This window comes from Lemur catta, chromosome 2, assembly GCF_020740605.2.
Source record: "Lemur catta isolate mLemCat1 chromosome 2, mLemCat1.pri, whole genome shotgun sequence".
NCBI lineage: Eukaryota > Metazoa > Chordata > Mammalia > Primates > Lemuridae > Lemur > Lemur catta.
Genome location: NC_059129.1, coordinates 93,647,409 through 93,791,587, shown reverse-complemented (window position 1 = coordinate 93,791,587; position 144,179 = coordinate 93,647,409). Strand labels below are relative to the sequence as shown.

Below are 144,179 nucleotides of genomic sequence, written 5' to 3'. Positions count from 1 at the left end.
CATTTTACACAGAAAGAATCCTTTATGCAAAGGTTCAGAGATGAGAAAGACTTAAGTTATCACTGCTAGAATGAAGCTCATGCAGTTCATAATGAGGAAAAGATAAGGCTGGGTTCTCTGGATTAACTATATATACAAAGTATTACAGCATGCCAATTTGTAAGGAAACACAATTCACAGACTGCATACAAAAGGCAAGTAAAATATAATGACCTTCCATTTGTTTTATGGTAATTGGACATTTATTTCATAAAGTAAGTACTGCTATCATACCATGACCTGTGATAAAAAGGAAAACTTCTCAGTTTACATTTCACCCATCATAACCTTGAATATTAAGATAAACTTACATGCTTCATTAACTAGAAAATAATTCCCTTCCATGCTTTGAATTTGCCTAGGGTGTGGTTCTCAGTGAGGACAAGTTCAATTGATATGCTTGAAGAATTCTAATTAAGAAACAAGGTAATTTCAAAGGTATGACATTTAATGTATTACTAGCATCTTTTTAATGCATGCTTTCATTCCATCCTTCAATTTCTTGAAACTCCATATGTTTTTTGAGGTTTAATTTTGTGATTTCTATATCAATTAAATCTTATTGGCCAACCTCTTACCCTGTAGATAAAAATTATCATAGGCTGATAAAGGACATTTAATTAGTGCCTAGTATGCTTAGAATAATGTATCAATGCGTATTTGTTGGATATCTATGTGCTAAGTGCCTTGGTGGTATTCAAAAGAATTATTAGACATAATCCTTTTCCTCTAATGAAGCAGTTGATAATATATTTAATAAAATAAGTAATTGTAGAAAATAGATTTCCTCATCAAATTAATGCTTCTTTCAAGGGCTTTCCTTTTCTGGAAGGTCTGAATAATCAGTTTTTATTGGCAAAGCCCTTGACCAATTATGATGTTGAAAAGCACAAAATAATTACACCATAATATTAAATATTCATATTACTTAAGAGTTTTAAATAATATGGGTACATTGCAAGAAATTACAAGAACATTTTCCATTATGGATTGAAAAATGAGGAAACTAAATTCAAATAACTCCAGTCAGGTAGCAGGGAGTATCCAAGTCAGACAGGACTCCCACATGCTCAGGGCATCCAGGATGCTTGTCAGATCTCTCTGCCATTTCTGTGGCCTATAGACAATTGTATACATTTAGAGGAGCTGAAAGCCTGTTTGGAGGAGAGCCACACCTCAACACCACATTATACGGAAGTGAGAAAATGAAGCCAGTGAGGATGGTGACCTGGGTCATCTTCCAAACTGGGACTGGATTTCCCATCCCAGCCTTTTTTAACTGGGATGACAAATGGTCTTTGTTGGGACATCACTCTGAGCATGTACGTGTTCAAGAAAGGATTACAGATGGCAAAGAAGTAATAGTTCCTGGATTGAATGAGTTCCATGTTCAAAGCATTAATCTCAAAATTAATTAAAAAATCTCTCTTTGATTATTTCTATATAACTAATTCAAGTTATCTGTATTATGAATTTTCAAGGAAATATTTGTGTAGAATTATGTCACTTGGCATAGTCTTCTTTTTTCATAACTTAAGATAAAACTGAAAAATGTGACAAAAACTTTTTGTCCCAAAAAATGGGACAAAATGACAATTTTACTTAATAAGAATTTCTTCATAACATATGTAGCTAGTAATAAGTATACTACAAATAGTCTTTGTCAAAACCTACTAACTTCATTTATTGTTTTTTTCTTTACTAAACATAATCTTTGGGCTCAGTTGCTTCAGTGTTCACCTTCCCACATCTATGGGACTCCACCAAATGGATTTTACAGGAGCCAGGAAAACAGACATCAACTCAGAGTCTGCTCAGGCTATAGGTTTCTTCCCTTCTCCTCTTCTTTTCTTCATTCATTTAATAAATATTTACTGACTATATGTTGGGTGGCGCTCCATGCTGAAGTCACAGTGATGGACAGCAAAAGCATGGTCACTGCCTCCTGGAGCTTGCAGTCTCAGCAGAGGCAACTGCACAAGCAATTCCAATGCAATAGAGAGGAAACATAGGAAGGGAACCCAACCCAAAGGCCTGGGAAGACTTCCTAGAGGAAATGACACTTAAGCAGACACCTTAAATATAAAAGAGACTCGGCCAGTAAAGAGGTGGAATCAGTGTTCCTGGCAGATGGTACAGCATATGCCAAGGCCCATAGGCAAAGTCATGTGAAAGAAATTCAGTATGGCTGGAATATCAGACACTAATGAGGGAATGGTGGAGATGACTGAAGCTAGACAGGTAGGCAGTGGCTTGATCATGTGTAGCCTTATAATCCACGCTAAGACTTTATCCTTAGAGCAATAGCAGGCAGGGCACTCTGAAAACTTCTGTTTGAGGCACATATATGTTATCTGTACTCCCCTTGATATCATGGGCAAGGAAAGGAGGGGGACATAATTTCTTCCATTGGCAAATGCAATATTGTCCTCTGGATGTCATTATGTGCTTGCGCGCTCTCTCTTTCTCTTTCTCTCTCTCTCTCTGTGTGCATGCGTGCTGGCAGAAAAGAATTTCCCATCTATCCAGGGTTCTCTGCCCCCCAAAATGGTCTTCCAAAGGCTTATTTGTCTTCTTCAGTCCTACAACCCCTCTTTCTAAAGTGTCTTCACTAACTAAAAATATATATATTTTTAAGCGCCTACTATTTCCAGTCATTGTGCTAAGTAGGGGGAATGGAATGGTGGACAGAAACACACTCTGCCTGTTCAGTTAGAATTTACATCTCTGTGACAGTTTCCTAAAGAAAACACTAAATAAGCAAATAAATATTTTCCCAGCGATAAAGAAGTAAAAGTTTAGAAGCACAGAGCAACTTTTTTTTTTCTAAAAAGAACACTTCAGAGAATACAGATCTGGATTGAAAGGAATTATTGGCTCATGTTTAAGCCCTGTTGACATGATGATAAATAAATATTTAGGCAAGTTATAAACTGATGTGTGAAGGCCACAGCAGTATCTTAACTTCCCCATCCCCTCTCCCTGCTTCACTCAGAAATGTTTTGTGAAAATGCTTCAAACTGCTGTAGTATACTGTCACACCAAAGGCAGGTTTCCAGGGAAAAAAAAAAAAAAACTGTGGCAGCAGCTTCTCTGCCACCACAGAGATGAATGTTTTTCTGTTATTTATATCCTATAGCATGTGACTCCATGGCATGCCTGGAGGTGTTAGAGAGCAGGGAAGAATAGGGCACTTTTACCAAGGAGAACATGTGAGAGGGGATTAAAACGCACGGCTACAAAAGGAGGAGACATGAAGCTGGGAGAAAATAAAATGCATGCAGTTTTTCACAGGATTCAGTGAAGAGCCATATTAATTAAACCTCACTGGTGAAATTCACATCCCATAGGTGATATGGATTACGGGCTAATATAATGGGAGGTTGGCTCTAAGCTTATGATAATTAGTCAATGAGTATTTATGGACCGCCATTGTACTAGATGGCACAGAGAGATACAAAAGAACAGAAATCCAATGAGGATGTGGGAGAGTTTTGCTTTATCTTAACTCCATGCTACTCATTCCAACTCTCTGGTGGGGGAGAGCTCCTGATCCCTGGGTTGGAGGCACTGACACCTTGGAAAATACTCAGGGTCAGGTACTCTACCCCGTGGTTTCTCTTATGCCACTCTGGGACTTCCTCACCTTGGCCAAACCTTTAGAGAGTTGAGAAGGACACTTCTAGAATGAGGCTGCAGATGCTGTGATACGCATACCTTTAGCTGGGGAACTCTTGGGATGGGGTTTCCATCTACAGGAGGCTCATCTGGCCAATAGAAGTGCTGGAAAAAAATTTTTATTGAATTGAATGTGCTTTTGGGGCAATGTTCCAAAACCTAGCTATCCATCAGAATCCCTGAGGGGGCTTTAACAAATATGCATTGATGGCCTATTACCGGGCCTACTGACTGATTTGGAAGCTTCAGAGTACCAGAATCCTAATTTTTCAAAAGGTTTCCAGGGTGAGTCTTATGCAGCCAATCCTTTAAATGTGTTTGGGAAAGACTAGATGGCAATCCTTACTCAGACTATGTTGTTTAATACTAAACAGTTTACCTTCTGTGTTTCAGTTCAATTCAATAGTAATTTAAACATCAACCAAGTGCTATTTGGGATCCATTAATATATATGATTGGAAGTTATTTTTCTTAATGTAGATTTACAATTATAATCATTAACCTGTATCGAGCGCTTCACAAACATTCTCTTATTTAACGGTTACAACAGCCCTATGAGGTAGATACTATTATCACCCATTCTGCCGTTGGAGATGCTGAGGCATAGGCAGCTTAAATATCTTGACTAAGTCATGTCAGGATTTGAATCCAGGTCGGTATAACTTAAGAGCCTGAGCACCTAACCTCTCTGCCTACTGAGTTTGTCTGTACATTTCATAATAAAGATGAGCCTTAGAAAGAAATACTTTGTAGTACACTGTTTTAAACAACTGGAAAAACTATTAGCTTTCTGGGTAAAATGTTTTAAGTGGGCTACTTGACTAAAGATTTTTTAAAAAATTAAATTAGTGAATGAGCAATGTGTAAACTCTGTTCAAAGGTAAGAATCCAAATTTATAATATTGATGAATTAAATATTTATGAATATGAGTAGACAGTTACTTATTTACATAGGTAGATGTGAATATAGCCAAATATATTAATAGATGTCTAATGTTTTTTCCTTAATCAAACTTCTCCTAGAATTCCTACTTTTATATATATAGTTTAAGTGACTTATTTTTTTAATTTATTTTTTTAATCATCTTAACCCTTTTATTTTTTTTAAATTTTTTTATTGATACATAATAATTGTACATATTCATGGATTACATGTTACATCTTGATACAAGCACACAACATACAATGATCAAATCAGCGTAACTGGGACAAGATTCACCTAAAACATTCATCATTGCTTTATGTTGGGAGCATTTGAAAACTTCTAGCTATTCTGAAATGTAATAAACTATTGTCAACTATGGTTGCCCCATTGTACCAGTGAACATCAGAACTTCCTCCTTCTATTAAACAGAATTACCCCTTCACCAACATCTCTTCATTACTCCATCCCACCACCCTTACCAATCTCTAGTAGCCACCATTCTATTCACTACTTCCTTGAGATCAATTTTTTTTTAGGTCCCATATATGAGTGTGAAAATGAAATATTTGTCTTTCTGTGCCTGGTTTATTTCACTTAAACTAATGTCCTCCAGATCTATCCATGTTTCTGCAAATGACAAAATTTCCTCCTTTTTCATGGCTAAATAATATTCCTTTGTGTACATACACCACATCATTTTTATCCATTCATCCCTTGATAAACCCTTAAGCTGATTCGATAATTTAGCCATTGTGAATAATGCTGCAATAAACACTGAAGTGCAAATATCTTCTGATTACATTGTATGACTTTGCCTCACCCAAGTGAGGTTTAGAGTCATGCCCTTTCCCTCTACAATGCTCACTGTGTCTGTGACCCTTAGTTGTGAGTTTGTCCCCCCCAACCCCCTAATCCCTGGAAAGTATTACTACCATGTGAGCACCATAGTGTTGATCAGTTAGTACCAATTTGACGGCGAGTATATGTGTAGACTATTCCTCTGATCTTGTGATACCTCACTGTGGATAATGGGCTCAAGCTCAATCCAGGAAAATATAAGCAGTGCTAGATCACTGTCATTTCTTATAATTGAGTAATATTCCATTGTAAACATATACCATATTTTAGTAATCCACTCATGAATTGACGGGCACTTGGGTTGTTTCCAGATCCTTGCAATAGTGAATTGTGCTGCCATAAACATTCAGGTGCAGATGTCTTTATTATAGAATGTCTTTTGATCTTTTGGGTAGATGCTCAACAGTGCTATTGCTGGATCAAATGGCATTTCTACTCCCAGCTCTTTGAGGTATCTCCAGATTCTTTTCCACAAAGGTTGCACCAATTTGCAGTCCCACCAGCAGTGTAAGAGTGTTCCTGTCTCTCCACATCCTCGCCAGCATTTGTTGTTTTGGAATTTTTTGATAGAGGCCAATCTCACTGGGGTTATGTGATATCTCATTGTGGTTTTGATTTGCATTTCTCTAATGATTAGAGATGTTGAGCATTTTTTTATATGTTTGCTGGCCATTATTCTGTCTTCTTTTGAAAAGTTTCTATTCATGTCCTTTGCCCACTTTTTGATAGGGTTGTTTGATCTTTTCTTGCTTATTTTCCTGAGTTCTATATAGATTCTAGTTATCAGCCCTTTATTGGATGTGTAGCATGTGAATATTTTCTCCCATTATGTAGGTTGTCTGTTTGCTCTCGTGATAGTTTCCTTGGCTGTGCAGAAACTTTTTAATTTGATCAGGTCCCATTTATTTATTTTTGTTGACACTATGATTGTCTTTGGAGTCTTCTTTATAAATTCTTTCCCTGGGCCAATGTCTATAAGAATTTTTCCAACATTTTCTTCTAGAATTCTTATAGCTTCATGCCTTAGGTTTAAGTCTGTTATCCATTGTAAGTTGATATTTGTGAGAGGTGAGAGGTGCAGATCCTGTTTCAGTCTTCTACATGTGGCTATCCAATTTTCCCAGCACCATTTATTGAATAAAGATTCTTTTTCCTATTGTATGTTATTGTCTGCTTTGTCAAAGATTAAATGGCTATATGAGGATGGTTTTATATCTGGGTTCTGTTCCATGGTCTACGTCTCTGTTCTTGTGCCAGTACCATGCTGTTTTAGTTACTATAGCCTTGTAGTATAGCTTGAAGTCTGGTAACACAAACAATTCTCTTAAAGCCCTTTTTCTAAATTGGCAGAGGAGTTGGGGGCTGTTACGAAGGAGGAAAGAAAAAGAAAATCCACACAGTACTCTCCACTGAGCTGATGACTTATGGCTGCAGTGATTCCTGTGGCTCTCCCTCCTCCAGCAGTAGAGCCAATCTGACAAATTCTTAATAAGCTCTGGGAAGGTATTGGTTTCTAATTGTTTTCTGACCTCTTTATAATATGGGGAAATTGATTCCTCTTTATTTTAACAGTAGGGTCCTAGATGCCAATTCTGAGTAATAAAAAATTTCTAATCAATATCTTATTATATCCTGCACATTTCTCACAATGCACAGTGTTCAGAAGTTTATGCTACCACCTGATAGCTTGGAGTGGGGAGGCATTTCCCCAAACGCCAGCTTCTGGAACACAGGCCTCCATTCTGGTTCTGTAAGTTGTCCATCACATACATTCATACAGTCTTTCTGCTGATATTTTTGTGTGCTTACTAGTGCCCAGTGCTTTGGGGGGGCGGCAGGGGCAGTAATGAACAAAACAGATAAATTGGCTGCCTCCACGGAGCTTACACTCTAGTGATGGAGCAAACATTCTCTATGTAGGTGGATCATGATACATAAGAACTTGAAAGGAGTTAGGTCTCAGTGAGGGCTTTGGGCTGGTCCAGATTCTTGTTCTTTTTCTGTCTCTCTGTCTGTCTCTCTCTGATTAACTAATCCTTAGCCTGTCTCAGGTATGCTTCTTTGGCCACCTACAAGACCTCTTTCTTTCTAAAATTGTACTCTGCATTTTAATCCAGTCCACTGAGTTTAATTTTGATCTCTTGTACCCTGAGACTAGAACCACTGGGCTCCCCCTGGGTGATCCATTCCTCTTCCCCGTCTTTTAGAATGGCTGCCTCCTGCCACTTTGCTCCCACAGCTCTTGACTGTGCCTCCATGACAGCATTCACCACACTTGACGTCGGGGACTAGGTCATTCCTCTTTGTAATTCTCTCCCCCTCACGGACACACACATACCACCACCTCCACCTCCATGACCACCACCACCACCCATGCTATAGCTGCCAACACTGTCATCTTTATGCCTCAGACAAAGTAGGAATTCAACAGAAATTATTTGAGTTGAACTGTTTACCCATTAGCAATTAACCTTTCACAGTGCTGGTGCAGTCTTTTAATAACTCTGCCTGGTCAAGCAATATAAGAGTTCCTCCACTTCCAGGCTGGCGGCAGGAACAATTTATCACAGATGATTCTACAGGAAGTGACTGACCGTCACTGCTCAGCTCCCTGTTAGCTGTGGCTATTGTAAGAATAACCAGAAGCCTCCAAATTCCACATCCTCTCATGATCCGTGAACTGCCAGAAAGATAGATACATAAAGGAGACGTCTGTTTCAAAAAGCTTTGCAGTGTTAGCCAGCCTTTGAAACCTTATTTATTGTGTTTCATAATACGTCAATTTAGGACTCATGTTTGGTCAACTCTGCTAAAAAATGTTAGAACTGCCATCTGAGCTTCCTTTGTTAGTTTGAATTTTCCATAAAAGAATTTCCCCTATAATGAAAATAACCAAAAGGGCTTTCATTCATGAAAATATTTGAGGCATCTGAAAGCCTAGTACATGTAGGAGTACTTTTGTACTGGTCTTTTTGAAGAAAATTTCTTTTAACTCTTTTTTAACTGTATCAAAAATGTTATGACAGATCTCTCAGTAATTGCCTTTTCACAAATGACTGCAAAACAGATACTAATTTCGTAAAAAGATATTTTCACTGGGAATGGACAGAAGTGGAGGGTAGATCAAGGTTAGTCTCAGTCAAAGAAAATAAAGATCAAAAAGCCTCCTGGGGTAATGTGCTGAAAAAAAAACAATAAACAATGAGTTTTTCAAGGCCAATTTATGGCAAATTTTCTATAGTAATTGCTGATAAACAAAAGAATAAATAGAAAGCTTTACATGTCATTTGTTCTCCGTCTGACTTAGAGAAATTGTGAACCACATGCACTTCCCTAATTTTCTGCCTTGTTACTTGAAATTCAGCCAAAGACTTGGTCATTGAGTTAGAGAATTAGAAGAGCAATCTCTTAAACCTTTAGCCACTCAGCAATTTCTAGTAAGATGGTCTTCAGGAGATCTTAGAGGAAAAAAGTCAAATTTAACATTGCAGAGGAGAACGTAAAGGAGGATTACATTAGAGGTAGGAATTACATTATGGGTAGGAATACATTTTGGAATAGAATTAGATGTTATTTGCTTTCATTTGAAATAAGAAAATAATAAGATTCCCCTATTGATCCATTTAATCATCTAACAAATATTTATTTTGCATCTATTATGTGCCATGATGAAGAGTAAGAGTAAGAGTAGATAATTAAGGCTAGAAAAAAAAACAGCCAGGTAATAAAATTAAATGTACTTATTTTGAAATCTTATTATAATATTACCAGCATATCATTTACCTTGAAGCAGTCTATATTGTTCTGTATTAAGGATTCTTACAAGATTTTTAAGCTAATTTAGACTTAAATTCCAGCTTCCATAAAATGTATACAAACTCCATATGTCTGAGGTTTTCTAAGAATTATGAAAGGCAAAACAGTGAAGTTTTGTTAGTGATGTTGGAAACTGCAGAACTGGTGATTGTATTAGATATATTCTACATGTGGTGAAGTGTGTCTCATAAAAAAAGTATCTAACATATTATAAAATTAAAATTTTAATAATAAAGTTGTTCATAGTTGTAATAATATATGTTATAAGGTAGATTCTTTTCTTTCTATCCCTACAGAATAAATCCAAAACAAACATATATTAATAATTCAGTAGCTTAGTAATTAAAAATACAAATTAAAATAGCAATGAGATAACTTTTTTCTTCAAATTGACAAATATCATTTACAATGATAGTGCCTATTGTTGGTGAGAGTTCTTGAAAACAGGCACCTGTCAGTAGGAGTATAAATTAATACAGTCTTTTTGGAGGACATTTTAATAAATATATCAAAACATTTAAAAATAATCATTTTTTAAAATCTAGCACATCTACTCTGAGGACTAAAAGCTACACAAAAAAATAAAATTATCCAAGGCATTTATCACAGCATTATTTATAATGGGCCCAGTTCTAATTATCTAAGTGTCCAATAATAAGGAATTGTTAAAAAATTTAGGTAGTATCCATATTTTATGATTTTTAAAGCCATTAAAATTACATTATAGAATTGCTAATACATGGAGAAATGTTCACAATATATTGCTAAGTGAAAAAACCTTAAATGCTGGAAGAAGTGTGTAATATGTGTACACTAGTCTGCTTGGGCTACCATAACAAATACTACAGATTGGGTGACTTAAACAGCAGAAATTTATTTCTCACAGTTCTGGAGGCTGGAAGTCTAAGATCAAGGTGCCAGATAATTTTGTCCCTGGTGAGGGCTTTCTTCCTGGCTAACAGATGGCTACCTTCTTGCTGTGACCTCTCCTGGCTTAGAAGAGGGGCATTAGGGAACTCTCTGGTATCTCTTCTTATAAAGACATTACTCCTATCAGATCAGGGCCCTGCCCTTTTGATCTCTTTAATGTTAATTACCTCCTAAATGCCGTGTCTCCAAATACAGTCACATCAGGAGTAAGAGCTTCAACATTTGAATTTGGGGGAACACAAACATTCAGTCCATAATAATATGTATATTGTCAAATATACAATGTGCATTATACATACATAGAAAAGAGGCCAGGAGGATATATATGACATACATCAAAATATTAACAATGTTCATGTGTAGATAGTAGGATTGAGGGTAGTTTATATTTTTTTCTTTCTTTGTGCATTCCTGTCATTTCAAAATTTTCTATTAAAAATATATATTACCTTTGTATCAGAAAAACACCATAAACAGCGTGTGCATTTTTAATCTCATCGCTGTGGCACGAATCTCGCTGAGCAGACCATGTGCAGAGCAGGCTGCCCACTTTGGGGCTGGCCCTAGAATCGCTCTGGGCAATGTATGCATAGCACAGTAGGGAACAGAGAAACTTGCTGAACTTCCAAGGGAACCTATAAGAGATAATACAAAGACAAAGCTTTCATGGGATTTCAAGAAACAGCTACTTTTCCAGGAGAGCCTTATTATAAATGGGGTTTCCGATGAATATGAAAGCCAAATAGGAATAACTAACGCTTGAGTGGCACTTTTAACTTTTCCAAAGCACTCTCCCATTTATTAATTCATTTGATCTTTATAACAACTATGCAGGCAGGGTATCTATTAGTATTCCTATTTTAACAATGAAGACATAAAGGTAGAGAGCGATGAAGACACAAATCCCAATCACAATTAGCAGAGTAGCACCCAGATCACTTGGCTCTCAGTCCAGTGCTCCTTCCTGCTGGGGCACCTGCCTTACACCACAGCCTCGTGGAAACTCTCAAATCTTTTCCACTCTTATTAAAAGAAAAAAGTCCTTTAGCTTTCTTGCGAAAATAATGAAACCAAATAGGGCTATAAGAAATAATATAATTCAAAAGGCAAAATACAGCATGTTTTTACCCAGACTGCGAAGGCTTTGCAGCTAGTGTGTTATATTGTTATTTCTGGGCTTAAGAAGGTGTCACTTTTTTCATTGACTATATACTGTTGCTCATTTGCCCTGAGACTCAGACAGGTAACAACTCGTTAGAAGCTAAGTGTAGTAAATGTCACCATGTTAAAGTGCTTAGGGACAATGAGTTGAATGACTAGTTGTGTAATATAAAATTATATAGTTCTAACCTCTATCTTAATTAAGAATGATTTCCTATAAGGACATAATTTTATATACTAGATGACTTCACAGATCTACCCAAATGCAGTGTAAGGATATAATTTAAATCACTTTTTTAAAACACTCAAATATGGCAGCTTGGAAGATAGTTTACAACTCTATTTTTAATGAACTGATTTAACTATAGATATTATAACTGCAAATAAAACACATTTACAAAAAGCTGTTGTCTTTAGAATTGTAAATCTGGCAAGGTTTTTAGCAGTAGAGCCTTAGATAAATAAAAAGTTGCATCTTTTTAAACTGTGGGTGTTAATTGGGCTTTTCTTATCGTGAAGAATAAAAGCAGATGTTGATCTGAAACAATGCCTTATCATGCATAGTGGTCCTAAGAGATGGCATTTTCTTTGATGCCCTTATTTGTTCTGATTTATTATTGACCAGATTTACCTGCTGGTCACATACTTATTCTGACTTGGAAATACCAACCAATGGTAATTCAGGAGATAGCTATTACCAGAGAGTAAGCATCTAGCGAGAATGCCACAAACATGTTTTGTTAGTGGTCTATAGCTGTGTCAAGGTGAGATAAACTAATCATTTCACCTTGATGTGATAAATTAAGTAGTGTGAAGAAATCAGAAGACAATGGTGAATAAATTGAGCTGAGTGAATAACTTGTTATTTCCTTGCATAAATAAATTTTTGTGATGATTAAAGCTTAGTGAATAAGTTCAGGGTTGAGGGTGGGAGAGGCAATTATTCCATATAACAGGAGAAAGCATCTATAATTATTTCATGATAACTATTTAGAGTCAAACAGAAGTTATCAGAAGGGTTGTGGTTGTATATTCAACCGGTAAGCTAGGAAAGGTGGAATTTGTTGTTCAAACTCTGAAAAGTTGTATTCAAATCCATTTCTTTCCAAATGAAAAAGATATATGATAAACATGGTCATTTAGGAGAAGTTCAAGTACTAAAAGACTGAATGCAACTATTAGAGCCTGTTGTGTTTAAAGCAAGTAGTAGAGGAATGAATAAGACTAAGAAAGCTTGTTTTCCTCTTTGTCTCTCTCCTGGCTCTACTCTCTTTTTCTCCCCCGTTTAGTTCGTTCCACTTTAAGAGCAATATTTACATTCTAAGTTTGAGGTCCTGTGCCAATAGGCACTGCAAATGCAGTAGAAGCAGTTCCCACTCTCAGGGAAGCTCAGGGTGGGGCGGTAGTTCTGGTAGGTGAATTTCTTGCTTCATTTAAGTGCTGCCCAATTAGAAGACTTTCTACATCGAATTGGATATGAAAACATAGTCTAATAATAAAGACTGAACAAAAAAATACACATATCTACATAAAATTATTGATGAACCACAGCTCCTTCTTGGGAGTGTTGAGTTAACCTCTCTGTCAACTGCATGCACACATGTATATGCATGTACATGCGTGTGTATAGATCTGTGAGTGTGAGCATGTGTATGTGTACATATATGTGTTCATGTGTATATATATATGTGCCTCCAGTATATTAACTGTCAGTATGATATGGAATTTTGCAAGTCTAAGTGCCTAAGTCTAGGACTTTAGCAATCCTACTTTTACATTACTATTTATTCTATTTCTAAAGTTGATGACTTTCCATTGCATATGAGTTCTAACAGAAAACTTCCCTAAATTTCTCTTACTTGCATTGTTCCCACTTGTGGGGTTACATTATGCCAACCCCTTAGTGGAAAGTTTTCTTGCCTACCCTAACTCTAACTCTTTGGTCTGTACTTTTTGGGGTTTGTTTGTTTGTTTTATTTTGTTTTGTCTACCAACCCTAACTAAGAAAACATTTCACCAAAGCTAGTGCAGGGCACATGTACTTGGAACTTTCTTGCTTTCCTTACAGAGGAGCAAGCCAACAGTGTAAGGAGATTTGTAACATGTTGCATTCTTTTCCATTAAAATGGGGCAAAGCAAGGTCAAGTGCCAAGCCCATTACCTGTTGGCTGCTGCATGCAAGAGTGCAAACTCAGGTTTCCTGCTTACCACTGTATAGTAAGTATCATGACATGCTATGGAACCTGTAGGAGGGTACCTGTACAGTGAAGGAAGTCTTCCTGGAGGAGCTGCTGTCTAGGCCAAGAAGTGAAAGATGAGTAGGAGCTAGCTAGGCAAAAGGTAGAGAGGGTCAGGAAACACATTTCAGGTAGTGAGCTAAACAGGGGTATTACAGAGGTTAGAGAAAGTTTTGTGTTCAAGTACTTTGTATTAGTTTACTAGGGCTGCCATAACAAAATACCACCAGCTGGGTCACTTTAACAACAGAAATTCACTCTTACCATTCTGGATGCTGCAAGTCCAAGATTAAAATGCCAGCAGGTTGGCTCCCTCTGAGGCCTCTCTCCTAGGCTTGCAGATGGCTACCCTCTTGCTGCCTCATCACATGTTTTTTTCTCTGTACTCTCAAATCCCTGGAGTCTCCTTTTGTGTCTAAATTTCTTCTTTTTATAAGGACACCTGTCAGATTGGATTAGGGCCCATTTACAGCATCATTTAACTTAATCATCTCTTTAAAGGCTCTATCTGCAGTTACAATCACATTCTGTATTTGCACTGCAGTGCATAAGTACTGGGGTTCAACATATGAATTTGGGGGTGGAGAGGACACAGTTCAGCTCATAACAGAGCTTGTAGTGAAATTCAACTTTTTCAAGGCATTGATAAAAGACAAAATACTTGGCTAAATCCTATGACCAAACCACAATATCAAGCACATCCATATTTTGAGACAACTTAAGAGATACATTAACTTTTTACAAGAAACTGCAGAGTTGCCTCCTCTCCCCTGCAAATGAAGCTGAAAAGAATACCTTGCCCGTGTGAACTGAAGATCTGGGCTTAAAAACATCTCTGCAACTTGATAGCAGCAGTCTCTGGAATATTTGCTGGACAAACAAATAAAATCCCCGTTTTTCAGAAAAAGCATATTCCTTTTAGCACAACACCCCTTGCCACCTTCATTCTCTGGGGAAAAACTAACAACACTGCCATGTGTGATTTTTGTTCAAGCACCTCCAGTGACATCCCTATGAAAGGACCTGTTGACCAAGAGTCACTTTTGTCACTTGATGACACTGTGTCATCATTTTTATTAACACGAAAGAAAGTTCATACATGTTTAGGGCATGTGCCTGTCTGGATAAACTTGTAAGGAGAAGGGTACTCACAAATAAGGTTGGGGCCTTTGGGGCCTATCATGATGGTCTAACTAAGAGAATGACCTTTGTCTAAGCTGTCAAGAGACCCGGACTCAAGTACAAGTTCTGGTGCTTACTGTGATCCTGATGTCACTTCTGGCACTGACATTCTATGATTCTATATCCCTCATATATCAAGTCATGTCTGAAAGGGATCACAGCTAAAGAGTTAAGGCTGCACTTATTCTTTGTCAACATCTCCAGTCATAAACGATGAGCCGGTGTCAGAAAGCTGGCCTCACGTGCCCCCAGCCCTGAGATTGTGAGGATGGCACTATTAATGGTAGAACGCCTCGCTTTTCTTTTCTGGGCCTCTGGGCACCAGGCAGTGAAACCGTGCAAAACTTAGAAAGCTCTTGCCTGCATGATTTATGGCCATAGCCAGTTCTTTATTCCCTCACTTTCATAAGCACCAAATTCTGTTAGAAAACTTGGGGGAAAATCTGCCAGTCCTGGGTTATTTTGGGGTTTCTTCATCATCTCTTGACCTTTGATTTGACAAGCCAAATAACAAAATGAAAAATGGGCTCTGTATGCTCGCCCGTGATTACCAACCAGAACAGGCAGCATCAGGACGGGGAAACAAAAAGCCACACCGTTCAGAGTAAAAGGTTCTGAGCTCACAGCAAAGGAGAAACTTGAGAATTTGGATACAACGTCCCAATAAAGTAAAGTAAATTATTTTAAGTATGACAAATTATGTTCCTAATTTGCATCTATCTTTGTGAGATAGAAATGGAAGCTTAAGGAATTGCATGCCATTTTAAGTGGCCGTATGTATCAGGCACATCTTGAAGGGTAATTTTGACATTCTTGACTTCTATGAGAGTGAGGTTATAGGGTCTATATAATCTAGTTGTTTTTATTAATATCTTTAAGATAATCCGCAAAGTTAACATTTTAAAATTTTGCTTACCAATGATCACGATTTTCCTGTATCGTGTTGTAATTTTGTATGAACATCAAGGTATTTCAGTATTGTTGACGGTTTTTCATTCTTGCTATATATAACGTGTCTAAATTTGAAAGTGAAAGCAAAGTAATGAGGAAATTTGCAAAGCGCAGAAATACATTCCACTTGTTCCCTTCCTGAATTTTTCCTTGCAGGTAAGGAAGAAGGTGCAATGTGCCAGTTAATCTATTTAAATGAAACCATAGCTTTTTAAGATTTGAGGGAAAATATTTTTTCAGACATTTACATGCATAAACAATTGCTCTATGAAAGCTAAACTTAGTCATACAATCTACCTAGATCTTTAGAACATGCGCATACATTAAACCACTTCAAAATTAATAAAACTCTCTAAATTATGCATGGCGCAGAGGGTGAAAAAAGTTGATAACAGGAACTGCTGCCTGCCTGGTGGTATGAATTTGGTAATGCACTGAGAGCAACCCTGTGGCTATGCACTAGAGAAGATCATAATAAGGTATAATTGTTGCTTGCTCATTTGTTCGAACTCCAAAACTATATCAAATAACACTTAATTATACACATAGAATACCATTACAGCAAAGAACTCACACTTGAACAGCTCAGTATAAGTGAGGACATTTAATATTATTTGACTCCAATAGGTGCAAAAAAGATACAGAGTAGCAGCTGCTAATTAATCTGGAGTTCTAGGTTTGCGACCTCAAAAGAAAATCTAAAGAATATTTCCTGGAGTCTGAATATGTAAAGTTTTAACCGCTCCATCTGGTACATGCCCTCTGATTACCCAGAATGTTGGCTGGCAGTTTGAGGGATGCATTTGATAGCCAGCCAAGTTTAAAGGTCTATTGGAGGTAAAACAATGCCCACCCTTTAACAAGAGCACCATTGTTTCTTAACAATGAAGCTCTCTGGCTTATTTGAATGTCAACAATTCAGAAAAGTTGATGTTTGGAGCCATCAAATAAAATGTTTTTGTGAAACAGTTTATTATTTCAGTGGTAATTATTTGAATCATTCATGGTAAAGGATGTTTGCTAATGAGAGCTTGGCTGCTGTAAATTCCAGGGAGACTGAATGCTCTTTGTGCTGACAAAAAGACCCAAATCACTGGAGAGCGACTGACTGGACAAATCATTCATCTATGCAAATGCCAGCCGAAATGGTCAGATGCATTTATTACCCTCCTCATTATAGTAAACAAGGCAGGAATCGTGACTGGCAGTTATCAACTTGCCCTGAAGTATGATTTGTTCTCCTACCACTATTTAAATGAGAGGAAAAAAGGCATGCCACCAGGGACTTTGTTGGTTTATAAAAGAGTAAATGTCACATAGCCCAGTGCTTAAAGACTTTTGATTGACAAATGTTTTATTTGACATATCAAACAATGATGGTTTTCATATCAAATAGTCCATATTTGTTAGCAAAAATCTTAACCCCTTGAAGTTTGGCCAATGCTTTTAGCTTGCTTCTGCCAATGCTTAGAAACTAGAACACAGATGGCAAGTTACATTAAAGGCAATACCAAATATCTCTACACATAATGTGCAAAGACCTAAAAATACTCTGCATTGGGTGACAGAAATGACACAGTGTTTTATCACAACACATATAGTGTAAAATGTTCTTCTGAACTGATAATGCAAATTAAAGTGATGTTGACCTACTTGCACTTACTAAGTATTCTTCTGCTGTTTAGTGCAAGATAAGCTAAACATTAAAGAATTTATACAGCATATGTCAGTGAAATCTAAATTGTCTGGTGTAACTCTTCTTAAATGTCACAACAGTGTCACAACATGCTCAGGGTTTCAGGGCTTACAGTTAAAGCCATAGCACCCTTATATAACCCCTTGTTCTCATGTGCTTGAAACTTTTCCTTCTTGTTTCCTGTGACTTAAGTTTTGTATGCTTCATTTCAGTCCAATTGATATTTACAGGCATACTTCATAATACAGAGGAGACATGCTAGCCAGAAATGTGAGCTTATAGAATTTGTAATCAGGGTTGTCACTTGATAAATATGATGCTACAACTTGCCTTGGAGACACTTAAGGTGATGTGTTCCCACACATGTTTTCCTCTCCTTTGTTGCTATATTTTAGGCTCTCACCACTGCTGGAGTTTAGTGCCCCTTAAGTTGTTTGAACTGAGATGGAATTGTTCATTTTGAAAAGCTGGAAGTAACTGCAATCCCTAGAATAGGTTCTAAACTAACCCCAAACTGTGGTTTGTTTACCTAGTAGAGAATATGATATGAAATTTTCAAAGGGTGTGTCACTTCATGTGTTTCATTCAGTTACACTGAATGAAGGCTTGTATGTTATTATTCAAAACATAAAAATAAATTTAGTCATTTTCATTGATATAATTTGAACTTTTGAATATGCATTTTATCAGAAGGAATAATAGCATTCCACCTTTGAAAGTATAATTGTAAAAGTTTGGTAGTTCTCAAATAAAATCATATTGTTTGAGGTCTAAACTTTCTCCACAGAGATATTTCCACTTTTATGATAAGTTGCAATCACAAAAGAGAATATGATTATTAGGGAGAATACTTATTCCCAGTGCTACTGCTTCATTCTATGTGGCGGGCCATCCCTTAGGAAACTCTGGGCCTGTATTTTCCCTGCCACTCAGTGATTTCTCTGCCTAGTGCTCTTGGTGAAAGACTGAGCCCCATTCTCTGACTATCCGAATAGGGTACATCTGCCTGGAGAAAGCATGAGCTCTGACCTGCCCCTGGAGTGGGAAGGTTGGATAGCCAGTTCTTCCTGAGACTAAGTGGGTGAATCTGTCTGATCCTGGGTGCAGCATTAGGAAGCCCATTGTTGCCACACATGATTGCCATAGTCTTCAGTAGTTCCATCAGAAATTTGGTCACCATCCCTTGAATCCTTTGTTTTTAGTCAGTTCAAAACTTGGGTGAGTAGGAGAAGCATATTAATATTAATATATAATAAAATTTATTTCATTAATAAGATTTTGAGAGTGCATTTTCTTCTGTCCAAGATGGTACAGATGCATTAAGAAAGTCTGGACTCAGCCAGCTCTGGTAAGTTCAGAGATTTTGGGGTCAAACAAGGAAGAGACAGAACCATGAGAGCCAGTAACACAAAATAAGCCTTACTGAGTAGTGCTTAGATGGGGATGCATGAGAGGGGAAGCCCCTCCCAGTAAAAGCCTTTCCAGAGATAGCAGGATGAGGCCACCACCTAAAAGAGGAATAGATCAGGGAGCTCCCAGGGGAGAGTGTGAAATCAGACAGGTGCTTCTGTGTCTAGGTGATGTTGCTCTGCAGCAAGGTGGGGAGTTTCTAGGTCAGAGAACTCTGAAGGCAACAGTTTTGGCATCTTTTATAGCTACAGGCTTTGTCTTATCTATGGTTAGCAGATGTTGGGTGCAGTTTCATGAGGTATATAAAGTAGGTAGGCTCAGAATGGCTAAAAATATGTTTATTTGGATTATATTTAAAGCAATTAGATGTGTGAGAATTTGAGTTTGGTGTTGATGGGCTTTCAGCTAATGGTCCCAGCCTACTGTGAAGGAGTAAATAACATTGGGGCCATTTTAGGTTAGTACACAGGAACTATCTCTGGTGCATTTATATAACACTGGCTCAGTCAAATTTCATTTCTTTTAGAGATTAAAATGTGTGTCTATATATTTATATATAGATATAGTTTATATATTTATATATAGATATATCTATATATCTATATTTATATCTATCTATATCTATATATATCTTTAGGACTAATGCACCATGCTTTGTTCTCTAAGTTACTAAAATTTCTCTGAGATGGGAGCTTTTGGCTTAAGTAGGAGGGTATATAAAAGGCCCAAAGTGAAAGCACTTTTGTGACCAAATTTGTAGTCCTGAAATCACACTAAGTACATGGCCACCAATTTTACTTCCTGTATGGGTTGAAAACCACATTTCTTGATGGAAAGCTTCCTGAGGGCATTCTCCTTCAGAGAAATGACCTTTGCTTTGGCTTCAGCTAGCAACTTTGAGGTTTTGCATTGACAATGAGACTCCATGTGTGAATTTGTCTAATCAAACAAATCTGGGCTAGACCAGGCATATTTCTTACGCTGTCTGTAGTCAAACTCTGTCTTTTGGTCTGTAGTTATAGCTGCTCCTTAAAGAAATAACCATCTTTGTCACAGGGCTTTTGCTGAATAAATTGTTTCATCTTGCATGGTAATTTTTATGTATTGATAGTGATAGTAAGTATGATATGATGTTACTTTTCTGATTTACTCCCCAAACATAGCCCTCATTTTCCAGCTATAAGCGTGTCTTCATCCAGTTGACTCTATCTATTGAAATTCTTCCCTCTGAAACATTAGCTTGGTCATCTTTGCATGGTAGAATTACGTGTGGTGAGATTATTTGCCTCTTTAGCCTTGTTTATATTGCCTTTATGCTTTTCTATGTTTATTTTACAATTAGGAAAAGACTATTAAGCTATACATAGAAAATACTTAGATTCAAATGATGTCATAACTTCCTTTCTGATTTCTTTCTCTTCACTGCTGGTCTATGCTTTCTTTCTGATGGTCTTGTTCTCAGACTTGTACTTTTCTTGTGCATGCAAGATGGCTAACAGCCACTGGGGTTGCAGTCTTCCTGGCTTAGGCCCAACAGGAAAGTGAAAGAGTATTTCTTCCAGCATTCTCATTAAAAGTCCTAAAATTTACTTTGTTTAGACCAGTTTAGGTCATGATCCCATTTGAACCAATTGTTGTGGTCGTGAAATTTGATATATTGTTTGGCTTAGGCCTGGGTCTACTCACTAGGGCCAGCAGGGAGTTTCATCCCGTTCCCAACAATGAGAACTGAGAGTAGGGGAGGGGTGCATAAATCAGAAGTTATCCAGTTAAGCAAACGACAAATGTCCACTCTGTCTTTCTGGCTACCTTCATTTGAGGTGACCAAGAGAAGAGTTACTAAAGCTACAGTATTGATAGTAGTCTTATGACTCTCTCTACACATATCTGAGTTCCCTTTTCTGTGTTGGCTACTATGATTTTTGTCATGGAGAATTTTAAAAGTTATTCCATTTTCCAGAAGTTCCATATTGTTTCAAGTATAGCACCTTGAGTTCCAGGTATAGTTTTTTATTTTCTATAAGCCTTTGAAGAGTATGAACACATATATGGTCAGCCTGACTTTTCTTGGAAGGGTAATTAGCAGTATTAGTAAACTTTTTAGAATTCAACAATGACTTTTCTATTCCCTATATATCATCTAATGACTCAAGGCAGAAATTTTAGGTCACATTTGGAATATTTTGCTGAAATTTTTGATGAGAAAAAAACACTCAAATTATCAATATGTCAATTTTAATGAAGTTCATGCTTAGAAACTTTGATACATATACCCTAGATAATTCTGGAACTAAATTAAAAACTAACAATATATTAAAGCACATACAAAGTTCTATAAATCATAGAGATCTGCTTAATTAACTGTTGATAGATCTACAATGAGAGACTGAATATACAAATAGGGAATGGCTAGACCATATATAAAAATAGAACTCTGACCCACAATCTCAGTAACCAGCCCAGGAAGCCATCCTTCTGTAAGTTGGACTTGTACCATCTTTGGCAATTGATGCAAGAAACCAAAAGATAATCTCTATAACAATTGGCTCTAAATGGCCAGGATTTGATTAAAAATTGACAACTTCCTAGTTTTTGTTCCTGTTCCTAACTTAGGACCAACCAGAGAAAGCCAAATATGTATCCTTAACCAACCACTTAGAATGCCCCACTTCAAGGTAGCTTACCTACAGCTTCCCCATGCCACAGCTGCTAATCAGGGCACTCCTGAAGATTCTTTTTATTCTGCTATAAAGCTTTCCACTCCTCTGCCTGCCTTTGAGTCTTTGCAAAATGTAAATGATGGTGGCTAACTCCTTTGCTATATTATAGCAAGCTCTGAACAAATAGCCTTTATTTGTTCTCATTTCGATTGTCTTCATGGTCTTCATTTATTTCCATAATAGTTACTTGAGAAGTCACTTAATTGTCTAATACACGTATCCTTTAGCCTTTTCTATGTATGCAAATCTATCTGTAATTCTGTTCACTAAATTATATTTTTCAGTTTCATAGTATCAGATGTTTAAAAATATTAATTAATTCTTCCGGGATCCTCTTATTGGTATCTCTATTTTACTAATGAAACAACGTAAAACCTCCAAATTAAGTAACTTATAATGAATGTAAGGCAGAGTTAGAATTCCACCTTGACATTTTCGTTTCTCAACTGATCTTTAAACAAACATACAATAGGAACTGTAAGAGAAAAATATGGCTACAACCAGATCTTTTTTTTTTTTAAATCAAAGTCTGAGGAGAGACAAGATTGAAGTTTATAAAATAAAGAAAAGTGTGTTTACTATGGGTACCTTCTGATATTTGAAAGGCAACATAAAGACAAATGAAAAAAACTGCTATTTTATTTGGTTGGTATAAAACATATTTCTTAGTTGCTGTGTTCTTTGGACTGATAAAGGATAATAGGAAAGTGGGAAGAATTGTGTAGTTACTCGAAAATCAAAGGCCTACCTAGTTCCTGTCCCAGGACTGATCATATCCACCTGAGTAACCATGGACACATCATTTTACCTCTCTGGACCTCAATTTCCTCATCTTCTAAAATGAGGTTTGTAACCTCTATCTGTCAGACTGCTGTAGGGATTAAATGAGATAATATGTGGGAATATACTCAGTAACTGGCGTGTAATACATATTGGTTCCTCTTATCCTCTCCATTCAGGGTACTGTCACTATCAGAATCATAGCTGTACATTGATGGCAGAATATCATCCTCATTAATTTGCCAATCATTCTCCCTCTAGATTGACTATCTCCAGGATAGGGATGGGATCTTACTTATTTCTGTACAACCAAAGCCTGAAAGGATGTAAACACTGCAAATTCTAGCTCAAATAGATGATCTTGGACTTGAGCAAGTGCATACTCTACAAGAAAAGAGTAACATGCATGATATAATAAAGAAATGACACAAGACAGCAAATACTTAAGTGACAAAATATTAAGGCACTGAGTAGATGAAAAAGAGATGGGTAAGTGAAGTTGGGGAAAGCATCACTGAGGATGGATGAGCCAGGAGGTAGAACTCAGCAAAGGAAAATGTACAAACTGTAGTGCAAGAGGAATGTGCAAAGGCATAGGGATAGAAATAGACATGAATGTCTTGGAGGGGTGGTGAAAATATAGCTTAACTAGCAGAAACTTCCTACTTACTTCCCACAAGTCTGATTTTTTTTTTTTAATCATTTGGGGACAAAAAAAAAGAAGAAGATTGCATAGTTATGGTCAGATTAAATGGGGCCTTGAGTTTGTCAACAGGTGCATCTGAACACCTATAAATGCCTAAGCTTGCAACAGCCTACCTCCTCTGCTAAAACAATTTTTTTAAAAGGTCATTAAAAACAAAAACAAAACAGACAACGCATGAAGCCAGAGTCCTTACAATGGCTCATAAAGCCCTACTGATCTGCATTCTTCATGGTACTTGTCTGACTGCCTCTCCTTCCACTGTCCTCCTGGCCTATTCCACTCGACTCACACTGGCCTCCTTACGATTTCTGGAACATTCTCTAGGCATTAACCTGTGGTAGAATCTTTGCTCTTTCTGCTTCTGCTGCCTGCAATGCTCTTTCCCCAGGTATCTTTCTGGCTATTCCCCTCACATCCTGCAGGTTTATTCCTCTACCTTACTTTCTCCATGAGGTCTACTTGATCTCCATATTGAATACAGCAGCTCCTCCACCCTGCCCTACTCTTCTTATTCCTCCCTACTCTGCTCTGCATTTTCTTTTCCTCAGAGCACTAATCACCTCCTCACATACCATAGATTTACTTATTTTCCATGCTTATTGTTTTATATTGCCACTCTAGTGCAAGCTCTGTGAGTGATAGCTCTTAGTTTTGTTCACTGATATATCTTAAGTACCTGGCACACAGTAGATCCACAAGCAATCATTCCATGGATAAATGAAGCAATAAGGAATACAAATTTTTCAGTTTTACTAAAATGAAAACAAGAGTGAGATTCCAAATTTAAGTAAACCCTCTCATAGCTAGTGGTAGAATTATTGATGCATTCTGGTTTAAGATCCTGACCATTTTGGTAATATAGGCTCAGAATCTGGACTTGTATTTTTTCACTCATTTACTCCACTTAAAGTCATTTGAACTTTATAGAGGCTGGAGGAAAAAAGAGAAAGTAATGGATGGAGAGCCACAGATTTCACACTGACGTTAGCTGAAGCCGAGGAAACAAATGCAGAACCGAAAGCCCTCAATCAATGAACTTGGTTTCAAATGTGTATTAAGAAAGCCTGAAGTCTTAATTCCTTTTCTCAGAAATGTAGAAAGGTCAGGAACTTTGGTGACAGAATTTTGTTTGATCTTTCAGCTGAGGTTTCCAAATGTTTTTCAGATATTTTAATGTGGATAAAAGGTCAAACATCTTGAACTAAAAGTTACAATCAGGCTTTAAAACTTGGTGTGTTCAATAGTTACACAAACTAAATCATCATTCATCAGGGAGCAAGAGTAACTTAGAAACAAAAGCTAGTGCTCTTAAACATTGTCAGCACAAATGGTAGTTTGGCAATCAGTTTAATTCTGGGCAAGAAAACTTCTTTTCCCAACGAGGATAATGATTCTAAGTATAATGAGAATTTTGTGCCAAATGGAGGAAAATAATTTAGCCATACACTAAAAATTAAAATATGTTTCTTATTAGAATTAATAATATCATTTATCATGGTACTCTAGTCATGTGACTTTGGTACTTCAGCCAAGAATTAAAAGTTGGAACACAGGAGTCATCTCTAACTATTTATTTTACTTCTTAACACATGGTATTCTATTAATCCATCATCAGAGTTTATGGATTTTTCTTTTAAAAATTCACTAGTGCTTACAGTTTTTTATTCTCATTGTTGCACCCCCATTGAGGTCTCATTGGCTTTTGTTTTTCCCTTATCCAGGGCCTGTGACTTATTGCCTCCCGAGTTACCATCCCCAAATTCCTCCTTCAACATTAACTTAATAAAGATGTGTTAACCCCTTCTATGTGTAGTCAGCCATGCTAGATGTTACTCTTTCCTCCGTTCCCCACTGGAGGAGGCCCTTGATTCTCTGTTCTTCTCAGAACATAATTGTCATGCTAGCTTCTTTCCAGCACATGTCAGTTTTACTCCATGAATATATTTTTATCTAAATTCCTTTCTATTCCCACTGACACTAACTTAGTTCAGTCAGTTTTTCCTTAATGAATGCAGTAACCTCCACCCATTCTTGTTCTCAATCCACATTGTGTTTAGAGCAATGTTTTTAAAATATACATCTGAATTTGCCATAGCCCAAGTAAATTACTTTAATAGCTTCCCATTACCTCCAGGATAAAGTCCAGTTCCTTTAACATGGCATGCACTATTTTTCCTGGTCTGGCCTTGTTTTAAGCTAAAATGTTGAGAGTGGGTCTTTGGGTGTCATGAATGGCATCATTCTCATCTCTACCCTTTCTGTCCCAGATCCAAGCATTCTGGGTAAGAGAGAGATGGAGCATTGCCTACCCAAAGCATGTGCTTTACTCTGCAGGGTAGCATCCTAGCCTTGCAAAGAATTGTCTCCAAGGTAGTCTAGTTAAAGTTCCAAAGAAGGAACTGGGAGCAGGTTCTTTTCCTCTAACCAAATAGATCCTTTCACAGGAGGTTAGGCCCACCAATTTCAAATCTATTTCAAGCAAGCTTTAATGGGCTTCATGGGACCCTTCATGGGACCCTCCTGGCCTTCATGGGAACATGTGGGTAAAGAAAGATTGCATTTCTAGCCCAAAGGATAGTAAAGGGCTTTTATTCTCATCTCTCTAGGCAGTGTGCAGTGGAGTGAAGGTGAGAATTGGGTGTTCGAGTGGTATCACCTCAGGAATAATGGAAACACACAGTCTGAGCAAAGGAGGATCAGCATTTCGGCCAGTGGGTGTTTCCTGTTGCTTCAGGCTGCCTCGGACATAGTAATGGCATGAGTAATCCCTCTCGTGATACTAATTGGGCATAGACCAGGTTCTTAGGGAGAGCAGTTGACCTGGCTGGAGGGCAGGAAAATGTTAACCCCACAGGCCTGGGTTGCTAAAATCCTGCACATTTAAAAAAAAAAAAATATATATATATATATATATATATATATATATATATATATATATATATATATATATCTGTTTTCAGGGCTAGACCTTGGCTAGCTCCTGGGAGATAACCTCTGAGTCATTGGAATATTCTCCCCAATAAGAGTATTTTTTGTGTGTCTGAGGTCATACTGTACCAGATTAACCAGATGAGTTTACCTTAAAGATGTGATTTACGGTGAATGCCTGTTTTGCTCTGGGCAGATGAGTGGGGTCTGAATAGCCAAGATCGTGCCTACATGACTGCCCTAGACTGAATGTTTGTGTTCTCTCAAAATTGATATGTGGAAACCTAATCCCTAATGTGTTATTATTTGGAGACGGGGCCTTTGAGAGGTGATTTGGTCATGGGAATGGGATTAATGCCTTCATGAAAGAGATCCCAGAGAGCTCCTTTTTCCCTTCTACCGTTGAGGTTAGAGTGAGAAGGTGCTGTCTATGAACCAGGAAATGGACATTCTCCAGACACCAAATCTGCTAGTGCCTTGATCTTGGACTTCCCAGCTTCCTCCTGAACTGTGAGTAATAAATTTCTATTGTTTATAAGTGCTATGGTTGGATATGATTTGTCCCTGACAAAACTTATGCTGAAGTTTGATTGCCAGTGTGGCAGTGTTGGGAGGTGGGGCCTAGTTGGAGGTGCTTGGGTCATAGGTGGGATTCCTAATGAATAAAAAGGGTCTCACTCTTGCTCAGGCTGGTCTCGAACTCCTGACCTCAAGTGATCCTCCCGCCTCGGCCTCCCAGAGTGCTAGGATTACAGGCGTGAGCCATCGCGCCCCCGGCCATGCTATCTTTTAAAACTTGGCTATAATATATATATTTCAGAGCAATAGAAATTCAACTTACTACTTTTTAATTCTTTAGATGCATTTTTATTTAAGCTTGAAATATTGGTTAGGAGAATAGGGTACAACAAAACCATATTTGCATCTTATTATGGCCTATATTTGGCTATATCCATGATGCATAGCTTAAAACAATGAAATCTGGCCACAGCATTTCATATTATTAATAGCAAATCCAGCTCCTCATAGCAGCATTACAAAGGTATTACACTATCAATGTAATATGGATTTTAGAGTAGTAAGGAACTACAGTTCTATGCTGATCACCTAGTTGAGCCTCCTCACTTTAAAGATGAATAAGCTGAAGGCCAAATTGGTGAGTAATTTGCCTGAGATATGTCTGTCGATGGCAGAGACAGGTCGAGAACAGAAGACAAGGACTAGAATTGTCCTTACTGTCCTTTTGTTACTGTATCCCAATGCTCCATGCTCTCAGACCCTAGTTGTAATGTCTATGAACGTTTAAATCCATGTTGCACTTTGATATATGCAGCCCAATCAAGAATTCTGATATTTATTTGAGTCTGTCTCAAAATTTGAGGGAGAAGATACATAGTACACACCAACTCATCTTAAATCCCCCTCCTCTTTCATTCTGTAGCCTGAAATTCCTAGCAGCTTCTAGCCCACTTATTTAGGATCTCTCTCTCTCTCTCTCTCTGTCAAGATCCTGTCCCTTCATGATCCACTATCCTAATCTGTCAGTTGTCTTTGCTTATTCCATGCTACCTTTATATGACACATTCTCCTGCCACTCTTGCAGCTTTTGTGCCTATTTTCCTCTAAGAACAAGGATGAGGGAAGTAGGGGGAGAAGATAAAAAGAGGAGTGTGAGGGAAGGCGTGCATCTGTGGAGGTGTGCAGCAACGACACCCAACAGTATATCCTTATATTTCAAATCTGGCCTTGCTCTATCAGTAAGTAGAACTGCAGCTCACCCTCGCTCAGGACACCTTCGTTCTCACAAGAAACAACTGACTGTGTGGGTTTGCCATCAGTCCACAAGGAATGTCCCAGTTACACAGGGTTCAGCTCCACTACAAAGTTGCCTATGCTTCATATGCTAATCTCTTCCTTAATTAGCAGTGGCTAAAATGGCCTGGTTGTTTTCACTTGAAGCTGGAGGCACATGCCATGTTAGCTTTTGGAGGGGAGTAAAACATAATTTGGGAGACACTCCTTAAAAAGTGGCTGTGCACCTGCAGGCCCTTACATCTGCATAGACTTATGTAACATGATGAGTACATGCCTCCTTTTTTACCCTACAGGTTGTACAATGAACTTAGCCATAAATAAATATCCAAAACTACAGTGCATACCCAGTGAGGTTCCAGGTGTGGCTAAGGTAATGGTTTTTGCCATGCCCCAGTTGGTTGCTCTTCTTGTATTGACCTGGATCATTAATTTTTTTTCTGTGTCCTACACAGTCAGGTTCCCTATAGTCTGTGTTACATGATCACCTCTTCATATCAGAGCTGTTAATGTCAATTCTAGAGCATAAGCAGCCTTTCCATCAGTATTTGCTTCCTTGCCAGTTGTATTTCTTCCTAATGACATGCCCAGCAAAATGCCTGCTGTCACTGCCTCCTGCCCTAGGAGCGGAGTTTCTATACCTGTGCAGTGCTCTCTGCTCCCTGCCTTGTCACCCTGGACTCTATCTTTACCCTGTCTGCTCCAGAGCAGTGCATGGGAAGCACCCTGCATCTCACTCTCCATTTCTGGGAAAAAGGATTAGATAGAATTGGATCGAACCAAGTTCTTCCACTGCACAGCATGTGTGGAGTTTATGATACTATGTGGTGTCTCAGGGTTTTATTGTTTAACCATTTCATACCCATTTTAAAAGTAGGTAATAGTTATGCCAAACATAGAGTATGAGTGCATTTTCCTAGTTCAAATTTATCAAAATAAAAGCCTTTTATTCATTGCAGGATGACAAAAAAGGATTTTCCTTTTTTGCTCTATTAATAAATTTTCTACTATTGAACTATCCTTGCATTTTGAAAGTAGTTCACTAGGTCATTCTTCAATATTTAAAAACATTTAAAGTAATTGAGATTATCTTTTGTTTAGGAGTTTTGTGTTAGTTCTTTTAAGGGCAATTGTTCTGAAGTTTGTGCTTTCTTTGTTAGATGGATGCTGACTTCATATAAGGAATAGAGACAGTTTCTTTCTTTATCTATGTTCTGGACCAGTTTATATAGCATAGAAACAATTTGTTCCTGGAAAGTTTGAAATAATTCATCTGTAAAACCATCTGGGTCCTGCACATTTTTGAGGAGTAGTTCTGTGACAACTTTATTTTTTCCATGAAAATTGATTTATTTAGGTTTTCTACCTCTTCAAGGGCCAATTTTGGTAATTTATATTTTCTTAGACTACTGTTCATTTCTTTCAGATTTTATTAATATAGAGCTGTGCAAAGTATTTTCTTGGAGTTCTTTTAATAGCCTCTCTGTTCCCTTTTCACATTTAACTTTGCGTGTAAGGACTCTAACAGCATAATTGGTTCTTGTACAATAGTTAAAAGTCAAGTCATGCTTAGACAAATTCTTTTTATTTTATAGAAACAATATTACAAATTAGAATTCTGGTCCTATTCATACTATAAAAATACCAATGTTAATCATAGAAGCAAATGCAAGAAAAATACAAAATATACTTGTTCACTAGAAACAAATATTTATAAATGTGCAAACCAAATATTTAGAATAAAATATAGATTTCAAACACTCCCTTTGAAGGATTTTTCTCTGTGGAATTATACTAGGTAAGCTTTCTCCAAATGAATTCAGAAAGTTTTGATTGAGGTTTTTTTTTTTTTTTCTTTCTTGAAAGATTCCTTAATGCAAACAGAGATGCTCTTCATTAATACAGTGAAAATCTTCTGCCTTGAACATTTCCATTGTGCAAATTTATTACATGGCAAACTCTGGAAGGTGGGATTATTTTCATGCTAATTCCATATGGCTGATCACAGGCTACAAGGGGTAGAGGTGAATCTGGAGACAGAGGCAGAGAGCAGAGCACAGTGTGTCATCTATGTTATGTACCGTCTATAGAGTTTTGGGCCAGATCTTGTAGATGATGGGAAACTATTGAAGAGTTTTAGCTATTTGTGTAGTATAATCATTTTGCACTTTATGAATACAACTGTGGCAGCAATGTGAGGCATAGATTAGAAGGGAGAAAGCATGAAGGCAGGGATGCCAGTTGTGACAGCAGGGAAATGAGTTAGAGGCCAGAAGGGTGAGATTCAAATGATACTTAAGAGGAAGAACAGCAAGTCTTAGAGACCAACTGAGTGTATGGGGTAAGTGAGGGGAAATGTTTAGATTGGTTTCCAGATCACTTGTGGCTTGAACGATTGCATGAATGATGGCATCATTAGTCAAGGTAATTCAGAAAAGGAACATGTGTTAGGAGGAAGATGATAAATTGCTTTGCAACATCGAATTTTACATTCAATGAATGTTCTATGGAACATTCAAGAAGAGCTGTGTTTGACAGCCAGCTGTATATACTAGTCTAAAGCTCATTGGGGAGGTTCGAGCTGGGTTATGTTGACATAATTAGAATATGCTAGCGAATGCCACAAAATGAGTTTGCCCAGAGAGAGTGTTTTGGATAAGAAATGAAAAGGGCCCAGGACCAAAGCCTGAGAAACACTGAAGTTTAGAAAAACTATATTTAAATAAAGGTGTTTTCATCATTCCCTTTCCAAACTGGGTTCTCTCTTCTGATGAATATCTTTTCAAGAACTCAGGCTCAAACCTTGGGGTCAATTCAACTCCTTGCGTTCCTTTTATGCGCACATAATTTTCAAGGCCTGCTGGGTCTCCTTTCAACAAGCCTCTCCCATCCTGCCTCTGCCATAGGCCCCAGTGCCACTCGCCTGGCAAGAGCCTTCTGGACATGGAAGGCCTTCCTATCTGAGGTCATCGTCCTGATGGCTTGTCAATTTAGTTTTTATGTCTGTTTAAGAGAGGGAATTATAAAAATAATGATACTCATATATCTTATGAACATACAAATGTGCATTCACTCACTCATATAGCCAGAGCCTTTTGTTGATTATTGATTCATTTATTGGCATTCTGCATTGTTCTTTTAAAAGCTATATCCACAGTGCATAATAGTAATAGCTGGGCCTTCTTTAGTTAACACTTTCTGTGTAGAAGATACTCTTTTATGCACTCAAAAAAATTGACTCTATTCATCTTCACTATAAACTATGAAGTAGATATTATTAGAAACTCTATTTTACAGATAAGGAAACTGAGGCACATAAAGATTAAACAACTTACCCAAAGTCATAGAGTTAGCAAATGGTAGAATTGGAACTGGATACATTAAGTTTAGTTGTATAGGCTCTTAACCACCGTGCTGGACTACATCATCTACTCTGAACGTGCAAGACTCTTACAAAGTAACCTGACCATTGACTCCTACTAGATTTTCATTTTTCCCCCATCTTTTACCCTTGTCTCACTGGCTCTTAATCTTACAGCAGCTATTAAACCCTTAGTTTTCTAAAGCAGATAGTTTGTTTTCTTGGAAACAACCACCCTCTTTGCTGATGCACTCATAGTTGTTTTTAAATATTTAATTAAATTATGTAATTGCAACTAAAGCTCATAAAGAGATTTGGGAGCAAACACCCTGACTCGTGGTAAACAAATGACTAATCTGAAGGAACAGGAATGCAGGGAAGTGTTAGAGTATGTCTCACTGTCTCAGCACCCAGAGTGCCCTGTCACCCATCTGTGGATTTTAGAGACTACATTGAAAGCAGAGGTTAATGAGGCATTTAAGCTAAGAGGAGGTCAGTTAAGAAAAGCTCTCTTGTTTTCTCTCAGTTTCCACACTTGCCAGTCTGATCCATCCTGCCCAGGGCTTTCAGAGTGAAGCATCTTCATAAATGATTATGCCATTCACTCATCAAAGACATGCAGCCATTTCTCTACTGCCACAGAGCAGTGGCCTGAAGCCAACGTAAAGACCTGAATTCTCAGTGTGACGTTTAGAGCCCTCAATGATTTAACCCGATCCACATCTCTAAAGATATTTGCCACTTATTCTTTCCATGCACCAGGAATATTAATCTATAGTGAGTTTGAATTTTAAAAATCCATAATAACACATTATTAATAATTTCCCTAAGCAGAGAGCAGGATTCATAAGTACTCTGCTTTCTTCTCTCTTTATTCAAGGAGCAAGAGCTACAGACAGTATAGGAAAGGAGACAAGTGTGACAAACACAGAGCTGCACAGTGTTCGTTCCATGAGTTCTAAGAGTTCTCTAGGGCCCTGTGGCAGATTGTATTTTCCAGATATGGCTATGGCATTATGTCTGGTTTGACACACTCTTCAGAACTTTGTCACTCTTCCCTCCAGGAGTGAGGTCTCTGTTTTCTCTTGAATCTGGGCAGGACCCTGTAACTACTCCCACAGGAAGAATATGATGAAAGTACCACTATGTGACTTCCCAAGCTAGGTCATAGAAAGCATATACCCTGTATTTGGCTCTCTCCCTTACAATACTTGCCCTTTGCACTCTGTCATCATATTGTAATGAAGTCAAACTAGCTTTTTTGCAGGGAGACCACATGGAGAAGTTAAAGTGGAAAAGAATTGAGGCCCCCTGCTGATAGCCAGTGTCCAACTGCAAGATGTGAGTGAGCCAGCCTTCAGATGATTTCAGCCATTAGCTTTCAAATCTTCCAGCTGAGGCACCAAACAGTATCAGGCAGAGGCAAGATGGCCCCACTATTCTCTGTCCAAAATTCTGACTCACAGTCTGTGAACATAATAAATTGTTTTACTCCACTAGGTTGTGGACTAATTTGTTATGTAGCCATAGTAAGTGAGATAGGCCCCTTGGGAAAATAAGTGGATAAATGGTATGTTTCTGGTTCTTCTTAGAAATGGTTGGAAAAGCTCCTCCATTTTAGGATTATCTGCTCAATGTTTTTATCTGCAACTCCCCCTCCCCCTCACTATTAGGTTTCAACTAGAGTATGAAGTGTTACCTACTGCCTGGACTTGCAGTCTCAGCTGGCAGACTCTCAGGCCAGTGCCCTTGTGTGCCTTCCCAGCCATCTTCTGTGTGGGCTGAGCTTGCCAAGTGATTGCCAACACAGTATTACAACATGCTTCTTTTCCTTCGTGCATTGCCTAGGCCCCGGTGAATGTATACAATGTTAGTGAGTGCAATCCTTAATCGTCTCGGGCAATTTGAAGAAGTAAAATCATTGTTTGTGCTCCCTGGAAAATCACTTTCTGCTTTAGAATTTCTTCACATGTCAATCTGTATTCAAAAACAATACTTTCATAGCATTGATGGAAGGAAGGAAAAATGATCACAAAGTGTTATGGATGGAAAAGAGGTAGGAGATACTTTGCTCTCCATAATCCTTCTCTCATCACCAGTCCCAAAACACTTCCTGCCTTTTTCTCCCTTTGTCTTAGTCTGTTTTGTGCTGCTGTATGAGACTGGGTAATTTATAATGAACAGAAATGTATTGGCTCACAATTCTGGAGTCTGGGAAGTCCAATAATAAGGTGCTGGCATCTAGTAAGGGTTGTCTTGCTGTGTCGTGCCATGGAGGAAGGAGGAAGGGCCAAGAGAGAGCTGAACTTGCCCTTTTCTAATGGCACCAATCCCATCCATGAGGGTGGAGTCCACATGGCCTAATTACCTCGGGGTCCTGCCTTCAATACTGCTAAAATGGCAATTAACTTTTACTATGAGTTTTGGAGAGGACAAACACTCAAACAATAGCCCTCCTGCATGCTTTTGTTCATGTTATTGCCTTTGCCTGGAAATCCCTGAAATTGTAACTATTTTTTTTTTTTTTAAGCTCAGTTCAACATGCCAACTCCTTTAAGTAGCTAGTACTAGCGGCAATCTTGTCCTATTTTATGCCCCACAGAATTTTGTTCATAATGCTTTCAAACCCTCTTCTTATGGTTAAGTTATTTGTACACACGGATTATGATATCCTTGGCTTGATAGTGAGGTTCTTGTTAAGTCTTTATTTCCCCCACAACATTTAGCATTGTGCCTTTCAAATAATAAATTCTCAATACAAAGTTGTTGAGTTAAATTTGAGTTACATTTCTAAATGAAAAGGAATGGTAAAATATAATGTGTGTGTGTGTGGATATACATATGTATATGTACTTATGATGTAAATTGGAATCTCATTGTATTCAGCATTTCTATAAATTATTGTTAAAACTATTTGGGGTTAACTGTCATGTAAAGTCAGAAAAGAATTGACAAACACTTATAGCAGCTAAATGTGAAAATTTGAACATGACAAGTGATAGAAAATATGATAAGAAAGAGCAAGAAAAATTCAATACTTTAACATAGCTTTTAAGTTAAAAAAAGTGTTAGCATTTTTATATTTCAAAATATTTGCAAGATATATTGCATTGCTTCTATTTTGAAAGTGAGATAAACCACATAAAATAGTTATCTAGAACAAGTACACATGAATGAATTATATCACACTAACAATATTATATACATATTCCATTCAAAAATGTTAATATCGATTCTTTCATTATGTGAGATTTTTTTCTAGCTATAGCATTCCAATTAACATAACTATCTATTTCCATATGAAGAGGGATCTGTGCTAATTTTACACTAATTCCTAAGATGAATAATTGAGATATTGGATACAATGCCTCAAAAAACTGAATCTTGTTTGGTGTTTGAAGTAACAAGTCCTGAGCCATGAGTTAATCAAGAAAACTATACATAGGTCTTCATTAACATACCAGGAATCAGCCCACCAATAAAAGAATCATTGAACATGCACATTTAATGCTACAAAATTCAATCACACTTAACTCAGCCTGAGAACATCAGTGTCTTAATAATTCCTTGTGTTTATATAGACTAGAACCTTTCCTGTGGAGAGAGCACAGTGCTTTTGCATATTTTCTTTGATTAACCACATTTAAGAGTGGATGCCATTATCCACACTTGACAATATATCAAAAAGGTGAAGTAATTCAGCCAAGGTCACACTGCCAGAGAGAGATCTAAATCAGCTGTAGATGCGTTGGCTGCAATTAGCACTCTTCTGAATCCAGAAATACACAGGACAAAATATACTTCTGTACTGGACGCCTCTCAATTATTGTAAGGTCCCAAATGATGCTGTCACCAACCTCTGTTTCCCTCTGAATGCTGTATATAATGAAGGGTGAAAAGTGATGGAGTTGGCACCTGACAGGAGTTTTGCTGGAGAAGGATAGAGATGGAATCTGAGACACATCTATGTATTTAACTAATGTGAGCTGTGGCTTGGTTGTAAATACTCTGTAGTACGGTTTAAGGGTTAATGTAACATGGCCATTCATGGACATGGACTCAGCCCCAAAGCACCGAGTGGTAATGCAGGTCCCTTTGGAAATGCTGGAGAACAACTGTTGCCATTGTTGTGTTCTGGGGGGCCCCAGCGCTGGCTGGTGATTTAAAAAAGGGGTACAGGAAATTTGAAGGTCAGGTGAAATTTGTAGAGCTGTCCTAGGCTGTTGGTATGACCCAAATCCTTCCTCAGATGTAATTTTGGTGCCTGGTTGGTACTTGTATGTAGGTAAAGGGTCCCAGGTAATGGAAGAAAAGAAAAGAAAAGAAAAGAAAAGAAAAGAAAAGAAAAGAAAAGAAAAGAAAAGAAAGAAAAGAAAAGAAAAGAAAAGAAAAGAAAAGAAAAGAAAAGAAAAGAAAAGAAAAGAAAAGAAAAGAAAAGAAAAGAAAAACATAAACTAGAAGTTATGGTTGATATTAGATCTAGACTGGAAAATAAAAGATGCATCTGCCCACATGCTTCAGTCCTATGGCACTGGAAGTGACATCCATTTGTCACTCAGGACTAGATGCTCTTTAGAAATCCTTCTAGTTGTATCATTATCTTATCCTACTTAAGTAAAGAGCTTTTGAAAATTATAGAATAATAAAATTTATTTCCCAAATGCTATATTTTCAGTGAGTGCCCTCCCTGAATGCACAGAAATGTGGTTGTTTTTGTGAACAGATTACTTAAGGAAAGTAAAGTATTACAAGGTCTTATCAACACCAACAGGTAAAAGAGCAAGATGCCCTCTATTTAGAGATGTAAGCAGCAAGGCTCAAAGAGAACGTGAACTGACTGATTCAACATTTCCAGAAGATGAAGTTATATCAGAGTCCTGAAGAAAACAAGGCTGAGAAAACTTTGTCCATAAATCAGCAATTACTGGTAGTTAGTCAATATTACAGGTTTGATAAAGTGCCAGAGCCCACTAATGGTATAAGAACATTAAGTCTTTGGTCACAAAGTCACAGCAAGTCCTTGCTCAGATTTACTTCGGAGCTGTCTGGACGTGGAGCTGTCGCTGTGAATAACAAATCTGATGTTTTTCTTATGTCATTTTCATGGCATTGTGCTGCATGCACACCTGGTGAAAACAAAGGCAGGCTGAAATAGAACAGCAGCTGCAGACGTGACATTAGGAGTTTAAAACTTTGACATCTAGGAAGTTAAGCTGGTCAAGCTCATGTATTCTTGACCTGCACCAAAGTTCTGCTCCTCAAACTCTGCTAACATTGGCCACTGCATTGCTCAATTACTTGCAAGATGGGGAAGTTACAGGATTCTGACACTAAAGCGATGCCTACTTGTGCCATTATCTCATAGTTTTTATCTTGCACCTGCCTTTAGAGCAAAACAAAAATAGAATATGGATTACCTCTCACCATTCCCAAGGAAATCTACAATTGTCTAAAGGAGTCAATGCAAATGTTTAATAAGAGTCTATCCATTTGCCTTGCTCAAGTCTCCAGTAAAGTTCAGGTATTGCTTTGTAATGTTATTAGTACCTGTTCATGGTAAACCTTCACAGTTCAGATACAATGTTCTGCAAGTGAAATGGCCTACAGCTTTCTACTCAAGCTGTAGCTCAGGGTCTGGTAGCATCTGTATCACCTGGGAGCTTGTTATAAATTCAGAACTCAGGCCCCACCTAGAATCAGAATCTGCATTTTAACATGATCCTCAGAAGTTTCATAAGCACATTGAAGTTTGAAAAGTGTTGGACTATAGGACTTTTACTGTTTTTACTGAAAATGGTATTTGTCAGGCATTTTATGTAAAAGAATGCCTGCTTGGATTGCTATCTATAGTTGGAGGTGGCACAGACAAAATTGGAATAGAATATGCTACCAAACACAATTTGTATGTGAGATCCCGCTCTTAGTCTAAGTGAACATAAATTCTTATAGTGGGAGAATACAATACTGATATTGTGATTACCAAAAAATGGCCCCTCCCATCATCAAAATGCTACCTTCAAAGAAAGTAGCTCAAAAATCTATTCTTTTGAATTTTAAATACTTGTGTTGCTCCCCTAAAGAGGTACTTTTGAGTGATTGCATTAGGGTTGCCTTGTATATGCACTAACGGCTATGGAAAAATATTCACTCTTAGGGAAATAGGACGTACAAATATGAAATTCACTCAAGACCTCTCATCCTCTAAAATGGTCCAACACTATATGAATAGCAATCTATTTAGTAAATAGTAAATAAAGTGCTTGGGTCCGTAACAGATCGATGGCAGCTGACCATTGTTAAATCTTGTCTGGCCCATCTCCAAGTTGTTTATGCTGTCCTGGCAGCCACAGGCATTCTCAAAGGGCAGGAGGCCAGGAGGCGGGCGGAAGGAGGAATGCTGCTGGCAGCCCCGCCTGGCTTCTCCCCCTCTTCTTAGTGGCTTGCTTTGTGAGTCATTTGATTTGGAGAAAAATACCCTTACTCTAAAGCAATCAAACCTCTCACCATTAAAGGCTGAAATGATAAGGAGGAAAAAAAATAGTAAGAGGACAGTGTATAATAAGGAGCTTTATCCTCAGTAACATTTTGTTAAGCACAATAAAGAGGCAAAGTCAATTTCTCCTTAAAATTCTGGAGACCCACTACCAATTTATAACCAGAAAAAAAAAAAAAGAAAGCTTATTTTAAAAATCATTTTCTTTATTTCTTTTTAAATAACTTTGAAACAGAGGAATTTTTCCTAATAAGGCACCAAAGAATCTAACCAAGAAACCCCAAACAGTTATAGTATCACAAAGGATGATGTTTAAAGATGCACTTTTGGGGAGCTTCTTGTCAGATTACCTTTGTCTTTTCACAAATTATTCAGGAGGGATACAGGGCTGCCAGATGAAGGAAATGCATTATCAAAGGGTACTGGGTTCGGGGAAAAGTTTATAATAAAGGTCAATCAATTATTGTAACAATTTCATTTTAAATTATATTTATTCTTGAGTCATTTGTATTTACTATATAAATTCTATTACTTATATTAAGTATATGAGGAAAATATTTATGGCTTAATAACCATACAGGATACACCATTTTGTGTTTCAAAAGAGATGGGTAACCCAGAAAATCATTCTCTTCAATGTTTTGTTTTAAATACGCAGGTTGTTTTAACATAGGGAAGGGACATTAACAGTTGTGCAAGGGCACCGATAAATGTGTGAATACTGAAAGTTTATCTGGGTAATCCAGCCCCCTCAAATCTTCCACTGAGGACAAAATAATTGTGAGAGGTTGAAGACCTTGAATTATATGGAACATTTACATTGAGACTCTCAGATAATCACTTATCATTTTTGCTTTACCTGTACAGACAGAAAATCTTTGTTCTCTTAATGATTATCATGTCCTGTGAACAGACCACAGGGACCTGCCTAATACAGATACACAGGAATTCTTTCAGAAGCATTTTTAGCTGGGTACGGTGACTCACACCTGTAATCCAGCACTTTGGGAGGCCAAGGCAGAAGGATGGCTTGAGCCCAGGAATTCAGAATCAGCCTGGGCAACACAGCAAGACCGCAGTCTCTACAAAAAATTTAAAAATTATCTGGGCATGGTGGCAACTGTATGTATGCAGTCCCAGCTACTGGGGAGGCTGAAGCAGAAAGAGTGCTTGAACCTAGGAGTTGGAAGTTGCAGTGAGCTATGATCTCACTACTGTACTCTAGCCTGAGCAACCCAGAGTGAGACCCCATCGTTAATGAAACAAAAAACTAACAAACAAAGGAAAAGACGCTTTTCCACTTAAAAAAAGGAAAAAGTAGGAAGGAGAGGGATTGTAGCCTCAAGGATTGTGCCCTCAACTGGGCTTACTGGAGGCCCTGGCCAGGAGCTTTATTTCTCTGGCTGTGAGTAGGTGTGAAGGTACCTCAGGAAGAGGGCCATTCAGTCCTCTGCCTCCGGGTGGTATTTCTACTAAATTATTCTTGAACACTGAGAAACTTTATTAATGTTAAGGTTTTACATATGCGATCCGAGCTACAGAAAAAGGAACAGTACAAGTCAAAACAGCACAAACAGAACAAGTTAGATAGGTTTTTATTTTTAAAATATATTTCAAGATATCCCTTATAGGCTTGTGTAAATTCAGTTTAAAGTTCTATCAGAGTACTTTAAACAATCTTGCTGACTTGTAGTCAGTATTCACTTATTAAAGATATTAGGAAATATTCCCTGGAAGCTGCAAGTTAAGAGACCTACATTCAAGTCTTGGCTTTGCAAGCAACTTGTCATAAATCTCTGGGTAAATCACCCTGTCTTTCTAGGCTTTTCTTTCCTCTGGTGACAATTAAAAGGGTTAGACTAGAATGAACTTGAAGGTTCTATTCTGACATTTTGTGCTGGAAAGGCTCAATTACTGATCTTCTACATGTTTTAATAAATATTAATAATATTCATACATTTGCATACTACTTTATAGCTCACAAAGTGCTTTCATATATATGATCTCTTTTAAATCTTTCCAATGCCTGTGAGTTAGGTACATTTCATAGAAGTGAGAACAAGTTCAGAGAAGCTGCAGTTTATCCAAGATCACAGAGCCTAATGTGACAGAGCTGGATAGAGGGTCTTCCCACTCCCAAGTTCAATTTTTCTTTCTATTGTATTCAGCTACTTCAAGGTTAGTGTTATATGGGAGCATGATTAGTGAAGTTTATTGAATTGTGAAGTAATGTGTAATCATTAAAAAAAACAGACTTCTGGATTTAAAGTCAAACAATTAGGTTTCATTGACAGCTCTGACACTGTGATTTGGGGAATTCATTTCAACTTTCTGAGCTTCAGTTTCTTCATTTGTTAAAAAAAAGGATCTGGACTCCATGGTTTTGTATTTTTTTCTTGTTTACAATTCTGGTTTTCTTCTTAATGGTTGTCACTGTTTCTAGAGCAATATAGTGATAGATTAATATTAAATGAAAACATTTTATGGATTATAAGAGGTTTAAAAAAGGTAGACTAAGAGATTACTCCCACTGGCTGTTATTCATGCTCTTTGGTCATTGGTATATTAAAAATATTGAACTAATATTATTGACTAAACTCTACTTTTAAAAACTAGTTAACCTAGGCCAGGCGCGGTGGCTCACGCCTGTAATCCTAGCACTCTGGGAGGCCTAGGTGGGTGGATCACTCGAGGTCAGGAGTTCGAGACCAGCCCAAGCAAGAGTGAGACCCTGTCTACACTAAAAATAGAAATAAATTATCCGGCCAACTAAAAATATATATAGAAAAAATTAGCTGGGCATGGTGGCGCATGTCTGTAATCCCAGCTACTCGGGAGGCTGAGGCAGTAGGATCGCTTAAGCCCAGAGGTTTGAGGTTGCTGTGACCTAGGCTGATGCCACAGCATTCTAGCCCGGGAAACAGAGTGAGACTCTGTTTCAAAAGAAAAAAACAAAAACCAAAAAACTAGTTAACCTAAAATTCCACAGAGGGGTAAATTATTTTGGCTGAGTTATGTAGAAAATGTAGGGAGTTGCATTTTCTGAGAGGTCTTGACTTGAGAGAAGAACTCACTTGGGAACCAATGACAGAAAACCAAAGGGAACTCATTGTGAAGACATTTTTGGCCCTCTCTGTAGTGTTCTGAATGTTATCTCTACCATCTGATATAGTATCTTATTGTCATGCATACTCATAGTCCTGAAAGTTTATAATTGGTAGAAATTTCATTTTAAGATAAAGAAAAATCACTGGAAAACAGTAGAGGGTATGATGGTGAGTGTTTCAAGAGTTAGGGACAAAGAAGAGTTTTGAACCTGCTGCTTCTTTGCCCGCCTCCCCATCTGAGTAGAACATTGTAACTTTTGAAGCTAACATAGAATAGATCATAACCGGCTTGCTGAGCTGGTGACTTTATGCACAATTAAGCCTTGTTGGGACTTTCTTTATTTGTAATAGTGCCGTTACAGCGTGGGATGCTATTCAGTTCCAAACAACATTCCATTTAATAACTAGGCACTAGTTCACCCATTAAATCAGGGCCATCACTAACTGATAAGCATTGCCCTTTTCTTTGGCCTCACTTGGCTCTCTAGCCCAGCAGACAAAGCATGGCAACAGCATTGCCCTTGAGATGAGAAGGCTGGAGGCAGGGTAGATTGAACAGTGATGAGCAAAATTCAATTTAGTCATGGAAATGAAACTTTCCCTTAGACTTTTCTTTTCCTTAATTAAGAACTTATGTACTTTCCAAGCAGTATTTTAAGTGCCATTAAAAACAAAATTAGACAAAATAAGCAACAGTATCAACTACCACATCTTTTAGACACTGAAGTGATGAAAATGTATGGAGGGGCATGCAACAGATATTCATTTAAAAGATAAGAGCAAAAATGTCACTATAATAGCAGCATTGCTTGCAGTCATCAAAACTAAAAGCAGCTCAATGACCATCAAGAATAAAATAGATAAATAAATTATAGTATAGTTATATAATAGAAACTCAAGAAACTACCATTACACTCAACAGCATGAATAACTCTCACAAGAAAGAAGCCAGACTCAAAGGAGTATATAATATATGATTTCATCTACTTAAAGGTCAAAACTTAGCAAAATTAATCTCTGGTGTTAGAATTCAGGATAATGGCGACCCTTGGGAGAAGTAAGGGGAAGAGATTTAGCAGAGCATATGGGGGGTGCTTCTGAATCCTGGTACTTATCTATTTTTTGATCTGAATGGTGAATACGTGGGTGTGTTTACTTTTCATCAAACTCTACACTCATCTTTTTAAATAGATTTCATACTTAAATGAAAAGCTTATCTAGAAATTACCTTAGGAATGAGCAGCTGCTGTAGACTTGTGAGCACTTTACAGGCATCAATTCAATAGAGTCTCACCAGCAATCATAGATGGGTCAGTCTTATTTACTTATTGATAAATTATTATTTTAATCTAGTTTTCATTTTAGAATAGATTTAGATTTATAGAAAAGTTGCAACAAATAGATTTAGATATACAGAAAATTTGCAATGATAATATAGACAGTTCCCATATACCACTCATCCAATTTCTTCTTATTGTTAACATCTTATGTTACCATAGTATGTTTGTTACAACTAAGAAACCAGCACTGGTATACTACTATTAACTAAATTCTATTCTTCATTCTAATTTCACTAGTTTGTTCACGAATGTCCTTTTTCTTTTCCAATATCCCATTCAAAATGCCATATTAGGTTTTTTTAAAAAGGTAAACAAAATCAACAAGCTTTTTACCAGACTAACAAAGAAAAAATGAGAGAAGACTCAAATAAATAAAATCAGAGATGAAAAAAGAGACATTACAACTGATAGCACAAAAATACGAAGAATCATAAGAAGCTCTTAGAAACAATTACACACAAACAAATTTGGTAACCTAGAATAAATGGATAAACTCCTGGACACATACAACCTGCCAAGATCAAATCATGAAGATACAGAAAAATGAGAACACACCAATAACAAGTAATGAAATGGAATCAGTAATAAATGGTCTCCCATCAAAGAAAAGCCCAGGACCTGATGGCTTCACCATTTAACTCTATCAAACATTTAAAGAAGAACTAATACCAATTCTTCTCAAACTCTTCTGAAAAACTGAAGAGGGGGGAATAATTCCAAACTCATTCTATGAGGCCAGCATTACCCTAATACCAAAATCAGACAATGACACACCAAAAGAGAAAACTTACAGGCCAATATTCCTGGGATGCAAAAATCCTCAACAATAAAAAGATCATTCACCATTGTCAAGTGGTATTCACCTCAGGTACGCAAGGATGGTTCAACATATGCAAATCTATAAATGTGATACATTACGTTAATAAAATGAAGAACAAAAAACTACATGATCACTTCAATAGCTGCAGAAAAAGCATTTAACAAAATCCAGAATTTCTTCATGATTAAAAGTCTCAGGAAATTAGGTATAGAAGGAATGTACCTCAACATAATAAAGGCCATATATGACAAGCCCACAGCTAATATTCATATCATACTGAATGAAAAAAAGTCAAATTGAAAACTTTTCCTTTAAGAATTAGAACAAGAAAAGAACACTCACTTTCATCACTGTTATTCAACATAGTAATGGAAGCACTAGCCAGAGCAATTAGATAAGAAAAAGAAATAAAAGTCATCTAAATTGGAAAGGAGGAAGTTAAATTGTCCCTGTTTGCAGATGACATGATCTTATATATAGAAAATCCTAAAGACTCCACTAAAAAACTGTTAAAACTAATAAACAAATTTAGAAAAGTTACAGGACATAAAACCAACATATAAAAATCAGTAGCATTTCTATAAACTAATAGTGAGCTATTTGAAAAAGAAATCAAGAAAACAATCCTGCTTACAATAGCCACAAAAAAAAAAAAAAAAAAAACTTAGGAATAAATTTAACCAAGGAGGTGAAAGGTCTGTACACTCAAAGCTATAAAACATTAATCAAAAAATTAAAGAAGACACACATAAATGGAATGATATTCTGTGTACATGGATTGGGAGAATTATTGAAATGTCCATGCCACCCAAAGTGATCTTGAGATCCAATGTAATCCCTATCAAAATATCAATGATATTCTTCATAAAAATAGGGAAAAAAATCATAACATTTGTATGGAAGCACTAAAAACTCTAGATAGCTAAAGCAATCTTGAGAAAAAAGAACAAAGCTGAAGGCATCATAATACCTAACTTTGAATCATACTATAGAGCTGTAATAACCAAAACAGCATGATAGTGACATAAAAACAGATACATCAATCAGTGGAATAGAATAGAGAGCCCAGAAATAAACCCATACACCTATGGTCAATGGATTTTGACAAAGGTGCCAAGAACACACAATGGAGAAAGGACAGTCTCTTCAATAAATGGAGTTGGGAAAACTGAATCTCCACATACAAAAGAATAAAATTAGACCCTTATCTCCCACCATATACAAAAATAAAATAAAAATGGATTGAAGACTTAAATCTAAGACCTGGAACTATGAAACTACCAGAAAAAAATGTTGGGAAAACACTCCAGGACATCGGTCTGGGCAAAGATTTTTTGTGTAAGACCTTAAAAGAGGAGACAGCAAAAGCAAACATAGACAAACAGGATTATATCAAGCTAAAAAGCTGCACAGCAAAGGACACAATCAGCAAGGTGAAAAGACAACTCACAGAATGAGAGAAGATATTTGCAAACTATCCATCTCACAAGGGATTAATAACTAGGATATACACAGAGCTCAAATAATAGGAAAAAACCCAAATAATAAAAACCCAATAATCTGATTATGAAATGGGTAAAACATCTGCATAGACATTTCTCAAACGAAGACATACAAATGGCCAACAGATATATGAAAAAATGTTCAACATCAGAGAAATAGAAATCAAAACCATGATGACACATCTCTCACCCTAGTTAAAAAGGCATTTATCAAAAAGACAATGAATAACAGATGCTGGCACGGATGTGAAGAAAGGGGAACCCTCATAGACTGTGGTGGGAATGTAATTAGTACAGCCACTAAGGAAAACAGTATGGAGGTCCCTCAAAAATAAAAATAGAATTACTCTAATGCAGCAATTCTTCTACTGGGTATATATCTGAAAGAACAGAAATCAAAATATTTAAGAGAAGTCTGTACTGCCATGTTTATTGTGGCACTATTCGCAACAGCCAGAATATGGAACAAACCTATGTGCCCATCAATGGATGAATACACAAAATTTAGTATATATAAACAATGGAATGTTATTCAGCCATAAAAAAGAACGAAATCCTATCGTTTGCAGCAACATGGAGGGAACTGGAGGTTATTATATTAAGTGAATAAGCCAGGCACAGAAAGACAAATATCACGTTTTCACTCATATGTGGGAGCTAAAAAAGTGGATCTCATGAAGATAGAGAGTAGATTGGTGGTTACCAAAGGCTGTGAAGAGTAGGAGCGAGGGGGATGAAGAGAGTATAAATGGGTATAAATATACATTTAGATAGAAAAAATAAGACCTGGCATTTGATAGGTCAGTAAGGTGACTATAGTTAACATTAATTGATTGCACATTTTCAAATAGCTAGAAGAGAAAAATTCAAATGTTCCTAGCTTTAAAAAAAGATAAATATTTAAAGTGATGGATATCTCAATTCCCCTGATTTGATTATATGAATGAATCATATTATCACATGTATTGGGAAAATATGTACAGCTATTATGTTATCAGTAAAAAAATAAAATTTTAAAAGAAGTCGAAGAAAGTAAAAAATAAAATTCCCATTTTTGTATACAATTTATACTGCACATTATATATTGGCTCAGTCCAGATAACTTATAAATATCCCTATTATTTTGCCTCTTTATAGGAGCAGTTAGACATGCGTGGATCAACATCTTATTATTAAATGTTTTTCCATCTTAACGGAAATCTTGTAACAAGTCAAATATGATGCAAACTAAAAAAGGGCGATACTGTATGTACCGAAAATAAATGAAAATGGCTGAGGAAGGGAGACCGCAAGAGTATCTTCTTCATCCGAGGTAATGGTCAGAGGCTTCCGAACGTTAGGAAGGATTCGTATCTGGGGCAGAAGAGGTTTGCAAACTTGGTGAATTATGTCTTCAGAGCCTTTTAACGTATCTTCCACTTTTCCTCTGCGGATCCCTGCCGCCCAGAATACCCATGCATCACCTGACCCGCCAAATCTGCACTAAGCCCTTAGCAATACTACACTACAGATGCCAAGCTGGTGCTTGAAGGGATTATATTGCAGAGGGTTTGCAACCAACGCCTGCCAGGGAGTAACTAGGCCATTTACAAGTGCACCTCCAGAGCTGGGAAGCCCGCAGGAAGCTCCTCCCCCCCGGCCTAGGGGAGGGCCGTCCAGACGCCCTCAAGCACCTCCAGCAGGAACAGCGCCCGGCCTCCTTCCTGGCCCCGCCCCGCCCCTAGCCCCGCCCCCGGCCGCGCCTCGGCTCCAGAGGCCCCGCCCCTCCTCGCAGCCGCTGCGTCTTCCTTCCGGGTCGCGCTGGGCCGGGCTCGCCGCCGCGGTGCCGCAGCGCTAGAGCCCGGGAGCCGCCCCCGCGCCGCCTGGTCGCTGGTGAAGCCCGCGGCGTGCGCCTCTCCCGGACCCTGCAGGGTACGGCCCTTCCTTTACTTCTCCTTCCCGAGGGTCTCCGTCTTCTTCCTCGGCGCTGGGGCCGGGCTGGGGCGGCGCGTCCCGCCCGCGGAGGCTGGGCGCGGGCCACAGGCTTCCGCCGCCCGCCCCACCCCCGCCCGCGCTGCGCCCGCGGGGCTTGCTGGGGACCCTGCAAACTGCTTCTGTGCTTCGGGCGCTGTTGCTCTGCCCGGGTTTGTCTGCAGGGCGTGAGGCGTCGCCCCGACGTGTGCGCGGCGCAGGGTTGTTTACATGCCGGGATTTGCCCGGATCCGCGCGCTGCGCTCATCCGGCAGCCACGGGTTGGCCACTTGCCTGCCTGTGTACTTGTTGCTCCTGTGCCTGCTGCCCTGACTTCCCTCTGACGTCCGATGATTTTTGCCTATCCAGGCCCATGTTTTCTTTCCTCAGGACTGCCACAAGATGCCCGGCTACAACCTTATTTCAGTGTTTAGGGGTGCTGCTAGGGTGTGAGATGACCATCCCCTTGGCCTCCTTGTCAATACGTTTGCAACAGGGGTGGTTTTGGATTTCTTGGTTTCACAAATGATGATTGCCACAAAGCTTTGAGATACATAAACAAATTGAAAGACAGCATACAAATAATTAGAAAGTTAAGATGGGCTAAACCTGTGGTCAAGTAGTGCCTGTGCAGGATATTGAGTGTGGCTTTATGCCCTGGAGGGCTCATTACTACCAGGTGCTGCTTGTTCTCCTCTGTTTAAAGACAAGCTGCCCTTTCTGCTTCTTAAGTGCACTTCTCGTTTTATTAAGTTCGGAATATAGGTACATTACTTTCCTTCAGGCTCACGTCATGCTTCTGTAGTACATATTTTGTAGCTGTTGGTTGAGTAGAGGGAAGCTATACAGACGGATCAATGCTTCTGTCGTGCTTTATCAAATATTAAGTTCTTGGGTGAAAGGGTCAGCGTACTTGTCTTTCTAGTGGCAATATGTATCACTCTGTAAGTTTCATTGAATTGGATTCTTTTTTCCACACTTCCCGAGTACTAACTTCTTTTTTTTTTTAAATGCTGACCCAAATTTTGGCTTTTCTGAACCCTGCTTTTTCATATTCTTCCCTTCTGTTACTTACTTGAAAATCAGAGAGGTTAGGTCAATGTAAGATGGTTAATTTCTTTTACTCACACCATGAAGCAATAATGCAATTACAGTCCTCTGTACAATGGTATCTTAAAATGTTGGTAACTGCTTATCTTTTATTTCCACATATGGTCAGTTAACGAAAACTGCCCCTTCTTTCTTTACTGTGTTAGTCTTATTGCCTCATCTTAATTTTGGTGTATTCAACGTTCTCCATCTTAATTCATGGATCTAACTTTGGTGTCCTTTCAGAAAGGCCTTTTGCCACATGTATGGTATATAAATATCCACCTATGTTTTCTTCTGTTACTGTTAATGGTCTTATTCATATTTTAGTGTGAGTAGGAAGTAAGGTTTTAACTTTTTTTTGTTAATCAGTGACCCCATCATCATTTGTTGAATTCTGTTTTTCTCTGCTGATATAAGTATCATAGGCCCTAATTTCTGCATATCCTTGGGACCCTCTGAACTATTATGCAGTGATCTCTGGCTTCCTTGCTGCTTATATTACTCTAGCTTTACAGTGTGTTTTAATGTCTAGTGATTTGAACAATGCTTGGCATATTGTAGACATTATTAAATATTTTTGAAGTTAACACATTTGGTGGGGGCAAGTCAGTTTCCTTTCTTTACCTCTTGCTCCCTTCCTTGCTTTTAAAGTTTCTTGCCTGTTCTTGAAATTAATTTTTTTAAGCTTGCTTTTTCCATGGTCAGTTGAGTCATTAACTGTTGCTAAATAAACTCCTTCTGTTGTTCACTCAGAATTCACCACTCAAGTTGATCTTCAGAGTTGTACATAGAGAAGCAGCAGCCTGATTCAAAGTCTTTCTTTTGACTTTGCATTGTGTCTTAGTGTAGCGTTGTCAGGTTTAGTCGTCTTCTGTGGTCTCGGTTCTTGGTGTGCTTTTGGCAGAAGAATGACCAGACACACTAAAATAAGGCAAGCATGAGGTGAGATTTATTGAGGGGGAGCAAGATAGGATTATAGAGCAAGGTAGGGGTTTACAGAGCAAGACATACATCACAGATGACAACTGGCCCCCTTGTCATAGCAGAAAAAGAGTTTGATTATGGGCTGGGTCTTGTTTTATGATGTCCAGATAGGTTCCCCGTGATTCAGACATCACCATGAAACCCCTTTGGACAGCTGGGAGTCGCATGACCTGAGTCTCACTATGCACGCGGGTTGTTCTAGGTCACTTTCCGAGCTCTGTTGTACCTATGCTGCTTGGCCTGTGGGCTAGAGAGTCCTCTGCATTCTTTTGCAGCTGGCGTGCTAAGTTCGGATTGGCAAATTTGTAGGGTGTTCCCTCGTACCCCAGGTATGGCAGTCGCTTGGCAAAGGACCAAGGAGGGGGGACTGGGGCCCATCCTTGTCCTTTTCCCAGTTAGGGCAGTTGCACCAAAGCAAGGCACCCACTTTCGTCCCTGTGAGACCTGGAATCCCTTGCTGTTTACCTAACAGTGTGTCTCTCACCATTAGCTATGATTTAGGACGTTTTGTAGCTGATTTCTGCAGCTCTAAGAGGTAAATGGCTGTAGATGTATTCCCTGGGACATCCTCATGTCCATTTGTATTTTACCATTCCAGCTGGATGTCAAATATAATCAATTTTCAGATGTTGCTATAATAGATACTTAAAAACTTTATTTGATCATAAAATAAATGTTTATGTTCTCTGCCAGGTGCTGTGACTCACACCTATAATCCTAGCACTTTAGGAGGCCAAGGTGGGAGGATCGCTTGATACCAGGAGTTCGACCCCATCTCTACAAAAAAAAAAAAAAAAAAAAAATGAGCCAGGCGTGGTGGTGGGCACCTATAGTCCCAGCTATTCAGGAGGCTGAGGCAGGAGGATGGAGTGATCCTAGGAATTCAAGGTTGCACTGAGCTGTGATGAGGCCACTGCACTCCAGCCTGGGCAACAGAGTGAGACCCTATCTCAAACAAAAAACAAAACAAAACAAAAAAACGTTCTTTTAAAAAAATCAAGCAATACAGAAATAGCCAAAGGAGGAGGTGAAAGTGTTGTGTGCCCACGTACCCAGTAACTCTGTTCCACAAAGATTATCACCATTTAATAATCTGTTCTCTCTCCTTCTAGATTTTAAAAATATATGTGTATAAGTCTACATTTGTTTCATAAATGTCAGTGTACCATATGTAATTTTCTATAGCTTCTCTTAGTAATAATGAACATCTTTCTATGTCAGTGCATATAACATCATCTTTTTGAAAAGTCTTTTTAGTATTTTATTGTAGAAATAACCCAAAATTTATTTAACCAGTCCTCTGTTGATATTTAGGCTATTCCAGATTTATTTTTCTTATAAACATAACTGCAGTGATCACTTTTGTACGTATATATTTGCATGTTTGTTTATTTTGTTAGTGTAAATACTTAGATGTGGAATTGCTGGGTCAAATGCTATATATACATTTTAAATTATGAGAGATTCTGCTGTAGTACACTTCACAAAGGTTGCTGGTAAGAGGACATTTTATACAATGTATAAGAATACTGCTTTTGCCATATCATTGCCAAGAATCATCAAGGGTCTGAGATAGTACCCTACTTGCAAGCTAACAGTTTCACGGATGCTGTCAGGAATCAAGACGCCTGGGTCAGAGACAAAGCACAACAGTACCAGTAGCCAGAGTATCTTCTTATGCTGATTCCTGGAGCCCCAATTTCCACAGGGTGACGGGACCAGGGCTAGGTGACACTAGCACACAAAGTAGGTTGTCTTACAGGAGAGGAATCCAGAGTTTAGGGAACCTGAATCTTTCGTAGTGTACTTTGAGTAAAATTACCTGATCTTTGCTATAGAAGGAGACATAATCTGTATTTTCTTGGATAGTAAACAAATCTGCCCTCTGCTCCAGAGAGAGACCTCTCTTTATCTGTCAAGGCTGTTTGGTATATAAACACAGGCTGTTAATCCCTCTGCTTGTAAGACTTCAGAAATTTGAGAGACCTGTGAAGTATTATAACAATAACTGCTAAGATGATATCATTTTTTACATTTAGTCATTTAATGGATGAAAAATGCTACTTTATTACTGTTTTAATACTGCATTTCCTTATTGATGGAGTTGACTGTATGTTAGTTGGTCATTTGTACTTTTACCTGATCGTATTCTTTGCTTAGTTTCATGTTGAAGTGTTCCTCTTAGTGATTTGTAATAGTTGTTTATATGTTGTGCCTATTAACAACTTGGTACACCATTTGTTATTTTCTCATAGTCTCTTCTTTCTTGTAAGGTTGGTTCTGGGAGCTTTTGCTATAGAAATCTTTTAATATTTATGTTGCCGGTTTTGTTCTTCTTTTTCTTTATGGCTTCTGGGTTTCCACCCCGAGATTATTAAAATACTCTGTATACATCTTTTATTGTATATTTTTTGTAACATATTTAGATTTTTAAGTTTATTTTTCCAAATTGCTAGACATTTTCCCAAAACATTTATGTTGGTAAGCTGTCCTTTCTCTGTTGTTTTGATTTGACCATTTATTATAGCATACTATATCCTTATTTGTTGTTTTCTCAAAACTGACAGATCAGTAAGCAAAGTATGTTAGTTCCCTACTGAGACTATGATTTTGGTTAAATTCATCCTTAAACACTACTATGTGTAATTTTTCTTAGTGAATTTTATCTTAAAAAATATGAAATATCTAAATATCTTTTTTTTGCCCTGTTTAATGATTTTTTGCTCTGGAGTTTACATTGTCTAATAGTATTCTTGCCTTTTTGTCAGTTTTGTGTTAAGCTGGTAGATCTTTATTTCCCATATGTTTATTTTCAGTCATTCTACATTATTTTGCTTTACTTGCCTTTCATAACATCAAACATTATATAGCTGGACTTTTGTTTCTCCCTCCATTCTTCCCCCCTCCCCATTTGGAAGATTGTCTTTTTCTGTTTTGCATTTTAAAAAACTTTTTTGAAAGATACTTATAGATTCACATGAAATTGTAAGAAGTAATACAGAGGGATCTAGATCCTATGTACACTTCATCCAGTTTCCTCCATATATCTTGTATAACTGTAGTACAATATGACACTCAGGAAATTGACTCTGGTACAGTCTACAGACCTTACTAAGATTTCACCAGTTTTACATGTACTGCTGTGTGTGTGTGTGTGTGTGTATATGTATGTGTTTATGTTTCTTTCTAGGCAATTTTATGTAGATTCCTATAACCACCACCAAAGTCAAAATACATAATAGTTTCATCACAAGGATACGTTATGCAAAAGTGTTTATCTTTAATAGGAAAATTTAACCTAGTCATATTTACTTTGTTTTTTTTCCCCCCTCTTCTGCAGTCTTGGAAATTATAAAACCATGTATAACTGATTCTTTGTTACTGTCATTCTTTCCCTTCCTTCCCTACATTCTTGGTTTTATTGATTTAATTTCTTTTTTACATCACTTCTGGGTTTCCCCCCCCCCAACCATTCTTTTAAACTTTACCAGTACTGTAACTGTAATTATTTAGATTTAACTATGAGGTCACTGGTTACTTGAATGTTAGGTCTTCCCCCTTTTCTAAATTATTTGTTTAATTCTTTTTCTTTTCTTTCTTTTTTTTTTTTTACTGAAATACATTCTTGAGTAATTCTTTTAGGAAGAGTTATGGGAAGTATACTTGCATGTTCAGAAATATTTTTCATTTTGTTGTTTTTCAATGTGAATAGGAGTTTGAGTCAGTTTTTTTCCTTTAGAATTTCTAAAATATTACATTATCTGCTAGCATTTCCTTGAATTTCAATCAACTTCAGTCTCTTCTTGAATTCATCTAATATAAATATTAGATTTCTCACATTTGTGCTCTAGGTCACTTATCATTTTTCTTATTTTAATTTTCAATTAATTTCAGTCACATTTTAGTTTCTAAGAACATTTCTATCATTTTTTTAAATTAGCTTTTATTTTTTAATATATCTATAACCTGTTCATACTAAACATAATAATTGTTTTTTAACTATTCTTCTAATTTTGACATTAACTTTTATTTGATGCCATTTGCTATAATTGCCTGACTTGTTTTCCTGTGATTAAAATGGCTAATTACATTCAGACATATAAATGTAAATCTGCATTGACTGTTTGTTTCTGGTCTGAAATCCCTCTGAAGTCATGAAGGTCACTTGGTCTCTGGAGAGGTAGTTTGCCAAGGCAAGATGAGTAGTTGGGGCTCTGTGAGCAGTCTTTGCCCTGGGCAGAATGAATGGGCAGGACATGCCAGCTAGTAGATATCTTTAAGGATGTGCTGGTTAGAAACAGACAAATAAGCTGTGGTGCACATAATAAACAAGCCAATACCAGGGTATCAAATCTCTAGCTCGACTCATTTTGGTCCAAAACAAAGACTGAAAATGAAACCACACAGAACCATCACCCTAAAAATTCCTTTCTGTGGCCCCTTCATGGTGATTGTAGTTAACCTCTGCTACCTCCCCTAACTCCCAGGCACATTGATCTGTTTGCCTTGCGTATAATTTTGCATTTTCCAGCATGTTATATAAGTGAAATCATAAAATATGTAGCCTTTGCATTAGGCTTCTGTCACTTAGCAAAATAAATTTTAAGATTCATCTATATTATCACCTGGGTTGTTAGTTCATTCCATTTTTTTTGCTGAGTAGTAATTCATTGTATGGATGTACCACAGTTTATTCATTCACCTGTTAAAGACAACTTGGATGTTTCCAGGTTGGAATTATGAATAAATTTGCTATAATCACTTGAGTGCAGATTTTTGTTTGAATATAAGTTTTCAGTACGCTTGGGTAAATACCTAAGAGTGGGATTGCTGGATGGTTTGGTAAGGGTATATGAACCTTAAACTGCCAAACTGTTTTTCAGAGTGGCTATACTGTTTTGCATTCCGACTAGAAATGTTTGCAGCATCTAATTTGGTATCATCCTAAAATGTGATTAATCTGTAATTAATTCTTCCCAGAGCTAAGACATTAAATACTGTCTTTCCCAGGGTTTACCCTTTTGAAACTGTGCTTGATACTGCTCTTCAGTAAAATGTGTGCCAGGACACACACACAAATATAAAAGAAAAAAGTAAATTGGACTTAAAATCTTTTAAAGATACTACCAAGTAAATGAAAAGTCAGGCACAGATGAGGAGAAAATAATTCCAAAATATTTATGTGACAAAAAGTTTGTATCTAGAATGTATAAAGAACTCATAACTCATTAATAAAAACTAGGTTAAAAAATGAGCAAAATAGACATTGCACTAAAGAAGATACAAATGATAAGCACATGCAGTGGTACTCCATGTCATTAATAGAGAAATGCAAATTAAGGTATATTACTACCTACCCACTAGAGTGGATAAAGACTGACAATATTAACTATTGGTGAGGATGTGGAGCAACTGGAACTCTCATAGTTTGCTGGTGAAAATGTAAAATGCTACAGCTACTTTGGAGGCAGTTTGGTACTAGAAACAACCCAAATGTAAATCAACAGGTGAATGGATATATCAGTATGGTTGACCCCGGAACAACACGGGCTTGAACTGTGCCAGTCCACTTATATGCAGATTTTTTTCAATAACTATAGGAAGAGTTCTTGGAGTTTTGCAGAAAGTTGAATAAACTCACTAGACAAACCACATAGCCTAGAGACATTGAAAAAATTTTAAAAAGGTGTGTCATGAATGCATAAAATATATGTGGATACTGGTCTGTTTTATTTACTACCATAGAATGTACACAAATGTATAAAAAGTTAAAATTTATCAGAACTTATGCACAAAATATATGGTACCCTCTGCAGTCAAGAGAAATATAAACAAATGTAAAGATGCACATTGAATCATAACTGCATAACATTGGCTATAGTACATACTGTACTACTGTAATAATTTTGTAGCCACCTTCTGTTGCTGTTGTGGCTACCTCAAGTGTTACAGGTATCTGCTTAAAACACTGTCTCTGACCTCAGGACGTTCAGTAAAAAAGCAAACAAACAAACAAAAAAAACGCTGTGTGATGCTAATCGTCTCTACATAAGCAGTTTGTCCTTCCAATAAATTGCATGTTGCAATGAAAAGTGATCTCTAGTAGTTCTCATGTATTTTTCGTTGTATTTAATGCGATACCATAAACCTTGAATAACACCATGGAACCCATAGGAAGTGCCACTAGTAATGCTGAAAGTGCTCCCACGGAGCAGAGAAAAGTCATGACATTACAGCAAGAAGTTGAATTGCTTGATATTGCAGCTTGTGGTCTGCAGCTGCGGTTGCCTGCCATTTCAAGATAAATGAATCCAGTGTAAGGACCATTGTAAAAAAAAAAAAAAAAATTCGTGAAGCCATTGCTGCAGCTACACCAGGAGGTACTTTTTGCACTTTTTCTGAAATTTTTTCTTTTTATCTCATATTGAAAATGCAGCTTTTATGTAGTGCAGGATTGCTATAAGAAAGGCATACCTATAGATTAACATGATTCGAGAAAAAGCAAAGTCGTTTGACAACTTAAAACGAAGGTGAAAAATCTAGGCTGGAAAATTTAATGCCAGCAAAGGATGGTTTGACAATTTTAGAAAGGTTTGGCTTAAAAAAGTCAAGATAACAGGAGAAGTAGCTTCTGCCTAACAAGAGGCAGCAGACAAGTTCCCAGATACTAATAAGAAAATCATTGAGGGCCGGGCACGGTGGCTTCTACCCGTAATCCCAGCACTTTGGAAGGCCAAGGAGGGAGGTTTGCTTGAGGCCAGGGGTTTGAATTTACAGTGAGCTATGATTACGCCACTGCACTTCCGCCTGGGTGAGTGACAGAGTGAGATTTTATCTCTGAAAAAAAATTTTTAAGAATATTGAAGAGAAAAGGTATCTACCTGAACAGGTTTTTAATGCATTTGGAAGTGCCCTACTCTGGAAAAAATGCCCCAAAGGACATTTGTCAGTAGGGAAGAGAAATGAGACCATTAGTTATGTAAGGAAGGATTTAAGGCTAACTTTACTGTTTTGTGCAAATGCAGTCGGGTTTATGATCAGTGCTTCCCTTATCTGTAAAGCTGCTAACACCCAAACCCTGAAGAGAAAAGATAAATACCAACTGCCATTTTTTTGGTTGTACAACAAGAAGGCCTGGACAATGAGAACACTTTTTATGGATTGGTTTCACTGATGCTCTGTCCCTTGAGCCAGGAAGTACCTTGCTAGTAAGGGACTGCCTTTATAAAGTTCTTTTGATATTGGATAATGCCCCTGGCCACCCACAACTTCGTGAGTTTAACAATGAAAGCATGGAAGTGTTCTACTTGCCCCCGAACACAGTGTCTCTCATTCAGCCTCTAGATTTAGGTGTCATAAGGACCTTTAAGGCTCATTACACATGGTACTTATGGAAGGGATTGTCACCTCCATGGACAAGAACTTCAGTGGAGAGAACATCATGAAAGTCTAGAAGGATTACACCATTGAAGATGCCATTGTTGTTAAAGGAAGCTGTGAAAGCCATCAAACCTGAAACAAAGTCCTGCTGGAGAAAACTGTCTCCAGATGTACATGACTTGATAGGATTTATGACAGAGTCAATCGAGGAAATCGTGAAAGAGCTTGTGAGTATGGCACAAAAGGTGGGGGAGTGAGGGGTTTCTATATATAAATCTTGGAGAAATCCAAGAGCTAATAGACACCACACCAGAGGAATTAACAGAAGGCAACCTGCTGGAGATGAGTGTTTCTACACCAGTGCCAGACGATGAGGAAAAAGATATAGAAGAAGCAGTGCCAGAAAACAAATTGACATCAGACAGTCTGGCAAAAGGGTTTTGATTATTTAAGACTGCTTTTGACTTCTTTTATAACATAGATCCTTCTATGATATGGACCCTGGAACAAAGGCAAATGGTGGAAGAAGGATTGGTATTTTTTAGAAACATTTTTATAGAAATGAAAAAGCAGAAAAGTACCAAGTGTGCCTGCCTCTCCTGCCTACTCTTCTACCTCCTCCACCTTCCACCTGTGCCACCCCTGTAAGAATACATTGTTTAATACATATACAAACTGTGTTGATTGACTATGTTATCAGTAAGGCTTCCTGTCAATGGTAAGCTATTAATGGTTAGGTTTTTGGAGAGTCAAAAGTTATACTTGGATTTTCAACTGCACAGGGTGGTGGTGGGGTCGGCGCCTCTTTCCCCTACATTGTTCAAGGGTCAACTGTGTGATGGAATACAATGTAGAATAAAAGGGAATGAACTGATAACACGTAGCAACATGGGCAAATCTCAGAGATACACTGAACAAAATAAGCTAGACTCAAAAAAGTCATTTGATTCTTGAACAACTTGAAGGTTGCAGCGCCAGCCTCTCACACAGTTAAAAATCCACATATAACTTTTGACTCCTCAAAAACTTAACTACCCAATAGTTAATAGTTAGGTCTACTGTTGACTGAAAGCCTTGTGGATAACAGATGATTAACATACATTTTGTATGTTGTATGTATTATCTGCCGTATTCTTACGCTAAGCTAAAGAAAAAATATTAAGAAATCATAAGAAAGAGAAAATACATTTACTGTTTATTAAGTGGAAGTGGATCATCATAAAGGTCTTCATTCTCATCTTCACATTGAGTAGGCTGAGGAGGAGGAGGGGTTGGAGGCAGAGGAGGTGTTAATCTTGCTGTTTTAGGGGTGGCAGAGGCAGAAGAAAACCCACATGTAAGTGTACCTGCCAGTTTAAACCCATGTTGTTCAAGGACCAACTGTACATGTTATTTCACTTACACATAACCCTGGAATAAAGGGCAATCTGGTTTATAGTGACAGCAGTTTTTTGCCTGATGCAGGATGTGAATGGGTGATTGACTGGAAAGGGGCACCAGGGAAACTTTTGGGCTAATGGAAGTATTCTATACCTTGATTTTGGTGGTGGTTACATTGGGGAGTGTCTTTGTTGAAATTCGTCAAACTGTATACTTAAAATGGGGTACATTTTTGGAATGCAAATTGTACCCCAAAGTTAATTTAACAGTATTATAGCATTTCAGTTAATTACTCTTTTAGCTATAATAGCTAGCTATGACAGACCTATGATATTGTACTTGGATTTTTGTTAGGCAGGATTACTGTAAATCTACTATATTTTTCTTAGGTAAAATGTTCTTTATGTTAATGTACAACAATGTTACAGTTTTATGGTATATGCTCTTAATAGAGATATCATTTTTCTTTATTTAGTAAGTCCATTAAAATTATCCTTAATCAGACATCTCTCAATTTTAATATTTTAGTTAATATACATTATGTATGTGCTAAAGGTTTAGGGTTATTCTAAATTCACAGTTCTTCTCATTCAGATGGTTTATTCTTACCCATCATTAAATAATGAAGAAAAAGGTGAGAATACAGATAATATAGCGTAGTGGTATCTGTATCTAAGATACTTTGTATTGTCATACCTGTACAATTAGAAACATGTCCTTCCTTCACTTTGTGAGATAGTACCTTGAGCAGGAAGAAGTTTTCCAGGTTCACTGTATCAGAAAAATTACCATTCCACTCATCTACAGCTCTGCTTTATTTATTTATTTTTTTGATTCCTCTGATTCCTTCTGCTTTTCTTGCTACTAAAAATTGATTATGAAATATTTCAGAAGTTTAGATCTGCTTGTTTAAAGTCTAGGAAAGAGGAGAAAGAACACATTCTACAGAACTAACCATTATCAATTACTAGCTTAAATTGGTTTTAAATCTTAGCCGTTGTTTTCTAATAAATTCATTGCTAGTCTGACTTCTTAGGTACCTCTTGCTTAATTTCTGCTGTTTGTTCATTAACTCAGCAGAAATTTGTGAAGAGCCTACTGTGTTCCAGACTTTTGTGTTAACTTTCTTGCAGTTTTGAGGGATACCTTGATTTGTGGAAGAAAGAGAAGTACTTTTATCTCTGGTTTTTAAGATTTTTCCTCTACCTTTAGTTTTTTTCTCTTCCTGGCTAATTCCCCTGCTTTCTCCCTTTGCATCATTTGCCTGGATTTTCAAGAAGCTTTGAAGCTGGATGGGAGTCTCTATTCTCCCTGTTGAACTACTTGGCTCAGTTAAGAACTCCACGTATTTATTCTACATTGAGGCCTTATTGATTAAAAAATGTAATCATAATAGAAATGTTTTAACTGGAGGAGAATTTATTTAGAGGAAGAGACAAGCACATAAAGTCTTAAAATAATATCCCCAGTATTCTCTGTATGACACTGTTACATTTTATGTTAGTTTTAAGCACGTAGTACAATTAGAATGTCAATAATTATGATGGAAAAAAAGGGATGCGTTTGCTAACACTCCTTAATAGCATATCTAATACCAGAACAATATTAACCTGTCTTTTTACCCTTGCTCGTGTATTGTTGCCACTCTTGGCCTCTTTTTATCCCTTTTTTAAGAGATAACCTAAGATAACTTAGGTAAAGGATAACTTCTCTTATCTAAGAAAAAAAAGTTAACTTTTTCATTCATAGTTTTTCCACTTCTCCATAATCAACCTTAAGTCTTAACATAGATTTGGAGTGTTAAAAAAAAATATATCATTGTGTTTGAGAAAATGGCCTTCTTTTACCTCTCCAATCATCTCTTTCATGAATCTTTCTTTAATTTCAATCAGAGTTTCTTTGTGGGCCAGAGTCAAGTCTCTCTTATGTATTCAGGGGCTGCTTTTGTACTAACAGAAGTTACCATTTTCTTCGTTCTCTTTGAAAAGTAAAATTTCAATATGTATACTATTCCTTCTTGGATGGCTTCAAAGAAGTTCATACATTTGAATCTTACCTATTGTGTTTCAGTTTTTATTATCTGTTTCCCCCCTCTTTTTCTCTGTATCAAGATATGGAACATTTTTTGCTTCATTTTTTTGGTTTACATGTACCTTATCTTGAAGCCTCACTGGTTTCATTTCTGTGTTTAATTCTCTTATGCCATCTATTCTGCCCATCTTTATAAAACAACAAATGTTTATTGAGCAAATGTTGCCATGCACTAGGCCTTAAGGGTCTAGTTATAATTAAGACACATTCTCTGAACTTGAGGAATTCATAGTCTATTGGGGAAGAGAAATATCTTAGCATGTAAGAAATAGCAAATATGTAACATGTAAGAGCAAAGGAAGAGTGGGTGGTGGATGAAGTCCAAACCTGACCTTGAAGGATGAGCAAGAGGGTGCCAACCAGAGGAAGAGAGAGGGCACACTATGGCTACCTGGCCTCAGTTGAAGACTTAAAGATGCTGAGACATGGCAGCACAAGTGCTGATAAGAGCATAGTAGAGCCTCTGGTGGGTCTATAGCAATGGTGGTGGGTGTGAAAGTGAAAGGGATGGGGGGAAGTCAGGAGCAGAGGTAAGTGGAATGTTCTTACATACCATGTTATTGAAATGGCAGCCTTCCTTTAATGGTGCCTCTTGACATATGAGAAGAATAAGGAGGAAGAAAACCCAATGGAGACTTAGGAGAAGTTACTAGAGAGGCAAGAGGGTGTATAAGACCACATGTTGGTGTAGAAGCCTAGAGGGGGCCGGTCAGAAAAGAGGTCTGAACTTGAGGAATTCATAGTCTATCAGGGAAGAGAAATATCTTAGCTTGTAAGAAATAGCAAATATGTAACATATAAGAGCAAAGGAAGAGTGGGAGGTGAAGTCTGAACCTGACCTTGAAGGATGAGTAAGAGGGTGCCAACCAGAGGAATTCCTATTCCAAAATAGGAATTTTGGATGCTACACCAAATTCGGTATAATTCCACTCCTTTCTGGATTGATATTTTCCATCATTTCCCTGTTTTGATTTCTAGATTCAACCATAAAAGTCCTTTCCTCAAAATAGTATCTCTTGATCAGTTGCAGCAGGATTCAGAAATAAGAAACATTTAAGATTTGGCCTTTTTTCTTCATTTATTACCACATTGCTCATTCTGTTCTATTTTGGTTCTATGCTGCAAAACTGTCAGCACCCTCTTTTTTCCTATCACTTCATTGACATGCCTCTGTGGGGTATTTTACCAGTAAGTATTGTGTTATAGCTTGGCTTCTATATATGGCTGTGCCTTATTGCCTGTCATTTTTGTCTTTTTCCATGTTTTTTTTACTTTAAGTTGAGAATTCTCTTTTGAGTTTTAAACTTGTGCTCCATATTGTTTCATCACACTGTGAACCTAGCCTTTCTGTTGTCCTGGCTCTAGTTCGTTCTGATTGCTCCTTTTGTTACTTCTTGACGAGTCTTTTTCTGTCCTCCTTTTCCCTCTGCTGCAGCACAAGCCCCACTTCTCGGCAGCTCCTGCCATCCTGCTTCTCTCCGCCTCATCGACTCCCCATCTCACTTCAAATCTCAGTAGTAAACATATGTTCTCCCTTGTCTGTACCTCTTAATTTCTGTTTTCCACTGTTACTGCTTTCTCTGTAATTGTATTATTTAACTTTGTTAAGCATTTTATAATATGGAAGATGTGGTTGAAAATAAAGTTGTATTATAATAAAATCATGTCGTATAAAGCAAGTTGTTTCCCAAGGAGTATAAAAGTCTCAAGATACAGTTAAAATGGCTGTGGTTTTGTATTCCTTGATTGTGCTGGTGTAAATGTTCAGTGTGTTGTAGAGAATTTCTTGCCTCATAATTATTGTTAATAAGAGATTGGATTAAGCAACAAATAAAATGAAGTTTATCCTATTTCTAATTCTGACTTCTTGTTAAACGGAAAACAATACTTTTATATGTTGTGAGAGTCTTTAAAATTAAAGTAGCGTGTCCCTTCGATAGCTCAGCTGGTAGAGCGGAGGACTGTAGATAAAATTAAAGTAGCCTTTTGAATGAACTAAAAAAGAAAATCTCTCCCAAAAGGTACATTTTATAATCACCCTTTTGGACAAAGTTAGTGTTCTAGACTAATATTTATTAATTTATACCGGGTAGGAAAAAGCATTTTGTCTTTGAATCCCATTCTCATAAAACAGAGTTATTGTATCTTTTACACTTGGTTCATTGCCCATTGGGATATTCATTGGTTGTCACAGATTGCCTCCATGCCTTGGCAAAAGTCCAGACGGTGCATGGGTAGTTTGGACTTCTGCATTGGTTGTTGCTACCCACATGAGTCCTGAGACAACGGCTCCATTCCCTTTTTCAGCTTCATTTCCCAGGGAAAAGTAGAGGGAGCTATCCTTTCTTCTCCATATGTTCTTCGCCACCCCTAAAATACTTTTATGTGTTATCTTAGTAGATTGGAAAGGAATTTAGAATCAATGAAGGACATTAGCAATGGGTTTGTACATTTCTCTTTTTTGTTTCTATGTTTATCTTCAAAAACAGGTTTTAACTTCTATAACATTTTTAGAATGGCACTGCTGGAAAAAGAATAAATATATTTGCTTTTTCAGTGTATCATACTTTGCTTTTCCTTCTTTCAAAAATTTCTTTTGTAATTTTTAGCTTTAGTTCACAAAAAATTAACTCAATATTATTTTTATCCATAGTTGGAAAAAAAACAAAGCATTCGTTTTACATTTCTGTACTGAAAAAATTTGAACATATAACACATATATTTACAGTTTATAACTCACTTTTACATATGTTGCCTCAGTGTACAGTTTTATTTAACTTTAACACAGCTTAAGAATAATATTGCGCATATGATACTCTTGCTGCTTTTGATATTGTCTTATAATCTACAATGGTAAAAGCTAGCTGGGAAACAGTTATAAAGTTTGTGGCTTGGTATATATCGAATAGAATTTGACTTTCACAATTTGTCTCAATCTTTTCAAGAATGATTGTGAAAATTCACATGAATATCTTATTTTGAGGATGTTTCTTTGGTTTTAAAAAACTTTTACTTTCTGATAAACACCATTTTATAAAGAAAATGGGTGGAGCTTAGTTGAAGCAATTTATAGACTGTGGAGTGAGAATTGATGTCCAGAGATCTTACAGTTAATTCATCTGTCCACATTGGCAGGTGGTTTTCTGTTCTTCCCTTGAAGATTTCCAGGAATAAAACATACACTGTCTTCCAAATTAGCTGGTCTGTCATTTGAGTTGAATATTTGTTATATATTGTTCTTTATTTCCTGGAGTTCATTTTTGCAGTTTAACTTCATTAATTCTTTTTATTTTCAGAAAGAGAAGGATCAGGTAACTTTTTTGGAAAAGGACTCTTAGTTTACCTGTGGGCCTATTTTGAGATAAAGTATATATGGTAGAAGAAAGATCTGTATCATTTCAAATTTTTGGTTTAAAGATTTGAGATTTGTGTGAATGTAAAACTTTTTTTATTGGTTGGATTTATGCTTGTGACAGGTGAAATGTTTGAATAAAGAAGTGATATATCTAGATAGTTGTTTTTTCCCACATTTATAACATGCCCTATAGTTCAGCACTTGGTGTTACATGTGCTGAGCTGAATCTGGTTCATTGACTCATGGTGCATCCTAGGAACATGTGCTGTAGAAGCACTTTATTTATTTTAATAAATGCTTTGTTACCCTACTTCAGAAAAAGTTTTGTTCTGATTATTCTATTATTTTTTAGTTATTGTGATGCAAATTCCTTCATTGGGTGAGTCCAGTGACTGTCCCTCATTGTAGTTCATTTTCTATTATGGTCTATAATTTTTTACTGTGATGCATCTTTAATAAAGGTTTGGTTTGTTCTGTGTTTTGAAAGGATCCCTACAGAGAGGTTTCACATTTGCTGCTACCAGGTCCTAAAGTTTTACCAGTTCAGGACTACTTTTTCTTTTTTCATTTTTTAACTTGGAAATGGGGTGAATTCTAAGCCATGAAGGTGGTGTGAATTTAGGCTCACGTTCTATGCATGGCACATGCCTAATAGGGTTCTGATTTGTTGTGGTGCCTTTCCCCACATTGGCTCAGTTGATGGTCTTGCCTACTCAGAATTCCTGTCAGTAAGCTAAGTTTTTATAGTCCTGATTTCATGGATAGGATGGTCTTTTCTGAGTTTTGGCTTTATGAAGGTCTTTCCAAATGTAACCTGTGTCTTGAAGTAACTTCTCTGCATGGGTGTTAGAAAGTCCCCTTGTAACCATATGGCCTGTAACTCATCCCATACGTCATGTTAGCTTTGGCCCCTGGCCTCTGCTCTTTGACTTTCTTCTTTGTTTCTTATAACTGTGGAGTCTGTGTACTTGGTTCAGGCGCTGCTCTTTCTTTATTCTTTTACTGGTTGTATTTTATCAAGCATTTCAGGTGTGTTTTGAATCTGGCTGGGATTGAGAGGCAGAGCGTTGCTGTTTTATAATTTAAAATTATTTTAGACTTTTATAAATTTTTTTTGTTTGCTGATCAACTTTCTATCAGCATGTCAAATATTATGTGCCTACTATGTGCTGAGTACTTTGAGAAATAAAGATATTTGGCTAGATTCCCTCCTTCATGAAACTTCTAATATAGACCCTAGTGGAGCTAAGGTACATATCTAATAAAAATGCAGTGCCAGTAGGTGCCAGAGAGTAAACCTGCTGACATGGAATGAAGTTGTCGGAAAAGAAATGACAGAGGAAGGGAGACAGTAAAATATGAACGGTGGTTAGAGCTTGACTGGGTTTACCAGGTTAGTACAAGGAGAGATTGGTCCAGCTTGAGGGGAGCCTTGAAACACCAAACCAAGGAATTCATATTATATCTTGTAGATAAGAAAAAGCCACTGGAGGTTTGTGAGTGGGAGAGACATGTAATGCAAATAATGTTTTAAATCCCAGTGCTAAAGTTTTGGAAGGCTAGCCCTTTGCTCTACTAAAGAAAGGTTGGTACATTCCCCTTCTTTTGCTTAGGAGAAGTTAAACTTAAGACTTTACAGGTACAAAAATAAGTATGTTTGAGTTCGTTGTTTGTATTGACAAGAGGTCACCTACTCAGTGAGGACAGGGGCCAGGCCTATGTCATAAATGAGTGGAGCTGGCTGGGAAAAAGGGTGGCCACTGAGAGTGGCCAGGCCTCTTAGGGTCCTCTTGATTGTTAAAGGTTACAAACCAGATCAATTTTTAAAAAACACTGTTTGGTCCTAGGAAAATACGTCTGCAAACATAGTTTGAAACAAAAGCTATGGATTTGCAACCTCAATAGAGATGGGGTTCATTATTATATTTTTATTACATTGTGTCATAAAATTTTAAAAATATATTATTTAGAATTGTCTATAAAATTCAGCAAAAGTGTAGTCCGTTTGATTTGAAAGTTCTGTGTCTAATAATTGGCTGTTTATCTACAATAATGTTGTTGGGATATTTACTTCCTGAGTTAGACGTAAAAATATTTTCCCAAACTCTTGTCTTACAGGTAAAAGAATGTCACATTTCAACACTTGTGCCTGAAATCAGCATGCAAATTTCAGGCTACATGGATGAATGCCAACTTTTGCATTTCCCATGTGCATCCCATGACCATTCTATCTGGGGTGAGTGATTTCTAAGAGTACCTGGCAACAAACCAGATGCCAGCCAGCCGTGGACTGCCCTAACAAATAATGCTAAGAGTTATCAATTAAACACTGTCTGGTGATCTGTGATGTGTAAGGCAGTTAATTTAGTTGGTCTGGATTAACTGTTAGCAGCAAGAAACTATATTCCCAATAATGTGAAATCTTTACTTCGCATGTTTGGAAGAGAGTAATAGTTAACAATAGGAAATCATTTGTTAAAGTGTGAAATTACGGCAATGCCTGAGTCTTTTGGATTTACAGCAGTATTTTAGTGGTTCACCGTATATTTTAAATAATTTTTAAGCTTAAAATTCAAGGAGTTGGTATTTCTTAAGTGGCGGTTTTAATTTTGTGTAAAATAGGGCTTTTTGGATCATACATTTTCCATTGCCTTATAATATCATTTTTGCTTCCCATATAGCATAAAGTTATACATGTTACAATATTTAGGTTTCTTAAAAATACATTAGATAAATTATTTATACTGGGCATTCACATTTACAGTTTAAAATTTGTTTTTTCAGAGTTTCATTCTGGGAAATTACAGTGAGATAAAGCCTGTTTGTTACCTTATCCATGCATTGTTCTGCTTATTTAAATTATTTTACTTTACCAAGCCATTCATTTTTTAGAACATGCTTCAAAGAGTTCATGCATCTTACTGAGGACACCTGACCTTTTGAAGCTTCATAATTCACATCTAGATGTCACCAGTCTTTCCCATGTTAACAGTTCTGACTATGTTTTATTATATATGCCTTCGGCGCCGAGCCAGGACAGCTACAAGAGGAGAAATGATGAACAACCATAGAACTATAGAATCAAACAGCCGGGCTTCCCCTCTCAATGCAGAGGTGGTCCAGTATGCCAAAGAAGTAGTGGATTTCAGTTCCCATTATGGAAGTGAAAATAGTATGTCCTACACCATGTGGAATTTGGCAGGTGTACCAAATGTATTCCCAAGTTCTGGTGACTTTACTCAGACAGCTGTGTTTCGAACTTACGGGACATGGTGGGATCAGTGTCCCAGTGCTTCCTTGCCATTCAAGAGGACGCCACCTAATTTTCAAAGCCAGGACTATGTGGAACTTACTTTTGAACAACAGGTGTATCCTACAGCTGTTCACGTCCTGGAAACCTATCATCCTGGAGCAGTCATTAGAATTCTGGCTTGTTCAGCAAATCCCTATTCCTCAAGTCCACCGGCTGAAGTAAGGTAAGACTCGTGTTTTAAAGACCTAAGTTATGTGGCTGAAAGGTTTTGGTTGTTTTAATATTGGAGGCCTTTTTTTTATTGGAAGCCGTCTCTTGAATAATTTAAAAGAATTTGATTTTGAAAATTTTCCTTAGTTTCCTGATGGGGAAAGGAGATCACACATATGAAGATTTACTGCATGCTTTATACCTGTAACACCTCACACAATAACATTCATGGATTGTGATATTTGCATGTCGCAGAATTTAGCAGAAACAAAAGGCACAGTTTGAACAAATAGGGACATGGGCCATTCTGAGAATTAGTAGGAAATATGACTTCTAAAATATTTTCAGGCAGGCATCATGTATTGCCTTTAAATACTTTGAACAACTCAGAATGGGCCTATGGAGTGATACTTTGGAGGACATTCTTAGGGGATTAGGTTTGATGTTGGATGTTTTTGTAACAAGCATATTCATTTAAAAGCAAATGCTTTGAGAAATTCATGCATTCTCCTTACAGGCCTGTTTACATCATTAATTTGCATAGCATCTCTTCTCTCATTTCTGTCATTAAACCTCCTGATTTTTAAAAATAAGGTCTAAAAAGTACATAATGCAGTCTAGCCTGTACCCTGTTCTCCATGTGCCTAGGATGCATCCCTCCTGCAAGGAAACCACTTTTATCAACTTCCTTTTTATCTTTCCAGGGTTTCTTTGTGCAGATACAAGCAAATAAAAGTATATTTTTATTTCCTTTCTATACAAAAGTAAGCATACTAATCACATTGTTCTATATCTTGTTTCACTTAGTAGTATATATTGAATTTTTTTCGTAAAGAGAGCTGCCTTATTTTTTTCGATAGTTGCAAGTAATACATAGCGTATATGAACCCCAACTTATTAACCAGTCTCCCATTGATGGACACTTAGTTGTTTCCAGTCTTTTGCAGTTGTAAACGTTAATGCAGGGAATAACCCTATCACAAGTCACTTCACATGCATGCAAGTGTATCTACTGGATAAATTTCCCAGAAGGGTTGCTAAGTCAAGGGTAATTCGATAATTTTATAATTTTTAACACTTGTAATTTTGACATATAGTACCAAATATCCCTCAAAAGGGGCTGTACCTATTTATATTCCTATTAGCAGCGTATGTGCATGCATGTTTTACCGAAGCCACAGAGTGTGTTAATAAATTTCAATATTGAATTTCAGTTCAATAGGTGAAAAATGTTATTTCATGTTAGCTTTGTTAAAATTCCTTTATTATCTCTGAAGTTGAATGTTTCTTTATGTGTTCAAGAGCCATTTGTATTTGTTTTCCTGAACTACGTGACATTACTTGTTCATTTTTCTATTACTTATGGATCTTACCAGTTTTTAGATCTTTATGTCACTTGCTTAAATCACCCTTTGTTAAATATTTTAGTGTCTACCATGTGCTAGGTATTGTTCTAGGTATTTGAGGTACGTCAGTGAACAGAGAACAAAATAGACAAAAATCCCTGCCCTTGTGAGCCCATTCTAGCCTGGGAGTAGATCCTGGGCACCTGTTGGACTGCAGGAGGAAAGGGGGAGCAGGAAGGGATCTGCTGTCACCCCTGACATGCTGCTTCCTTGATGTCTCTGTCCCCTCACCTCTAAGGGGACACCTCCACAGCTTACCAGGAAACAAATACAGAGACAACTCAACTTGGAGACTGCTGTTATAATCTTTACTTGTTCAAGGTATTTTCAGAACTACCTTGATATTTCAGTGTGAACAATGTTATTGAGTCATTTTTTTAACCCAGAAAATCAGCATTCTTTAATATACAGAGTTTTTTCCCCAAGAAGAAAAAAAAGTGGCACTTTGGGCAGGGTCTTTTTTTATGTGAGAATTATTTTATTAGGACTCTGTCATTATTTGTCTTTTTCCTTCAGTTATCTACTTTTTTGTAAAAAGCTGTACAGATTTGGGGATGAGATCTATGAAACACATAATGTCTTTTCTATAATCTAACGCTTAATGGCTTCATAACAGATTTTGAGTACAATCTAATTCCTTAGAGTTATACTGTATGATTGTGATTAAAGTTAAAAATTTATTTATAGATATATTTCTAATTTGTTTTACTGAATTTTAGCTTTATTCTATAGAAAATGCGATTAACTTTTAAGAGAAAAAGAATCTGATCAATGTAATATATTGTTACAGCATAAGAAAAGGCATTTTTAAATTTTACTGGTTATGAAATGAATAGGTATTTCATTGTAAAAAAATATTTTTAGAAAATACAGGAAAAGGAAAATATATATGAGAAGAGTACCTACCATTCTTCTGCCTACATTCAGTCACTGTTAACATGTTGGTGAATTTCTTTAGACAATCAGAAACATTTATTGAACACTCTCTCTGTTAGCTCACTTCTGGGAACAAAACAGAGAGCCAGGCAAAGGTGGCTGTTATTCTTTGAGTTTACTGGCCAGCCTGGCAGAGGGGAGAACCTAATCCATGGGACTCAGAAAAAACTTCCCTGAGGAAGTGACTTAACTGAGACCCGAGGGTTGATTGAGGCTCCATTGTGGATAGACAAGGGAGAGAGAGAACAGCGCGTTAGAAGGTGAGATCATGAGGTAAGGTCATGGTGTTTGAAGAAGTAAGAAAAGTCCAAGAGGATACAGATCTTAACTAGTGGTTTCTAGACTTTGGGATTATGTAGATATCTTAGATCCAGTTTCCCAGAAACAGACCTTTAGATAACTATTACTGTGCAATTATTTATCACGGAAGTGCTCCAGGAGAAACTGGTGTGGGGATGGGAGAAGCAAGAAGGAGAAGAAGTCAAGCAAGGATGCAATGTCATGTGAAGTCCCCATCTGCTGGGAGGCAAAGTTGCTAGGGAGCTGCGCTTTCATACTCCTGCACTAGTCAGTGTTTGCCTGTGGGCTGGAGCAGTGGGAAGAGGTCTGAAAATCTAACAGGCACATGCCACTCTCTGGATGAAGAGGCTCCAAAGGTCCAAGGTAATTCTGTGAAGAGGGATGCAGGTATAAGCCCTTAGGAGTGAAGCAAGCCCATCTGGATGATGGCACACAGTGACTAGGGGATCTAAATGGAGCACAGGTGGGAGGAGGCAGCCACAATAAACTAGTAAACATAATGATGATTATAAAAATTAGAGAACTCTTACAGAGTTGTCAGATTATGTACTTTGCTAAATAAGCATACATTAAAAAGACAAATGAAATACTAACTCATTTATCATCGCCATTATTTCATAAAAGAAACCTCAGTTTATAGCAAGAAATTAGCATGATCAGAATTTTGACTAAAGAACAGTTGGCAGTTTTATAAGAATATATATATGTATGCATGTTTTTATATATACCAATATATATTTCCTTTCACATTAAGTCATGGAAAACTCCATCATGCACTATTGTTTGGAAACCAGTGGGCTACACTGCCTGTTATTTTAATTGAGCACACAGTTTTATGCCGACTTTAGGAATTAGCATATAAGAGTGTGTTGGAATAGCTCAGAAACTTGTTTGCAGAAATGGACTTCTTATACTCCAAGAACATTCAAAATTTAAAAGCAGTCTTTTCCTCTTTCATCTGATTGCAATTCTTTGTTCAGAAAATGAAGTTGAAAAGTTACAGGTAGGTCTACCAGATCTCAAAGTCTTTTGACTTCTTGCCTAGTGCCTTTTTAAGAGGAAAAGAAGAAAGGTAGCATAGAGTGTCTTGGTCTAAGCATAAGATCTTAATGGATGCTTGTGTAAGAGTCAGAAGTAGGCTAGCTCAGGGTTACTATCTAGGCTAGACAGGGAAAGGGAGGAGAAGATGACAAATTGAGATCATAATAAAGAAACTGATTGGAATAAAGTTATTTGGGAATGAAATTTAGTTGTGTGGATTTTTTTTTTAAGTGTTCAAAACACTTCGACTATATAATATTGAAGTTAAGAAAGCAAGGAGAAAGAAAGAGGCTGTCACAGAATTTGCTACCAAAGGGAGTTGCTTAAGCAGTGATTTTACAAATTTGTCATGGTCTGGTCCCCTTGACTTTGTGTGCCACAAAACGTGATTTTGTTCTTTAAGTAAGGAGTGACCAGACTCTTCATGGTTATTTTTTTTTTTTTTTTAAGCAGAATGCCAATTTGTTAGTTTCCAATTAGAGATGGGCTAGGAGGTAGGGAGTGATAGGTACATCTATCAGAATACTTGTTTCTTTTATTCCTATTTGTTTTCCCAAACTATTCCTTCACTTTCAGCTAGTAAAATTTAACAAGGTTGGCATGAGCACTTTTTCGCTGGCTACTAGATATGCTTACTATCTGGGAGAAATTTTGGTTACAGGGAAGCTTTTTGCACACATGTGCCTGGTTTTAACCTAAATACAAATTAGAAAACTTGGTTTCTTCGGTTTCTATTAATGAAACTTATCTGTCTTCCTCTCTTGTCTACCTGCTGCTTCCTGGTTGCCCTGGAGAGAGTTTCACAGTGGTATAACAGCAGGTCAATAGTCAGAGAGAGACAGTAGTTTGTTAATTGTTTTTGAGCACTGGACACGTAGTCGTTCAGTACAATCAACAGAAAGAACATTGAATGGACTTGTGAAGAGAATGCTGTGTTTGGTTACCATCCCAGAATTGAGTGCTCTGGGTGTGAACTGAAGCACAGTCCGAAAGGGATTCCAGGTTGAATTTTGCACGTGTGACACTCTAGATTTAAAATACTTGAGTAGTACATTAGAGTTTGTCAGATTTTTCCAATATATAAATACAATGTGTGACAATAATAGTAACCACATAAGCTTATAGACTACAAAGGCCATGACTTAAAGGAGTTTGTTCATATCAACACTGCCCTGAGTCTAGAGAATTAAGAGTTGGGCTATCTCCAGAAAAGTGTATGTATGTCTGCATATACACGCGCGTACATGTGCATATGTCTTTGCTTTCTTGTTTTCACTGACTAGTTTTTAAGATTCTGGCTTTAATTTTCCACAATAAATAGAAATTGGCATTCTTTGTTTTGTTGGATAAAATAGACACCTTTCTCTTTCTAACTTGGGATTGATACATTCTGGTTCTACTGGGGAATTTTAAACAAAAATTCACTTTAATGCAAACACCACAAAATCAGTTTGTGTTGGTCTTATAGTTAATGTTCGTTTAATTCAAGTGGCGAAAGACCTACGAAGTAATTTTTCTCTTTGTCATTTTTACTTTTTGGGTTATCAAGAAAATAAAATATAAACTAATGAGTTATTTGAAAATTTTTTATGTTTAGACATTTTAAAATCTTTCTAAAGACTATTAAGATCCTGATATTGTTTACTTTAAGTATATTTGTAATTTTTTACAACTTATATATGTGTCACTAAATATGTAATGTTCATACTATATAAAAGTCACAAGCAAAATTGACGCTAAAATAACATTAATCCTTATATGTTTAAACATACTAGAAATGTTAGGAAGCCAGTTTAAAGCATCATCTTAACCTTGTCTGTTTTGCATATTCTGCAAGGTAGAGGGGACTTCAGTAGATGAATGCATTATTAAAATAGAATATTTATGCTCTAATCAATGCCTTTCTTTAAGCTTATATTTGTATTTTTATAATTTAATTTACATCACAATGTATTTCACATTATGCATGAACATGTATTGTCTGCATATTTATTTATTGCAAAGCACCTGGTGGAGGTTATTTCTATATTACATCTTCAGTGTTTCTGTTAAGCTTCACAAAACTGCTCTTTGAAGCTAAACAATGAAATAGGCTGGTTTGGTTCACATGTGCTGTGAACCAGTATAGGCAGTTATCTCACAGGATCCTGAGTGACCTTGAACCTGAGACATTCTTCCAGCATTGTCTGCTGTCAGTTTGCAGTAGCATTGAAAGAATGAATAAAACCAAAGTTTGAATTTTCTCACGCAGTCCACAATTTACCCTGTGATTCTTGGAAATAAACCATTCAAAATCAGGCACACCTTATGCCACCCACATTGTTTTAGGTGTTTTGTACTTCTGTTCCCCTGTACCTACTATGTGACTTAGTCTAGTTTACTATGTAGATTTACATTAGAGTATTCAAATCAATTCCATTGTTAGGAACCCTTAAGATTTTTGTAGTTAATCTCGGGGGACATTTCTTGGGTCCAGGTTGGCACTCCAAGTTTGTTTTTCTGCCTTGTCACAGGAAGAAGATACTCAGACTGCTTTTCTTTCTATTTTAAACCTGATGCAACCTGCTGTATTTCTTGGAACTCTTCCCCTGCCTCCCAAGATTGGTTATAGTGTGTGGCCAATTCCTCCATTCCTCCTACATATACTCACAGGCTTTTTATACTTGATAGGTTTTATTTCTAATTTTCAGGAAAGAATTAGCAAAAATAACAAATGTAATTATAAAGGTTCTAGAAACTGTAAAAGTTCCTGTATTGGTTCCCTATTCTGTAGTTCCTGATTACTTTGTTGATGTATTTACTAGACTCCTCACTGAGCTTCTACCTTATGCTGTTATTCCTGAAGGTAGAAATTACCGTACTTCTCATCTCCATTCTTCCAAGATCGGGCCTATCTGCCCTTGTTGGCCCTTAAAGATCATTAGAATATCTATATGTTGACGGCTTCTATAGTTTTGGCTCAGATTTCTACTTTGAGTTTCACACTCTTTTGTCTATTTCAGTTTCCTATATACTTTGCTGTCGTTAATCAGTTTTTACTTAGATATGAGTAAGTTATTGGGCCAATAAAATAAACTAGTAATTTAATAGTGGAAAAAATCTCATATAATTAGTGAATATATAAAAACATTTTAAGTGTTATTAGTAATCAATGAATTATAAATCACATCATAAGAAGATATGGATCACTGTGAAATTAGAGGTTATTTTAAAAAACATAATGTTTTCAGTTGTCATTCTTACATACTATAGGCATAAGCTTTTTTGAAAGCAGTTTGTAGCATATATTGAAAGACTTAAAAATATTCTTATTCTTTGATATTAAATCTTTATTAAAAAATGCTGCTAGCCAAAGTAAATAATTACAATAGAGGAAAAATGTCTATTAAAGTATTTTTATCTGTGTTTATAATTTTCTCTGCTATATTAGGAAACAGTATTAGAGAAATAATTAATTGGCAAATATGAGAGTATTAAATAGCTGATACTATGTTATGAAGAATATTTAAATAATTTTGGAGAATATTTTTATAAGAAGACTTATACGGAGAGGGAATATGAATTAGGCCTTGAAGAACAAACGGGCAGATAATAGTAGGTTGGGCATTTCTTTGAGGGAAAACAGCATGAGCAAAGACACAAAGGCAGAAATAAATTTATTGTATGAAAAGTAATGATTAACCTGACTGGGAAGTGGGAGTTCATTTGGAGGGACAGGAGAGGATGTTATTCACCTGTTGTGCAGTAGAAACGTGCCAGGTACTGGGGATGCAAGGATGACTAAAAGATGACAAAAATGGAAATTCAGGAGAAGGGCATATATAAGAAACAATTTCCTGAGAAATTTGACAAAACTTGATGACTTGATAAAAGAAAGAGAACATCAAAGATAACGTGAAAGTTTTGAGTTCATATGGAGCCAGTAACAGAAACAGAAAAGCTGGAGACCTTTGAAGGCCAGATGATCAGTTTAGTTTCTGCAGTTGGTTTTGGGGGTGCACACAGGCAAGCTTTATCCTGTGTGGCTTGTTACTATTGTTCTTATTAAAACCTAATGTTGTTCTTCAGGTACTTCAAACTACATGTTTCAGTTTTTAAACTGCCCAATGTGAAATCTAAAGAAAAAAAAACGGGGGGCTGCTTTGGGACTTGTAAAAATAATTTAAATAATAAGGTCTGTGACATCTAGTTTTAAGTTTTTAATATCCTGGAAACAATACTTGTGTTTGATTCTATTCACCTTATTTGATAACGTTGTTTTGACGTGTTGGGCCTGGGGACATAACCTTAAGGTACCAGTAGATCTCATTCTAAACTATATTATAGGGAAATTTCTTTTTTTGGCAGATGGGAGATTCTTTGGTCAGAGAGACCTACGAAGGTGAATGCTTCCCAGGCTCGCCAGTTTAAACCTTGTATTAAGCAGATAAATTTTCCCACAAATCTTATACGACTGGAAGTAAATAGTTCTCTTCTGGATTATTACACTGAATTAGATGCAGTTGTGCTACATGGTATGAAGGACAAGCCAGTGCTTTCTCTCAAGACTTCACTTATTGACATGAATGATCTAGAAGACGACGACTATGAAGAAAAAGATGGCTGTGGAATGGACAATCTTAACAAAAAGTTTAGCAGTGCTGTCCTCAGGGAAGGGCCAAATAATGGGTATTTTGATAAACTACCATATGAGGTAAGCTAAAAATATTTATTAGCAATATTGAACATAACATTATAGATTTTTAAATGTCTAGATATTAATGTTTATTTCGCTAGATATCAGAGGAATAGGAGCATTGGTAAGGTGTATATAATCTGATTTGTTGTATACTTTGATTTTGGGAAAAGTAGACGAAATTATGTTAATTAATTTTACTGCTTTTGGTTTGGATTGACTTTAGTGTTTCCAGATAAACTATTAAATATATGTTATATTACCAATTAATAGTAACCAAATACATAAACCAATATAAAAACTATACTCCATTTTAATTGATATTTTACAATGTAAGTATGGACAATGCCTGCTTAACTTTATATCAGTTATATCAAAGATTATTTGCTATTAAAAATAAGAGTATTACCAAGACTGTGAGATGAAGGCTTTTTCCATTTAACAGTCTACAGTTTTCTAAATGTAATTTGTTCTTCTGTACTAACTCTATTCTGTATTCTTCTAACTGTAATTTTTGGTCTAGGTGGGTACAGAGTGCCTGGATATACTTTTTTTGTGTCTAATTTGAAGTCTTGTTTTCAGTGTGTCTCTACAGGGACACTTCTGTGGTGTATTTGCATCCCTGGATCCCAGGGATCAAATGCCAGTAGCATTCCACAGCCATGCAATGCCAAAACCTCATCCTACCTGTTTCCAAGTATCCCCTGGGGGTGGAAATAGGGCCAGGCATTTCTGTCTAAGTGGTTATGTGTGGTTAAAAATAATCAATTTTCTTTTTAAGAAAAATTTATAGACTCAAATTTAAACAACTTAGATACCCCCTTTCAAATTGGTGGGTATTTCAGATTATTATAGTAATACAAGTAGCTTAACTTGCATGGAACACATTAAGACAGCCTCTTGAATGCCTATATAATATTTTACAATTAAAATGCTATGGTACATCCTATGAAGTAGCTAAAGTTGACACATAAAGATGAATTTAAAGGTCCAAAGTAATTCAGTAAGCAAGCCGTGGGACCAGGATCCCACCCAGGCCTTCTAAGTCAAGTCTTGTGTTATAGAAAGGAAGCTTAACAGATTGGCCCTTACTGGGAGGAAGGAGAAAGATGAAGGGAGAGTTGAATCAGGAGAGAGACAGAGGTGAGATATAGACAGTGTGGCTCATCAGGGCTCTGAGGTCTGTCGTGGCAGCAGTGGGAGCAGTTCATCTGGAGGAGAGTGAATCACTTCTTTGATTCTTACCCACTTCCCCAAACTAGAAAATAGAAATTTAAATTCAGCAAATGTATTTTAAAAAGTTTACTGAATTTTATCCAGACTGATAAAATGCTTGACACATGTCATTTGAACGAATGACAGAAGGGAACTTCAGGCAGAGGGAAGAGAATGTACAAAGAGGAGAAGAAGTGAAACTGTGTGCCTTTGTTTGGGAACTCCAGTATTTCAGTGTGGCCAAAACACAGGACTTGATAGGGGAAGGAAGCTGTAAGAGATGGAACTGGATGGAGGCTCAGGGCTGCCTCCGTGCACAAGTCCATGTACATAGATGACAGTAGCTGGGACTCCCCAGCCTTGGCAGTGCACATCCTGCTCTGCTGCATCAGAGAGGATCTCTGGGTTTTCCTAAGAGGTTTGCGTTTTAACCCTTTAGCCAGTGGTCTTCAGGCTGTTGAAGTATACAGTGGTTTGGGGGGTACTGTCATATACAATAGAATTAGTTGCGGGGAGTTACAGGTACTTTAGGCTTTGTAAATAATTTACTTTTGCTAAAAACTTAGAGCATGTCCTTGAGTAGGAAAGCAAAATAAAAGTGTTAGTTTTCCTTAATCTATGTATTCAGTGATACCCCAATTAAAATGTAAACATTTTTTTAAAGTGAAAAGTTCACCTAAAAAAAATGAAAATACTCAGGAAAATTCTGGACAAGAAGAGTGATAGAGGGGCATTAGTCCTGGCTCACATTTGCAACCAAACAATCTAATGCATTCCCAATGTATACACTTTAAAAATTTAGAAGAAAATTTATTTATTTTAATTAGAGGGCAATTGATATGGAAGAAATAATGGGTAGGTAAATGGGACAGGATAGAGTATAGGAACAGGCAACTTTCTTGGGAAAGGGCTAAATTTCTGTAGTTTAAAAAAAGGAATAAGAAGAACCACAAAGAAAACAGTCCCATATTTTTCTTTTCTTTTTTTGTTTGCCTTTCAGAATGAAAATGTTTAAAGTTTTGATACCAATGCTGTCTAGGATATAAGTGAAAGGGTACTTTTGTACACTTTTGTGGGTATATAAATTGATGTGAACATTCTGAAGGGCAATTTTGTGCTTGTATCAAAACTTGTAAATGTATGTAATTTACTCTAAGGATATATTTGCAAAGTTTGCCAAGATGAACATACATACATAATACATACACACAATGATATTGTAATATAATTTGCAACAGAAAAAAAAGCATGAAATACATCAGTGAGAAACTAGTTGAATTGTTATGTCACATCTATGAAATGGAATGAGACAGGTTTTTATGCAGATATAGAAAGATCTACAGGATATATCATTAAATTAGAAAATCGAAGTGCTGAACAGTGTATATAGTATCATTCTTTTAGTGCAAATCCAAGAATAGAATTTCATACATGTTTATCTGGAAGAGATCAGAAAAACCTTTAACAGTGCTTATCTCTGGGGAGGGGGATCATTAGAATTGAGTGTAGAGAGGGAGAAATTTCTCATTTTCTATCTTTCTTCAATATTTAGGTTTTCTAATTTTTTACTTGTATTTTTTCATTTGTATAATATTTCACATGTCACCAGCTTTATCTGGATGAGATTTGTTAAAGAAAAAATTATTCAATCGTGATATGTATAGGGAGCCCTGCAGCGAGATTTTGCAGTGAGGGGAGAGAGAGTGGACTCAACTCCGAATACAGCATGTGCCAGTGGGAATTTATAGCCAAGTTGCAGATTGGCGGGTTAGTGAATGGAAAATTACTAACAAGAAATATCAAGAATCAGGGATATTTTGGCTGAAGACAGGTGATCAGACATCACCTGGGGGGTGATAGTAGATGAGAGTTCTTACTAAACTGACTTATCGGGATTCTTTGCTCAAACTTGATTTTAAAGGGAAGTTCATAGATGGGCCTGGAAGGTTCAGAAGTCTGATTAAATCTTGGTGAAGCAGAGCATCTTTGTCAGCTTTTGGGCTAATTTTTAATATCTTTATGTTTTCCTGTTTTTATAACACACACACACCCCCCAATGTTATTTTTTAAAAGCCTGCTTCAAATGTTAAAAGTAAATAGTAAAATACTCCAGACTTTACTATATACAATATATTAATTAGCTGATGCCCATATTTTATAAATATTCCTTGAACATATTTTAAAGATCATATTTTTGTTACTCTGCATTTTGTATTATTTTGGCCTAAAACAGTGAAATTCTGACCTGAAAGTAAGACCAAGCCCAAATAATCAAATAAATTGAAGAAGAGCATTTAGGTTAATTATAAAACAAAAAGTTTAGCTAAATAAATACCCTTCATTAAGTTAAAAAAAAAAAAGCCTTCTCTCTCATCTTAAATAAGATTTCTAACTTTTAGCAAATTTTTTTTTTTCTTTATGGTTCTTGGTTCAGAATAGGCTATTTAAGCAGTTCTTTGAAGAACTAGTTTAGAAGCCCCCAACTGTTAAGGAAAAACCAAAACTTTGACTAGTTCAAGGAGATAATTTTAATTAAAGATAACAATGTCTTTGTTTCCACCTTCTTAATAAATTTGTGTCTGTTTGCTACTCCATCATCACTGCCAGTTGCCTTAAGCAGGCCCCTTATTTTCTCTTTCCTGGAATTCTGCATTAGCCCCCTGTCTGGTTTCCCCTCCTGCCTCCCTGCCTCCCTGCCTCCAGTAGCACCCCTGTAATAATCCTCCTAAAATACAAATCCAACCATGTCACTCTGCAGTTCACATCCCTTCAGGACTCCTCATTGCTTTCAGGATAAATCCAGACTCCTCTGTGAGGCTGTTTGTAACCCAGTCCTTACCACCAGACTCTCTTTTTACCTAGTTTTCTCATCACTTTTTAAAGCTGTGACTTCCTGGCACAAGTACACTTTCACTTTGGAGTTAGACCTGTATATTAGGCCTTTAGTAGCATTCTGTGCTTCTCTCTATCAAAACTAATAAAACATATCATTGGACCAATCTCCATTGGACCATAAGCACTCTGAGAATGGGAACTCTTTCTATTACCAGTGTCTGGCATGTAGTAGATGTTCAGTAAATGCTGAGTGTATGAAAAATTATGTTATTCAACAGATTACCAAAATATATCTTTGTACCCTAATAAATGAGTGGTTAATATGAGCTGAGTATATTTCAAACAATTTTGAAATGCAGTATGGTCTTATGAATGTATAGTTTCTTCACATTGGAGTAATTCTGTTGAATGTTGATTTATTTACTCTGTGAAAATATTATAAAATATATTATACTTTTATTCCTTATTAGACTACATTATATGCTTAATAAAGGGATACTTACTGTTTTTCACTCTTGATAATCTTGATTTCTCTTTCTTATGTAGCTTATTCAGCTGATTCTGAATCATCTTACTCTACCAGATCTGTGCAGATTGGCACAGACTTGCAAACTACTGAACCAGCATTGCTGTGATCCTCTACAATACATTCACCTCAATCTGCAGCCATACTGGGCAAAACTAAATGACACCTCTCTGGAATTTCTGCAGCCTCGATGCACTCTTGTCCAGTGGCTCAATTTATCTTGGACTGGCAATAGGGGCTTCATCTCTGTTGCAGGATTTAGCAGGTTAGTGCAAAGCCTTGGTGAGGTTTTTTTCCACCAGCAGGCTATACTTAATTATATAATGGTTTTTATAATAAAAGTTAGAAATTATATACCATGTACATTATAGAAATAAAAAAGATTTACATTTTATGTATCACTGCGTTCCGAATAATGCTGCTTATAAAAGTGAATGCATTTTACCATCCTCTTAATAATAGGAAGGGGAGCCGTACACTTTATTTACCTCATATTTTTAAAATCCCAAGTAACTTTCAACAGAGCTCCTTTTTTTTTCTTTCTCATATTTTCAGCACAGATGATTAACACATTTTAAAAACTATTTCCAAATCAAAATCTACCTCTCTAATGTGATTTGTCAGAAATAGAAAACAATTTATTATAGAACATTTTTAATTAAATCTTAATTACGTGTGCAATACATCACCCAGATTTAGAAGCTCATTTAAACTAATTATGTTGAAAATGCAATTGCATGCTAAATAGACGACCACACTTGTAGACCTGCCCAGGTGTTTCTGCTCCTTTCTATTTAAGCATTTAGTTTTCTTACTATTAAATGTCACCTGTTAAACATTTGAAAGCTTGCACAAGTGCATATTCATTTAGTAATGCCATAGTAATTTTTATTATACAAACAGGTGTTTTTCTCTTAACCTTGATGATGGTTGTTCTCATTGTATGTTATATATAATCCCATCATTTTTGTGAAGTTAAATAATGGAGTAGAAACTTTGGGAAAATTACCTGTTATTTTTAATTAAAGAATACTCTTTTATCCTGAAAAATGAACTACAGCTATCCCAACATGTATCTTCAGTGGATACATTCTTGAACAATGGTTTATGAATTAGAAACTGGTATGTGGAGCCTTGTTTCCTCTTGACTCAGATTATGAAAATAAAGTTGCAGTTTCAGAAATAAATATTTGATATTGTATTTGGATGAAGTAATATTTGAACTAGTAACAATGTGTTCAAAATGCTAACATTGATGGTTTATGCATCAAAGTGAGAAATAAACACAAGCAGTAATGGCTTATGGCACATGTTGAAAGTATGGCTGTATGGAGTTTCTTTCTTTCTGCCAGAAAAAGCCAGGAGAAGGGGTTCACTGTAGACATTTGACACTCTCCAGTGAAACACAGTTTAGTCCTTTCTACCTCCCCTTACCCCAATACACACACTTCATTGGCAAACTTTTCTCTCTGCTAATAGGTCCAAGAAGAACTGAAGCTAATGATGACTGAATATTTAGAGCATATAAAATCATAAACCAAGACTAACTGAATATGAGAGCAGATAGAAAAAGTGGTGTCAGCAAGGATTATTTTAATTACCCTCATAGCTTTTTCTCATTGTTTTACAGTATTAGGAGTATAGTGTTTGTTTTCACCCTTTATGTACAAGGCATTATGGTGGGTATTTTTGGCCGTGTAAACAGATATATGAGATACATAATAACAGTTCCTGCCCTCACCCTAGAGAGAAGATAAAGATATTAAGATAAACATATGTCTTTTATGTATTTTTATAAATAACAGGATGGTAACTAATGATCGTAGACATTAAAGAAAACATTGGTAGTGAGTGGCTGAATCCAGTTTCTTTGGCAGAGTGCCGCTTAGGACCATAATAATAATGAGTAAAATGTAAAGGTAATATTAAATCAGTTTTTTAAAACTTCCTTGACGTAGCTCATTCTGGTTGCATGAGAAGAAATGCCAGTTGTGAGTAGAAAACCAAGAAATGCTGTTTTTTAAATTTTAGACTGGTAATGGATAAAGATCTTCTTTTGCAAAGTTAGAACTCCAATCTACTTTCTCACCAGCAATTTCTCTTCCATTTTCAATTCACCCAGGTTAGTTGCTGTAGGGCTGTTTGAGTAATAACAAAAATGCATACATGAATTTAAGTTCTCCATATTTTACTGTAGTACTTCAGCCAGTAAAACCATAAATCTTGATAGCATTCCTTTAACTATAGACACTATTTCCATTAAGAAAAGTCTAAATAACAAGGAGAGAGACTCTTCCCTTGGGCGGGGGCATATTGGAGTTTTACCTCCTGATTGCTGTTGGCCCCCAGGACTTGACTGCTGAATTGATCGTCATTATGGCTTGTAGGCAGCATTCCCAGAATAAACAATAAATATTCATGGCTTGATTATTAATGAATAATCTATGAATAAGTATGGTATATTTATGCTCATTACTGTGAAGAAGACTTATTTATAATACTTTAAAGAAAAACACGTTTTTAAACTAGAGACCAACGTGATGAGCTGCTTTTTGAGCAAGTCTTTGGGAAAAAGTTTGATGTCGTTTATTTTTGTTGCCTAAAGATGTTACCCTCACAAGTTAGAACTGTATAACTGGACTTTAAATATTTTAAGAATTTGTATTCAGAATAGCAGAGAAATAGGTTAAATTGGAATAAAGAGAAACTAAACCTTTTAATCAGTTATTAAAATCCTGTTCTATCCATAGATTTATGATTTGCAACATTGAGTACTGCTCATGCAGTCATTACTCATTAAAATCACTTCTATTGTATAACCCCACTTTTCTTTTTATAATATAGTTTCCTAAAGTCTTAGATATTCCTTTACCTCCCAGCTTGTTTGTGCTTTAAAGCGTAATTACATCTTTCTGTTTAAGAAGGCTTAGGTTCATTTTCCCACTACCATATTTCTTCAAATAATTGCTGAATCACCCTGATGTCTACCTCAGTTATGTGTAGGTTTTTACCCCTAACCCCTATCCTTGTTCTAAGTAGTTTATATTCATTCCTTCAGGAAACATTCTTGGATGCTTTCTAGATTAAAAAACTAGATATTTTGACACAGAGCTACAGTTTTATGGTATAAAGAGCTTATTGTTCATTGATATATTTATTCAACAGCCTGCCTATATTTTAGACATTTGTCTCTCCTAGAGAGTAGAGACAATCAAGACTTTCTTTTCTCCTTTTTCTATACAGGGGAAACTGTATATGGTACCTTATACATTTAAGCAGGAAGTTTTGTTCTTAATGGTTTTGTTTGGGATCAGATATACTAAATAGCGTTCCAAGTTATTTGGGATTAAAATTATCTTAAATATGCTGTTTTATAAAACTTAGTGAATATCAGCTAACAAAACATAAGATTAGAAAACAGAAGCCATGGATATTTATGTCTAATTCTCCCCTTACCTTTGTACTTCAGGCAGGTTGTGAGGATTAGTGCCTTTTATTTTGTGATGAGTAAATTCAGATTAAATCGTACTTTCATGTGATGTTAATTATTTTAGGGTGCAAGTTACCATTTAGTAAATTACTTCTTATGTACTTGTATTACTCTGGACAAATTAATTCACCTCATAAGGATAAGCAATTTATTTCTCTTTCCAGAGACTCCTTTTCTCACAGCAGGAGACCTAGTTCAGGATTGTTTATCTGAACTTAGGTCTTCTTTTAAAACCCTCAATATTAAAAAATACTTTATGAACTTTTACAGTGTAGAATGAATAGGCTGCAGGAAGTAAAGAAGCTGAGTTCTTTCAAGTGATCAGTGTCACAGTTGAGATGAATAAATAGTTGACCAAGACAAAAACATGTATGTAGTTATGCATTAAAATAAAACTTACATGAGGAGCATTAAGGAAAGAAGAATTCTGTTTAGCTAATTGAGTCTGCTACTGCTTCTGTTTTTTGGGATATAGATATTATGAAAAGGTCATAATTTTAGGTATAGATGGGGATATCGACCAAATAATCTGCTCAGTATAAATATTTGCAATATAGGAAACTTGAGAGAGAGAAAGTCAGAAAAGTAATATAGGTATGGTCATTATCTCTATTGTGCTTTCAAAAAATTCTATCATTCATTATTTCAACTTAGGAAGTTTTCCACTGTCTGTTAACAGCTTTCTGGTGGTTGGCTTGACAGCACTCTCTAAATTCTTTGGAGGGGAAAAGTTCAATAACGAGAGCAAAGAGAAAAGGGATATCAAGGCATTCTAAGTCAAATATGGAAAAGAAATGTAGAACAAAGTGCTTTGCCAAGTAATGAAGACTTTAAAGAGAATTAATATACTCTTTTAACTTTTGTAATCTGCAAGTATTTAATAATTTTACCAGTATCAAACCAAAATAAGATACTCCTTAATTCTCTGAAACTCTGCATCCATTTCTAGATTGCTAGCATATATTATTAAATAATGAAGAACTCCCATAAACTACTATGTATACTCAAAGTAAGGTAAACATGTTAATTTCATAATATTTCTTGGGAACAGATTGATCCTATTAAGGGAAAACTACGCTGAGTCACTAGAACTTAGTTTGTTCAAGAATAGAAGAAAATTAAATTCATCAAGTGAATTTTCATAAGTGGAAGATCCACTCAACTAACTCTCATCAAATGTTTTTTATGTGCCTGACATTGTTCTAAGTACTGGGTACACCAAGGAACTGTCTTAATTGCCAAAGGATTTGAGGCAGCTTATAAAATCCAATCTAAAAAAAATTAATAAGTTAGGCATTGTGGTTAAGGGAAAAATAATGGTTGGGAATAGATAATGCCAGAATTCAATTCATTATATAGGAGGTACGTCATAATTTAGTATACATTGGCTACCTTTGAAATAGATCCAGAATCTGAATATTTACCACCACATTTGGTGCTACCACCCAGATCCAGTGTGCCATCCTCTCTTCCCCGAATATTGCAGTGGTTTCGTGAGGGTCCCCCTGTTTTGGCCCCTGTTTCTCTTCAATCTGTTCATCACACAAAGACCAGAATGATCCTGGTAAAACACAAGGAGGTTGTTATCAGTCCTCTGTTCAAAACCTCTGATGTTAGGAATCTTACCTCCCTCAAAATAAAAGCTGAAGTCTTGGTAGTGACGCACACTATATGAACTGGCCCCTCCCCTCTCTAGCCTAGTCCTCATATCTCCATCACTTTATGCCTCTTGCATCAGCCTTCTCACTGTTCTCACTCTACTGGTTATACTGCCCCAGCCTTTGCACTTGCCCTTCCCTTTGCCTGCAATGCTCATCCTCCCGATGCCTGCTTTGCTCACCCTCTCACTGCTTTCAGGGTTTTACTCACGGCTTCACAGAGACTTCTCTGACCACTCTGTCTCCCGTTGACACTTCCTATTACCCTTTCCCGCTTTTATTTCCTCCTTGGCACTTTGCATGCTCTAATTTACTTATTAGTTTACTCATTTATTTGTTTATAGTCTCCCTCTCTCACCAAAAGGTAAGTAAGCTCCATGAGAGCAGGGACTTTGGGCCATTTCTCCAGTGCCTGGGTCATAGTAAAAGCTCCATAAATATTTGTTGAATGAATGAATGTGCTTGATGCCGACTGCAATTAGCTAATACAAGTAGAGATGGAAACAGGAGTGAGACGGGTGGAGGTGATCCAGGAGAGGGAGTTAGATGAGGAGTGTCATGAGTTTTAAGGAAAGATTGGGCAGTTGTATGAAATGTCACAAATAAATCAAATCATACAAATACTGATAAGAAGGCCATTGAATTTAGCATTTAAAAGAAAAGGGTGAATTTAGGAACAGCAGACCACAGACTGCAGTGGATTAAGAGTAAATAGGCGTTCAGGTGTAAATAAGATGTGGGCTACTGTGTTATTTGCAATATTTAAAATAAATTTGTAGCAACTGAGTTTTTTTGTTGTTTACAGGTGAGTTGGCCAAGATGTAACTTATAGTTGTTTATGGAGTGTTTTGACCATTACAGACGGTGTTCACGTATTATTTGATGTTCAGTACCACGAGGCAGTATGTACTGGTTACATCCTTTAAGTCTGCTTTAACAGCTGGGGAAATGCTGAGATTTGGCTGAATGCCTGTTTCAAGGTCACTGCTAGGAAGTGGTGGAACAGGGCAAAAACCCATCTGGTGACTTTTAGTCCAGTGTTACTTCCTTTATTTACACAAATGATCTGATTTAGTCAATTTTATTTTGAACGTATATTTTTAAGTCCATGAAATCCTTTAGGAAAAAAGGTATGGCATAAATTAACAGTATATTACTGATGTGACACTGATGGGCAAGATTATGTCAAGAGACCTGAATAGACATAATTGGTGCGTGGTTTGAGGGTTCCATTTGCTTAGTTGATAAAGCTTTGTGGATTCAAATACTCCTAAAGTCATATTTACTTTTAGATTGTTTTCGGGTGATGATTATGGACAGGACTGTTTTTCCCCAAACTGTAATGTAACTAAGATAAATACTGTGATTCCTACTCTGATAAAGCATTTTGTGTCCTTTGCCTTGGATTATTTCTGTGTATTTTATGTGAAGCTGTGATTGACTATTTTGTAATAATTTCAACATCAAGCAGTCCAGCTGCTAAATAATAACAGCTACATGGAACATGTCACAACAGTACAGTTAAACCAACCTAGAAATTTTCTGAGTTGAGAGAAGGCTAGTCTGATTTGTTTTAAGGTCATCTAATTAAAGCTGTTTCCTTATGTGCAGTGTTCAAAATATATTATCCAGTACTGAATGGGTATTGGTAAGGGGGAAATATCTTCCAAAAGATTAGAGTTTTGTTTTTTGGCTTTACCACCTCAGGTGTGAATTACAGGTAAGTTGGAGAAATACACTTTCTGCTTTCTTAATTTTCCACTTAGCATTAGCTGACTTTTTATTTGATATGAATCCACTTTATCTTCCCAGGTTGATTTGTTTTAACCTAACCATTCATATTTCATTATGTAGTGAATGAGAATTTAAGCCAAACAAGTTTCATATTTCCCCTAATAAAAATGTATACCTCTAAATGTATCTGCTTATCTACTTAGAGTTGATATAATTTCAAAGTTCTTGCAAAGTATTTTAGTTTTACAAACATGGAAATTTTTTTTACAGGTTTCTGAAGGTTTGTGGATCTGAATTAGTACGTCTTGAATTATCTTGCAGCCACTTCCTTAATGAAACTTGCTTGGAGGTTATTTCTGAGATGTGTCCAAATCTACAGGACTTAAATCTTTCCTCCTGTGATAAACTACCACCTCAAGCTTTCAACCACATCGCCAAATTATGCAGCCTTAAAAGACTTGTTCTCTATCGGACGAAGGTAGAGGTAAGAATAATTTATCCTTTACATCTTTGCTAGTGTCAGAGCCAACTGAATATTTAGTTGCCGTTGATTGCTCATAATAATGTGACTTATGATTTTTAAATAAAGTTTATAATGCCATCTGACTAAAATCATTAGAACTGATGCACAGTTATTTCAAAGTTATTTAAAATCTATTATGTTTTTAAATTATAAGAAAATGTTCTTCTCTGTGCTCTTAAAATTTTTGTGATGCCGTTCATGCTCCCAGGTAAAAAAAAAGAAAAAAATAAGCAGCGTGCTGAGGTAAGCTGAAATGCTAGCAGGAAATGAGTTAGAGTAAGAGGAAGGGGATAGTATGCAAGAGGACATTTGCCTGGAGGGGGAGGAAGCAAAGTGGAATTTATCCAGGACCAGACCTTAGGAGTTAAAATTTGTGATACTATAGATAGTTCATGAGTTTCATTAAAAAAACAAAAACTCATAATGGAATTATGTCATATACATTAGTCTGCTTGATTTTTTTCACACAGTATGTGTAGAACATCTTTCCAGGTCAGTACATGTACTGTCTGACGCTTTTCATTAACTGTGAAGTGTTTATTATACCGTAATCTATTCAACATTCCCCAAATGATTGACATTTAGTTTTGCTAGTCATTTTTGTTCTATAAACTACCTAGCAATAGCATTCTTCTGTGCATAGTCTTACATACACATATTATTACTGCTGTTGGAAGTGGGATTGCTGGATTAAAGAGTTTATGTGCCTGGGCCCGTGTAGTGCATACACACCTTCTGCCATGTGATTGTTCCCTCTGCTCCAGGCACGTTGGCCTTCATTCTATGTTTTGAACATTCTGACCTGGTCCCAGCTCAGGGATTTTGCTCTTCTGCCTGTTTGGAATGTTTGTCCAGTTCTTTATTGGCTGTCCTCTTTTCAGCTGAATGTTCAACTTAAATTTTTTTTTTTAGAGGTGGCTTCTTGGACATTGATAAAAGTAGTCCCGTTTCTTGGTTGTTTCCTTCATATCACCCAGTTTTATTTTCTTTTGGACATCCTTCTTGCTCTCTGAAATGATATTTGCTGTCTTGCTTATTTTCTGTGTCGTCATATTAGGATACAATGGTAGGAGCCTTGTGGTTTTTCATTGTCGTGTTTCTAGCATCTAGAATAGTACTTGGTAAAGATTGGCCATTCAATAAACATTTGTTAAGTGAATGAATAAAGATAACCAAATTACTTTTCCAAAATGATACACCAGTGACTTTTGCACAATAATGGACCCTTGCCTGTCTTGACTGTTACCTTGGCCAAGGTATTTTACCTCTCGGTATTTCAGTTTTTTTGTCTTTAAAGTAGGGATAATAAAAATACAAATCTCATAGGGGTCATAAATTATTTTTAATATATAAAGTACTTAGTACTAGAATATAGAAAACTTTTAATATATATTAGCTACTAATAATAGTACTAGCAGTAATATTGTCATGACAATTTTGCAGTATCTTTTACTATCTGGTGGGAAAAGACTGTTCTCACTATTTTTTGAAATTTTTTTTTTTTTTGTCAATCCTTGTATATTTATTCACCTAGATGTTTATTTCAGCAAGGATGTTATTAGAAGTGCATTCATTATATTTCATTTTGCTCTAATAAAGCTTCCCATTTGCTCATGTAGGTCTTGTTTATGTCCAAGAACATGTTATAGTTTTCTTCACTTAGCTCATATCTTTCTGGTTAAATTTATCTGTTGCATGTTATGATTTCAGGTGCTATTCTCCCATTTAATTTAATTGGTTATTTTTAGTATAAAGAAAAATTTGGGGGGGTGTGTATTTACCTTGTATCTACTTACCTTATCGAATGCTTATAATTGTTCTAATAGTTTTTTACTTACATCTTGTGGATTTTCTAATCATGCAATTATATAATCTGGAAATTAATATACTTTTTATTTCTTTTCCAATATCTGAAGTGTTACTGCATTAAGTAGAACTTCATAAACAATGTGGAATAACAGAGTTACAGCAGTTTTACTAGTGTTATTCCTAATATAATAGGAATGTCTTCAATTTTTTTTATATTTATACAACAAATATTTGCGTTCCTATTAGATGCCAGGCACTGTGCTAGGCACTGAGACTTCAGTAATGAACTAAACAAGGAATTCCTTATGCAGCGTACTATTTTCATATGTTGTTTGATGTTGCTTTCTAATAAGTAGTCTTTATCATTCTTATTTAAGAATACTTTATCAAAAATGTATATTATATTGTTTTTTAAACCTCTATTAATGCATTCATTTGTTGCTTCTCTTATGTATTAATGTAATGACATATTGAGCAGTCCTCGTATTCCTGGGGTTATCCCTATATGTTTTTAATTTGATACATAACTAGGTTGATTTCCTAATGTTTTGGAGCCAAATTGCATGGGTTTGGACCAAATGCTAACTTTATCACTTACGAATTAGATCTTGAGGAAGTTTCTCAACTCCTTGTGCTGTCCTTGCCCTTTTATAAAGTGGAAATAATGATAGTACACATCTCAAGGGCTACTGTGAGGATTAAATGATTCAGTGTATGTAAAATGTCTACAACATGCCTGGTTCATAATAAATGCTACCTAAGGGTTTACACTTATAAGTATTCTTTATATTTTCTGTCTTAAGTGAGAATGACCTATGGTTTTCCTATTCATTCTGTTTTATCAGGCTTGGGACTAGAGTCATGACAGCTTAGCAAAATGAATTGGGAAACTCCCCATCTTTTGCTCTGATCTGGAATAATTTAAATACTTGGCAATTATCTGTTAGATAGAATTTACTTATGAAAGCATCTGGGCATATAGCCTTTTTTTAGTAATAGATCAGAGTAAATACCTTTTTCTAACACATAGGTTATTTTCCAATCTGTGGAAGCCTGAAATTATGTGAGTATGAGAGCTTCTATTTAATGCAGTTGATATGGTTTGGATGTGGTTTGTCCCTGCCAAAACTCATATTGAACTTATGTTGCCAATGTGGCTGTATTGGAAGGTGAGGCCTGGTGGGAGGTGTTTGGATCATGGGGACAGGTCCTCCTGAATAGGTTAATGCCTTTTCACAGTAGTGAGTGTGTTATTGCTCTTGGGAGAATGGATCAGTTCCCACAGGAATGGATTAGTTTCCTCAACAACAGGTTGTCGTAAGGATGCCCTTTGTGTTTGGCTTCCTGGCACTATCTGTTTCCCCACTAGAAGCTGAGCAAATGCTGGTGCCATGCTCCTTGAACTTCCCAGCCTGCAGGACCATGAGCTAAATAAACCTCTTTTCTTTTATAAATTACCCAGCCTCGGGTATTTTGTTATAGCACCACTAAATGAACTAAGACAACAGTATTCTCAATTTGGGGCAAAATGTTTAGCTAGAGTTTGACGAGTGACCTGGTATTGATTTTTGTTCTGGTGCTGCCCATGACAAGCTTAGTGATCTAGGTTAAGATACAGTCTCAGATTCCCAGATTTTTTATTTGTAAAATGAGAGGACTGTTGTCTCTGAATGCCAGTTTAAACATGGTATTAGCTTATATTTTCACTGGTCTGTGGTGAAATGACTCACCATTTGTGTGGGTGTGAAATTGACTGCTCTCTCTTCTTGGATAGGACTGTCCATTCTGAAATTATGCCATGACTGCTTTTTATTGGTACATTTACTATTTTATGCACCTGCATACTATAAACTGAGATCCTCTGAGCAAGTGATGCCTCAATTAAAAATTTTCTGATTGTTTATCTGTAAGAAGAAGTATAGCATACTTTATTATTAAATCAGCCTTTGAGAAGAAAAATAGAGTAAAAACCAAAAAATTATATGAACTTGCTAGGCATCTTACATCTGTGGTAATTTGTGAAAAGTTATCCCATGAGATGCTTTTGAAATGTTATATATTAATATGATCTAAGTGTCAGAGAATCATTAAAAGTCTACAATTTTCTTAAATTTGTCTTAAGAGACTGACAGATATGACTATATTTTTTAAAAAGTGTGATCTATGAGGATTGAAAATATTTCATATCTCAAGAGTGGAAATTTATACATACGTACCTAAGTCTAGATAACATCAGCTCTAGTTTTCCTTAGTTTCTTAAATATAGATGTAAAAACGTTGCATGAATGTATTAAATAAAATTTAGGTTGTACCATATATTGCTTATTATTAAATTTTTTTATTGGTGCATCTGTTAAAATACCATAAAAATCACTTATATACTACACAATTTTTCTGACATTGAATATGTAGAAAAATTTATGAAGTTGAATTTTAATTGATCTGCAGTGAATTTAGAAGAAAATAAAACATGTTATTTTAGTGATAATAGGTGGTATATTTAAAATTAAGAAAAACTGACCCAGGAAGTTTTACTTTTTTTTTTTTTTCTTCTCTCAAGAATTCTTTCTGTATTAGGAACATACAAACTATACAGTGGAGTGATGTTTTTCGTATGCCTGGAAGCAAAAAGAACACTTCTGTTTTTTCAACTTTCTTGTGCAGATCTCCTGCAAATAACATATTTACAGAAATCACAGTGATGAGTATAAAAGTTGTCATCAAGAAAACAAAGAATAAGAAAAAAATGAAAGAAAAATTATACTTTAAATTGGAAGGTTCCTACTTTTAATGCTCCCCAACTCTGTATGTAAAGCTCTCTACCTATACTTCGCTCACTTCTGTTATTATCTCCTCTTTCTTTTAATCTATATCAGAGTCCCTCATGGGCACTAAGTAATTCAGAAAAAGGGTAGAAGATAATGTAATTAGCTGGTTTCTTTTAAAACAAGCAGAGGCTACAGCACTGGTATTCATATCAATCTGTAAACACCTCCTTTGTCATTTAAGCAAAGCATTATGTCCCCTCCTTCTCCCTCTCATGCACACACCCTTTTGATCCTGCACTTGATGTTGGTGAATGAGAGCAAACAGAATGAGAAGACAAAATTTAGGGGATTGATCTCTTTCTAAACCTTTCACATAATCATTAGTAGTATGTTCAGATGTTATAGACTCTGTTTTGAAAAGAATGATTAATAATTGATTTCAAATGCCTTTGCTTTGCTCTAAGGAAACATATGAGTAGAAAAAGAAGATATGAATTTGAGCTTTCTGGAAGAGGTTATTTTGTTTTAAAAGGACAACAGATTATCCGGTGCCACTTTTACGCCTGTTTTTCTAGACCCTACAAAATTCTAAAATAATTAAAAATTAGTATTAAAAATATTGACTCTTTTATAACATGTTAACCTCAGAAAGGTGAGATTTATGATATATTAGAGTTATATTTTATGTTCCTATATAGAATTTACATTAATAAATATAGTACATTTATGCCATTTCATAAGACTTAAGCAAGTCTGTATGCATAGTAAATAAAGCTTTAAAGGATTTTGGAGACCTGGATTTTATTAATAGTCCCAAAGTTTGGGAAAACTTGCTGAGTGTATTCTGTTACTGTTCTAGACATTTTGCATTATTATTTAATTTCCCATGCCAGTCCAAAGTGGGTAGGTGATATTCCCATCTTATGGATGATGAAATTATGGTCCCAAAAGATTAATAAATTGCCCAGTGGCACAGAACAGCAAAGTCAGGATTTGAACTCAGGTCTTGTGGTCTTGGTGTTGCAGTTAAAATTATAAGATATGTAACGTGGAATACTAATTATTCTAATAGCTTGGCTACCTCTATCCAAAACAGAGATTTTTCTTTAGTGCTTATTTGCAACTTGCAATTGGTAAGGAATACAACGTTGTAACCAACATTCACAACATTATAATCCCATGTAACAAACTATTAAGTTATATTTTATAAATATTTTCTGCTCTTAAATATCTTCTACAGGAAAATTGAATTTTTATCTTTTTTTTTAATGAACAAACTTAGTTTGAAGTCTTAATGAGTTTATAAATCACAATTAGTTATTCAAATTACACTTAGAAACATTTAAGTGAAAATTTATAGAATCAACACATAATGAACTGCTTTAAGTGAATGGTTTATATAAGCCTACTCTCAATTTTATATTAATACTGTAATGGAGGGAGCATTAGGACAGATAATCCTCAGAATAATTTTGGCATGTAAAATGCTGTGTTCGTAAGTGGTTAGCCAGTGCCAGGCACACTGCAGGCCTGATTCCTCAGAGTGAGACTTCAGGAGAATGAAACTGTGGCAGAGTCAGAATTGCATTATATGCTAATGGGTAGATTCTGAGTTGCTGATGTTCCCCCTCCCAGCTCCAGTGGTTGTTCAGAATTTTTAGCCTTTTAAGATAGTAAAATATAGTTCAATTTGTTAATTTATTTCATGAGATCTTTTTCTTTCTTTAGATGTTCTTGGGATTACAATAAAAAATTGCTTCAGAGAAATAACAAATGTCTTCTTATAGACATCAGCAAAAAAAATAAATAAAACTAAGTATGCTATTTGCAGAAGAAGTGGCATATATTTATTGAATTTCAGTAGGTGTAGAGCATTATATCTATACCTAGTAAATAACAAGATACTATTACATTAATGAGAGATGGAGTGGACTGGTGTATGGTAAGCCCAAATGCATGGTAGCAATGTGTCATAGGTTTGTGCTTAGTTGGAGGATGTTCTGTGTTGGGAAACCTTTTTAGAAGAAATGACTCTAGAGCTGAGATTTAGGCGCTGTTTACTGTGTGATCCCAGAATTACTAGTGAAATGAGTTGGTAAGTAGGGTAATTTTTTTTTTTTAACTGAACTTTGTGGACCTTTTAGAGTTTCATAGATAACACTTTAGGCAAAAGGTGAAAACTTAGACAGGAAAGAAACTTTAGTTGTGCTTAGCTTTTTCCTACCATCTGTGGCAGGGAATGATTATATTAGAGTTCAGTATTATAATGATTGGAAGAACTGTGCTTCAATCCCCTTAGTCCTTTTCTTTTCTATTCATAAGATTCTTATTACGTATAACAAACCTTGACTGCAAATACTTCTTTAGCCATATATAATGATGTATTTTCATGAGAGTAGGGCTGTAAAAGTCAAACTCATTCAACAGACTTTTAAATACTTAAAAAGAAAATAAATCTTATTTTGAAATAATTTCAGACTTACAGAAAAATTACCAAAAAAAAGATTTCCCCTATACTTTCACCCTGATTCCCCTACTGTATGCGTAATTGTTTTTCTGAACCATTTGAAAATTAGTGAAAACATAATGATCCTTAACCCCTAGGGGCATTACAAATAGAATATGCAGTTTACCCGTGAAGAGACATGTGTCTATAACCTACTCTTAAATACCTGTGCTGTGAGCTGAATTGTCTCTTCCCAAAATTCATATGTTGAAGTCCTAACCCCCAGTACCTCAGAATGTGACTATATTTGGAAGTAGAGTTTTTAAAGAGGTAATTAAAGTTAAATGAGGTCATTAGGGTGGGCCCTAATCCAATATAACTGATGTTCTTGTAAGAAGAGATTAGGATAAAAACAAACACATAGGGAAGACTGTGTGAAGACACCAGAAGAAGATGGCTATCTACAAGCCAATAGGAGAGGTCTTAGAAGAAACCAACTCTGCTACACCTTGATCTCAGATTGCTAGCCTCCAGGATCATGAGCAAATAAATTTCTGTTTGTTGAACTACCTTGTCTGTGGCACTTTGTTATGGCAACCTCAGAATACTAAATACTTTGTAAAGGATAGCATAAGAATAAGTTTTTAAGATAGTATATGAGAAGTGTCTTTAAGATAAGTCCTGTACATTTACTAAAATAATCGGGATTAGTGTTAGAAGTTTGAGCCTGTTTACCTTTTCTTTGTTTGAAAAAAAAAAAAAAAAACACCTGGAGCAGGGGGTGAGAGTGGGGCATGGTAGGTAGCTCAGTAAGAATGTCATTCTGTTGCTTAGCAGCAGACAAGAAAACCAAGAGTGTTTTTTTAAAGGTTGGAGTTATAAATGGAACACCTGCATCCAGTTTTGATTGCCTCACTTCAAGAATGATAGAGCATAAATTGGAAGAATCTGAAGAAGTGAAAAAACTGATTATAGGTATTGTGGGGGACTAGTATATGACAGTAATCCATAAGTGTGGTTCAGCAACTGTTTACTTGGCCTACTAGGCTGTGTTGACAGTTTCAAGGACCCCTCTGCTTTCATCTTCATGAACTAGAAGACAACAAAAGAATTTGATCCTTACTTCTGTAAGATATCAACACTTTTCTATTTTCTTTTTTCTATGCTAGTTTATTTCACAAGAGTGTATACGTAAGTAGCAATGCATACTACCCTGTCTACTGATGAAAGCGCCTGGTCTTTCCCACTAAAGACATATTAACTGTCTTTTGAAAAGAGTATGATTTGATTTAGTGCTGTGAATTTGCTTTCTGACATGCATATATGGTGGTCTCCTTACTGCATTTTTATTTAATTTAAAGAATACATTACTGCCGGGCCAGGTGGCTCATGCCTGTAATCCTAGCACTCTAGGAGGCCGAGGCGGGCGGATCGCTCAAGGTCAGGAGTTCGAGACCAGCCTGAGCAAGAGCGAGACCTCGTCTCTACTAAAAAAAATAGAAAGAAATTATCTGGCCAATTAAAATATATATAGAAAAAATTAGCCGGGCATAGTGACACATGCCTGTAGTCTACCCGGGAGGCTGAGGCAGTAGGGTTGCTGAAGCCCAGGAGTTTGAGGTTGCTGTGAGCAGGGCTGACGCCACGGCACTCACTCTAGCCCGGGCAACAAAGTGAGACTGTGTCTCAAAACAAAAAACAAACAAACAAACTAAAAAACAAGAATACATTATTGTATATTGGTAAGTAGAGCAGTGGTGGCCTTTCTTTTAATAGAGCCAGTGGAACTGACAAACTCAGACTATAAGCCCAAACTGTATGGCAAGTGAAGGGGATGGCCTCTCCCTTAGCAGAGCCAGTACTGATAACTAAGGCCAAAAGAACAAATTGAAATAAAAAGAACCTACTTTGGTCACTTAAATAGACTAATGCAGGCTGTCATTAGCTGTCATCTAAAATGCAGTGTTTCAAACAGATTAATTTAGCTGGAAAACATATAAAACAGAAGGATAATAGTAATTTGTTTTTAAACAGAATCAAGAATAAAGATTTTAATCATTTATAATAAGTTTAATTTATTAACTAACTTATGATTAACAAACTTTCTTAGAGTCCTTGGTATGTGTCTCCAGGGTAGAATATATCTATACTTCTCTATCCTCATTGGCCTTATAGAAGTTCCACTGGGAATAGGAAGCTTTGGGTGTGGGTTTGTATGTATGACCTGAGCAAATGGGCAATGGTTCAGTTAGGGTCAAGAAGCCTGGCTTGTCAGTGCTGTGAGGGAGGAGATGATCTCTTAGAGAGCAGACACATTATCAACCACATTCATGATAGTGACCAGTAAACCAGGTATAAGAAGTCTACCTGGAAAGGACATTGTTCATTAGAGATGGCTGATTAGCCCGTTCTCTCACTGTTGACTATCCCAAGGGAAGTTAAATTGCAGTTACAAGACTTGTTTGGTGAGTTTAGAATGAGAACATTGAGAATTAGTTATGTGACTCAAGTGTTTAATAGCCTCAGCACAGAGCAGTTTGATACCTTCAACCTAACAGGAAGGAAAGAAGTGCTTTTGAAAGAAGATAAAGTCTTTGGACCAGAGCACTCTCTTAACTGGGATGAACTGTGTCAAACAACCTGTGTCTCAGACTCCCCTTCCATGATAGTCCAACTCTTATCCCTCTGATCAAAACATTCTTTATATATTTAATGAGGTTACTGCTGGTATTCAGAATTAAAGTATTGCTATTATGCCAAAGCGAAGAGAAGACACTATGGAGAAATTAACTCTTCATGCCTATATATAAAAGGGCCTGACTTTGTAGTGATCACAGCCTCAATAGCTTAGAGCAAGAGTTGGCAGATTATTGCCCACAGGCCCAATTCAGCCCACTGCCTGTTTCTGTAAATAAAGTTTTATTGGACAGGCACACCCATTCATGTATTGCTTACGGCTGTTTGTGCACTACATCAGCAGAATTGAGTAGCTGTGATAGCTATCATAAGGCCTGCAATGCCCCAAATACTATCTGGCCCCTCACAGAAAAAGTTTTCTGACTCCTACTTAGGAGAACAAAGCAATTCTACCTTAATGAGTACTTGCAGCACTCCTACACACCTAGAACACACAAATGGATAGACCAAAGTGACATTAATAACTGCAAAAAAGGCATTCAGAAGTAAAAAGTGAAAAATTTTATGAAACTCTTATTTAGGACTTAAGGTATCTCTTAAGTCCCCAAGTCTACAAATTCTACTAGTTAGTTCTGTAAAACTCATTCAGTAGAAGCACAAGAGTAGTTCTGTAAAATTAAAATACAATTTAAAATGCAGTTTTAATAATGCAAGGCAGCAGATTCATTTTTAAATGAGTTTGTAATTTTCAAACAAAGGCCAAGCTTATTTAAATCACTATGGAAAGGAATTCACTACAGAGTGACTGGATCCATGATAATTTCTTTTATAAAATTATCAAAACATACTCCAGATGAATGCTGTAATCTAGGAGCAGAATATAGGCTCATAAAGAAAGAATTTTTTTACATTCCACCTAAATACCCATTAACACTGTTTAGCAGCTTCAAAACCCAGTGGATAACTATAAGTAATAAATTCAACAATTCCCACATCCAGGTGAAGAAGCATAAATAACTTCTTAACATGGGACCAACCTGGAAAAGTAACACGTACTTAAATGTTCAAGTAGATCTGATGATATTCAGCCACTGTAAATAGAGAACTGCCAAAAGTAAAGGAGTAAATAGCAAAATATTGTAACAGGTTATGCATACAGAGAAAAGCAAGAGACAATCTCAGTGTAAACAGTTTTCATTAACGCAATTAAGCAAAAACAACTGAAAAGCATACTTATAGGATGAGGGCTCCTGACCATCCTCTACAACTCAGAAAAGGATTGTGAAGGAATTAATCCATAAACACCATACTCCGATGATTAAAATTGGAGGAAGACTCTTTCTCCCTTCTTTTACAACTGTCGTCCTATTTATTTGTTTAGCAATTTTATTCCCCATAGTGTCCTTAATGAAACCTCCAAAATACTCAGAAGCTACAATGACTGCTTCTAAAAAGAATGATTTCAACTTCAAAAATAGTTTTAGTGAAATGAGGGATAACAGATGTGAAAGTTTGGTGTCAGTTATAAAGAATTGTTACTAATGCCTTTACTTGTTACAAGGAAATTTATTAATAGGTAAAAGAAGGCATGAATTCAAATTTTCATTGACAGTTTTTTAAGAAATACTATCTATAAACTTCAAAACTTCCCATCCTCTAGACTTCTAAAATGCTAAGCAAAAATACTTAATAAAAATAACTGATGTTTATTATACTCACATATAACTTTTAGGTAGTCCAGATTTATAACAGTAGAGTTATATTTATGCATACCCTGTACATTTTGTAATATATTGAGACCTTGTATAATCTATGTATGCAGTACTACATTTGCTACTTTACATTAATATAGGTTTATAGGTGTTATAATTAGTTTATGACTTTTTTTGCTCAGTGTTAAAATTATTTATCTTTAATAAAGAATGTAACCTTAATTATAATACTTTTAATATAAGAAGGTAGGATTCCAAGTTAGTATTCCCATTCTAAAATATGATTCCTAGAAACCATATCAATAAAGGGACATATAACAAGTTTATATATTAGTTATAGACTAGCTAAAATATAAACTAGTGATATCATGTGATCACCAACAAGTGAACTTTCACTGATCATGATACATTTTAAACATATCAGAGCAGTATCTCCAAGTAATAAGTTAAAATTGTTAAAAAGTATATCTACTAAATGAAAATCCATAAATTTGTTTAACAGATACCTCCAAAGAAATCCTAAAAATACAACCACTCAATTATTAAAATTTAAAATACACACATAAATGTGAATCTCTCTCCAATTTTAATTTTTTTGGTCTCAGTGTTCTAATCTTGATAAATTTGGGGAAGGAGAATATAGAGTAAAAGTTGAAGTATTTTGAGAACTATTTAAAGTTGAAATTGAAACTACCTGTATGTAGAAATAAACAATCAGCTTTCCAGAATATTTAAATTCAAATACTTTATAGAAGTTTGCTATGAACCATCTACTATAAATTGTTCTCTTTTATATAACTTAAATATATTAATGCAATACAGTATAGAATATATGCTGATACATAATCACAACTTGAAAATAATATTGTCTTTTACAAGTTAAACTTTAAGATCAACATTGTGGTGGTGGAGTTAAAATTCTGATCTTTAAAAAGAAAAGGTTAAAGATTATAAATGGCATAAATTAATAAAGCTTTGTACACATGCCTTTGAGAAAAAAAAGGAAAGTTCTCTAAATCTAACTGTAGATGTTTTATAGCTACCATAAACCACAGACTTAAAATTTTCACTCTAAAGTATAAGTTTGAGGTTCAGATAATTTGTCCAATTCCAATAACGTGTGTGTGTGATGAAACAAAATCTAAGACTAAACGTTCACACACCCTTGCCTTGCCCTGCTGTCCCATTTCGGAACCTATTTTTAACACTGTAGTCGATCTCTCCTACAGTAATATAGTTGAATACGTTTTCCTCACAGATGACCAAACTGATCAATTTCCGTAACAACCCATAATGGATGATAGCAGAGAATTGCAGTCAAAAAGATGTGGTAGTTTACACACCAGCTAGACTTGACAGTGACCTCATTAAATATATAAAGAATGTTTTGATCAGAGGGATAAGAGTTGGACTATCATGGAAGTGGAGTCTGAGACATACGTTGTTTGACACAGTTCATCTGAATGATGCCCAGAAGGAACATTCTAAATATATTTCCAGAGGAAATGGGTTCACTGGATTTAGTGAGATTAAAAACTGATTCCATAGTTATGTCCCCTAAACTTGGGTACTCCCATAGCCTCTGGCTTATCACTGATGAGCTCTGCTGAAGAAAGCCATGAAATTTGTGCTTGCTCACCTTAGTGCTGCCTGCTACCGCTTTTATTTATCTTTGTTTGACTCCTTGTTACATTCTTCATAGCGTCTCTGGTCATCATTGCTTTTTCCTTTACCGTCGCCTCCATCTCCCTGTATCTTGTTCTCAGCATTTGATCTCACCTCTCTTGTTCTACAAAGATGAGTGATGTTTTTCAACATGAATCTTTTGTTTCATGTTAGCTCCTTTTTAAGATGAGGATGAAGAATTATAGTTCTCTAATATTAAATGATTTTCTAGTTCCCAATTTAATGTGCAGACTGATTAAGTTATTGTAAAATATTACCTGAATAAGTATAGTATGCCATGAATTCCTCTTCTAGAACTTAAAATTCTCCCAAAGAAAAAAATGCATCCACATCTGCTGTTTTCTAGATATATATGATTAGACTCTTAGTCTAAAAGTGAATTAGGAGAATATACTGTTAGGTCTATGCCTTAAAGTCACGATCTTTAAGATGGAGAATAGCAATAGATACAGTTTCTCTAAGGGACAGTCCAAATACATTGTCCTACTCTTATTTTTAATTAGAAAAACTGATTCTATAGGGAATTCGTCTCTAACTATATCAAGAGAATCTTATTTTCCTAGCCTGGGGATAATCAGTTAGAGCAAGGTGACAGTGTTACATAATTGTCCAAGCCAGCCCAGGAGTTTAGGTGGAAGCCTTAGAGAAAGGAGGGATTTTGGCCTGGGCAAAAGGTACATAGTGACCTGGCATTGGCCACGCCTCACAGTCAGAACTGAGACAAGCCTCCTGCTGGTTCTGCAGAATCTCCAGTGCCACAGCAGAGCAGGACCTCTACTCCTTCAGTAGAAGTCCTCGTTCTGGACGGGGGCAATCTGTAAGACCCTTAGGGAGGAATAAAAAAAAGTGGGGTCTAGGGGTGGAGGTTCAGAGAAGTAAATGAAAGCATTTTAAAAAACCCTAGAAATTATGAAACATAAATAGTTAATACAAGTACAAATAGTTGTGAAAAAGAACTGATTAGAAATTTAGGAAATATAGTCATTGGAATAGAATAATCAATAGATGGAATAAATTCTAAATTGGACACAGAATCGCTAAATTAGAAGTCTGAGCAATGTACTCAAATTTGTAAAAGCTATAAACATCAGGTATTACAATAAGTTCTTTTTTTCTTTTTCTTTTTTTTTTGAGACAGAGTGTCGCTTTGTTGCCCAGGCTACAGTGAGTGCCGTGGCGTCAGCCTAGCTCACAGCAACCTCAAACTCCTGGGCTTAAGCAATCCTCCTGCCTCAGCCTCCCGGGTAGCTGGGACTACAGGCATGCGCCATCATGCCCGGCTAATTTTTTCTGTGTATATTTTAGTTGGCCAGATAATTTCTTTCTGTTTTTAGTAGAGGCAGGGTCTTGCTCTTGCTCAGGCTGGTCTCGAACTCCTGAGCTCAAACGATCCGCCCGCCTCGGCCTCCCAGAGTGCTAGGATTACAGGCGTGAGCCACCGCGCCCAGCCTACAATAAGTTCTTTATATCATATCAAATATAAACTCATTTAATCCTTAAAGCAACCCTATTCATTTAATAAGAATATATTGTGCCTACTTCCAGTCACTGTAATAGTTATCTATGGCTGTGTATCAATTACACCAAAACTTAGTGGCTTGAAACAACCTACATTTATTATCTCATACAATTTCTGTGGGTCAGGAATCTGGGAGTGGTTTAGCTGAGTATTTTGGGCTCAAGGTCTCTAAGGATGTTGCGGCCAGTTGGCTGATGCTCCAGTCATGTCAAGGCTTGGCTATGCCTGGAGGATCAGCCTCCAAACTCATCATGTGACTGTTGGTAGAGCTTCTGTTTAGCTTGTGCTCAAGGCTTCTGCTCTCTCCACATGGGCCTCTCCATAGGCTGCCTGAGTGTCCTCATGACCTGGCAGTGGCTTCTCCCAAGTGAACAGTGGGGGAGGGAGGAAGTCAAGACAGGATCCACAGCCCTTTATAACTGTATTAGTCAGGGCAGGGTTATTCTCAGAAACAGAGCCAATAGAAGATAAGTAAAAGATTTGTTATAAGGAATTGGTTCATGTGATTATAAGTCTGGCAAGCTGGAGACCCAGGAGAGCTATGGTGTAGTTCTAGTCTGAAAGCAGGCAGGCTTAAAACTCAGGAAGAGCTGATGTTTAAGTTTATAGGAAAAAAACCCATGTCCCAGTTTGAAGGGCATCATGCAGGAGGAATTCTCCCTTCCTTGGAATTGGTCAGCCTTTTTGCTCTATGCAGGCCTTCAACTGATTGGATGAGGCCCACCCACATTAGAGAAGGCAATGTGCTTCATTTAGTCTACTGATTTAATTATTAATCTCATTAAAAAACACTCTTACAAAAACACCCAGGATAATGTTTGACCAAATATCTGGGTGCCCCATGGCCAAGTCATGTTGATACATAAAATTAACCATCACAATAACTTAATATCAAAAGCGCCATCACATCTGCAATGTACTGTTTGTTAAAAGTGAGTCACTTAGTCTACCCCGCTCTCTCAAAGGGAGAGAAGTTAAGCTTTACTTCTAGAAGGAAGGAATATAGAATAACATGGGGACATATTTTTCAGATCATTTCAGGAACTGGTACCTGGTACTTAGGAGACTCCAATGTTCTTTGAATAGAAGTTCCAGAAGAAATAAATGGAATGAATTGTAGAAAAGTAATATTTGAAAAGAGAATTGTAAAGAATCTTCGTCTTCATCTTTCACAAAGAAAGATACGAGTCTTCAAATCAAATGTGTACTTAGGATATCAAATCAAATGAAATGAAACTAAATCTTTATCTAGATACATTGTGATAAAATTACAAGACAAGAAAAACAAAGGGACAAGAGAGAAAAAAGACATTCCCGAAGAGGAAGACAACTAGTCTGATGACAATAGACTTACTAGCAAATAATAGAGGCTAACAGGCAATGTAGTCATATTTTCAAAGTGTTGAAAGAAGATAACTGTCATCTTAAAATTTTAAGCCTGGCTAAACTTTCATTCAAGATTGAGAGTAAATCTAAAATATGCATGATAAAATTTATTTTAAAAAAGATTGAGAGTAAATATAGACTAAAGTTACTTTTTGTGACTCTAATTCCTCATCTGTAAATGGAAATAATGATATTCCCTTTTAGTTTGTTATCTGTTCTGTTCACTGTTATATCTCAAGTGCCTAAACAGTGCCTGACACATAGTAGGTGTTCAGTAACTATTTATTAAATGAATGAATGAGTGAATAGGGTTGTTGTGAGGATTAATATATATAATTTACAGCAATGCCTGACATGTTAATAAGTACTCAATAAATGTTATTAAGATTTTATCACTCACACTCACTTGAAAAACTATTAAAAATATTTCTCAACAAAAAGAAAAATTCTGTAAGGAGGTATCATATATAAAAAATCATTATGACACAGGAATTGGTAAAATGCTGGTAAATTCTTATAACTGATGAACATGGGTCAGGCAGAAAGACTCATCTTTTTGCACTATTTTTAAAAAGGTGAAACTGAAACCTTTAAGGTCATTCTAAAATTCATGTAAAAGAACAAAGGGATATCCAATTTTTATAGCACCACTTATTGAATATGGATTCTTTTCCCTGGTATATATTGTTGTCTGCTTTGTCAAAGATCAGATGTCCATAGGTGGATGGTTTTATGTCTGGGTTCTCTGTTCTGTTCAGTTGGTCTATGTGTCTATTTTTGTGCCAGTACCATGCTATTTTGGTTACTGTACCCTTGTAGTATAGCTTAAAATCTGATAAAGTGATGCCTCCAGATTTATTCCTTTTACTTAAGGTTGCTTTGGCTATTGGGACTCTTTTCTGGTTCCAAACAAAGCATAGAATTATTTTTTCTAGATCTATGAAAAATGATATTGGTATCTTGATAGGGATTACATTGAATCTGTAAATCACTTTGGATAGTAAGGACATGTTAACAACGTTGATTCTGCCGATCCATGAGCATGATATGTTTTTCCATTTGTTTATATAATCTGCAATTTCCTTCCTCAGTGATTCGTAGTTCTCTTTGTAGAGATCTTTCACCTCCTTGGTTAAATATATTCCTAGGTACTTTATTTTTTTTGTAGCTGTTATGAAAGGTATTGAGTCTTTGATTTGATTCTCAGCTTGACTGTTGGTGTATAGGAGTGCTGCTGGTTTGTGTACATTAATTTTGTAACCTGATACTTTGCTGAATTTATTTATCAATTCCAGGATTCTCTTGGTGGAATCTTTGGGGCTTTCTAGATATAAGATCATATCACCAGCAAAGAGTGATATTTTGACCTCCTCTTTCCCCATTTGGATACCCTTAATTTCCTTCTCTTGCCTGATTGCTCTGGCTAGGACTTCCAGCACTATGCTGAATAGAGGTGGTGACAGTGGGCACCCTTGTCTTGTTCCAGTTCTAAGTGGGAATGCTTTCAGTTTTTCCTCATTCAGTATGATATTGGCATGAGTTTATCTTATATGGCTTTTATAATTTTGAGATATATGTCTAAGCCTTTTTAGTTAAGAGTTTTTATCATGAAAGGGTGCTGAATTTTGTTGAATGCTTTTTCTGCATCTATTAAGATGATCATATGATCATATGATCTTTGTTTTTGTTTCTGTTTATGTGGTTAATCACATTTATTGATTTACATATGTTGAACAATCCCTGTGTCCCCAGGATGAAGCCCACTTGGTCGTGGTGGATTATGTTTTTGATGTGCTGCCAAATTTGATTTGCTAGAATTTTATTGAGAATTTTTACATCTATATTCATAAGGGTATTTGGTCTATAGTTTTCTTTTTTGTGTGTGTCTTTTCCTGGTTTTGGCATCAAGGTAACCACATGTAGAAGATTGAAACAGGATCCAGATCTCTCACCACTCACAAAAATTAATTTAAGATGGATAACATACTTAAACCTAAGACATGAAACCATGAGAATACTAGAAGAAAATGTTGGAAAATCTCTTCTAGATACCAGCCTAGCCAAAGGATTTATGAAGAAGTCCCCAAAGGCAATCATAGCAACAAGAAAAATTAGTAAATGGGACTTGATTAAATTCCTCTGCACAGCCAAGGAAACAATCAACAGAGCAAATAGAAAACCTACTGAATAGGAGAAAATATGCACATGTTATACATCCATTAAAGGGCTAATAACCAGACTCTACAAAGAACTCAAGGAAATCAACAAGAAAAAAATCAAACTACCCCATTAAAAAGTGGGCAAAAGACATGAACAGAAGCTTTTCAAAAGAAGATAGACTAATGGCCATTGAACATATGAAAAAATGCTCAAAGCCACTAATCATCAGGGAAATGCAAATCAGAACCACAATGAGATATCATCTAACTCCAGTGAGAATGGCTTTTATCAGGAAGTCCCAAAACCATAGATGCTGGCATGGATGCGAAAAGGAAGGAACACTTATACACTGTTGGTAGGACTGCAAACTAATACAACCTCTATGGAAAATAGTATGGAGATTCCTCAAATAAGTAAAAGTAGACCTGCCATTTGATACAGCAATATCACTACTGGGTATTTACTCAAAGGAAAAAAAGTCATTTTATCAAAAAGACACTTGCACTTGAATAATTTGCACTTACAAAGATGTGGAATCAACCCAAGTTCTCATCAATTCATGGGTATATTAATAAAATGTGGTATATGTATACTGTAGAATACTACTCCACCATAAAAAATGAATTAATACCTTTTGCAACAATCTGGATGGAACTGGGGACCATTATCCTAAGTGAAGTATCACAGGAACGGAAAAACAAGCACCACACATACTCACTATTAAATTGGAACTAACCGACTAGCACTCATGTGCATGGATAGAAGTAAAACTCAGCAGAAATCAAACAGGTTGGAAGTGGAAGGAGGGGATGAGTGAAATAATACCTAATGGGTACAGTGTACACTATATGGGTGATGGACACACTTTTAACCTTGACTCAAGCAGTACAAAAGCAATCCATGTAACCAAAACATTTGTTCCCGCATAATATTCTGAAATAAAAAAAAAAGAATAAAGTGCTAAAAGCTGGTAATAAGCTTTTGAAGAATGAAGAAGGAGTTTTTGCACTATTAGATTTTAAGACTTATAAACTATAATAATTAAAACTAAAATGTTGTTGCAGGGAAAGGCAAATAGACCAGTGAAACAAAATGTCCCAGAAATAGACTCACACATATCTGGAAACTTGGTATGTGACTGAAAGCATCGAAAATGAGTAAATAAAGTGGAGTCTTCAATAAATTGAACTGAAACAATTGGGGAAAAATGAAATTTGATATCCTACCTATATTAATATGTAAAAATCAATTCTAGTTGGGTTAAAAACCTAAGTGTAAAACAGAAAGACTTTAAAGCTGTCATTTGAAAAAAAAGAATATTCTTTCTTGGGTAAAGAAGGACTTTTTAGAAAAGACAATAGAATATAAATATAAGGGAGAAAAAGATTAATGTGACTTTATTAAAATGTTCATATCTCAGAAGATCCAATAAAGAAAGTAGAAAGACAAGTCTCAGATTTAGAAGAGATATTTGTAATAGATGTAACTGAAAAAGATTGGTATCCAGCATAAATAGAGAATTCCTACAAATCAAGAAGGAAGAAACAACCTAATGGAAAGAAAAATCAGCAAAGGATATTATTAAGCAATTTATAGAAGAGGAAATAGGAGTGGCCAATAAACATATGATAAGATCCTCAACCTCCCTAGCAATCATACTAATGCAAATTATGCCATCCTGTACTCATCAGATAGGCAGACTTTAAAAAGGATAAAAAATCTATATGTTGGCAAAGATGTGGAGACCTAACACTCTTACATTACTGGTGGAAAAATAAGTTGATTTAAGCACTCAGAAGAGCTATTTTGCAAAATCTAATGAAGTCAAAGCATACTCAAACACCTGGAAATTCTTTGTCTGGTATGTGCTCTAGAGCTAGAGACGTGCCTTCATATAAATGCACAAGAAAGCATGTTTAAGAATGTTTATTCTAACACCGTTTGTAATGGTGAAAATTATAAACAACTAAGTATCCATCAAATAAGAGTGTATGGTTATGGTATATTTACATAATGGAATATTATATAACCATTAAAAATCAGTGAATGAGAACTGTATGTATCAACATGGACAAATTCCTCACAAATGCTGGTGAGGAAGATGCAGAAGTAACTGTGGATTTAACACTGTTTATATAAAAACCATGTAGGGTATTATATACTACTTATAGATATATCATGTGTAGTAAAATTATATAATTTTATTTTTTGAAAATTATATAATTTTCAGGCATTCTTTTAAACACCAAGTGATAATAAAAGTTGCCTCTGAGGAAGTATGTGAGTGGAGGGAGGGATACAAAAATGGAGAGAGATAAGCAAAGAAGGCAAAATGTTCAGAGTTGATAAAATCTGAGTCTTGTCTACATGCATGTTATGTTGGACCCTATACTTGTTTGTATATTTGATATTCTTCATAGTAAATTTAAAAATAAATTACCAAATAAGTTCCTTGAATCATGTGTGTATGTATAGTATGTGTGTGTGTGTGTGTGTATGTACATTTTTTAATTTAAAATTTCTTAACAAGGATATGTGAGATCCTTTCTAAAAATTTTCTCTAATATGTTCTGGATCTTGCTCATATGAAAATCTTATAAAACAACCATTTTATAAAAATATGGACCTTTAGTAAAAACAAACCTAATGTCATGTCCTTATTTGTTAGTAAGTTAAAGTGCTAAATATTATGGAGAACCTCAAAGTTAATTTATTTTCAAATACCCTTTCTAATGTTAACATTCTGAGAGCTACATGGGCTTGTCTTATAAATGATATAAGTTGTGTTGAAACTTAAGTATAAAATCAATATAAGCTTTTTTATTTTGCTTAAATTTAAAGAAATGCTCAACAATGAAATAATTAGACTTAAGTCTAATATCCCTCTAGGGCCTGTTATAACTATTACTATTTTATGTTGCTCTAAGTAATCTTATTTTATGTGAAATACTTTACTACTTTCTCAGTGAGACTCTTATCTGGGATTTGACCAGATGTTTTGCATTGTCATAGACACATTCTTTACTTTTCCCTCAACTGGTATTTTTTAGTTTTTGAACACTTGGAATATATTTAACAGAGGTTTTATAATACCTTGATGTTTTTAGATATGATCTGGTTAAAAGGTTTAGAAAGAAATTTTTCCACATAAGTTTGAATAGTTTTTTTAATTTATAAAAGAAAAACTAGAAATTTGAATATTTTGCACTATTTTGATTTTTACAATTCTTTGTGGCAGGCATGTCATGAAATGAGATTAGGACTTTTTAAAGATATTTTAGGTGCCATGGTTATATAGCAGTCTAGCATACCTTTGGGTTTCTTTAGTGGTGAGACCGTTTTTATTGCACAAGAGAGATGAGCTTAAATGGCAGGAACATGACTAGAAAGTGCGTGTTATATAGGTTTCAGTCAGCATGTTGCTACTGACAGGTGCTCAATGGTTGTTGGTATCCGTGTCAGCAAAGAGAATCCTTTGACATTAAAGTCACTGGCTCAATCCTGATTTGGGGTGACTCTATTGGCAGTTCCATCAGGCTGCAGCTGATCAGTGAATGTCAGAGCTGCTGCTGTTCTTCTGGAGTGTCACCAGCCCCCTGTGAGGTTTTTGTTTTTGGTTTGTTTTTTTTTTTTTTTGGAGGGAAGGATGGTTTAGCTTGTCTTGTTCGGTCTTAACCAGACTTTCAAATTGCTTACCTTTGGGAAATGAACTGAAAGGTCATAGGGAATGCAGGTATCTTTAGGGCATGCAAAACCATATACAAAGTGATGACTTACATGGAGACCAGTAATGATTACCTTGACTCCAAGCCAATCAATGGGGAAGCCTCTGGGGACTCATTAAATGGCATTTGTGGAATCTGTAACCTAGGTTTTGAGCTATATTTCAGGAAAAGCAGTGACAGCCTTTAATGTCTAATTGACCTCTTCTCTTTGTTTCACTTTCATTCACTTTCCATCTTTGCCTCTAATGTGGTCCCCAATGGCAGCAAACGGCACTGCTCAGCATTTTGAACTTCTGTTCAGAGCTCCAGCACCTAAGTTTGGGCAGTTGTGTAATGGTAAGTATTTGAAAATTCTTTATACGACTCAATCACTTGTTCTCTTTTTCTTTCCGTGCCCCATACTCACCCACGGTTTTTCAGATTTATGGTTAACTACTTTGTTCTCCACTTTTAAACACATCTCTTAAATTAGAGAGTATGCCTTTGAAACACCATTATTTATCTATGAGAGCAAGGAAAGAAGTATAGTGTGGTGGAAAGAGTTCAGTTCTGTACCAAGCCAGAGGTTATCTCAGACAGGCTGTTTACCTCGCTAGGTTTCTTTACGAAATGCCAGTCATACCCAGATGCCAATAATTTAGTAAGTTTTTCACAAAGCTAATTTTCATTTTTAAATTCTGATATTATTTGCTGGAAATGTTAATGATAGTAGATAGGTTAATTTGTTTGTTTATTTTTGTGTTTGTTTTACTGTCCTTACTGGGCAAAATAGAAAGATTGACACCCTATGTTGGAATTCAATTTTGGGGAAATTTTGCCAGTCTACAAAATCCAAAAGCCTCAGAACTGTTGGACTAGATAAGCTCTAAAATCCTTCCAGATTTAAAGTTATGATTTTATGTGTCCTTGAAATAGCTCATGGGAAGACTTAAATCTTTTTTATCTAAACCACATAATTACATAGCTTATAAATAATACTGAAACATAAAGGACAGTGGCATTCTCATGGGAAGGGGGTGTGCACGTTCATGCCTCTGTGTGTATGTGTGCATGCGCATACATGCATACTCACTGGAATTGAATCTTCCAGTGTGACTGACTGTGGAGCAACCATTCCTCCTCTGCCAAACCAAGGCAGATTTAGGAGATCCCCAAACCATTCCAATTTTGTATCCAGTTAGTAGGAAGACCTGAATAAGCAGGATGGTTGCAAGATTTTACAGAAGTTCTTCTGGTATCCTAGGCTTGGAATCAACATGCATGGTCCCTGACCTAAAATAGGTACCATTTGAACATCCTTAAGAGCTCAACAGTGGCTTTAGACATGCCCCAAGATTTGCCAGTGTAGACTGGATAGGCCTCTTATAATGACTTATTTATCTCCATGTCCCCATGGTTTTTAATCCTTGTGGTTAAGTCTTAATAAACCCCAACTATAGGCTCAGGCCATTCCAATCTCTGAAAACAATCTTGGGAGCCCACTAGATTCTCCTTACTTATGGTTAAATTCTTACCATAGTAAGCCATTTCATAGGCTTCTGTGTATCTCTCTAGTGTCTCTTCCCAATGGGCCCTGTGACATTTGATGGCAGTTTCTGTTCAACAAACCAGCTAGTACTGCCACTTATATCTTTGCTTATTGCTAGCCTGCCCTCTTTAGATTGGTAATAACCCTGTTTAACTTTGGCTAGACATTCCTTATTCTGCTTGTAATATATTCCCTTTAAACTGGAGCAACATTCCCTAGAAAAGCAAACCTCTGACCACAGACACATTAGAGTTGTAATTATATATGTTTATAGTTGGAATTATATTTATTTTAAGTTAGTGTTTTCAAAGTTAAGCCATGGAAAATTAATTTTGAAGGATATTCAATTAAAAAGGTATATGTGTGGGGGTGGAATGGAGATTCCTAATCAAAATTAGGAATCATATTATATATCCTCCTCTTGGAGTTGTACTTATGTGCTATAACAAAGAAATGGTTTACCTTTGCTTAAACCAGTATTTTCCAGCCTTACCTAACTGCCAAACTCATTTTTCCATATTATATTATATTTTTGACTATCAATATAATAGCAGTTTTAAAATTTGTGATACTTATGAAGCTATTGTCCACATAAATAGCACACTATGTTGACTTTGCAGGTGATTATGATCTATTATATGTCTTCTCTGAATGTCCTCTCATGGCATACTTTTTCTGCATTGAATATAATGTAGACACTAAATTAGTTGAGCCACTTTTTTCCCGAAACAATCTTTGTGCCACAAGTGCCAGTTTGACAGATCTGTAATGACAAGAACTTCTGAGAAGTAGTATCTTACCCATAACAAACCTAGATATTCTAGTCAGTGCCATAAACATTTTTGTAGGACTTTCTGGAAATTTTTATTTTTCCTCTTGATTGGGAAAGAGAATTAAAAAAATTTTTTTTGAATAGTCATACCTTTGACTTAAAATTATATTTTCCATGGTAATGGAAAGCAGTGAAAGAATAGATAATGAAACCCAAAGTAATCGGAAGCTTGCTTTAAGCATTCATTCCAGCCCACTCTTCTCCCAAAGCTTTCATCAAGTTCGTAGGTAAGAGTGTTAGAATTAGATTCAACCACTAATGAGAGAAAAACTCCAAACGACTATGCTTAAACAATATAGTTTATTTCTCTTTGATGTAAGTAAAGTATTAGAGGTGAGTAGTCGAGGCTGATAGGGTAGATCTACTCCTCAGACTCCTGAGAGTTGGTAATACCTAGCTTACTGCTCTGCAGTCCCTATGGACATACATTTGACTTCATGGTTCAAAATGGGGCAAACAGCCATCACATCCCCATGTCAAACAGTAGGAAAAAGGAATGCCACCTTCCCTTAAGGACACTTTCTAGAAGGTGCATTTTTAGCCTTACTTCCTATTATCCAGAACTTAATCATATGACATACTTTATAGCACAGAAAGCTAAGAAACATAGTTGTTATTGTGGGCAGCCATGTATTCAAGTAAAATTCAGAATAAAAGTAAATAACTGTAATTAGTTGAGTTTTGTGTTTCTTTTCCACCCAATTAGTCCTAGAAAGAGGGAAAAAAATAATTAAATGACCCATTGGTAAGCTAAGAGAAAGAGAAGTAAAGAACATATATAATACCCTAAATACACTAATTTGGTAATTAGCCTCTGAGTCTGTGCTATCCAATCTGGTAGGTAATAGCCACATGTGGCTACTGAACACTTGAAATGTAGCTGGTCCAAACTGAGATGTGATATAAATGTCACATATATACCAGATTTTGAAGGCTTAGTACCAAAAAAGTAACATCTCAATATTGATTTTATTCATAATATGTTGAAATGATGTTGAAATGATAGTGTTAGACATAAACAAAATATATTATTAAAAATAACATGGTTTCTTTTTATTTTTTAAAAATGACTAAGAGTTAAAATTCCATATGTGATTTGTTACATGGTGCTGCTTGAGGTAATTTAAAATTGGCTAAATTAAAGAATCATACCACCTAGCTTTTCTTAAGTTTCCTACCAATTGCGTGATCCTGGTCATGTCACCTAATATTTTGCTGATAGTTCCTCTCTGACATCTGTCATTTTTTTTTAAATTAGATAATGACTGAGAAAATAAATTTGTCTAATCTTTTAGGATAAAAAGTTCTATGTAATTTCTGTAATTCCAAAGGGGTTGTAATTAGTAAGGGGGGGATAGGATGCCTTCAGTCCAGTAAAAAATATTTGATTTTATTCTTATTTTCCCAGCCCTTAATTTCTTTGTGCCTGGGGTGTAAATTGTACTGTGAAAACTTCACAGCAAAAAAACTTTTGAAGGAATTTTGCACTGTATGCTATGCTGGTAGAGAGTTAGTCTGTATGACATTGAGATTGCCCTGGTACAAATTCGGCATACTCAGAATAATGAGTTTCAGAATGTTTTTTGTTTTTTTTTCCTAAGGAAGCTAATTGGCAGCTCTAATTCTCAAACCTGTAGTTTTGTGTTGTTCAAGTATACTCACTTAAGGGGTTGGTTATGTTCTCTTAAACCTGTTTCTCATGGACTTCTGCTTGATTCTACCATACACAGAAGACCAGAACCTTAGAAATTATTACCACTATATCTAATCAGCCTTTGGTTTTGACTCAAAAATATAGCTCCAAATCTGTCAGATTTCTCCAACCTCTACCAAAAGCCTGTCATTTCTTTTGTAAACTATTGCAGGCATCTTCAGTGGGCTTCCTCCTCCATTCTTACCTACCATAGGCCATCTTCCAGGCAGAAGCTGGAGGTGTTTTTGTTTTAATGTAAATAATGTTATGTCACTCCTTTGCTTAAAACCCTTCATTGACTTCCTTAGTACTTGAAATGAAAATCCAACTTTCTAATGGCCTAAGCGGCCTGGCCCTTGCGTAACACTCTGCCTTCATAGCCTGTCCTCTCCCTCACCACACTTGGGCCATGGGGATCTCATTTCTGTTCCTTGTGTGTGCAAAGCTTGTTCCTGGAGATCCCAACAGCTACCACCTCCTCCCTCAACTCCTGACACTGTGATCACTCTCACATCACCCTGTTTTACTATTTTTGCACCATTTATTACTGTCTGAGTTTATTTTGCTTATTCATTAGTCTGTCTTTCTCAAAAATGTGGGCAACATCTCTGTTTTTCAGTTTACTGCTGTTCCCAGCATCTGGAGTGGTGCTGGCACGTAGTAGGTACATAAATATTTGTTGAAAATACGAATAATCAAATTGACAAAAGGAAATAATCGTTGTAAATGTTTACTATTTTGTTTCCTTTTGATTTCTGGTGATAATTATGATACCTGATTGTAACGAAATCAAATGAACCTCTTAAAAGAACGCATTTAGAGAAACATTATTAAAACATATAAAGCTTTAATGTTTAATCCTTGATTAATAGAGGCTTATCCTGTAATCATGAGATAAGTATTGGGCACCTGCAGTAACTGACAGTGATTAACATGTTATAATCTAAATTACCCTCATGTTGTATGTTCAGTCCACAAATGCCACATTTATCCCAAAACTAGTATCTTTATTAGTACTATCAGCATTTCCACATAGTGTTTTAGAACCAGGTACACACCTCTATCAGGGAGATCTTATATGTCTACCAAAGTATATTAATCATATATAAAATAGAAGAAATTAGGCTCTGTCAGTGAGTAGCAGCAGTAAGGTTGATAATCCTCAAATTCTTCATGAGAGACTGAGGACTTCAAACTGCTTTGAGATTTAATTCATTGATATCTTCTGTCTACAGTTCTGTTAAATGGAGTTTTAAGTAAGTGATTACTCTTGCTGTTTTATGAAACAGTGGCAGGTTTGTGAGATGAGTGGGCAGATCTGTATTAATAAGAGTGTGAGTATGTTTACATGGAAGCAAACAATAGGAGATGATTAAGCATGTTCTAACTTACTCTAAACAGTTTGCATTTCTGAGTGTAACATGTAAAAGGTTGAAATTGTTTGATTTCCAGATTGAAGACTATGATGTGATAGCTAGCATGATAGGAGCCAAGTGTAAAAAACTCCGGACGCTAGATCTGTGGAGATGTAAGAATATTACCGAGAATGGAATAGCAGAACTGGCTTCTGGTTGTCCACTTCTGGAGGAACTTGACCTTGGCTGGTGCCCCACTCTGCAGAGTAGCACCGGGTGCTTTGCCAGACTGGCACGCCAGCTCCCAAACTTGCAAAAACTCTTTCTTACAGCTAACAGGTCTGTGTGTGACACAGACATTGAAGAACTGGCCTGTAATTGTACCAGATTGCAGCAACTGGACATATTAGGTGAGGATACAATATATAAATTGACATAAAAGCTAATTTCAGACTCTTTGTAAGACAAAAAAATTCTTGGATAAAATAAAAAACTTGTCCTAAGACTGCTTGGTTTGATAGGAAGTAAAAGATAGATCAATTAATGTGGGGAATAATTATATATATACTTAAGTAACAATGAGGATGATAACAGCATTTTGTAGTTGAACCTATCAAAAGCTTTAAATAACCATTAATTTTTAGTCTAGTTAGAAGAGTGAGAATGTCCATGAGCTACTTCTCCATTTTTATTAAGGACAGAAAATAAGAAATGAATCTATTTGCTGTTTGTGTAATGAATTCAAGTTAGATACTTTCCAAAAAGCTTCTTTAAAATTTAAATTTTTAATTAAGGAGTCTTGTGAAATTCTCATCCCTGATAATTCTAGTTTTTAGGAATAGTCCTTTCCCCGTCAGATCTATTGAAAATCCTTTCCAACTCTGGGATTCCTTGTGTCGTTACCATATTTTGTTACTGCTTACTTTAGCCAGGGGTGCTAGCAGTGCCACAGTTATCATTGCCCACACAATTGGTACTTTGTGAACTCACATCGCACTTGCACATTTCACATCAAATGCATTGTGAAAATTATTTGGAACTGGGGTGACAGAAATAGGAAAGTCTGGAGGAGCTGATTTAAAGGGGTAGGAGGTAGAAATGAAGATGGCAGGTAGAGTATTTACAAGATTCAGGTCCTAGATGCCAAACTGGCGGGGAAATTCGGTTTTTATTTTTTTAACAGGACCATTTCAATATGAAGTCTTTTGTTTTAAAAAAAATGCTTTTAATTTTTAAAAGGTCAAATGTTATACTTAAGGTGTCTTGTTTTGTTTTTTTAAACAGGAACAAGAATGGTAAGTCTGGCATCATTAAGAAAACTCCTGGAATCTTGTAAAGATCTTTCCTTACTTGATGTGTCCTTCTGTTCACAGATTGATAACAGAGCTGTGCTAGAACTAAATGCAAGCTTTCCAAAAGTGTTTATAAAAAAAAGCTTTACTCAGTGACTTGATATATATTCTGTAGTAAGTTAAATGTGCTTTTGCAGGGTTTTATTGTGGGGTTGGTTTTGTTTGTTGTTTAGTTTTTATAATGGTAAGAATTAAGACATTTATAGATTTAAAAATATGAAATTGTCCATTAAATCAAGTAAAAATGTACACAAATGTTTTCAGAAAATATTTCAAGCACTTTTCTTCAAGAATCTGTGAGTGGATGAAATTATTTTTACCTTATTTTAATCAGTGATATGCTTTAATCAATAATTATATGATTAATAAAAGAATAACATGGAGACATGTTAACTTATTTTTAAAGGAATACTTTGAGCAATACAGCATGGAATATTTATGCAAAAAATAAAGTTAATATTTCACACCTCCATGTAAGGATGGATGCCTTATTAAGCCTATGACCTGGGAAGTATTTGTTTGGTATGAACAAAATTGTCAGAGCTAGTTTGAGAAAGAGACTTGTTTTTTTATCTGTTAAGTTTATTTTTTCAAGCCGATGTATAAACTGTTCAACTGGAAAGTTTGTAGTTTTCCTAGCCAGGTGGTGGCATGTGCCTGTAGTCCCCAGTTACTAGGAAGGGTGAGGCAGGAGGATTGCTTGAGACCAGGGGTTGGATGCTGTAGTGTGCATTGATTGTACCTGTAAACAGCCACTGCACTCCAGCCTAGGCAACATAGTGAGACCTCATCTCTCTCTCTTTTTTTTTTTTTTATTTCAGCACGTCATGGGGGTACAAAAGCTCAGGTTATATACATTGTCCATGTCCCGCCCATCCCCCTGAGTCAGAGTCTCAAGCGTGTCCATTCTCCAGACAGTGCACCTGGCATTCACCATGTAGTCATACCTCCATCCCCTCCCCCCACCCAAGACCTCATCTCTTAAAAAAAAAAAAAAAAAGAATTGCAGTTTTTTCCACTTTTCTTCTAATATATTTATCTATTTCACTACTGGATAATACCAATATAAAAATATGAACATAATCAAGAACAAGAGGTAAACTACTAAATGAAAAAGCTTTCCAACTGTTAAGCAGATGTCTTTTTAAAAATTTGCCACAGGGAAAAGTTTAAGGCTTCTGAATTATGTGTGGATTTTATTTATATTTTGTCCTGTGCTCCAGCACCTTAAATATTAGAAATCAACTACAGTGTGGGAGTAGTGAGGGGGGTAAAAGATAATAAACACTGTTTTGTTAAATAATGAATTGATTTAGTTCTGCTACTAAGAAAGTAGACAAAATACTTTGTGTCATGAAAAGGCAGGGTTGTTTTGAATAGAAAACTAATATTAACTGTGTAATGTAACAAAATTCATTTTTCGACTCAAAGCAAAATTCATATTCCAACATCCAAATGCCCTCGAGTGATCTCGTAGAACTGTACTGTCCGTCACAGTAACCACTAGCCATATGTGGCTATTTTATTTAATTTTAATTAAATTTAAGCAAAAATTTACTTTTTCAGATAGACTAGCCACATTTCAAGTGTTCAGTAGTCACATGAGGCTGGTGGTAATCATGTTGGCAACATAGATGTAGAACATTTCCATCATTGCAGAAAGTTTTGTTGGATAGCACTACTCTAACATTTCTTATGTTGTAAGATTTATTTATTTAAGAAAAACCACATTTCGTTTAAAAATTGGCACAGTTAATACATATTTCTGGACAACTTTTGAGCGTATTCTCAATAGTACATATGTGAAAGCACTTTTCCCCCAAAAGTTCTTAAGCTAGTAAATTTATACATAAGGCAAATAGTAGGCATATTTATTGAATGAATAAGAATATAGTATATTATTAAGTCATATGTCAAATTTTTAAAGTGTAAATGTTATAAATTATTACTAGTGGTGCTGTGTTTATTCTTTTATAGAATGTAAATAATGTAATATTGTGATATATAAAATGTTAAAGGATTAATACAATCTCTTCTACAGTAAAAAAAATGTGTATGAGAATTGCTGTCCTGGTCATATGCACAGTATGCCCCACCCAGTCTTCTATTTGATGGAAGAAGTAAGGGGTGATTGGAAAAGGATTTTGTTGTCCTCTGTTGTTATCTTCATGCACTAGGATTTTCTTTTCACCCACAAATGTATATAAACATTTTAAGTGTTTTATTCAGTGGACCTTTGGCAGGGGGAGATACATCATTTGACTAACAACTGTGTGAATTCATACTTTTATCTTAAGCTAACAGCCAACGTTAGGATGATGTTTACTTTATGCCAGGCACTATTGCACGACAACTCCATAAAATATATGCCATTACTTACCCCCATTTACTGATGAAGAAATTGAGGCAACCAAAGATTGAGGAATTTACTCATGATTATATAGCTGTTAGTGGCAGAGCCATCACACAAACCCAGGCCATCTAGCTTTGGAGGCAGTGCATTCCATCTATGCTTTTAAGTGTCCAGCGTGGCTTCTGGTTCTAGAGCAGAAGTCAGGAAACTTTTTCTGTAAAGAGCCGGATATTTTAGGTTTTGTGGGCTAAGAGGCAAAACTGAGATAATTATGTAGGAACTTAAATAACTGGAGAAAAAACAAATTTGTACAAAAATTTTATTGACAAAATTCAAAATGATAATAACAGAACTTTTTTTTGCAATATGGTTTTACTAATGAGAAGAATTAAATACTTTGGAGGAGGACAACATTTCACTTAATTGGGGTTCAAAGTTAGTATTTCCTATCATCAAAGTTGATTATAAGTATTCATCTGTTAATGCTGATCTGTAATAAGATTTTATATATTTCAACTTTGAAAATGCCTTTTCTTACAGATAGGTATTGCCAAATATATTAATCCACAAGATTATGATTTTCAGTGATCATGTTCATCACTTGGAAGGCATTGATAAAAATCTGTTAGGTTATTTCTTTCCTTGATATTTTCTTTTTAGCATATTCTTTGCTGATTAATCAATTCCAATTGAACGTTAGGTGAAAGCCCCTCAATTGCACAGTTAAATGAATTTTGAAAAATGTAAATTTCCTTTGCACTTGCATCGAAATCCAAATACTGCTGGAACTGTAACATGAGTTACAAATTTGGGTGAGAATGGAGATCCTGCTTCTTTGCCTTACTTTTTGATAACATAGGAAGTATATAAAGCAGTTTATCATTACTTGTGATTCAAACAATGTTAATTGTCATCAAAATGACTTAAGTATGTTTCACATATAAACACTTCTCTTGCCTTATAATTTTTGGTTGAATTCATTACAAAACATTATCAAGTCTGCAGCAAAGGCTAAATTCCAAAGCCATTCAGTGTTCCATAATAGTGGTTGATGGTATTTCTTCTTATTCAGAAAAATTTCAATATCAGCCCTGAACTCAAAAACTCACGATAGAGCTGACACTGCTGTGCCTTGAATGGCTATGTGGTAAGGCAAATCAGAATATTAATCTTCTGTATCAGACAAGAGATAAAGGAACTGTTGATGGTTAAATCTATGAGAGCAAATGAAGTTCCCCATTGATACAACTAGTTCAGTGACACAAGATTGAGTCAAATATATTCCACAAAGTACCTGCTGATGGATAATATAGTAAATAACCACAGTTTTTAAACTTACCCTTATCTTTTCACAAGCTCTGTAAATTTAACCAACTAAGTCTTTTTTGGGCTCTGCACATTTTTATCACCACCAGTTGTAACACATCGTAGCAGATTCTACTTCAGTTTATATGAAATTCATGTTTTCTTCTTAGTAAATATTCTTGCATATAATTTTTCTACACAGACAATTCATAGACACTAACCCTGGTCACTTCAACCTCGGTATTGGCTCATTAAATAAATAATAACTAGGCAATATCAGTAACAATCTATTGACTAATCAAAAGCCAAGGGAAACCACTCAGAGTCATTTGCCATGTTTTTTAATTGACTATTGATGTTGTTCCCAGTGTTCTCAATTCTTTGAGCAACTAACTGTTCTTGCCAAAAGGCTGATTTAATAGTCTTAAGCAAGTTCACTCTTGATACTTCATCAACTACAATTTCTTTAATTCACCATTGGTAAAAGGTTTTTCTTGCTTGGCTAACAATTGAGTCACTTACTTTGCAGCTTTATTTTTATTTTTTTATTTATGTTTTTGTAAATTCTTCAGTGATATCTTGTTTTAAATTTTTTAATTTTTCTGACCACTGCATGTCTATAAATTGAGAATATTGTGATGAGTGTTTGGTCCAACATACATAACATTCTTCTAGAATAGCTATGATGTCATTGTATATCAAACACCATACTTTGACATCTAATTTGGTATTTTTAAAAAATCCATATTCAACTGTGCCTTAAAAACATCAATTGAAGTTTGCCTTTCTCTTTTTTTTTCCTTTGATATTATGGGGTATGCACTAGTAATAAAAAATTAAAATGCTATGGTATGACAACATGTGTGGCACTCAAAATGCTGGTAGTTATGACTGGATCACTGCAATTTGCAGCATGCCAAGTGGAAGTGCAAAATGATGAGAGCAATACGTAAGTCTCTTGCAACCACTCGCCTCTGTCATTGTAATGTGAAAGCAATCATAGACAATACCCAAATAAATGTGGCTATGTCCAGTAAAATTTCATTTGTGGATACTGAAAGTTGAGTTTCACACAATTTTCATGTGTCACAAAATAATATTTTTCCCCCAGCTATTGGGAAATGTAAAAACCATTCTTAAGGAGCAGGCTGGATTTGGCTCGTGGAACAAATTTGTGACCTCTGTGCAACAGTCCTCAACCTTTTGGGCCCCAGGGACTGTTTTCATGGAAGACAATTTTTCCGTGGACTGGGGATGGGCGCGTGGTGTCATCGGGAGGATGTGGTGCAGAGCTCAGGTGGTGATGCGTGGGCCATTTCCTAACAGGCGAGGAACTAGTAATGGGCCTCGGCCGAGGGGTTGGGGACCGCAGCTCTAGGGTATTCTCAAATCAATCAGTCCAGGCTTGCCCATTCCTAATTTTATAAACCACATTCAAACCTGTTCTCAGCTGTTATCTTTTTAATTTTACCATTTATATTTTAAGATGAAGAACAGTATTTTATTTTGTTAGAGAAAACAAAAGTGTTTACCATAACAAGAAAGAATTTATGTAGACTCTGTTCATTAAAATTTGAAGCCAAATGACTCATTGTTAGCTTTCACGACTGACTTAAGTTTTTATATAATTATTTATCTTTTAGCATTTTGCTAAGGTAAATTATCTTCCCAGAGGCTAGTAATAAAGATATGTCCTTGATCCTGTTTGGGAGCATTATTAATTAAATGATCTTCTCAATGTAAATTGCTGTGAAATAGGATCTTAAAAATATACAATATAGACAATATTCAGGTGCTTGGTTTTGAACCAGTATGTAACAAAGAAAAACTGATTTCTTTGTGGAATTGTTTTTGGTTTTTGGTGTTTCCCAGGAATTAACTAACAACTAAAAACTCATTTGCAAGTGTAGTAATACTAAGGAGAGTCAGTAAAAATTACATTTGGCTACCATGTATATTAATAATGAATGTTTGGCTTTTCATTTTTTATTTTCAGGCATTAAAGGATGCCTATTACTTACAGAGTAATTTTCATTTCAAAGCCATTTATCACACATTGATCAGTGTTGCATCTAGTTTTCTCCATTTAGCACATTTGATATTTCTACTTCAGAGAAATTTTTCTTTTTAACTACACTGAAAATCTTGTCACTGACCCTTAACTGCCAATCATCACCTCATTTGCTTATTGACAATATACTGCTAGAAACCTAGGCTTCAAGTATAAAACCATAGCTGTTAGAATAGTTTTTGGCAATAGCTAACATTCTGTTGAGTCATTTGCTTTAATCAAAGATCATGATTTATTATATATTTTTTATAAATATGGATAGAGTCCAAGATTTTTTCTTTGGCACAGCAGAAAGTGTGCTCAAGATTTTTGCCTCTAAGTCTAAATTTTTGGCTTAAATTTTTGTGCATATGAATGCTGTTAATGGTGTATTTGACTACATTTTGAATGGAAAAGGTAGTTTTGTGGAAATTGACATTTTGAGAGAGATTTTTATCTATGTATTTGGTAAAGTAATACAAATTAGTGAAGTCTTAGTTATAAAAATTTTAAGGAAAAATTTAAAAGCAAAACAGTCATATGATCAGATAAGTTGACTAGAATACACCAAAGATATAACAAGTGTTTGTTACAAATGAAGATCTGTACAAACAACTAAGATGTTTTAAATTTTATTTACATAAAAATGCTGTTCAATGTCTAATGCTTTTTGTTTGTTTGTATTATTCTGTACTTTAGAATAATAAGATAAGCTTGAGTATCTCATTAGCTTCCTTTCAAAATTGATCATTTCAGGACACTGCTGAAAATAATGGAAGTTTTGAGTAAATAGGTTTGTGTTACAGCCCGTATGCAATTAGACGAGGATGAGCCTGGAAGATCTACCTGTAGAACACTAACAGTCAGTCCATTCACACACTATGAAATGATAGCAGGTTGGGTGCATTTTAAACCCTAAAATTACATGAGTCTGCAATTAAACTGTAAACTGAGTTCACACTGTTACTTATTATACTTCTTTCTACCTTCTCAGTAATTCCACCAAAGTAAGATTTATTTACTTAAAAGTTTGGTTTGTTACTTAAAACACATCAAAGTTTAATACAGAGTTTTCCTCCTTTTACTTACAAAGTGTCATGTATTTGCTTTTTATACAAACTAATCTCTTCATTACTGTAGTTCTTAAGTTGTTCCACAGTTCTTAGTCATGCCCAAACTACTTGTGGTAAGCTAGGATGGAATGAATGAGATGAGGTAAGACATTCATCCATCTATTTAGTGTGTGTGTGTATTAAATATGAAATGTCCAATTTCAAATCAAAAGCGGTTTATTATATCTCAAACAAGCAGCAGTAAAGCAGTACAGTTAATCAAAGTACGCACCTAAACTCTCAACACAGTTTTGCTATCTCAGTGGTAGCTTGTTTATGCCGGCAGCCAAGAAGCCTGGAGAGTGAGTGGCAATGAAATCATGAAAGGCATTTTCCACAGCTTGTTGAGAATTGAATGTTTTCTTGCAAGAAGTGGTCCACAGCCTGGAAGGAGTAGTAGTCAGTTGGTGCAGCGTCTGGTGAATACTAGTGAATATGGTGGATAACAGTTTGCGAGTCCAGCCTCTGTTGTTTGAGCAGTGTTGTTTATGCAACATGAGGTCAAGCACTGTCCTGGAAGAGGATTGGCCTGTCTCTATTGACCAGTCTCGGTGGCTTAATCACAAGCATCCTCATCATTTCGTCCAGTTGGTTGCAGTAAACATCCACTGTAATGCATTGAGCAGGTTTCATGAAGCTATAGTGGATAATACCAGCACTGGACCACCAAACAGACACCATTAGCTTTTTTTGAAGAATATTTGGTTTTGGACTGTGTTTTGGCAGTTCATCTTTGTCTGATATGAAATCAGACATTTCATACTTAAGAACCGATTTCCTTAAGTACTAAGTTTGACAGTTGATATCTCTGACATTTCACTTTGACACTTTGTTTTATTTTTATCATGAAGGTACATCCTCATTCTTTCAAATGTGTGTTTTGGCTTGTGATTATCTTTCAAATTTTTTTCAGAGCACTTTTTGTGAAACCATGGATAAGTCAAAAATTCATGTTATTTTCGAATATCAGTTCCATCATGGAACCAATGCAGCCCAGACAGCTGTATATGTATATGTACATATACACATGTGTGTGTATATACACACACACATACATACAACAAAATATATTGATAGCTTTGTGCTAGGCACAGATTGGGGTAGGGGTGCTGGTTATAGAAAATGCATATAAAAGACCACAAAGCAATTTTTAAAATGGTTACATGTCTAGAAAAAATTCCATGGTAAAATAGTCATGGGGTACAGTGGGTTAAACAAAGTTAGGCAGGTTTCTTTTTTTAATGAAAAATAAGTTTATTTTAAAGTATTAAGGGGGTACAAATATTTGTGTTTACATGGATTGCTTTTGTAATGCTTGAGTCAGGGTTAAAAGGTGCCTGTCATCCAGATAGTGTTCATTGTACCCATTAGGTAGGTTTTTGCCCATTCCCTCCTCCTCATCCCCCCTGCTTGATTTTCATTGAATTTTACTTCCCTGTATGCACATGTGTGCTGTCAGGGATAGGCAGGTTTCCTTACTGCTCAACTTCAGGCCCTTAGAATGCTAATGGACTCTGTGAAGGCGGGGTGAGTTAAAGTTAGTAATGTTTCCCTGTCTTCTGTGGAATACCTGTCAATATCTCTAGAAAACTTGAGTTTTTCAGAGCACAGTTTGGGAAATGCCACTAAGCAGCATTATATATATATATATTATAAAAGATATTCACTAGGGTAACATTTAGCATAATTTGCTAAAGATTATATATTGTAATTTGTTTCTAAAAAAAGTATTTTTTATTATTTAACAAGATTTGGAAGTTGAGTAATGCTTTGGTGATGTGATTTAAAAAAATATTTTTGAACATGATTACTTTTTATTTTGACCCATAATTTCAAAATTCAGTTTTTATTCATGTATTAGATTTTTAAAGTATGCATTTACTTTTGGTATCCTAAAAATCTGTGAAATATGAATCATAGTTAATAATTGGCAACACCTAAAGGAACTGCTGTACCATCTGATGGTTTTTATTGTTTGAATATAGGATTTCACAGTCAGGTTGCTTTAATTAATATTTATATGTTGTGCTACTCCATGAACTATTTTAATCATCTATTGTACAGTAATAGAAAAAAGTAGAAATTTTAGATTAACTTCTGATTAGTGACTATTTAAAAATGTATAATATGTAATATGTTTTTTTAAAAGTGTAGTAACAGTTCACTATTAGCATTTGTTTTACTAAAGTCTGAGAATGAGGGAAAGGGGTAATTTATCACAAGAATAATTTATTCTCAAATAGATATTTTTTACATTGAACTCTATTATGTGAGTAGTACATACACACATACAATACTTATTTCAGTCTCTTCGGTAGGTATGTGTTTATTTTGTTAAACTGTTTTTTTAGTGGGAAGTTATATTTCTGCAGTGCTTTCTATAGAATATAAATTGCTGCTAAGATTACAACAAAGGCCAAGAGAACTGTTAATGGTAACACAAATTCTGCCACACCGTTGTTCTTCCTTGAGATATTTTTGCTGACAGATACCCCAAATAAAAATTTCGAAATCCTGGTAACTTTGTTTAAAAGTCCTAAAAATAATTCCATCCAGTAAAACCTAAACCAAGAATTAACTGGTCCTTATTATCAGAAACATTTGTAAAATTGAAAGACTTTAGAATTTGTGTATCTAACTTATGTTATCCTCACTGTAGGCAGAGTGTGTCTGGCCATGTGCATCTACACAGAAAAGAGAAACACCATTAGACTGTGTTAGAGGACTCTTCTGTCTCTGTCTTTCAAAATGTTTTCTGCTTTTCAGTCTATACACACTTTTTGCAAAATCAAGAGTCTCATTTTCTATTCTAGGTGCATCTGTTGTACCAGGGCCTAGAGCAGGAGCTGAAAGTGCTCTGGGAGCATCATCAGGCCACCACCTTCCTCAGTGCCTTCAGCTCTTCTAAACATTTGTGGCAAGCTACTAGCTCCGGTTTTAATTTTGTAGCTTAAATCACCCCTCATAAACCAAACTTGGCTATTTTAAAATTTGTTAAATATTAAGATACCTAATTGTTAAAGAAGGTGAATTTCTTAAGTCTGGTGGTACGCTGATAAATCACCAACTCGGGAGAAAAAAAAGCTGCAATTTGTAGGGCTTTCCAATTTTTGTCATGTAAATACCATCATCATGGCTGATTTTAAGTCACTTAATGCCAACTTGGGATGAGATGCACACACTTTGCTCTTTTGAGTTGATATGAACTAGCTCCAGGTCTCCGCAACCAGATGAATTTATTAAACATCGATCTCATAATTTCTGAAAAAAGGCATAATAAGCTATAGCTAGCTTTCCCCCAGAGGTGGTATTATCTGTAGTCAAATGGTCCTTCAAAATCTATGGAATTCTTGTTTGCCATCTAATACACTGCAAGAATAAAATTAACAGAAATTTTTCTAAAAAAATTCTGATAATCATACTTAGAAGAATTTAAAAATATTAAAAAGATAAGCTTTGAAAAACTTTATAAGGAAAAGCAAATTATTTTTGCTGATGTAAATCTGACATAAATCATGTAAACTGATAGAGCATTGTGTGTGGGGGGGGGCAATTATAATTTTTTAAAAAAATTCCCCTCTATTTCCATGGGCTTTGAAAATTATATCCCCAGATAAATTGTGGCATTTCCTTTCTGCATGTTGGTGCAATTTTACATTATGAAATTGTCATGTAGATTCATTACACCTATTTTCCAAATACAAATGACCATAATTCAAATATGTACCTATCATATACCAAGCTCTAAACTGCATAGAAACATTCTATCACTAATGTATTTGCAGGCACACTGCTAAGATATTTACACAGTTTTATAATAAAGATTCTTGGTCTGGAAACCTTGGAATTTTTACTTTTGATACCTTTCTGTTTCAGGTACCAGCTTTTTGATCTAGATTTGAGAGCCTTTATGTATTTGCTTTTATTAGGCTACAACGAGTAACACACAACTTCGAAAATTTCAGTGGCTTTCAAAAGAAAAAACATTTCTCACTCATGGGCACGTTGGCTGCTGTGAGTTGGTTGCTGTAGCTGTACTGCAGGATGTGATTCAGGTTCAGGTTCACTCCATCCAGGGACCACACTGAAAGAAAACACCCTGCCTGAGGGATGTCCTTCTAGTGGCAGAGGGCACTAAAGAAAGAACTGGCAGCAACACGAAATGCATTGAGGAGCATCTTAGTGGACACAGTGCTCATCAAGTCTGCTCACATTCTGTCGGCTAAAACAAGTCATGTGTCCAGATCCAGTCATTGGTCACAGACGACTCTTTCTATGAGGAGCCATTATAAGTCACCTACAAAGGTTTGGGGAACAAATGATCTGAACAATGATACTTGAGGTAGCACACTGCACCACAAATGTTTGAGTTCACTATAGGTAGCCAAAATATGTCAGAATAATATGAAAGAAGATAACATGTTAATTTTAAAAAAAAGAAATACATTACTGATTACATTGGTTTAGTTCAGAATTTTTAGAAGGATCCTCATTTTTTGTAAGATTTTCCCAAATATCACTGTTGTGTAATTCTGTGGGAAATAAAAAATAGGATAAACTAATAAAAATGTTTCTAAATCATTGATGGTGTAGCAATGAAAGCAATAGAGGAGAAACAAGTCATGAGGAATTCTCAATCTGGACAGAGCTACATTTTGGCTGTTACTTAACTTTGAGTCTCAATTTTCTCATCTGTAAAATGAGAAAATCGTTCTGAAGCTTTCTGAGGTGATTCTAACTATAAAGCTCTTATTATAATGCTTTTTTATTGTCACCTAATTAACAAACATATCCTTCTGCAATTTTTATTGTAGTTTAACTCATTGTTTTTCTTAGAATTATGGCAGAGCGATGGAATTTTAATTTTCTTTTATTCATATCTTTCCTTAGTAAAAATGGATTTGAGATAAAGTAATAGAATATCATGTTCCTTGTTTTTAATTTTAATATTCAAACTCACCTGGCTCTAAAACATTCAACTCACTAAAAATACTCTTCTTTTACGCTGAGATTTGCTGGTTTAACATCATTATATGTGAGAATCACCTGGGAGCTTGTTTAAAATGTAAATTTCCAGTCCCCAAACCCCTGAAGATTCTGAAACTAGATAGAACCTAGATAACTACACTTTTAACAAGTACTCCAGGTTTCCAAAGTCATCTAAGCAGTATAAAACCTATAAATTATTTTGGTAATAATGGAAAAAAATAACCTCACATACTGGGATACTATATACTTAGTGTAATAATTTAATTGTTAATACCATGCTTCTCATTCTTTATTTGGTGTTTGTATTTTGTCTTCATGAATTTATTTATTTAGTGTATCTAAGTGATGAAATTATGTTTATATGTAAACTTTAGAAATGTAGAAACCAAAATATCTTAATGTTCCTTTGAAATGAAAATGCTTTGATTAGTATTAGCTTTCTCCACATGCATACAGGGTAGATCAATCTCAGAATGAAATACTACAGAATTAGAACTACTGTGAGATTATTACACCCAATCTCTCTGATTCTTCCCTTATTTCCTTACAGTTAATCTCTACAGTTGCTGAAATGCGCTGAGTAGGGTATCTTTCCCCATATATCTCCACTACTCCAGCTCTTACTTTCTTCAGGTTCCTGCTCAAATATTGCTTATGCACAGAGGCTCTTATTGACCATCCAAAATAAAATAGCATATTCCCCCCTGCCTGTCAATCTCTAGCCCTTGGAACCACCTATATTATTTATAGTACTTATGACTATTTGACACATGTATCAGTTTGTATCCAGTCCTCTATAATGTTAAGCCTTATCAGCAGAAGGACTTTGTTTTGTTCACTGCTGTATTGCCAGGGCTTAGACTAGTACTTGGTATGTAGTAGGTACTCAATAAATGTTTGTTGAATGAATATTAGACATTATCCACAGCTTGTCCTATCTCTATTGTAAGGCAAGACTATTAAAATCCAAGTTTTATAAAGTAGGCTATGTTTTTAAAGGCAGTTTTATTTTCTCTTAATTTCCCATCTATTTCAAAAGTCATTTTAATTTATTACTTTTAGATTTATTATCCCATTGCTAAACTATTCTTTCCATCTTCTTCTTGTCTATTTTTCAATTATGCGTGATACTTTACTGTGAATTATGGCAATTTAAAGTTGATATTTAATTTCAACAAGTTTTAATTACTTAATTGAAATATGAAACTCCAACTATGAATTCAGTGTTGGTGAAAGGCACTAGATTTACATTCCCATAAAACTAAGCACTTACTTTCATGGGATACATATATGGGAGAGGTATATGACTAGGTAATAATATTCAGGATTTCATCTGAAAATTAGAAATCTTGATTTAAAAACAAACTAAGTGAAAGAATAATTTGTTCCCCAGCATCTTCTGATACATGCCAAAATATGTAATAGTAGAGGTTTTTATGCCATAAAGATATGCCTGCTTCTAACAGAACTGAGGTTATTCAGATAATAGGTTCAAAACACTTTGAAAACTGAAGGGAAAAAAGTATCTGTTGAAATGTATCATATATTTTTAGCAAAATAAGATTGATCCACATTAAAACTGTCCATCTATTTGAACATTTCTCCCTCCCTCACCTGGACGTCCCTGCTTCTTGCTAACTGCCTGCACCAGTGCCTGGAAATGCCCTACGTGTCAATACACTGTCGAAGACCTACAGATCTGCTTGGACTAAAGCTCGAGTAACACCTGTCCTAAGAACTTAAGCTCAACACTATTGAGTTGACAGTAACACCTGTCCTAAGAACTTAAGCCCACTATTGAGTAGTGGGCTCAGAAGATTCTCCAAATGATGTATAATTTTAGAGTCAAAGGAGGCCAGGCTATGGGATCTCCTATGTTTAGCACATAGAAAAATTCATTCCCCTCAAATCTGAATGGTTCTTATACCATTTTATTGCCAGTAGACATATTATCATGTGAGATCCCAGCTTTTATGTAACCATACCTGGTGGCATGTTGATTACATTGGAGTACTTCCATCATGGAGGGGGAAGCATTTTGTTCTTTCTGAAATAAACACTTACTCTGGATTTGGATTTGCCTTCCCTGTGCAGTACCTCTGCCAAAACTGCCATCTGTGGATTTACAGAATGCCTTGTCCACCATCATATGATAGTATTCCACATAGCATTGCTTCTGATCAAGCAAGGTTCATGAAATTCACTGGTCTTACCACATTCCCCGCTATCCTGAAACAGCTGGCTTGATAGAATGGTGGAATTGCCTTTCGAAGACTCAGTTGCAGTGCCAGCTAGGTGGCAAAACGTTGAAGGGCTGGGGCAATGTTCTCCAGGAGGCTGTATATGCTCTAAATCAGTGTCAATGTATAGCAGTGTTTCTCCCATAGCCAGACTTCATGGGCTCAGGAATCAAGGGGAGGAAATGGAAGTAGCAACACTCACTATTATCCCTAGTGATGCACTAGCAAAATTTTTGCTTCCTCTTCCTGTGACCTTATACTCTGCTGGACCAGAGGTCTTAGTCTCAAAGGAAAGAAGCCTTCCACCAGGAGATACAACAATGATTCTGAACTGGAAGTAAACTTCCACCTGGCCACTTTGGGCTCCTCATGGCTTTGAGTCAATAGGAAAAAAGGGAGTTATGGTGCCTGTTGGGGTGATTGATCCTGACTACCGAGGGGAAATTGGACTGCTAATGGAGGTAAGAAAGCATATATCTGGAATATAGGAGATCCTTTGGGGCCATCTCTTAGTATTAACATGCTCTGTGATTAAGATCAATGGAAAACTACAATAACCTGATGTGTTAGGACTACTAATGGCCCAGACTTTTTCTTCAGGAATGAAAGTTTGGGCCACCAAAGCAGGTAAAAAAAAGTACAACTAGCTGAGATGCTTGCTGGAGGCAAAAAGAATATAGACTGGGTAGTGGAAGAAGGTAGTTATGAATACCAGCTATGGCCATGTGACCAATTACAGAAATGAGAACTGTAATCATCACTAGTATTTCCTCATGTTGTTTTGAATATGTGTATGTATAGCAAAACCTTTGTTTTCTTCCCTCTTTTATCCTTTATCATGTAATATAAGATGTATTGACTTTATATCATAGTACTTAAGTATTGTTAACTTCACATCATAGTATTTAAGTTATGGGATGTTGAGGGGAAGAGTACACATCATCCAAGGACTTTATATCCTCATCTGGGAAAAGGTTAGTATATTTTTGGTTGTATGCAGAATAGTTGTATCACATTAGGTGGAAGTATGACTTTGTTATTGTTTTTACATGGTGATTAAGTATGGTTTAAGGAGATTCGTAAGGATGCCAACTTAACCAGGGGTGAACTTGTAATGGTTAGTTTTATATGTCAACTTAGCTGGGCCATAGGGTGCCCAGATATTTGGCTAAACATTATTTTGGGTGTTTCTGTGAGGGTGTTTTGGATGAGATTATTTAAATTGGTGAACTTTGAATAAAGAAGATTGCCTTCCATAATGTGGATGGGTCCTATCCAATTATTTGAAGGCCTTTAGAGAACAAAAAGACTGGCCTTCCCAGAACAAGACAGAATTTCTCCAGCACACTGCCTTTGGACTTCATCTGCAGCATTGACTCTTTCTGGTTCTACTGCACACTGCTTTCAAACTGGAACTTCAGAGCGTTGGCTCTCTTGGATCTCCAGCCTGACAGCCTGTCCTGCAGATTTTGTACTTGCCAGCCTTTATAATCACATGAGCCAATTCCTTATGATAAATCTCTTTTTCTGTATATATACATCCCATTTGCTCTGTTTCTGTGGAGAACCCTAACAAATATACTTCCCAACAAAGCCAAAAAAGCTTATGACCTACAAATTATGTGCAGGAAATTAAAGACATTTTATTAACTGGATTCAAAATATTTCACAGGTACTGAAGTCCATGACATGCAATCATGCAAAGCTAACAGAAGTTTGCATTACATAAACCTTATCTAAGAGATCTAGTCACTCCTTGATATTTAAGTGTAGACTTTTCTATTACAATGCTCTTGCCTACCTTACAAACATCTACTTTATTTTTTAATAAGCATAATTTTTGTAGAAGTCTTGCTTTTTTATGACCTTGAGACTCAGAATACTTAAGTTTAATACTTTATCATTGCAGACATTTTTTAATTCTATTAGCTGACATAATCACACCGATATACAATGAAATCCATTTTCAACTTTCATCTATTAACAATAATGGTAACTTAATTTCTTTTTTATAAAATATTTTTGTTGCATACAATGCTACTTAATTTCTGTAGGCTGAATACAAACTAGGAAGAAAAACTTGGCTACTACATTCATTAAATCAATTACATATGAAATTGGACCACAGAAAAAAGTAAAAAGTTGTGGGATGTATTTTTAGAATCATCTCAGATCTTATGTGAGATATTGAGGCTCTGTAGAACAGTTTACAAAACAGAATAAATTATAGTACAGCATTAGTAGACTTCTTACAAGAAGAAAAACAATTTTTGAAGTTCCTTCAAGGACAAAAGATAATGGATGTTTTTATAGTTTACATCTGGACTAACTCTATTAGTGTCATTAGTGGTAATGTATTCCAGAAGCCATTTAATGTAATTATGCAGATAATTTTTTTTCATTAAGAATGTTGTGGAATTTCAAATAAGAACAATTTTTTAGATGAAATCTTTGAATCTTTTAAGAGTAGTTCCCTCAAAAGGTCTGTTACCTATACAGTAAGTAATAGGGAAACTCTAGGTTAAGAGACTACTAAAACTCTTCACCTTTGTAACTCGCCTACATATTGGTACAACCTATTTCTTTAAGTTGTTAAGTCAAGACAGAAAAGAAAAGAACTCTCCAAATTCCTTTATTTTTAGGTCTTAGCCTAGAGATGTTTAAAATATAAGCATTACTACTATGTTAAAAATACATTAATTATAGTGGATACTTTTTTTTCCTATTCAACCACATTTTAACCCTTCTTGAATCATCATTCTGATTTTCTTTGGAAAACCACCCCTCTAATACTCTCAGGACATGTGGTTTGGGTGGGGCTGATGACTTGGTGTTAGAGGTTGGTATGTGAACTGAGAACTGGCCAATTAGAGCATTTTAGTTCCCCACCCCACCCCAGATTGATTATTTAAAGAGATGGGCAATAAAATTAATTCTGGGCCTCAGGTGGAACTCTCCGATCTGGGGGTCCTGGTAGTACAGTATATAAGCCTAATCCATCATCAGGCATTTTCGTCGCCAGAATGCATTCAGCTGCCAGGAAGAGAGCCAGACTCAGTCTTGATAATCCTATTTGTCCCCCCCCCCCATAGAGTCATTTCAGAAGTTTTATGTTGCAAGACCCAATAAATTCCTTTTCTTTGTTTGGGATTTTTATTTGTTTATTAAGATGGTTTGATTTGATTTCAGTTGCTTGCAAAGGCAAGAGTTCTAATAGTCATATACTACTATTTCGAAGAAAATATTTTTATAAGCAACTTTTCCTTCCACCCATTTACTATAAAGGGCAAATTTCCTTTTTCTTTTCCAGTAATTCCCTAGCTTACACACAATATTCATGTGCTTCTGTTCTTCTGGAAGTTGGTATATATTTGTGTTCTTGGACTGTAAACTCCCGTGGCAATTATAAATAATATTTATATCAGAGTTGTTCAGAATTTCCCACACACTTAGTAATAAGTGCCTAACAATGTCATTAGGACTGGTGGTTTGAAAATTTTCATCTAGGGTAAAGTCCTTCGCTAACATTTAACTTACCTCGGAGGACCGTGGGTTGGGCAGTAATGGTACTCCAAGAACTTTTAAATGTTGAGCTTTATGATGATGCAGAAGTGGTAAGACTTCCTTTTGTGAAATTTGTCTTATGACTTGACCTTACAGTGCAAATATGCCTAACCTACAGCACAAACCCATTCTCATATCACTCTTTATTTTAGTTATTTATTGCTGCATTGTAACCCCTCAGAATGTATGACTTCAAATAATAATGATTTATTCTTTCTCATGATTCTGTGGATTGTCTGGGCAATTCTCCTGTTCTGGAAGTTCGTATGTATTTGTGTTGTGTTGGAATGTATTATGTATCTGTGCTGACTTGTGGCTTCATTGACCTAGCTGATTGGCTGGGCTTGGATTCAGCTGGTTATTGCCTGGGACACTTTGTTTCTCTCTTCTTTCAGTATTTTCAAGAGTGCAAGAATAGAAGTTACAAGGTCCTTTATAGCTTGGCCTTGCGAGCCTTGTAGGGTCATTCCTATGGCTGCATTTTCTTGATCAAAACAAGACCTTGGTAAGAGGAGCAGCACAATCTCATTGCAGAAAGCATGGAGGGTGGGGGTTATTGTGACCATCTTTGGAAACAATCTACCACATTTTTGCTTTTATTTATAATTGCAGGAAAAAAAAAGCCCAATTGGACCTTTTTATTCCCTAATCCCCTCTATGCACACAGCAGAATTCTTCCTGAACCATTTGATACTCAGAAAAGTACTCAATATGAAGTATATTGCTTTTCATTTGGAAGTAAATATTTCTGAAGTGGAAACTATTAGAACATGCAGTTATTTATAAATACACATGTGCTAGTCTATTTTCTTTGGCTTATATATACAACTGAGATGATAATTTATAAAATATACAGGCTTTGCTCTTATTTTAAAAGTTAAAATACAAATATTGTTATTACTATCCATTTTGCCTTTTACTTTACTCTGTACTGTTTCCGTTTTTGAAAACATAAAGGCTTTGGAAGAGCCATACAGGCCTTTGAACCAAAACATTGCATTATGTAAGTCTGAAAAATGTAGCAGTAGGTCCAAGATGCTTGTCTTTTTGCTTTTGAGATATTTTTAAATTTTCTATGAAATGTGATTTATTCAAAAGTTGTATATCATTTATATAATTTTAAAACAAGACAAATTCTTAAGAATACAAGTAAATGTATAAAAATATAAAGAAATTCATAGAAATGGTAAATACCAAATTCAGGATGGTGGTTATCTCTGATGAGGAAGAGAGAAGGCGATCAAAGAGCCAAGACTCAGGGGGAAATCATACATTGGCAATGTTTTGTTTCTTAAACTGTGTGGTAGGTATGCAGGTATTTGCATTTTTTAAAATATCTTTCTATGTAAGATACTGCAAAATTTTAAAGAGAATTTTATATTTTATATTTATCATCTAATTAGATACCATTCAAATCTATGCTACATGAAGCTCTTTCAGAAATGAACTTTTTTTTTTATTGGTTTCTAAAATGTTGCCTCACTATAAGGGTTAATTCTGAAACCTCAGCCTCCCAATACAGTACCATTTTACCTTTTCCTTTTCTTTCCAAATTAAAAGACTATACTAATAACTGCAGAGAAACAGGGCATCCAGCAACTCCTCCACTGGATACATACACTTTCTAACTCAGAGCCAATAGCCTCTCTATTTAGTGCACTTAGTTGCATCTGAGAGGTTTTATATGTGGTACATTTTGTAAAATACCCAAGGGGTATGTATGGGAGTAGTATGTCTACATCTGAAAAAAATGCTTGCAAAATGACTCCAAAAAACTTTAATTCCCTTAACAAATTATAGCTAAATCTTATTCTGACAAATGTAGAAAATAGTTTCTCATTTTTTCCCAGTATCCTAAAAATATTAATTTCTAACAGACATGTTAAGTTGAAAAGTCTTTCTCTGAATACTACTTATGGAGCTTCCAAGAAAAAAAAATTAAGGTCCTCTAGTCAGTTTGATTTTAAATAGGAGATGGAAATAGAACCAACTTAAATTGACTATCTATAGCATATAGAAGAGGAAGAAAAGTTATATGGAAGTCAGTTCATCCTCTGTTTTTATTTTCCCCTCACTTTTATTAAGGTATAATTAACAAATAAAATCATATATTTATGGTATACAACATGATATTTTAATGTATGTATACATTATGAAATGATTAAATCAAGCTAATGAACATATCCATCATTTCACATATTTTTTGTGGTGAGAATATATAAGATCTAGTCCCTTAGAAATTTTCAAGTGTACAATGCATTGTTCTTAACTATAGTCACCATGATATACATCTCCAGAACTTATTTATCCTAACTGAAACTTTTTACCTTTTAACCAATATCTCTCCACCCTTACCCTCAGGCCCTGGCAACCACCATTCTACTGTCTGTTCTATGAGTTCAACTTTTTAGGTTCCACATATAAGTGATATCATGCAGTATTTGTCTTTCTCTCCCTGGCTTATTTCACTCTGCCTACTGTCCTCCAGGTTCATCCATGTTGTCACAAGTGACAGGATTTCCTTCTTTTTTAAAGCTTCATAGTATTTCATTGTGCATATGTACCATAATTTCTTTATTCATCCATTCATGAACACTTAGATTGATATTCCATATCTTGGCTATTGTGAATAATATAGCAATGAATATGGGTGTGCAGGTATTTCTTCAACGTACTGATTTCATTTCTTTTTGATATACACCCAGAAGTGAGATTGCTGGATCATATGGTAGTCCTATTTTTAGATTTTTGAGGAACCTCCACACTGTTTTCCGTAATGGCTATACTAGTTTACCATCCCATCAACAGTATACAAGTGTTCTCTTTTCTTCATATCCCCTCTAACACTTGCTATCTTTTGTCTCTTTGATAATAGCCATTCTACCAGGTGTGAAGTGATAGTTCATTGTGGTTTTAATTTGCATTTCCTTGATGATTAGTGATATTGAGCATTTTAAAAATACACCTGTTGGTCAGTTGTATGTCTTCTTTTGAGAAATGTCTATTCAGGTCCTTGCCCTTTTTTTCATTATTCAATTGGGCTCTTATTTTCTTGCTATTGAATTGAGTTCCTCATATATTTTAGATATTAACCTCTTATCAGATTTATGCCAATATTTCCTCCCATTCCATAGGTTGTCTGTTCACTCTATTGATTTTTTCCTTTGCTGTGGAAAGCGTTTTAGTTTGATGCAATCCCATTTGTTAATTTTTTCTTTTGTAGTCTGTACTTTTAAGGGTTATATCCAAAAAAAATTATTACCCAGACCAATATCAAGAAGTTTTCCCCTACGTTGTCTTCTGTAGTCAGACAGTTTCAGGCCTTACACTCAAGACTGTAATCCATTTTGAATCAGTTTTTGTAAATGATGTGAGATATACAAAATTTCATTTTTCTTTACATGATATCTAGTTTTCCCAACACAATTTATTGAGGAGATTGTCCTTTCTCCATTGTGGGTTCTTGACATCTTTATAAAAGATCAATTGACTATAAACGTGGGTTTATTTCTGGGCTCTCTGTTCTGTTCCATTGTTCTATGTGCCTGTTTTTGTGCCAGTACGATGCTGTTTTGATTACTATAGCTTTGTAACATATTTTGAAATCAGATAGTGTGATGCCTCTGGCTTTGTTCTTTTTGCTCAAGATTGCTTTGGCCATTTGAGGTCTTTTGTGGTTCCACACAAATTTTAGAATTGTTTTATCTATTTCTGTAAAAAATGTCATTAGAATTTTGATAGGGGTTGCATTGAATATCTAGATTACTTTGGGCAATATGGACATTTTAATAACATCAATTCTTCCAATCCATGAACACAGGGTATCTTTCCATTTATTTGCATTTTCTTCAATTTCTTTAATCAATGTCTTCTAGTTTTCAGTGTACAGAGCTTTCATTTCCTTGCTTAAATTTATTCTTAAGTATTTTATTTTTTGGGCTGCTATTGTAAATGGAGTTATTTTCTTAATTTCATTTTCAGATACTTTGTTGCTAGTGTATAGAGATGCTAATGATTTTTGTGTGTTGATTTTTATATCCTGTAGCTTTACTGTGTTCAAATATTAGTTCTAGTAGGTTTTTTGGTGACTCTTTAGGGTTTTCTATATGTAAGATCATGTCATAGGCAAACAGAGACAATTTTATTTCTTCCTTTCCAATGGGATGCCTTTTACTTCTTTTTCTTGCCTACTTGCTCTGGCTAGGACGTCCAGTACTATATTGAAGAAAAAGTGGTGAGAGTGGGCATCTTCATCTTGTTTCTGATCTAAAGGAAAAGCTTTCAGCTTTTTTTCATGCTCTGTATCGAAAACCAGGCAGTTTCAGTTACTTTATACTATACTCAAGAGAATACTGACATATTTGTATTCTACCTGCCTCTATTCAAATTGCCTTCCTTTTTCCTAACTGAAAGTAATCCAGTATACCATTCCTATCTTTTAAAAGCTGGAAAATCTTAGTGTTTTTTGTGTGTGTGTGCTTTAACTAGGAAGTAGTATTAAATACAAACAAATGTATTCTCCCCAAATGTAACCCCTCATAGTTTTAGTTGACTGAACATGTTAAACAAGGAAATTTTAATGTATGTCTAAATTTTTAAAAAATAGTCTCCTTTTTTTTTAACTATCTTGAAAACAAATAAACATTTGGATGAAGATATGTGTCAGAAGATATATGAAAAAAGAAGTGATATGGCTCAAGCAAGCCTCCTTCTGGGAAGTTACTGGAAGCCTGGCTGCAGTTTTTCTATAAAGATTTCTCCACATCATCGATAGTGCCTACTACATATGAAAAATGTGTGGCCTCTGATTTATGTTCACTTTCTATTCCTTCATATTTTGTCAGTTACAGAGGCACCATTTAGGACAGGGCCTAGCATGGGGTAGGTACTTAATATAATTTCCTGAATTGAAATTAAGTTGTTTTTACTAGGGTCAGCCTTAAAGGTAGGTTCGATAAATAGTTAAATGTTACTGAAAACCTGCTATCCTGATGGCTTCATGATTCTTGTACATATGTGTGTGCATGAGAATGTGTGTGTGGGGGGAAGAAAGAGATAAACTAGTAAAACTAGCACATTTAAAGCTGAACACAATTTCTACAATTCTTTTTTGTTCTCATCTCTCTATCCTTGCCCATTTGATTCTCCCAAAATGTAATCATGGTCTTACCATTTTTTGTCTCTTTTTTTAGCCCTGCAGCCCTTCAGGCACCAGCATCTGCTTATCTTTTTTAGACTTCCCTTACTGATCACTTAGAGTCACAAGCAGCTTCCTTCCTGCCTAATCTCCCTGCTTTCATCCTTAGGCCTCTCCAACCTATCCAATGCGTGTTAGGTCAACTCTCTTCCTTCCAGAAGCATTATATTCATTGGATCTCTCCTCTACAATGGCTCTTAATTGCCTTTTGAATCTAATTAAAACTTCTTCAAGACCCACTACCCATTAACTCTATGCACTGTCTCCCTTAGCAGCCTTATGCCAGGCGCCAGGTCCTGTTCTCTGACACAGTTGACCAAACCTGCTCACCCTCTGCCATTTCCTGCTTCCGTGCCTCACACTGTGCCAGCTGCCTCCTGCCTAGAATACCCACATTACTTCTTTCTGCCAAAGCATTCTTTCTTTTTTTTTTTTTAAGAGTACTAAATCACTTTTCCCTCCTATCTTTGATTAAGAATCCCAATCGTCTGAATTTAGGTTTGTTTTTTTGGAAATGCATGTGTGTTCACGTACCTGCATTATCAACTCCTTGTTGCAGGGAGCAGTGGCCACACGCCTTGGTGCAGGGACTCCACGCACTAGGCAATACGTGTTGCTGCCTTTGGGTATAGCGGTCTGGCCTTTCCCATAATCCGGCGGAAGTGCCTCTAGTGCTAAGTCCTGGGTTCATGTTGAACTGCACCCTCCCAGAAGGTCCTGGTTCCTGCCTCAACTTCCCTTCCCTGCCCGCAAAACGCGCTGCCCTCAGACCCTTAGGCAGCCAGAGCCACCCCCTCCCCCATCCCCGCGCGGTGGGACACAGAGGGCCTCCAGGTGTTCAGAAGGCAACTATCCAGGTGACAATGAGAGCCCTTGGGCGCTGGCTGGGGCCCGGGTTAGGAACCCTAGGCCGCAGGGCACTTCCCCGCCAGGCGGCTTCCTGGGCTTCGTGAGGTGGCTTGCAAAGTGCCCGGGTCCCAACAGGTGGCGAGGGGCGCCGGGGAGCGGGGGGGGCGGGGGGAGCAGGGGGGACCGCGACGCCGAGGTCTCACTGCTCCTCCTGGCGCGGCGGCTCCAGCCCCGACAGCCTCTGGCCTCCCGACGTGAGTTCTCGAGAAGACAGCGCGTTTGTAAATCTTAACCCCGGCACGGCCCGGGCGGCCACTGCGCGGCCAGCGCGAAGAGGAAGGGCGGACCAAGCCCTGACGCGGCCCCGGGCTAGAGCCTTCCTCCGCCGGCGTGTCCGCCGCTCCGGGCGGGGACCCGCGCAGACACCGGCTCGGCCGCCCCGACGGCGCTGCCAGCCCGGCTTCCGCGACGCCACGCCTGCCTGGGCGCCCCAAGGGGGCCTCCCCGCACGGGCAAAAGGAGGGACTGACCCGGGCCACTCCTGCTCTGCCAAGTGGCAGAAGGACCGGCCGAAGGGCCCTTGGGGAGTTGGAAAGACTACCTGAGTGGAATGGGACCCCAGGGTAGCGGAGGGTAAGCCAGAGTGGGGACTGGCTGTCTCTACAGCGACCCTCCTGGCGACCCTGGCGTGTCGTGGGGGCGTCCGTGGGATTCAAACCATCTTTATTTCCAAGCCCAGTGGCTGGATGAGGGTCCCTGCCCGCTGGAGCTCTCCACAGGTGTCCTGTATAGATTCATAAGCTGCTGGTGGTTAGTGCTAATGCTGCTGCTGCTGCTGCTTCCTCTGTGTGTGTGTGTGTGTTTAGTTTTAAGTGTATGATCCCAGTATTCTCTTCTTGACTAATTCAGGCTGCTATAAATGACACCCAGAGAAGGACGCTATAAACGTCAAGAGTTTGGAAGATGTTAAAGAAAAAGTGCTTTGCAGGAGCGCTGGGCTAGCCTTGGTATCACGGCGGAGCTACAATCGCTGCGGTTACTGGTGTGTGGCACTGGTGGCTTCTATGACTGAATATCCTAAACAAAAAAGTCTGGTGAGTGGCAGCCCCGATTTAAAAACTCATCAGAATCGGGGCTGCCTTCCATGGATAATGTAATTGAGATGACTGTCCCTGCATTTCTCTTTCCCCACACTAATAGACATAAGGCTACGTGGTTATTTTTCAGTTAAAAATATTTCTTGTTGGACAATCATAACATAGACCACCACTGGAGTTAGCCCTTCACCTTCGACTTGCACTTTACATAATGCTTTGATGTACATTATTGAATTTGAGCCTTAGCTCAACCCTTAGTTGGAAAGATTTTTTAAAAGTGATACTATCCACATTCTGCCCAGGAAAAAACTGAGATCTGAAGATGTCAGCTGACTTTCCCCAGTTGCTGGCCAGTAAGTGCAGAGTGGTAGACAAGCACACATGTTCTGACTGCAAGCCCACTGCCCAGTTCCATTAATACTGCTGGGTGCTGCCTGTGGTCCACGTCCTCTCTCTTCCCTTCCCTGTTACTTGGGACAAATGCAGAGGCAGAAAACACCATTCATGGTGAAAATGGATCACGGTGTTGGGGGAGAACTAATTCACTGGGCCCTGAAGGAAGCAAAGTTCAGCTCCACGGGCTGAACTGATACCTTTGGTGGGAGTTTCTGGGGGGATGTTTTTCCTATTCTGGAAAATACTTCCATGTATGGGTGTCTGTTCAAAGAACCCGATTGAAAAAACTCACTTCTGAACCCTAAACTGAACAAACCTGCTGTATAGGAAGAAATGTCAGACAAAACCTGGACTGAGTTAAAATAGCATTCGCTGGACTCCCTCTTTGCTGACGGAAGCAGTCTACCTGTTATTAACCCTGGCTTCTGATGCAGTATTCTGGTCTCAATGCCTGTGGGAAGCCGGCGCTTCTCCGAGAGAGACTGAAGACTTGCCTACTACAGTCTCAACATGTAGGAACTAAGGACTGGGGGAGCGATTTTTCCTACCTTTGTATGGGAACTTTTCTGGTATAGAATGTAGGGTCCGCTCTGGCTAAACTTTTCAAACCTCTGCTCAGGAATTTCCTAGAACTGGATGTCTAGAAACTGTTGTATGAGTCATATGCATAGTCACCTTCATAAGTGTTTGGCTAGGAGGGGTTGAGGGAAAGAATGCAGAGTGAGGAGGGAGACGAGGAACAGAGGGAGGGAAGATTGGATCTGAAACAAAACATTTGAACTGATTAGGCGGCTATAAAATCAAGAGTAGTTCCGAGCCGATGCCACTGTGAGGCGCCAAAGTTCTACTCGGCTAAAGCCTGCTGCCTTCTTGGGTACAAGGACAGAAGTCCCAGAGAACAGATGCACTGGGGGAAGAGAGCGGGGAGGAAGGAGGGAAGGGGAAGAAAAGAGGGGTGGGGCTAGGGTGTCCTTTATTCTTCAGTTAAACTCGCCTGGGAGACTTTGTTACATAACAAGTCTGTGCGTGGGGGAAGAAGACTTTGTTAGAGGGAAAGAAGGAGGGTGTGAGTGGGGGAAGCTCTTGGAAAAGAAGAAAATCTCGGACTACTGAGCCGACCTGGGAGCACAAATGGTCCTCTTCGCTTCAAAAATTCTTGGGCTTCTTCTCAAACTGGGGCCACGACCTTTCTAAAAGGGGCGTGCGAGGAAGGGAGATAGATTTGAACTGGGCCTGCCCCCCCAACGCTCAACACACACGCCAGCGACCCTGCCCAACATCCCGGCCCCTCAACAACCCCCTCCCCCCCACACACACTTTCCATCCCCTCCCACGCCTGGGGGCTGCTGTCTCTAGGAAGCGGGGCTCTTTTCTCCCGCGGGGCGCCACAGGGTTGCCCATCTCCATCTGCAGCCCCCGAGGACTCCTCAGCCGGGATAAAGGGCGGCCTCCCCCGCCTGCGAGCGTCCTGGATGCTCAGCCGTCAGCTGCCGGGAGGCGCTGATTCCATTCCGGCGCGGCTTTCGCTGCGGGCGGCGAGGGGCGGAGGGGCCCGGGCCCGCGGGGCGGGGCGGGACTGGGGCGGGAGGCGGCGGCCGCGACCCGGGGAGGCTGAGCGCCCCGCCCCGCCGGAGTTTATTACATCCCAACCACCGGCAAAGGTTAGGAACGCGCATTTAGAGACGGGGTAATCCGAGTTTAAATATTAAAAGTAAAAGCAGAAACGGTCGAATATTTACCTAGAGACTGAGCAGATCTCCCTTTGCGAGGGGAGAGGACCGTGGAGGAGCCGGGCTCCCAGGCCTGCGGCTCTGGGGCTGCGCTTTCCCAGTGGCATAGCGGGGCCCGCCAGGACCCACCTCTGAAGCTCCTTCAGACTGTGGGTAAGGGGGCAGGACTGCGGACCCCCTCGATTGCCCAGGATCGGAGTCTGCGAGGCTTGGTCCAAATCTTCTGCTTTGTCATATTCTCCTTTTTAAGGGCCTCCGGACCAACACAAAAGGTGGCGGAAAGTACGTTGGATCAATAGCAAAGATTGTTATTTAGATAACGAATTAATCTCCCTGTTATAATACTTTTATAGTGAACTTTGCACCCCTTCCATAAGAAAAAGGAATTTAAAGGAAAAAAAGTCTCAAACAGGATTAAGGTTTTAATTACAATTCCCTATCGAAATAGTATGTTTGATGAGCTGATCTTATCAATTAATAGTAACATTAAAGCACAAGAAACAGATTCACGGAAAATATGCTTAAGGGAGTCTTTTAAAAGTAATCGCACCCGGGGAACTAGTGGGGCAGCAGGCCAGCCGTGCTGCGTCCGAGCAGGTTTCGGATCCGCGTCTGCTCGAACTCGGCCAGAGCCGGGCGCGCATCTGGGGCGCAGGATAGGGCGGGGGCGGCGGGCCCGGCTCTGGGAGACCCGGCTACGCGGGTGGGAGGGAAATAATAAATAACAGACGCTTCTTCCAAGCTCAAGCCCACATCAAAGTTGGGGCCCCACAAGGGCCGTGCAGTTCACTGCGTTTGGGTCAGCGTTATATTTCAGGGGCAAATAAAGTAATTTGAACATGCACCAACAGTTTTCCATAAAATACGAGTTAAAAGAAGTAATAGAACTAATCACTGTCTCCTCAAATCAAGTAGAAAACATTTCAATGCACTAATTAGAGTAATTAGAATAATAAGCCTCTGCCTATATGTGGTAAGACAATGTGTACAAACAACTTTATTTAATGTATACTGGTAATCAGCGATGCGTGCCTGCTTGAATGCTTAGCGCAATAAAACTACCCTCCGTCCGCCCAAACAATCAAATACAAATTAGTTTAATGATTGTGCCTGCTGAATGTCTTAGAAATCCACAGGCAGAGGCGAGTAAATAGAAGCATCCTTGTTTGCGTGCGACCCCGCCCGGGCTGGCCGCGGGGCCCGGTGAGTGGCCGCAGGCGGGCACGGCGGGAGCGAGCAGGAGGCCCCGCCGCAGCGGCGGAGGCCAGGCCGGGCGCCAGCACAGACCTGCGCCCCTCGGGAGCCCCTGCGTCTGCCCTTGGTAGCCTTCCCACTCCTCCCCAGCCGGCTTCCCGCCTCCGCGGCTCCCACGTCCCCCGGCCGGCCTCACCTCCTTCGGGAGGCAAAAGGCCGCCTTAGAACTCCCAGTGCCCTTCTGCGACGCTTTTAAGAACTGAGTGGTTCCCTCCTACAGATCGACTCCTCCCAGGGGCCTCAGAAGGCTAAGGGGAGTGGGGAGTCCGCCCTGCAAGTGCCCAGCTCGCCCAAACCGACGCCAGGCCTCCATTCCTGAGGAGTGGCCCTCAGCTCTCGCTTGGGATGACAGGGTGCCCAGGGGGGCTACTCGGTTCCCTTCTCTAGGGAACTGATCCTCTGCTGGGAACTGACTCTAAGTCCCCAGCAGGGAGGGGTCAGTTTCCAGTGGGTTTAAGAGATTCATTTTCCTCCACGCTTCAGCGCTTAGAGAGTAGGTTCCTCACCACTGGAGGCAGGGGGCTGAGGTCAGAAAGTTTGATGGATGGGGGCTGAAGGGAACAGCTTCAGAACTTCGCCCCCCAGCTCTCGGCTGTCCGTTTCCTTTCCCGCCTCCTTGCCCCTCTAAAACCAGGAGAAGCCCAAATTACCCTGCGTCACAAGCAACTGAACCTTTCCCCTACCCAGTTTTCCTGCCTCCTCTCCCCTTTTCTCTTGGGACACCGCCTCCCACGATTGCCTCTCCCATGCGGGAGGGACGTCCTGGGTCCCACTTTGCAAAGGCAAGCGGAAAAGCCAGGCAGGCGGAAAGCTACGGCATTCATTCTCCTGTGGACATTCGTCCCTCCACCTCTGCGCCCCACAGTACATTTGCCCCAGCCACGCACGCCCCAGAGAGGCCCTGCCGACTCCTGCGTCTAGATCCCGCTTCCCCAGTGCGGCGGCCATA

The 144,179-nt window shown here is 36.7% G+C and overlaps 1 protein-coding gene across 5 annotated transcripts; it reads left to right on the top strand.

The window, feature by feature from the left end:
• The first annotated feature begins 46,211 nt into the window (after positions 1-46,211).
• On the top strand, positions 46,212-128,649 carry FBXL4 (F-box and leucine rich repeat protein 4). 5 transcript variants are annotated; one of them, XM_045544058.1, is made up of 10 exons: positions 46,254-46,363; positions 64,803-64,920; positions 65,577-66,160; positions 74,178-74,523; positions 79,102-79,346; positions 86,234-86,447; positions 108,599-108,670; positions 113,840-114,152; positions 115,027-115,037; positions 128,555-128,649. In XM_045544058.1, exons 3-10 carry the CDS (start codon positions 65,649-65,651, stop codon positions 128,624-128,626), a joined length of 1,785 nt encoding a protein of 594 aa, XP_045400014.1. In that variant the 5' UTR covers positions 46,254-46,363; positions 64,803-64,920; positions 65,577-65,648; the 3' UTR covers positions 128,627-128,649. The 5 variants fall into 5 exon arrangements, with proteins under 5 accessions (XP_045400010.1, XP_045400014.1, XP_045400012.1 ...); XM_045544056.1 differs by lacking the exon at positions 128,555-128,649 and adding an exon at positions 124,728-125,718; XM_045544057.1 differs by lacking the exon at positions 128,555-128,649 and adding an exon at positions 115,116-115,566.
• The last annotated feature ends 15,530 nt before the right edge of the window (positions 128,650-144,179 follow it).

Bases quoted from the DNA above. Each gene is read 5' to 3' on its own strand.
- FBXL4 (XM_045544054.1), top strand. From the start codon at position 65,649: ATGTCACCAGTCTTTCCCATGTTAACAGTTCTGACTATGTTTTATTAT. The intron at 66,161-74,177 runs GTAAGACTCGTG...TTTTTTTGGCAG, and splicing joins AGTCCACCGGCTGAAGTAAG to ATGGGAGATTCTTTGGTCAG. The intron at 74,524-79,101 runs GTAAGCTAAAAA...TTTCTTATGTAG, and splicing joins TTGATAAACTACCATATGAG to CTTATTCAGCTGATTCTGAA.